Raw genomic sequence first — 141,692 nt, forward strand, 5'->3', positions numbered from 1 at the left:
TCAACATAATGTTCTAAACATAATCAACCTTTGATTGCATTGTACAAAGATGCACCTTTTACGGCAATGATGCGGACAAAGCCTTAACTTCACTTGGCTAAATAGCCTACTCAATTCCCATTATCCTGATGATGAGCCTATACATATTTGACAAATTACTAGCCTGCAGAAATAAGGGACTCTGAAATAAAGTTAGCTCTTTAAAACAATATGTGGCGCAATGTAAATCGGACGTAGGCCTAATGTCCATTATTGTTAGGCTATTGGTGTAATAACATCACATGTAGGTCCGGGCCTATTTTTGCTGCAACCTGGACTCAGGGGTAGACGTAACATTGTAAACGATAATCCAGGACTCTCAGATTACTTTGATATGTTACGTTTGGTAGGGTATGTATTAGTTTGTGGATTTTCATCATCCATTTTGTAAGATATGTTACAAATGACAATTTGTATGATATGTTACGCATAACAATAACAATTATGAATTGCAATCAATACAATATGTGATGAATTTTCAATACGCATGATATGTTTACGAATTCCAAACTGTTATTGCCAACGTTAGCTAGGTGGCTAACATTAATGTTAACTAGGCAAGTCAGTTAAGAACAAATTCTTATTTACAATGACGGCATACCAAAAAGCAAAAGGCCTCCTGTGGGGACGGAGGCTGGGATTAAAAATAAAAAATAAAATAAAAATACGGGACAAAACACATCACGACAAGAGAGACACCACAACCTGACAACACAACATGACAACAACATGGTAGCAACACAACATGGGTACAGACAACAGCACAAAGGGCACGAAGGTAGAAACAACAATACGTCACGTGAAGCAGCAACAACTGTCAGTAAGAGTGTCCATGATTGAGTCTTTGAATGAAGAGATGGAGATAAAACTGTCCCATTTGTGTGTTTTTTGCAGAGTTCCAGTCGCTAGCTGCAGTGAACTGAAAAGAGGAGTGACCCAGAGATGTGTGTGCTTTAGGGACCTTCAACAGAATGTGACTGGCAGAACAGGTGTTGTATGTGGAGGATGAGGGCTGCAGTAGGTATCTCAGATATGGGGGCTGAAGCCTAAGAGGGTTTTATAAATAAGCATCAACCAGTGGGTCTTGCGATGGGTATACAGTGGCTTGCGAAAGTATTCATCCCCCTTGGCATTTTTCCTATTTTGTTGCCTTACAACCTGAAATTAAAATAGATTTGGGGGAGGGGGGGGGGGGGGGGGGGGGTGTATCATTTGATTTACACAACATGCCTACCACTTTGAAGATGTAAAATATTTTTGGGGTGAAACAAACAAGAAATAAGACAAAAAAACTGAAAACTTAAGCGTGCATAATTATTCACCCCCCAAAGTCAATACTTTGTTGAGCCACCTTTTGCAGCAATTAGAGCTGCAAGTCTCTTGGGGTACATCTCTATAAGCTTGGCACATCTAGCCACTGGTATTTTTGCCCATTCTTCAAGGCAAAACTGCTCCAGCTCCTTCAAGTTGGATGGGTTTCTGCTGGTGTACAGCAATCTTTAAGTCATACCACATATTCTCAATTGGATTGAGGTCTGGGCTTTGACTAGGCCATTCCAAGACATTTAAATGTTTCCCCTTATTAAACCACTCAAGTGTTGCTTTAGCAGTATGCTTAGGGTCATTGTCCTGCTGGAAGGTGAACCTCCGTCCCAGTCTCAAATCTCTTGAAGACTGAAACAGGTTTGCCTCAAGAATTTCCCTGTATTTAGTGCCATCCATCATTCCTTCAATTCACACCAGTTTCCCAGTCCCTGCCGACGAAAACATCCCCACAGCATGATGCTGCCACCACCATGCTTCACTGTGGGGATGGTTTCTCTGGGTGATGAGAGGTGTTGGGTTTGCGCCGGACATAGCGTTTTCATTGATGGCCAAAAAGCTACATTTTAGTCTCATCTGACCAGAGTTCCTTCTTCCATGTTTGGGGAGTCTCCCAGATTCCTTTTGGTGAACACCAAACGTGTTTGCTTATTTTTTTCTTTAAGCAATGGCTTTTTTCTGGCCACTCTTCTGTAAAGCCCAGCTCTGTGGAGTGTACGGTTTAAAGCGGTCCTATGGACAGATACTCCCATCTCCGCTGTGGAGCTTTGCAGCTCCTTCAGAGTTATCTTTGGTCTCTTTGTTGCCTCTCTGATTAATGCCCTCCTTGCCTGGTCCGTGAGATTTGGTGGGCGGCCCTCTCTTGGCAGGTTTGTTGTTGTGCCATAATATTCCATTTTTTAATAATGGATTTAATGGTGCTCTGTTCAAAGTTTCAGATATGTGTTTATAACCCAACCCTGATCTGTACTTCTCCACAACTTTGTCGATGACCTGTTTGGAGAGCTCCTTTGTCTTCATGGTGCCCCTTGCTTAGTGGTGTTGCAGACTCTGGGGCCTTTCAGAACAGGTGTATATATACTGAGATCATGTGACAGATCATGTGACACTTAGATTGCACACAGGTGGAATTTATTTAACTAATTATGTGACTTCTGAAGATAAATTGGTTGCACCAGATCTTATTTAGGGGCTTCATAGCAAAGGGGGTGAATACATATGCAAGCACCACTTTTCCATTTTAATTAAAATTTTATTTTTTGAAACAAATACTTTTTTTTTTATTTCACTTCACCAATTTGGACTATTTTGTGTATGTCCATTACATGAAATAAAAATCGATTAAAATTACAGGTTGTAATGCAACAAAATAGGAAAAACCCCAAGGGGGATGAACACTTTTGCAAGGCACTGTACAGAGATGTTGAAAATAAAAGAGAGCCGCACACTCTAGGAGCTCAGATGCAAAAATGTAATATCCAACATTTCGACAGCCAAGCTGTCTTCATCAGGGTATAATGAACTGTACAGAGATGACCAGTTTGCAGAGGAGTATAGTAATGTGTCCTGTAAGGAGCATTGGTGGCAAATCTGATGGCAGAATGGTAAAGAACATATTGCCGCTCGAGAGTACCCTTACCTGCCAATCTATAAATTGGTCTCGGTAATCAAGCATGGTGTCACGAACGTCGTCAGGGAAAAGACCGGACCAAGGTGCAGCGTGCTGAGTGTACATTTTCTTTTAATGTTATAAATGTCGCCAACAAAACAAGAAACAACAAAAACGAACGTGTAGCTTACTAGGGCTATACAGGCCACTAACAAAGTCAACTACCCACAACTAAGGTGGATAAACAGGTTGCCTAAGTATAATTCCCAATCAGAGACAACGATAGACAGCTGTCCCTGATTGAGAACCATACCAGGCCAAAACATAGAAACAGAAAACATAGAAATAAAGAAACTAGAATGCCCACCCTAGTCACACCCTGGCCTAACCAAAATAGAGAAGAAAAGCCTCTCTATGGCCAGGGCGTGACACATGGGTAGGATGGTCATCTGAATCAGGGTTAATTTGACAGCTGGGGTGAAAGAGGAGCGATTACGATAGAGGCAACCAAGTCTAGATTTAACCTTAGTCTGCAGCTTTGATATGTGCTGAGAGGAGGACAGTGTACCATCTAGCCATACTCCTAAGTACTTGTATGAGGTGACTACCTCAACCTCTAAACCCTCAAAGGTAGTAATCCCACCGGTGGGGAAAGGGGCATTCTTCTTACCAAACCACATTACCTTTATTTTGGATGTGTTCAGAACAAGGTTAAGGGCAGAGAAAGCTTTGTTTAACACAAAATCTGTATAAGACTGTATCATCTGCACATAAATGAATGAGAGAGCTTCCCACTGCCTGAGCTATGTTGTTGATGTAAATTGAGAAGAGCGTGGGATCGAGACTTGGGGTACTCCCTTGGTGACAGGTAGTGGCTGTTCTGAATTTATACACTGCACTCTTTGAGAGAGGTAGTTAGCAAACCAGGCCAAAGACCCATCAGAGACACCAATACTCCTTAGCTGGCCCACAAGATGTAATGGTCTATCATATCAAAAGCTTTGGCTAAGTCAATAAAAATAGCAGCACAAAATTGCTTAGAATCAAGGGCAATGGTGACATCATTTAGGACCTTTTAAGGTTGCAGTGAAACATCCATAACCTGAGCGGAAACCAGATTGCATACCATAGAGAATAGTATAGACATTAAGAAAGCCAGTCAGTTGATTATTGACAAGTTCTTCCAATACTTTTGATAAACAGGGCAAAATAGAAATTGTCCGATAAGTTAGGATCAGCTTGATCTCCCCCTTAAAATAAAGGACGCAGCATGGCTGCCTTCCAAGTAATGGGAACCTCCCCTGAGAGGAAAGACAGGTTAAAAAGGTCAGACATAATCTTGGCGATGACAGGGACAGAAACCTTAAAGAAGAAAGGGTCTAAAATCTTACCCACATGTTTTTTTGGAGTCAAATTTAAGGAGCTCCTTTAGCACCTCAGACTCAGTGACCGCCTGCAGGGAGAAACTTTGTAGCGGGGCAGGGGAAAAGGAGGGAGGAACATCAAGGACAGTCGCATTAGTAGGGGTGGGAGATGAGGAAATGTTGGATGGGCAAGTAGGCATGGCTGAGTCAAATATGAATCCTGACTTAATGAAGTGGTGATTAAAGATCTCAGCCTTGTGCTCCTTGTCAGTAACAACCACATCATCAACATTAAGGGACATGGGCCGCTGTGAGGAGGAGAGTTTATTCTCCAGGTCTTTAACCGTTTTCCAGAACTTCTTGGGGTTAGACCCACAGACTGCTCCTTAAAGTAACTAACTTTGGCCTTCCGGATAGCCTGAGTGCAATTGTTTCTAATTTGCCTGAATGAGAGCCAGTCAGCCTGAGTATGCGTGTACCAAGCCTTTCGCCAAATGGAATTCTTGAGGTGGAGTAACTCTGCCAGATCACAGTCGAACCAGGGGCTGAACCTGTTTTTAAATCTAATTTTCTTTATGGGGGAGTGTTAGTAAACAAAACCACTGAAAATATTTAAAAAAGAAGGTCCAAGCGTCTTTGACAGAGGGGATCAAGCTGATTCTATACCAATTTACAGAGGCCAGGTCATGAAGGAAGATTTGCTCATTAAAGTTTTTTAGCAAGCGTCTATGACAAGTCAGGACAGGTGGTTTCACTGAGTAGCCATTACGAACACAGGCTGTAAAACACTGATCGCAAAGGTCATTACAGAAAACACCAGACTGATACCTATCAGGATTATTTGTGAGGATAACATCTAGAAGAGTAGTCTTTTCTGGGAGTTTGGAGTCATACCTTTTGGTATTGGTCATACTCTGACAAAGATTTAGGGAGTCCCATTGCTTTAGGACTTGGTTAGGTGGTTTAAGCATGTCCAAGTTTAGGTCACCTAGCAGAACAAATTCAAACTTAGTGTAAGGGGCCAGGAGAGCGATTTCTGAATTTAGGGTACAGGCCGGTGCTGATGGTTGACGATAACACCCAGCAACAGTCAACAAAGAGCTATTTGAAAGTTGAATGCTTAACCAGCTAATCAAATTGTTTGGGGACAAACTTGGTGGAGACAACCGAGCTCTGAAGTTGATCCTTGGTAAAGTTTGCCACTCCACCACCTTCGGAAGATCTGTCTTGCCGAAAAAGGTTATAACCAGAAAGGTTAACATCAGTGTTAAAAACACTCTTTCTTAACTACGTCTCAGTAATGACCAACACATCTGGTTAGGAGCTGTGAACCCACACTTTCAAGTGTTCAATTTTAGGTAATAAGCTTCTAGTATTAACATGCAGAAAACCCAGGCTTTTATGAGAGCAGAAATCAGTGAAGCAGATATCAGAGCACAAGTCAGAATTAGGGCTAGCAACAGTAGATGGGCCAGAGTGTACATGCACATTTCCAGATATCATCAGCAGTAATACAATCTGTGCACGACAGAGGACAGGGAGAGCTCTGCAGTGTTGATTTATGACATTTTAATGGCCATTAGATGGCAACGTGATCATATTGTACAGCAATTTCATCAGGTAACATGAATACAAAGCTGGCAAGAGGTGGTTAGAATAGGATGGGAGGCCAAAAGTCTGTGTAACGAATAAAGAGTCAGAGTCCTGAGTGTGGGAACAAACATAGTCTGTCCCACGGTTGGGTAACAAGCAACTTCATAGTCAACAAAGCAAGCAGGAGTCATTTTTTTATATTTTTTTTTACTTAACCAGGCAAGTCAGTTAAGAACAAATTCTTATTTACAAAGATGGCCTACTGTCATGAGGCAAATAGCATAAAGCAATGACTTGGGGCTAGCCATTGTAAGTTCAGAGTTACTCGCCCCAACAGTGCGTGTGTGCTGGAGGCGAGCGAAAGCTCGGGAGAAAGGGGGAAGTGTGGCGGGGGTACCTGTACCAGACAGGGGAAGACAGGCCAGGGTAGACGGTGAACAGATCGCCAGGTGGAATTCAAGCAGCAGTGTAGCAGAAAACGGGAGTAGGTGTCACAACCACTTGGGAGAAGCTTTTTTTCTGGAGGTGATGATGATGGTGATGATGATGATGATGATGATGATATGTTCCTTGATTGGTTTCTAGAATGTTTTGCAAACCTTATGGCTCATGGCTTTGTAACTACTACCTAGACTATGGATAAGACACGCAGAGGTGTAAAGTACTTAAGTAAAAAATAATTTGAAGTACTACTTAAGTCGTTTTTTGGGGGATCTTTACTTTACTTTACTCTTTTTATTTTTGCCAACCTTTACTTTTACTTCACTACATTCGGGGAAAAAAATGTACTTTTTACACCATACATTTCCCTTACACCCAAAAAGTACATGTTACATTTTGACAATGGTCCAATTCACACACTTATCAAGAGAACATCCCTGGTCATCCCCTGCCTCTGATCTGGCAGACTCACTAAACACAAATGCTGTGTTTCTAAATTATTTCTGAATGTTGGTGTGCCCATGGCTATCTGTCAATAAAAAATAGATAAAATTGTGCCATCTGGTTTGCTTAATATAAGGAATATGAAATCATTTGTACTTTTACTTTTAATACTTAAGTGCATTTTAGCAATTCCATTTACTTTTGATACTTACGTAAATTATATTTTAAACCAAATACTTTCAGACTTACTGAAGTAGTATTTTACTGGGTGACTTTCACTTTTACTTGAGTCATTTTCTATTAAGATATCATTACTTTTACTCAAGTATGACAATCAAGTACTTTTTCCACCACTGAAGACACGGCACAATGTCAGAGAAGAGTCAGGTCAAAGTAATAATGGGACACTGCTGTATCACATTCTCCATTTAGAGACTACGTTTCTGAGCACCTTCACCCCAGTTGTTCAATAAAGTTAAAGATATTCAGCAGCACGTGATCTTGGTAGTAACGGTCAGTGTAACCTGACGATCACGTGTCCCTCTTTTGCTTTTAACGGCCTTGCCCGTTTGAACAAACCATTAAACTACTAAAGGTCACTGAGATTGCCTGGATTTAAGCATTGCATTTAACTTGTAAAGCAATTGGTGGCCCCTCGATGAACCGAGAAGCCTTAATTTGGATTTTGCAGGTATTGATTGGTGAGTGGTGGGGCGAGGCCTGAGTTAAAGCATGATTAGGAGAAAGGTGTCTGCTGCTTTTATCTGCTCCCTGCACCAGGTTACAGCCAATGGAGTGAGCTGGGATCTCAATGTCATTCAGAAGGTTGATGAGGCTTTAAACATGCATTGGGAAGATGGAGACTCTACTTAGTGATGGAAAAACATAGCACTTCCTATGTAAAAATGACATGTTGGCCAGTCCATGTTAAGTTAATCTATTGTACTCGTGGGTCTGAGGTGGATGTATTGTGGATTTGTATATTTGTGGCCTTGTTCTCTACTGACAAAGCTTGTGGTGGATGTTGTAGTCCTGAGATCATCTGGGGTTCTCACTCAGACTCAAAGACATTTCAAGTATTTGAAGTGGTAGTTCTATGAGGTTACTATGTGGCGTCATATTATAAATAATAAAAACACTTTTCAAAAACAGGGCATTCCACCCCTTTATCTCTATTTTCTCTCCTTCTCTCCCTTTATCACCTCCTCTTTCCCTTTATCGTTTCTCCACAGAGATGATGACCTCTATTGGTTTCTGATGGACACAGTCAGAGCGATGTAGCTGTATTTCACCATTATGAGCAACTCTGACAGAATTGTGCAGGCTCCTATAGGCTTCCCGTCCTCCTCCTGCAAAACGCCCAGAATCACCACTGAGCCCTGAATTTTACACGCCCGCACCCAACCTGCCTCGACGTGTCATTACAACCCAAAAGAAAGGTTCTTATCAGTGTCAGACTGAGATATAGATATGGGCAGAGTAACAAATGGCCAAATGCACAGGCAGCAGAGCAGCCCATCAATAAAGCAATTTCTAGTGTCATAACAGCTGCGCTTTTCCTAAAGCCAACCTTTCAAAAACTTTTCCCTCTGCAAATTGCTGCAGCCCCAACATTAGAGTCCTGCCTTGTGAATTTAATGGATTCCGTACAAATAATATTCCACCATAATGGAAAAGGTTGAAGTCACTGAAGACAGATGAAGTCATAAACACGTATAATTGAGAATCAAAGACCGATAAATTTTAAACTGCTATCCATTTTCTCTTTTTAGATGATGATCTATGTCGCGGCTGTGGCTGGAAAATGGAAGAGATTATGGGGGAAAATTATAACAATAAATTTTCTAAACATACACCTTGATTATGCTTCGATTTTTTTTTGGGGGGGGGCGGGGGGATTGCTGAAAGCTTGCTGGCTAAATGGCACCATAAAATAGGTTCCCTGCTCTTTTGTCTCTCGAGCACAGGCATGCCTGGAGGTGTGATTTTCTCCCTCTAAATGGGGGAAATGAATTGTGTAATTTATTGCAAACTCTAGCACAGTGAGATTAGATCAGCATATCCCATCAAAGGAACAATAATCAATCAGCTTCTAGTTAACAGCTTGAAACACATAAACCACAGCACCTAATGGCTTTCCAATCTAACAGATTGATAGACTTATCTGCTCCTAAGGGATGAATTAAGAAAATCGGGTAATTTCACAAAGGCACTGGCACTTTTGACAGGACCTTTTCCCCCCCTGCTCCCAGGCTTACTCCCCATCTGTAGTTTTAAACATAGAGATATGGGTAAATGAAAGGTGCTAGGAGTACATTTTTGAGACAGCACTCCAGGCCTGATTTGTTATTCAGATGAGCCGCGACTGGAAGTGTGTCAGATGTGGGGAATGGTTTCATTTTAATGGGCTGATTATCGCGGGTCATTTGGAACTGTGAAATCGAGGGAGCTATTCAAAGCCACTTAACAATATCTAAATGTGACCCAAGCGACCTATTCAACCGAGTGTGTAGTAAAAAAAAATAGGCCCCATTTGGTTCAGTTCTCTTTAGTCACACCAAGGATTCGTTAGTGTATTGATCGAGTGAAAAATCTGCCAGAAGACTGAACACTTCAGAATAGGAAACATTGTATGGAGCACTTAGCAAGCATGTAATTTGCCTTTTAGCCATTGTGAAGAACTTCTAAGCAGAGTCTTAGCAACTAGCTCATTATTCACAGTCAATTTAGTAACACTAGTGCACACTTTCTCATCTAGCTACACTGTAAATGCACCCCCTATTTGAAGATCTGACCAAAGTTAACTGACATAAAGACGTTCATAGTCATCTACTACAGTGCTTGTCTATGCAGGCCTTGACATAGAAAACCAATGAGACATGTACTCAATGTAACTATGTACCGAGGGCTAGATTCACTGGGCTAGATTATCTCTCTGTGACACTGCATAATGAAAGAGCTGTTGGTATTTAGGATGTGATCACTTGGAGGATGGAAAGTGTTATTTTAGACAGAGCTGAATAGTAGGACCAGTACCGAAGTAGGTACCCACTCGAGACACTGACTCAGCAAACTGGATGCAGTCTATCACAGTACCATCCGTTTTGTCACCAAAGCCCCATATACCACCCACCACTGCAACCTGTATGTTCTAGTCGGCTGGCCCTCGCTACATATTTGTCGCCAGACCCACTGGCTCCAGGTCATCTATAAGTCTTTGCTAGGTAAAGCTCCACCTTATCTCAGCTCACTGGTCACGATAACAACACTCACCCGTAGCACGCACTCCAGCAGGTATATCTCACTGGTCATCCCCAAAGCCAACACCCCCTTTGGCCGCCTTTCCTTTCAGTTCTCTGCTGCCAATGACTGGAACGAATTGCAAAAATCGCTGAAGCTGGAGACTTATATTTCCCTCACTAACGTTCAACATCAGCTCTCCGAGCAGCTAACCGATCGCTGCAGCTGTACATAGCCCATCTGTAAATAGCCCATCCAATCTACCTACCTCATCCCCATATTGTTTTTATTTACTTTTCTGCTCTTTTGCACACCAGTATTTCTACTTGCACATCATCATCTGCACATCTATCACTCCAGTGTTAATTTGCTAAATTGTAATTACTTGCTACTATGGCCTATGTATTGCCTTACCTCCTCACGCCATTTGCACACACTGTCTATAGACTTTCATTTTTTTCTATTGTGTTATTTACTGTACGCTTGTTTATTCCATGTGTAACTCTGTGTTGTTGTTTGTGTCGCACTGCTTTGCTTTATCTTGGCCAGGTCGCAGTTGTAAATGATAACTTGTTCTCAACTAGCCTACCTGGTTAAATAAAGGTGAAAAAAAAAATCACTACAAAGAAAGGCTTAGGCCTTGCTGAGGCAGTGGCACATAACAGACACACACTTTAAAATGGAACCAGATTTTCTTATCTGCTCTAATTCGAGAAGGGTTGGGGTCAATTACATTTGAACACAACTGTAGAATTAGATTGAGATTTAATTCAGAAATTGGAGAGGTTTATTATTGATTATTAATTAATTGATTGATACCATTAGTTATTAAAACAGAAAAGACACATAAAAATTTGCTATTCAAATTCAACAAATATATCTCCCTCTACTGTCTCCAATCGTGAAAGGAAGAGAACAATACAGAACACAGTTTGTGTTTGCATGGCACTCATACTTACACTACATGACCAAAAGTATGTGGACACCTGTTCATCAAACATCTCATTCCAAAATCAGGGGCATTATATGGAGTTGGTCCCCCCTTTGCTGCTATAACAGGATCCACTCTTCTGGGAAACTTTCCACTAGATGTTGGAACATTGCTGCAGGTATTTGCTTCCATTCTTCCATAAGCATTAGCGAGGTCGGGCACTGATCTTGGGAGATTAGGCCTGGCTCGCAGTCGGCGTTCCAATTCATCCCAAAGGTGTTCGATGGGTTTGAGGTCAGGGCTCTGTGCAGGTCAGTCAAGTTTTTCCAAAATGATCTCGACAAACCATTTCTGTATAGACCTTATAGGCTTTGTGCACGGGGGCATTGTCATGCTGAAAGAGGAAAGGGCCTTCTCTATACTGTTGCTACAAAGTTGGAAGCACAGAACTGTCTAGAATGTCATTGTATGCTGTAGCGTTAAGATTTCCCTTCACTGGAACTAAGGGGGGCCTAGCCCGAATTATGAAAAACAGCCCCAGACCATCATTCCTTCTCCACCAAACTTTACAGTTGCCAGTATTTTAGTTATTTTTAAATAATATTATTTAAAAAATGTATTTAACCTTTATTTAACTAGGCAAGTCAGTTAAGAACAGATTCTTATTTACAATGATGGCCTACACTGGCCCAACCTGGACGACACTGGGCCAATTGTGCACAGCCCTATGGAACTCCCAATCACGGCCGGTTGTGACAAAGCCTGGATTCCAACCTGGGTGTCTGTAGTGAGGCCTCAAGCATTGAGATGCAGTGCCTTAGATCACTGCGCCACTCGGGAGCCCTATGCATTCGGACAGGTAGTGTTCTCCTGGCATCCGCCAAACCCAGACTCGTTAGATGGTGGAGCGTGATTCATCACTCCAGAGAACGCAGTTCCACTGCTCCAGAGTCCAATGGCGGCGAGCTTTACACCACTCCAGCCGACGCTTGGCATTGTGCATTGTGATCTTAGGCTTGTGTGCGGCTGCTTGGCCATGGAAACCCATTTCAGTAAGCTCCCGACGAACAGTTCTTGTGCTGACACTACTTCCAGAGGCAGTTTGGTACTCGGTAGTGAGTGTTGCAACCGAGGACAGATGATTTTTACACGCTATGTGCTTCAGCACTCTGCGGTCCCATTCTGTGAGCTTGACGGCCTACCACTTCGCGGCTGAGCCGTTGTTGCTCTTAGACGTTTCAACCTCACAATAACTGCACTTACTGTTGACCGGGGCAGCTCTAGCAGGGCAGAAATTTGACAATCTGACTTGATGGAAAGGTGGCATGCTATGACGGTGCCATGTTGAAAGTCACTGAGCTCTTCAGTAAGGCCATTTTACTGACAATGTTTGTCTATGGAGATTGCATGGCCGTGTGCTAAGATTTATAGCCGAATCCGCTAATTTGAAGGGGTATCCACTTACTTTTGTATAAATAGTGTATATAGGGAGTACCAGTACCAATTCGATGTGTAGGTACTAGAGGTCGACCGATTAATCGGAATGGCCGATTAATTAGGGCCGATTTCAAGTTTTCATAACAATCGGTAATCGGCATTTTTGGACACCGATCATTCCCGATTACATTGCACTCCACGAGGAGACTGCATGGTAGGCTGACTACCTGTTATGAGAGTGCAGCAAGGAGCCAAGGTAAGGTGCCAGCTAGCATTAAATGTATCTTATAAAAAACAATCAATCTTAACATAATCACTAGTTATCTACACATGGTTGATGATATTACTAGTTTATCTAGCTTGTCCTGCATTGCATATAATCGATGCGGTGCCTGTTAATATATCATTGAATCATAGCCTACTTCGCCAAACGGGTGATTTAACAAGCGCATTCGCGAAAAAAGAACTGTCGTTGCACCAATGTGTACCTAACCATAAACATCAACGCCTTTCTTAAAATCAATACACAAGTATATATTTTTAAACCTGCATATTTAGTTAATATTGCCTGCTAACATGAATTTCTTTTAACTAGGGAAATTGTGTCACTTCTCTTGCGTTCTGTGCAACAGAGTCAGGGTATATGCAGCAGTTTGGGCCGCCTGGCTCGTTGCGAGCTGTGTGAAGACTATTTCTTCCTAACAAAGACGGGCAACTTCGCCAAACGGGGGATGATTTAACAAATCGCATTTGCGAAAAAAGCACAATCGTTGCACGAATGTACCTAACCATAAACATCAATGCCTTTCTTAAAATAAATACACAGAAGTATATTTTTTAAACCTGCATATTTAGTTAAAAGAAATCCAGGTTAGCAGGCAATATTAAACGAGGGAAATTGTGTCACTTCTCTTGCGTTCATTGCACGCAGAGTCAGGGTATATGCAACAGTTTGGGCCGCCTGGGTCGTTGCGAACTAATTTGCCAGAATTTTACATAATTATGACATAACATTGAAGGTTGTGCAATGTAACAGGAATATTTAGACTTATGGATGCCACCCGTTAGATAAAATACGGAACGGTTCCGTATTTCACTGAAAGAATAAACGTTTTGTTTTCGAAATGATAGTTTCCGGATTTTACCATATTAATGACCTAAGGCTCATATTTCTGTGTGTTATTATGTTATAATTAAGTCTATGATTTGATAGAGCAGTCTGACTGAGCTGTGGTAGGTGTAACGGATGTGAAATGGCTAGCTAGTTAGCGGGTACGCGCTAGTAGCGTTTCAATCAGTTACGTCACTTGCTCTGAAACCTAGATGTAGTGTTGCCCCTAGCTCTGCAAGGGCCGCGGCCTTTGTGGAGCGATGGGTAACGATGCTTCGTGGGCGACCGTTGTTGATGTGTGCAGAGGGTCCCTGGTTCGCGCCCGTGTCGGGGCGAGGGGACGGTATAAAGTTATACTGTTACATTGATGCTGTTGACCCGGATCACTGGTTGCTGCGGAAAAGGAGGAGGTTGAAAGGGGGGTGAGTGTAACGGATGTGAAATGGCTAGCTAGTTAGCGGGTACGCGCTAGTAGCGTTTCAATCAGTTACGTCACTTGCTCTGAAACCTAGATGTAGTGTTGCCCCTTGCTCTGCAAGGGCCGCGGCCTTTGTGGAGCGATGGGTAACGATGCTTCGTGGGCGACCGTTGTTGATGTGTGCAGAGGGTCCCTGGTTCGCGCCCGTGTCGGGGCGAGGGGACGTACTAAAGTTATACTGTTACATAGGCAGCAGCAGGCTCGTAAGCATTCATTCAAACAGCACTTTCCTGCGTTTGCCAGCAGCTCTTCGCTGTGCTTCAAGCATTGAGCTTGAAGATTAGGCTGGTGTAACCGATGTGAAATGGCTAGCTAGTTAGCGGGATGCGCGCTAATAGCGTTTCAATCGGTGACGTCACTTGCTCTGAGACCTTGAAGTAGTTGTTCCCCTTGCTCTGCAAGGGCTGCGGATTTTGTGGAGCGATGGGTAAAGATGCTTCGAGGGTGGCTGTTGTCGATGTGTTCCTGGTTCGAGCCCAGGTAGGGGCGAGGAGAGGGACGGAAGCTATACTGTTACACTGGCAATAGTAAAGTGCCTATAAGAACATCCAATAGTCAAAGGTATATGAAATACAAATGGTATAGATAGTAGTCCTATAATTCCTAAATAACTACATCTAAAACTTCTTACCTGGGAATATTGAAGACTCATGTTAAAAGGAACCCCCAGCTTTCATATGTTCTCATGTTCTGGGCAAAGAACTTAAATGTTAGCTTTTTTACATGGCACATATTGCACTTTTACTTTCTTCTCCAACACTTTGTTTTTGCATTATTTAAACCAAATTGAACATGTTTCATTATTTATTTGAGGCTAAATTGATTTTATTGATGTATTATATTAAGTTAAAATAAAAGTGTTAATTCATTATTGTTGTAAGTGTCATAATTAAAAATTTAAAAAATGTAAAAGAAATTGGCCGATTAATCGGTATCGCCTTTTTTGGTCCTCCAATAATCGGTATTGGTATCGGCGTTGAAAAATCATAATCAGTCGACCTCTAGTAGGTACGAGGTAATTTAGGGAACTATGTACTGTACACATAGGTAGGGGTAACGTGACTAGGCAACAGGATATGTAGTGAGTGTGAGTGTGTGTGTGTGTGTGTTTGGCGTCAGTATGCCTGTGTGTGCATGTTATGTATGTGTGTGTGTGTGTGTGTGTGTGTGTGTGTGTGTGTGTGTGTGTGTGTGTGTGTGTGTGTGTGTGTGTGTGTGTGTGTGTGTGTGTGTGTGTGTGTGTGTGTGTGTGTGTGTGTTTTGGGTTGTCAGGGTAAGTATGTGTGAGTGACTGTGTAGAGTCCAGTGTGTGCACATAGAGTCAGTGCAAGAGAGTTATTGCAAGAAAAGTGTCAATGCAGGTAGTCCGGGTAGCCATTTGATTAGCTATTTAGCGGCCTTGTTTAGAAGTCTTATGGCTTGGGGGTAGAAGCTGTTCAGGGTTCTGCTGGTTCCAGACTTGGTGCATTGGTACCGCTTGCCGTACATTAGCAGAGAGAACAATCTATGGCTTGGGTGGCTAGAGTCTTTGACAAGTTTTTGGACCTTCCTCTGACACTACCTGGTATAGAGATCCATCACAAAGTGCTCAGGGCAGCGGGGGAAATTAACCATTTAATTGTTAGAAATAACTATTCTGTCTCAGAAGAACCATAAATCGACCAACCACACACACACCCACGCGCACAGTAAGGACAATTGAACGTTGTAGGCTCCAGCGTAACTGTCCCTCCCTCTCTCAGTTCATTAATATAAAAAAATAATCTTTGGGAAAAGGCACTATAAAAACTGAATAACTTCATGAGAAGGAAAAAGATGCTGTCTGTTTTAGGCTCCAAGTAGTGTGGGGGCGAAAACCATACATCCTGGTGCTTGTCAATTTTCTTTTGTTTGTGTGCCTTTCACTTCCTCTCTCATTTCTTTTCCCTTTCTTCTCTCTGAGTAGGTGTGCTATTATTGGCCTGTCTATTAACCAGTCAAAATGGAGCATTGATTATTTGTAAAAACACAAGTTCAAATAAGCATTGCACAAGAAGAACAGATGACACCCTGCCTCCCTGCACACACTTAGGAAAATGGGGGCAGTTATTGACCAATTGATTTTGTACGTCTTTCCCCCCTGGAAAGACCTTGACTGTAACGTTAACTTCTCTCTCCCTCCCACCACCATCACCATCACTAGCACCTAACTGTGTCCTCAATCTCCCCATGCCAGAGCGGAATCCATTCCCAGGCCCCAGAACGCAACTTTTCTGCCAGCAGTGTTATATATTTGGCTTTCCATTTCACTTTAATAGCGAAAACATTTGTAACATTATTTTACAACCCCCGACACCATTAGAGAAGCCTGTTGTCATTTGGATTATTAATGAAAAACTATTTTGTGCTTACTTACATTTCCCGCTTATTTTCCCCCAGTGCGACCTGCAGCAGATTCGGTTGATTTCGAAAGCCTTAAAGCCATTTCTTTATGTCTATGGGTCACTCCTCTCGATTGAGTTGGCATTGAAATGCTGCTGTGGGGGAGAGCTATGGAGAGGGAGACAGATAGATGGAGGTTGCAGTAGGAAGAAGGTAAGGGAGGGATGAAAAGGACACTTAAGACCATGGGAGCAGGACAGGAGCCACAGGATAGATAGAGTGAGAAAGTAGTGAGAGAGGGGGATGAAGGAAGGGTAGGATGAAGGCAATAAGAAAAATAAAGTAAAGAGGGGGTATTTTGAGAAGGCACAAAGAAGACAGGAGGATGGTCAATAGAGAGAGGTCAGAAAAGAGGGAAAGGTAATGTGAAATGAAGAAACAACTGACTAGAAAAGGAAGAGAAACAGGAAAATGATACAGAGAAATACAGCTACTATAAAAAAAAATAAGAGTAGGACAACAGAGGGGTTTATACAATGGGGAACAGGAAATGATGGTGCACATTTAAGATACAAAGATTACATGCTTAGGAAACACTGGGATATATTTAAGATGACTTTCATATTCCAGTGACCAAAATGTTAAACTTGTCACTTTGACAGGATATTTGGTGTTTTATGAATGTATCATTGAAAAACTTTGTTTGGTTTCATTCGTGTCCATATGAGAAAAAAACTGACAGCACAAACATATAAAACATAAAGATCCTCAGTCATGGCTTGACGATAGGGCCAGACAAAGCAGTCTATACACTCCCCTATAGAGGATGCATCCATACTCACTATCCTATACGTGATGAATCTGAATGCGCCCCTCACACACACTTGCTCAGGGTTTGGTCTGTATTTCATGTGTTTATACAGTGACCATAATAAATTGTGGTGTGGCGTAGCAGGTTTGTCACTGTCACAGGTAAATTACGTAATTAATGAGTGCGTAGGGGAGCGGATAGGGGCAGGAGAGTTAGCTTTTAAACATCTCTCCAGCTCACTGGCTTTGGGGAGGCCCAGCTGGACATAGCCAGGGGATCGATCAGAGGTCAGGGGTCAATCAAGCCTCCTATTAGGCCGGGCCGCTCCCATCATTGCCTGACTAACGATGCCTGCAGCAGTCTGGACTGGGGATGAGGCTGGTACTAGGGCTGTGGCTTGGACAGGGCTGAGTCTGGGACTAGGGCAGGGGCTTGGGCATAGTGTTAGAGCTAATTATTCCGGGTTACGTGGTTGGTATGTAAAAAACTGCAGGGCCTATATGAATGTTGATGGTTTTTATATGGAAAGGTTTGATGTTTCAAAAATCACAGCCTGACAGCGTCTACAGGATAAGGCCCTTGGGCAAACTTCATGAGTCATTGGATAGAATAGAACAGAAACCAGCAGGGGAGCATGGGAAATCGTTTCCAGTCAAGATTGGCTTTGATCAATACACTCAAAGGGCAGAGCCCTCATTAATCTACAACTTCCCTCACATTAGGAACACTGTCTAATTCAGACTACTCTTTCTTTACCTAGCCTGACTCAATGACCACTCCACTCAAACCATTTAGTGTTCCCCACAAAACTGTTAATTTAAAGTGTAGATATCTTCTACCAGGAAGGTAAGTGAATAGGACATACATTGCAGGCTATACTAACCATAATGGTAACCTGTTTCATGTTACTTCCAAATGATTATTTCCCTGAAGTAACACAACAATATATCAAACTCTAAAAATCAAGGTACACCCATTTTTTTTAAATCTTAATTTATCAGTGAAACAGACTTTTCCCATTATATATGACCAAGAAACTAGGATTTGTGCGATGAATCCATTTAATCCAAAGGTAGAACATCAGCCTCCTTTTGTTTTGAGCAGTGTAGCCGACATGTTGCAAGCTGCTGCTTCACATGTGACCAGAAACCAGCAGAGCATTAGTGTTTAAGGATGTGCCAGTGGATACACTTTATTATCCTCCTATGGACAGGCTAATCCGTTACAACCCTTCTTGCGGTGCGAGTGAAATGCTCGTATTAGGGCAACTGTGCATTCAGAGGCATCATTCAGGACAATGAGCTATAGCCACAGAGTGACAAGCTAGAAAAATGCCCCCACTTTTCAGGCTGTACAAATGACGTTTGGCCACGATAACTCACAACTGGACACTTCATTTAACGTCAGGAGCGAGCTGGCCAGTCAAAAGCTATTATACCATCTTCTTTATTTGTGGCCCGTGGCTTTGGTAGTCAGGCTCTCAAATAAATACTGCTAAAATGCCACTTCAGTCCAAAATATTGTCCAATTCTTTCTCCGACTTGTCTGGATCCGGATGGCAACCTGTTTCTGATGTTAGAAACCTTTTAAGAGTCATGTGGTCAGGCACCAGAACATCAGTCAGTCCCAAACAACATCACAAGTAATAGGATATCCAAAAGAATAGATATGGCCAGTCGTGGTTCTCTGAGGCTCCGTCCTCACCAAAGCCCAATAGTCAAATGAATTGATTACGAACTTATCATTGAATAATCACCTGCCTATAAAGAAGAAATGGCTTTGAATATATTTAAAGAATGACAGTCTTCCAAGAGTAACTGTACAATTTGTCACTGGTGACAGTCTATTTGATTGTTTTCAATATTTCATATTTCAGTCCTGTGAAAAATCAAACAGAGCCGAACTGGGCTATCACGGGTGAAGAGTAGATTCTTCTAGTAGGGCCTTCAATGCGGTAATAAGGCAGTCACAGGAACATTCCGACTTCAGACTTAAGGTGACGGCGGCTTTATCGCGCGTCGCCTCATAAATTCACATCAACGCTGTTCACCACTATTTTAAAATGTCTGTTTAACATGCGTCTGTGTCGCTGTGTCTGTGATGGGTGTTATAGGTTTAAAGTTGTTTCAACAATTCCTGTTGAAACACAAAAGGAGCAGAAATATGAAGTCTCAGGATTACATGATACATAATATTTTATAAAGGATAAATTGCTGTGTGTTTAGATGAGACAAAAATAAGCCCTTTCACTGTCATAGAAGTGTCACATTTCTCTTTTTGCTCATTACCCCTCCCAAAGCCTTGGCAGCCTTGGTCAATAAAATGTCTGTCTGTCCACTGAGTTGCTACATCTATTAGAAGATGAAAGTTTGTCTTTGGAGAAAAGACAATTTAGTAAGGACTGTGGTGAGAGAACTCTCTATAATCAAGGAATTATTGAAGGAAATGGGGGTTTTGATGTGCTTATATTGAATCTAATCCTTCCTTTGTGCAGATATAGACTGCTCCAAACCTTACCAATCGGGGGCTTCACAGTAGCTTTGTGAAAGGCCACTTGTTTTGTTCCCTGTATAATTGGGGGGTGTCTCATTGCTGCGTTAAAAAAAGAAGCGGGGTGGAGGGAGGGCCAGCCTTGTTTGCCAATGTAAAGTGTGATCCAGATAATAACATTCTCATTAAAGGCGGCAATTACATTAATTACAGTGGCGCGAGGCACGGCTGCAAGGAAATTAAGTGGTGAAGGAAAAGAAAAGCTTAATATATACCTCCTTTATCCTATTCCCCATCTCTTCAGCCTTTTTCAAATGTTCCACGCAGAGCGAGGGATCTCAAGAAAGGCATAGTCTCGCTACTAAAAGAATAAATCCCGTCAAAGTCCCCTTTCACCTTTCTGCCATAGTGACGGCTCTGGCTATCGTTACTATGGCTGCACTTGTCATGGATTAAAAAGCCTTTCTTTGAGGCTAATGTCCAATGCAGCTTTTACAAGAGCCCAACATATGACTGAAGTCTTAGAAAACTGCTTAGGGGCCTTCTCAAATTAAATCCCAATTTATTTCAGGAGGAGTGAATTACTTGTTTCATGTTCTATAAAACCACAAACAGAACATAAACCGGGCCGTTGTGAAGAGAAGGAAGTCTTTTCATCCAGCCCTTTTAAATGTGAATTAGGGCAAGTGGATAACTCTTCAACCTCCTCAAAGGCAGGTGTTGTCCCTAGGCCTGTTTCACCCTGCCTATATGTGACAGACAGTAGTCAAATTCAAACACAGAAACACAATTTGACATCATTTGACAATATTGACTGATTTTGAATATTTTTATTTTTTTGCAAACTTCTATGACTATAGTGCTTTATAAAACACTAAACTATGTCAATTAGCATGTTAAAACAAATCGTGTTGTTAAAGTTGCTCATTTACCTAATCAACTAATGAGTAGCAGTGGCCTGGCACACAATGCTATAAGCTACATTATCGGTTGTCGGCATACAGTTCATTCAATAAACTATAAGTGTTCCTGGAGCATATGAAGTTATCCCCATTTAGTTTTACAATGTTACTTTTCCAAAGTGCCTGGCCTAAGTATTAATGGCTGTAAATGTCAACCTAGGCTTCAGTGTAGACCTGCTCTAAACCTCATTAATACACAATGACCTTTACTATACAGCCTACACTACATCATAGTGGGCATATCATTCATTTGAAATGAACATGAATTTGGCTAATCATTCTCACTGTGAATAACTTTAGTAGGCCATGTGCAGTGCTAGGCCTAGTGGGCCTCAGTATAGCCTGCCTACCAGTCCGCAAACTGGGCATGAAGGTGACCATTTCTGGAAACTAGTCCAGAATACACTTCTTATTTTAATTTTCAGGAATAGGTTTATGAAAGTGCGACAATACGGGCTTGCACTCATTGTAGAAATACTGCTATAACGCATTCCTTGTAGTTTATTGATTGTTATCTTGCCCTGTCACGTATAATTTAAGTTGCCTATTTATTCATGTTCAGATAAGAGCTTGCATTTGTAGCTTGTGTCAATGTGTCTAGTGCTTCTTTAAATTCATGCTTGGAACAAGTCATTAAATAGTTTATTTTGAAAAAAAAACACGGTTCAGTTTATAACATTTCCTCCTCAATTTACCAATTTTAGAGTCTGTGGGTTCGTCTCGAGAGCATGTGCCTGTCTCATGCACTACTTTACCTGTGTAATGCACTCACATTTTTTAGGTTAACATTTTTCAACTTCATATTCATAATCTCCAGCACCACTCCAACATCAACATTCAGTATGTGAAAATGGCACATTTCTATGTTTTGTAGTAAAAAAAGATAGAGAAATATGTGTTTCCAATGATATTACCAACCAATTTAGTAGACAAATTGTAGGCAATTAGTAGGCAATGCCTACTCACAATTGGTCAAAATCACACGATGCACATCGATGACGTCATTGGAAACACTTATCTTCCTCTATATTTTTATTGACGTTGATGATGGAGATGATGATGGATGGAGATGATAAATATGAAGTTGAAAAATTGTGTAGTTTCCCTTTAATCCATTCTGAAATGTCAGTAACATAGTATTACGTTTAGTCTTTTGTACAAATTAAAATCCAATTACCATTATTTTTCTATTTAAAATAAATAGTTATTGTAGACCTATCTCATTCTGAGGTGTATTTTTGTTTCATGTGCGGATCCACCAAGTCATTGGTAGACTATATCCTATCGGACTACTGTTTCAGGCCATTTGCTCATGTTAGTCGAAAACGCTGGTTGTGTAGGCCTATAAAAAAACATGCTGTTGATTTAGCTCTCAGGTATTAGTATATTAATACCTAGGCCTACCTAATAATAGTATGAGTATAGACTAAGTTGTCTGGTTTTTTTTGCAGTTTTTGCAGTGTTTAAGCATTTTGCCCTATCCATTAGGTTGCTACAGTAAGTAGCCTAGCAATAAACAAGTAATCAAAATCCTACTACACCGGCTCTGACGCTCGTCGGATGTGGCAGGGCTTGCACCCAGCCTCGAGCTAAATGCCATCTATTTACGCTTCAAGGCAAGCAACACTGAACCATGCATGAGAGCACCAGTTGTTCCGGATGACTGTGTGATCACGCTCTCCATAGCCGATGTGAGTAAGACCTTTAAACAGGTTAACATTCACAAGGCCGCAGGGACAGACACATTAGCAGTACGCGTACTCAGAGCATGCACAGATCAGCTGGCAAGTGTCTTCACTGATATTTTCAACATCTCCCTGACCCAGTCTCTACCTACATGTTTCAAGCACACCACCATAGTCCCTGTGTCCAAGAACACCAAGGTAACTTATCTAAATGACTATCACTCCATATCACTCACATCTGTAGCCATGAAATGCTTTAAAAGGCTGGTCATGGCTCACATCAACACCATCATCCCAGACATCCTGGACCCACTCCAATTCGCATACCACCCCAACAGATCTGCAGTGATGCAATCTCTATTGCACTCCACACTGCCCTTTCCCACCTGGACAAAAGGAACACCTATGTGAGAATGCTGTTCATTAACTACCGCTCAGCATTCAACACTATAGCACCCTCCAAACTCATCACTAAGCATCACTAAGGACTGAACACCTCCCTCTGCAACTGGATCCTGGAATTCCTGATGGGCTGCCCCCAGGTGGTGAGGGTATGCAACAACACATCAGCCACACTGAGCCTCAACATGTGGGCCCCTCAGGGGTGCGTTCTTTGTCCCCTCCTGTACTCCCTGCTCACCCACGACTGCGTAGCCACACATGACTCCAACACCATCATTAAGTTTGCAGACGACACGACAGTGGTAGCCTGATCACCGATGACGATGAAATGACAGTGTGGTGCCAGGAGAACAACCTCTCCATCAACATCAGCAAGGCAAAGGAGCTGGTCGTGGACTACAGGAAACGGAGGGCCAAGCATGCCCCCATTCACATCGACGGGGCTGTAGTGGAGCGGGTCGAGAGCTCAAAGTTCCTCAGTGTCCACATCACTAAGGACCAATCATGGTCCAAACACAACAACACAGTCGTGAAAAGGGCACGACAACGCCTCTTCCCCCTCAGGAGGCTGAAAAGATTTGGCATGGGCCCTCAAATCCTCAAAAAGTTATACAGCTGGACCATTGAGAGCATCTTGACTGGCTGCATCACCGGTTGGTATGGCAACTGCTTGGCATCCGACCGTAAGGCGTTAGAGGTGGTACTGTGTACGACCTAGTACATCACTGGGGCCGAGCTCCCTGCCATCCAGGACCTCTATACCAGGCGTTGTCAGAGGAAGGCTCTAAAAGTTGTCAAAGACTCCAGCCACCCAAGCCATAGACTGTTCTCTCTGCTACCGCACGGCAACCGGTACCAGAGTGCCAAGTCTGGGAACTAAAAGGCTCCTGAACAGCTTCTACCACCAAGCCATGAGACTGCTGAACAGTTAATCAAATGGCTACCCTGACTATTTGCATTGACACCCTTCTTTTGCAATGACTCTCCTGCACTGGCTCTATTCACACTCACTAGACTCTACCCACACACTCACATACACACACATGCATATTGATGCCACACACATACTGTACACACACTCACACATATACAGTACACAATTTCATACTCTTCACATACACTACTGCTACTCTGTTTATTACCTATCCTGATTGTCTAGTCACTTTTACCCTTACCTACATACAGTTGAAGTCGGAAGTTTACATACACCTTAGCCAAATACATTTAAACTCAGTTTTTCACAATTCCTGACATTTAATCCCGGTAACAATTCCCTGTTTGAGGTCAGTTAGGATCACCACTTTATTTTAAGAATGTGAAATGTCAGAATAATAGTAGAGAGAATGAGAATTTCTTTCAGCTTTTATTTCTTTCATGACATTCCCAGTGGGTCAGAAGTTTACATACACTCAATTAGTATTTGGTAGCATTTCCTTTAAATTGTTTAACTTGGGTCAAACGTTTCTTTTACAGTTCTGCCCACATATTCCCTATAGGATTGAGGTCAGGGCTTTGTGATGGCCACTCCAATACCTTGACTTTGTTGTCCTTAAGTCATTTTGCCACAACTTTGGAAGTATGCTTGGGGTCATTGTTCATTTGGAAGACCCATTTGCGACCAAGCTTTAACTTCCTGACTGATGTGTTGTGATGTTGCTTCAATATTTCCACATAATTTTCCTCCTTATGATGCCATCTATTTTGTGAAGTGCACCAGTCCCTCCTGTAGCAAAGTACCCCCACAACATGATGCTGCCACCCCCGTGCTTCACGGTTGGGATGGTGTTCTTCGGCTTGCAAGCCTCCCCCCTTTTCCTCCAAACGGTCATTATGGTCATTATGGCCAAACAGTTCTATTTTTGTTTCATCAGACCAGAGGACAATTCTCCAAAAAGTACAATCTTTGTCCACATGTGCAGTTGCAAACCGTAGTCTGGCTTTTTTAATGGCGGTTTTGGAGCAGTGGCTTCTTCCTTGCTGAGTGGCCTTTCAGGTTATGTCGATATAGGACTTGTTTTACTGTGGATATAGATACTTTTGTACCTGTTTCCTCCAGCATCTTCACAAGGTCCTTTGCTGTTGTTCTGGGATTAATTTGCACTTTTCACACCAAAGTACGTTCATCTCTAGGAGACAGAACGCGTCTCCTTCCTTGCGTACTACTGTTTGTACAGATGAACGTGGTACCTTCAGGCGTTTGTAAATTGCTCCCAAGGATGAACCAGACTTGTGGAGGTCTACAATTTTTTTCTGAGGTCTTGGATGATTTCTTTTGATTTTCCCATGATGTCAAGCGAACAGGCACTGAGTTTGAAGGTAGGCCTTGAAATACATCCACAGGTACACCTCCAATTGACTCAAATGATGTCAATTAGCCTATCAGAAGCTTCTAAAGCCATGACATAATTTTCTGGAATTTCCCAAGCTGTTAAAAGGCACAGTCAGCTTAGTGTATGTAAACTTCTGACCCACTGGAATTGCGATACAGTGAATTATAAGTGAAATAATCTGTCAGTACACAATCGTTGGAAAAATTACTTGTGTCATGCACAAAGTAGATGTCCTAACCGACTTGCCAAAACTATAGTTTGTTATCAAGAAATTTGTGGAGTGGCTGAAAAACAAGTTTTAATGTCTCCAACCTAAGTGTATGTAAACTTCCAACTTCAACTGCATATTACCTCAACCCCTGCACATTGATTTGGTACTGGTACTCCTTGTATCTAGCTTCGTTATTGTTAGTTTATTGTGTTACTATTTCCTTGTTTTATTTGGTAAATCTTTCTTACTTTTTAACTGTGCATTGTTGGGAAAGGGCTCGTAAGTAAGCATTTCACAGTAAAGTCTACACCTGTTGTATTTGGCACGTGACAAATACAATTTTGGATCCTTTTTGTACTGTCTTTTTGTCAACTAGAAAAAAAAAATTTACTTGAAATTTTTTTTTAACTTGAATTACTGGACTGTGTATTTATAAATATCTTCATCACTTTTGCACTGTGGGCCTACAACACTGACTGTAAAATAAAAACATAATTTTTGATCACACTACTAAGTCTGTTGTCCAACTTAAGTGCTGCCAGCCAACTAACTATGCTGTCGGGTCTTCTTTCAATAAGGCCTATCTGCAAAAACAATCCATGTGGAAGGCTTACAAATGACAGTGCAAAAACAAAAATATTTAGGCCTGAACAAATGAAACCCCTTAAACACACAAAAATGTGCTTTATCTTTTCCAACTGACAAATTATTGTCAGTGTGTGTAAATGATTTAAAGGCATCTGCCCCCATTGGAAACCTGAGCATAATTAAATTGCAATAAAATAACATTAGTGTCGACAAGCTATTAGAAGGTGATGTTATTGACTGCTCTCTGGGCCGTAGTTTAATCCAGTGAGCTGGACTGTCATGTCTGCCTTAGGCCCCAGCCCCTAGTCCCCTGGGACTGCTATTTTCAGCTGACATGGAGAAGCCTTGTTATCTTGGCAGTGAAACCCTGTGCAGGTCTATTAGCAGACCTATCATGTAGACATTTTGAATCTTAATATACCTGATATCAACAATTGCCTTCACCATTTTTTATAGTGGAAGTTTATTTCAAGTTATAACCTTGTGTTCATGTTTATGTAATGAGTGGATGGATGCATGCTGGACACTGCTCATTTATGGACAAAATCCACCATCTAGTGTACAGAAACTGAACTGGAATAAAAACAATAATTGAACTGTGACTGGATGTTCTCATCCACTGTATTTCTAAATCTGCTAATGATAGTGCTGCTAGAGACAGACATCAGATTTCATTGTAAAGATTTTATTCTGTGGTCCTTGGTTCAACTTGAACAGTTCCTTGGTGGAGTGTGAGACAAAGTTGGTGGAGGACACACACACACACCACACTACAGTGGTCATGTAGCTCTTGTTGCAATGTAGAGTTCATGCCACCATGCCTCGCTGTTAGACCGTGTACATGACTTGCTGTACTGCTCTTGTAACATCACAAGGCAATGTGGCATTGAAAAGGATACAATGGCCTCACTCAAACTGGTAGTTTATCACCCTCTTCTCAATGCTTCTCAATGGTTTTCCTACAACTTGACACAAATGGGGAAATATGATCTTCTCCAAATGTCTTAACTGTTCAATTATTGATAGGGATGAAACATAAATGAGTCAATCTAGCTATTTAAAGTAATGTAATTGCTGTTGCTCAAATGTAGCGCCTTGTAATTAAAGGTCTATGTTTGGAAGTGTGAGCGGTTTAATCACCTAATGTTATGGGTACAAAATAGTCAACATTTTATATTTAGTGGACACTGACAAATTAAGGCAACAGTTTCCACAATTCAATTAAATACTAATGCAATGAATGCAGCAGAATGCAATGTTAAGCCTATCAAAATTGGGTTAATTACAGGTGACTATTATTTGGCACTGACAGCAAAACAAAGTTTGGAAAGATGTATGTACTATCTAGTTGATTAGTGCAGTCTGCTTGTATTTAATAAGATCTTGACAAATAATTAAACTCACCCTGCTGTACTACCACAGAGTTTTAAAACTCAGTCTCTTTGGTGGGCTACAACCACTGAGGTACACAGTATGTGAGCTACTACAGCAGTTAATTCCTAGGAACTGTTCTTCGCGCAATTATTGCACCTGAGGCGGGACGAATTTCGCGGGTGCACTGGGTGAACTCTCACCTCCACAAATTGCTTCATTGTTTTGATTCAGATAACGTCGCTAGCTAGCTAGCGCTATATTGCACATTTATGTGATTAGATACCAACCGACTGATTCTGTAGCACGCCTAGCTATTCGTCATAGGAACTCGATGCAGCCGTAGTTGAGTGATGTCTATGTAAACGGAACAGTTGTTTAGATCGAAAGACAGTAGCCAGCTGGCTAACCTGAAGTTAGCAGCAACAACATGAACGCTATTTCAACGGATCTGATCAGTCACTTGGGCACTTGTCGTCACCGGTCAATTACTGAGTTTGCCACGAATAATCGTCTGTCTTTCACTAGCTGGCTAGAGACATATTAATACTTGCTAACAATTTGTTGACATTTTGAAAAGGTAAGTTGATTCGCTAGCTAGTAAGCTAGCTCCTTGGTTACCTGGCCAGCTGAGTGTTCCAGCAATCAATGGTGGAATCGATGTTCTGTCGATGACATTGGCTAGCTAAAAGGAACTGCTAAAGTTTACATTTAGCAACATTTTTTGTCATTTAGCAGACTTACTTACAGTTATTGCATTCATCTTAAGATACTTAGCTACTGGTAGGTGGGACAATCACAGGCATGGTAAGTACAGAGTAAGAAGGGAGTGGAAGTTAAGTGCAAGTGTTGGTTCAGGAAATGTTTTTTTGGACGGGAGGTTCGAAGTGAGGAGGTGGATTATTTAAAATACTCTGAAGAGGTTTTCTGGTGCTTTCGGAAGATGGGCAGGGACACTGCTGTCCTAGTTTCAGGGTAGGGCTGGGCGATATGGCCTAAAAATCATATCTCGATTTATTTTTTATTTTTTTACTTCAGGATGTATATCTAGATTTTCATTTTTTTTTTAATTCTCAAAATAAGTATTGTACAATTAAAGGTCAGATACTGCATTTCAAACAGTCAGCAATAATCTAATGAAATCAGGGCTTGTGAAGTTATACCCAGGCTAAATGTAATTCACAACCATAAAACCATTAATAATTAAATTATTATCAAAATAGTTTAACCTGCATTTTTTTTGTTGCAATAATCACTGATCTGGCATTCAAGTCTGTCTATGAAAATGACATGTTTTGTTACAAATTCAACTATAACCATGCATAATGCACATTCAACTTCTTGTAGCAGGCATTAGGGGCGGCAGGTAGCCTAGTGGTTAGAGCAAATCACATTTTGTTTGTCACATGCGCCGAATACTACTTACAAGCCCTTAATCAACCATGCTTTAAGGGGGAAAAAAAGTTAAATAAAGAATAGATAAGTAGAAAATATAAAAGTAACAAATAATTAAACAGCAGCAGTAAAATAACAAGCGAGACTATATACAGGGGGTACAGGTACAGGCTAGTTGAGGTAATATGTACAGTCATGGTCAAAAGTTTTGAGAATGACACAAATATTAAATTCCACAAAGTTTGCTACTTCAGCGTCTTTAGATATTTTTGTAAGATGTTACTATGGAATACTGAAGTATAATTAAAAGGATTTCGTACGTGTCAAAGGCTTTTATTGACAATTACATGAAGTTGATGCAAAGAGTCAATATTTGCAGTGTTGACCCTTCTTTTTCAAGACCTCTGCAATCCGCCCTGGCATGCTGTCAATTAGCTTCTGGCTCACATCCTGACTGATCTCAGCCCATTCTTGCATAATCAATGCTTGGAGTTTGTCAGAATTTGTGGGGTTTTGTTTGTCCACCCACCTCTTGAGGATTGACCACAAGTTCTCAATGGGATTAAGGTCTGGGGAGTTTCCTGGCCCTGGACCCAAAATATTTATGTTTTGTTCCTCGAGCCACTTAGTTATCACTTTTGCCTTATGGCAAGGTGCTCCATCATGCTGGAAAAGCCATTGTTCATCACCAAACTGTTCCTGGATGGTTGGGAGAAGTTGCTCTCGGAGGATTGTGTTGGTACCATTCTTTATTCATGGCTGTGTTCTTAGGCAAAATTGTGAGTGAGCCACTCCCTTGGCTGAGAAGCAACCCCATACATGAATGGTCTCAGGATGCTTTACTGTTGGCATGACACAGGACTGAAGCTTTTTTCCAGATGCCCCAAACAATTGGAAAGGGGATTCAGAGAAAATGACTTTACCCCAGTCCTCAGCAGTCCAATCCCTGTACCTTTTGCAGAATATCCATCTGTTCCTAATGTTTTTCCTAGAGAGAAGTGGCTTCTTTTCTGCCCTTCTTGACACCAGGCCATCCTCAAAGTCTTCGCCTCACTGTGCGTGCAGATGCACTCACACCTGCCTGCTGCCATTCCTGAGCAAGCTCTGTACTGGTGGTGCCCAGACGGTCCTGGCGCTTGCTGGACTTTCTTGGGCGCCCTGAAGCCTTCTTCACAACAATTGAACCGCTCTCCTTGAAGTTCTTGATGATCCGATAAATGGTTGATTTAGGTGCAGTCTTACTGGCAGCAATATCCTTTTTGTGCAAAGCAATGATGACGGCATGTGTTTCCTTGCAGGTCACCATGATTGACAGAGGAAGAACAATGATTCCAAGCACCACCCTCCTTTTGAAGCTTCCAGTCTGTTATTCGAACTCAATCAGCATGACAGAGTGATCTCCAGCCTTTGTCCTCATCAACACTCACACCTGTGTTAACGAGAGAATCACTGACATGTCAGCTGGTCCTTTTGTGACAGGGCTGAAATGCATTGGAAATGTTTTTCGGGGATTCAGTTCATTTCCATGTCAAAGAGGGAATTTGCAATTAATTGCAATTCATCTGATCACTCTTTATAACATTCTGGAGTATATGCAAATTGCCATCATACAAACTGAGGCAGCAGACTTTGAAAATGTATATTTGTCATTCTCAACTTTTGGCCATGACTGTACATGTAGGTAGAGTTAAGTGACTATGCATAGATTATAAACAGAGAGTAGCAGCAGTGTAAAAGAGGGCTCTGGGTAGCCCTTTGATTAGCTGTTCAGGAGTCTTCTGGCTTGGGGGTAGAAGATGTTAAGAAGCCTTTTGAACCTCGACTTGGAGTGTGGTAGCAGAGAAGTCTGACTAGGGTGGTCTCAAAGGTCTCACTAACAATCTGTCAAGCCCACGTGCTATTGATTAGACAGCTAATCTTTATATTTCAAGTTTAGCCAATTTAGATCTATTTGCAGAGCTAATAAGGTTGAACAGTTGAATTGTTATGAACACACCCTTCTGTTTGAAAAGCATGTTAGCCTGGCCACTTTAAGATATTGAAAACCTTTTTTCTCAGAACTAGAACGTGTTGCCAATTCCTTATATAATTGTGTTTTATGTTTATTGCACATTTGATAAAATACAGACTAGACAGCTGCTATTCCCGATGGTGGCTACTATAACAGTCTTTGGCTAAAATGCTGCTAGCAGTACCACAATGTTGCACACGACAAACTGAGCGAATCAATGTTAATTAATACTCTTCTTTTAGTGGTGTATGCTCTGCGCACATATTTGAGTAGTTGAGACATTAAAGGGTATTGTTAGGAATGTAAACTTTTCCTCTATTCTAGTAAAATAATGTCTCAATGTGTTTTGGTGTCCATATGACCGACTCTTTTGAAACAAACTTCACAAACGCAAATACAATGTTGAAACCGCTCGTCAGAGAGAAAGATCTGATCTCTCAACTTTGTTGGTTTAAGAGGCAGGGGAGGGCTTGGTGTAAACCATAGAGAAAGAGGGGAAGCAAGAGGTTTCACTCTTGCTAAAATCTTTTTGCAAACAACTGCCGTTTTGACTGCTACCCCAAAACGTTAGAGCGTATGGAGTCTTCGTCTACTTCTCTACTATTCATATCTGTTTGCGGAACCAAAATATTCACTACGGAACTTACTGTACAGCTCCATTACCACATTTTCTTCCAACTTCCCCTAATTCTCTGCTTGTCAAATCCGAAAACGGATTAGGAATAGCATCTACCAATATGTAAATAGAGCTGTTTTAGTAACCCATCAACTGCACTCTTTCTAGCTGCAGTAAATCTTGTCAGAAACTAGCAGATTAATTATTTACCAACAAGGGCTGGAAATTCCAATAAAACTACATCATGTTTTAAAGTTTACTTTCTTTGCTTTGTCTAATAACTCTATCAAGAATCTAGCAAAGCCATTTTGTGGGCCAGATTGCAGTATTTAGTTAATATTAAAGCACAAACTTACTGTACGTTAGCATGTTTCTCACACTTTCTTTAGCCAAAAGGCAGCAGTGTTGCCATGCAATGCTAGTTTTCCTGTCTCTTAAAATAAGGTTGGGCTGTACCCCTCTGATTGGAATGAGCAGATTAGGAATAGTTTCTACCAATAGAAAGTTACCGCTGAGTTTTTAGAGTGACAAAAAGTGGCATGCTGACGTCATACTATGGAACGGCGTTTGGGTCTTTGAGTGTCAAAAAGGATACACATCAAATAACACTATTTGACGTGTTTTAATAGGCTTGTTGACCAATCAGGACCTGAATATGACTGCACGTCACAATAATTCAAATTTTTTATGTAGTTATTAAACATTGATTACACTCACTCGTATTTCATGTCACAACGGTTCATCGATACCTATGCTATGATGCTGGTAAAGTTGTCTCGCGTACCTACAGTGCTGGTCATAAAAAAAAGCTAGCTAGCTCATGGATGCAAACAACGTTCTTCCCTAAAAACATAGCAAAATGACATATGTTCTGACCACAACCACACAACTACTGACCACAACCAAACAACTACTGACCACAACCACACAACTTTGACCACATGTAGTGACCACAATCACAACTTTTTACCGCAACTACACTTCTGCTGACAACACCTAGTGATCACAGCCACACAACTTCTGACCACTCATCTAGTGACCACAACCACACAACTACTGATCACTCAACTGCTGACCACAACCACACAACTTCTGAGCATAACCACACAACTTCTGCGCACAACCACACAACTGCTGACCTCTCATCTACTGACCACAAACCACAAAACTGCTGACCACAAACCACACAACTGCTGACCACAACCACACAATGGCTTACCACATCTATTGACCACAACCACACAACTTCGGACAGCAACCATACAACTGCTGACCACATCTACTGACCACAACCTCTGACCACATGCAGTGACCACAACCACACAACTTTTTACCGCAACCACACTACTGCTGATGACATCTAGTGACCACAGCCACACAGCTTCTGACCACAGCCACACATCTTCTGACCACAACCACACAACTACTGACCACTAATCTAGTGACCACAACTTACCGCAACCACACAACTGCTGACCACATCTAGTGACCACAACCACACACCTACTGATCACTCAACTGCTGACCACAACCACACAACTACTGACCACATCTAGTGCCCACAACCACACAGCTTCTGACCACAACCACACAGCTTCTGACCACAACCACACAGCTTCTGACCACAACCACACAACTACTGACCACTAATCTAGTGACCACAACTTACCGCAACCACACAACTGCTGACCACATCTAGTGACCACAACCACACACCTACTGATCACTCAACTGCTGACCACAACCACACAACTACTGACCACATATAGTGCCCACAACCACACAGCTTCTGACCACAACCACACAGCTTCTGACCACAACCACACAGCTTCTGACCACAACCACACAGCTTCTGGACACAACTGCTGACATCGACCACACAACTGCTGACATCGACCACACAACTGCTGACATCGACCACACAACTGCTGACATCGACCACACAACTGCTGACATCAACCACACAACTACTGACCTCATCTACTGACACACAGAACCACACAGCTTCTGACCACATCTAGTGACCACAACCACACAACTTCTGACCACAACTACTGACCACTCATCTAGTGACCACAACTTACCGCAACCACACAACTGCTGACCACATCTAGTGACCACAACCACACACCTACTGATCACTCAACTGCTGACCACAACTACTGACCACTTCTAGTGCCCACAACCACACAGCTTCTGACCACAACCACACAGCTTCTGACCACAACCACTGACAACAACCACACAACTACTGACCACAGCCACACAACCTCTGACCACATGTAGTGACCACAACCACACAACTTTTTACCGCAACCACACTACTGCTGATGTCATCTAGTGATCACAGCCACACAACTTCTGACCACAGCCACACAACTTCTGACCACTCATCTAGTGACCACAACCACACAACTGCTGACCACTCAACTGCTGACCACAACCACACAACTACTGACATCAACTTCTGACCACAACCACACAGCTTCTGACCACATCTAGTGACCACAACCACACAACTTCTGACCACAACCACTCATCTACTGACCACAACCACACAACTACTGACCACAACCACACAACTTCTGACCACATCTAGTGACCACAACCACACAACTACTGACCACAACCACACAACTACTGACCACAACCACACAACTTCTGACCACATCTAGTGACCACAACCACCCAACTACTGACCACAACCACACAGCAACTGACCACAACCACACAGCAACTGACCACAACCACACAACTTCTGACCACAATCACAAAGCTGCTTACCACAGCTACTGACAACAACTACTGACCACAACCACACAACTTCTGACCACATCTAGTGAACACAACCACACATCTACAGACCACAACCATACATCTGACCATACAACTACTGACCACACATCTAACTACTGACCATATCCACACAACTTTTGACCACAACTACTAACCACTACTACTGACTATCAATGGGAATTTAAAAGGATTTCACTATTAAAATAATATAATTGAAATTCAACTTTTTAAACTTATTTCACTACCACAAAAATACGAAAGAGCTTTAGCAAGCCCCACAACTTTTAAAGTTACAATCTAGTTGTATACAGATCTTTGGTGTAATGGGAAGGTTCACACAGCATAGAAGAGCAAAAGAGATGAGACCAATAATACAACATGAAAACAAGCAGACATAAATGCTCAAAACAACGAAAAATAACAAAATCTAAATTCTTGCGATTACAGACATTTGGAATATTGCGCAAAATCATACATTCTAATTCATTATATATCGCCCAACCATACTTCAGGGGGAAGCTGGTTCCACCATTGGGGAGCCAGGACAGAGAAGAGCTTGAACTGGGATGAGCGGGAGCTGCCCTCCAGGGAGGGCCAAGAGACTAGAAGTGGTAGAACGGAGTGCTCGGGTTGTGGTGTAGGGTTTGAGCATAGCCTGAAGGTAGGGAGGGGCAGTTCCTCTTGCTGCTCCTTAGGCAAGCACCATGGCCTTGTAGTGGATGCGAGATTCGACTGGAAGCCAGTGGAGTGTGCGGAGGAGTGGGGTGACATGAGAGAACATGAGAAGCTTGAAAACCAGGCAAGCTGCAACATTCTGGAAAAGTTGCAGGGGTTTGATGGCACAAGCGGGGAGCCCAGCCAAACGCGAGTTGCAATAGTCCAGACGGGAGATGACAAGTGCTTGTATTAGGACCTGCACAGCTTCCTGTGTGAGGTAGGGCCGTACTCTACAGATGTTGTACAGCATGAACCTGCAGGAGCGAGTCACTAATTTGATGTTTGCAGAGAATGACACAGTGTTGTCCAGGGTCACGCCAAGGTTCTTTGCACTCTGGGAGGGCGGCACTGTGGAGTTGTCAAATGTGATGGAGAGGTCTTTGAGCAGGCATGCCTTCCCCGGAGGAAGAGCAACTCCATCTTGTTGAGCTTGAGGTGGTGGACCAAAGAGCCGTCGTCAGGAAATTAATTTATCAAGGTGTCAAGCTCTTTGAGGAACTCACCAAGGGCACCTGGTGGGCGATAGATGACAAGCTTGAGTGGACAAGTGACAGTAACCGCATTGAATTAAAATGAGGAAATGGACAGGTGAGGGAAAGGAGAGAGAATCTCCAGTTAGGAGAAATGAGTAGCCTTGTGCCACCACTCCAACGACCAGATGCTCTTGGACTATGAGAGAGAACTAGTCAGATGAAGAGAGAGCAACTGGAGTAGCAGTGTTCTCTAAGGTGATCCATGTCTTGTCAAAAAGTTTAGGACCTGAAGGGCAGCATAGGCAGAAATTAACTCTGCGTTCCAAAATCACAAGTTATGTCAATGTGTTGTCATGTTGTTTTTCGCCTATCTGTCTGCCTATTGACACTGTCATCATCATGTGCTGTTATGGATACAGTTGATTTATTGCACCTGAAAGCGTCTCTACCTTCCAATGGGCGAGGAAAAGCCAGAGACGTTGGACTTTGTCAAAGACTTCCAAGAGTATCTCAGCCAGCAGACTCAACATGTGAACATGATCTCGGGCTCCGTCAGTGGAGTCAAAGAGATGGACGACTTACCAGCAGGTAAGCCTAGCCCAGTTTAGACCTGAGGGAAACTCGGGTCTAGTTTTAACGTTTACCCACCTTGCAAGTTATTTGCCGACCGTTCCTGTTTGCTACACTTTTCCCACTTCCTAAACTATATCCGTAATTGGTAGACTGTTCTGATTAGGAGATCGTCGTTTGCATTGCAGAGTGGTGTCCAGGAAATAATTTAAATCCAATTGTTAGATGCTACTACCCCCTCCAAATCAAAACCAAACATGGATTCCATGTTGTGTTCTCACTTGTCTGTCTTTCACTCCTGTTTGTTTAGCTAATCCGCCTTGCAATATGGGCACAATGCTGCCCTAGACGTAGCTTGAAGACCCCATGTTGAATTGTACGTTGGGCAGAAATTTGCGTTTGCATCATGAAAGTTTCCTTTCACGACCTCTACAAGCCAGAATGTTGAAATGAAATAATTTTTCAACTTACTTTACCAGTTGTCCATGTGGTTGGTCCTTTTTGCAGGTAGGAATGTGAGACAATATATCCACAGGAATGTATAATTGAACTTTTCAAAGTGCTGGTAGTGCATTGAGATTTCTATCACCTGAAGCATGCGCGCAAGACGAAAATACATGTACGAGGTGCATGCCTACTTGGCGAGCTTGTGCGCGTGTTTACGTGGTTCTGCGTGTGCTTCAGGTGATGAAAATCTGAAAGAACTGCCAGCGCTTTGAAAAACGTATTTAATTATACTTTCCTGTTGATATATTGTCTCACATCCCTACCTGCAAAAGAACCAACTGCACAAACAACCGGTAAAGTAAGTTCAAATATACTTTTTTAAAACTTTCTGGTTTGTAGAGCTTGTGAGAGGAAATGTATGGCGTTAATCTCAGACTGTGAACCAGAGGTATCACAGTCTGATTGTCTGGCAACCCCAGACCGGAAGCAGAGGAAATGTGTGTGTGTGTGTGTGCAAAGTGAGAACAAAATAACATTTCCATATTTAATAGTTTATTGTTCACTGCTTGGCGACGCAAATGGTGCACTCCAATCAGTAGCTTCGGATGCTGGACACATGCTGTTAAGCAGGTACAGCCATTTGACTATGAGTTCTCTCGAAGGCAGTCGCTATGGAATGCCCTTAGACCTCATCTCAATTAAATAATGAATCAGAGGTCTAATATTGGGCTACAGGTAGGCCTTCCTATGGCATCAACACAGACCACCATTTGACTGTCAACTGACTATTGCCCTTGTCCTCTGAGTAAACTATCTGATTCAAACAGTTTTATCCAGACTGTTTCATGCATGATTCTGTTATCATTCTAAAATCCATTAATGCGAGTGGAGTATAATTATTTTTCTAATCTTCAATTTAAGCCTACTAGAAAGTGTGTGCCCTCAGGCCTGGAGGGAAGCAAAAGTTATTCCCCTACCTAAGAATAGTAAAGCCCCCTTTACTGGCTCAAATAGCCGACCAATCAGCCTGTTACCAAACCTTAGTAAACTTTTGGAAAAATGTGTGTTTTGACCAGATACAATACTATTTTACAGTAAACAAATTGACAACAGACTTTCAGCACGCTTATAGGGAAGGACATTCAACATGCACAGCACTTACACAAATGACTGATTGGCTGAGAGAAATTGATGATAAAAAGATTGGGGGAGCTGTTTTGTTAGACTTCGATAATGTCAAAAGCCACATTGATCAAAGTCTGCTGCTGGCAAAACGTATGTGTTTTGGCTTTACACCCCCTGCTATATTGTGGATAAAGAGTTACCTGTCTAACAGAACAAAGAGGGTGTTCTTTTAATGGAAGCCTCCAACAAAATCCAGGTAGAATCCGGAATTCCCCAGGGCAGCTGTCTAGGCCCCTTACTCTTTTCAATCTTTACTAACGACATGCTACTGGCTTTGAGTAAAGCCAGTGTGTCTATGTATGCGGATGACACAACACTATACATGTCAGCTACTACAGCGACTGAATGACTGCAACAGTTAACATATAGCTACAGTTAATTTCAGAATGGGTGGCAAGGAATAAGTTAGTCCTAAATAAAAGCATTGTATTTGGGACAAATCATTCACTAAACCCTAAACCTCAACTAAATCGTGTAATGAATAATGTGGAAATTGAGCAAGTTGAGGTGACTAAACTGCTTAGAGTAACCCTGGATTGTAAACTGTCATCAAAACGTATTGATACAACAATAGCTAGGATGGGGAGAAGTCTGTCCATAATAAAGTGCTGCTCTGCATTCTTAACAGCACTATCAACAAGGCAGGTCCTACAGGCCCTAGTTTTGTCGCACCTGGACTACTGTTCAGTCGTGTGGTCAGGTGCCACAAAAAATAACTTAGGAAAATTGCAATTGTTTCAGAACAGGGCAGCACGGCTGTACACAGAGAGGTAACATTAATAATATGCATGTCAATCTCTCCTGGCTAAAAGTGGAGGAGAGATTGACTTCGTCACTAATTATATTTGTGAGAGGTATTGACATGTTGAATGCACCGAGCTGTCTGTTTGAACTACTGGCACACAGCTCGGGCACCCATGCATACCCCACAAGACATGCCACCAGAAGTCTCTTCACAGTCCCCAAGTCCAGAACAGACTTTGGGAGGCGCAGAGTACTACATAGAGCCATGACTACATGGTACTCTATTCCACATCAAGTAACTCATGCAAGCAGTAAAATGTGATGTAAAAAACAGATAAAAATACACCTTCTGGAACAGCAAGGACTGTGAAGAAACACAAACATAGGCACAGACACATGCATACTAACACACAATAACATACGCACAATACACACACATACATATGGATTTTGTGTTGTAGATATGTGTTAGTAGAGTAGGGGCCTGAGGGCACACACTTAATATGTTGTGAAATCTGTTGTGAATGTATTGTAGTGTTTTAATAAATATATACCTGCCTTAATTTTGCTGGGCCCAAGGAAGAGCTGCCTTGGCAGCAGCAAATGGGGATCCATAATAAATACAAATATAGATATGTCTCTTGAACCTGTGTTGTGATTATTCCTGTACCTGTGCAGACTGCAGTCAGAATGGATTAGACCACCCCTCAGCGGATATGTCTCTTGATGACGGCTCAGGGATGCTGGTGGATGGCTTCGAGAGAACATATGATGGCAAACTCAAGTGCCGTTACTGTAACTATGCTACCAGAGGCACAGCACGACTCATTGAACATATCCGCATTCACACAGGTGAGCTTGAATAGGACAGATAACACCATGCAGATGCTACCAGATGTAGGGCTAAATCACTCGCTGAGCATTTTCTCTTATACAAAGCTTTCACCCTTTTATTTTCATTAGGCCTAGTTAGAGTTATCAGACAAAAAGCAAAAAACATGACATTTAAAATGTCCTCCTAAGACTTTATTCTTCCTCTTTCCTCTGGTCAAACAGGAGAGAAACCCCACAGATGCCACCTGTGTCCTTTTGCCTCTGCTTATGAGCGACACCTAGAGGCCCATATGCGCTCCCACACAGGAGAAAAGCCTTACAAGTGTGAGCTGTGCTCCTTCCGCTGCAGCGACCGCAGCAACCTTTCACACCACCGCCGCCGCCGCCACAAGCTCTTACCCATGAAAGGTGCTCGCTCTTCTCTCTCCCACAAGAAGATGCTGAGCGTCCTGCAGAAGAAGAGCAGCCTGGGCTATGGTCGCCGGCTCCTCATTAACTTCAGCCCCCCCTCCATGGTGATGCACAAGGCTGAGCACCTGGACGACTACTCCCACGAACTGCCCCACCTGCGCCAGGAGACCTACGACGACCAGGGTGCTGGTGGAGATGGAAGCTCCAGGGACAATCACCACCATCACCACCACAACCTGGTCATGGAAAACCCCCTCAACCAGCTCTCCACCCTGGCCGGTCAACTGGCCAACCTGCCCTCTGAAGCTGAGGACCAGACCCAACAGCCTCCCATATCTCCAGGTGCAGAGTCCTGTGTGGACGAGAAGCCCTTCGTCATCCAGCAGCCTCTCCCAGCCACGGCTTCTGCTGCTGTGTCAGCCAGTACTGCCCATGCTGCCTCCTCCTCCCCCATCACCCCAGAGCCCAGGCCCCCACCACACAGCAACTGCAGCCCCGGGGCAGGTCCCTGCAGCGAGCACAGCGGGCGCACAAGTACCCCCAGCATCACCAACAGCCAGCCCAGCACACCAGTCCCGGGCCTTCCCTCGCTGCATCAAGACCCCCAGATGCTGCACCACTGCCAGCACTGTGACATCTACTTCCCTGACAACATCCTGTACACCATCCACATGGGCTGCCACGGCTATGAGAACCCCTTCCAGTGCAACATCTGTGGCCACAAGTGCAGGAGCAAGTACGACTTTGCCTGTCATTTTGCCAGGGGGCAGCATAAGCAGTGACTTGTCGCCGGGTCAGTGACGAAGGACTGGAGATGATTGAAGGTGTTTTTATTTAATTCCATAATGGTGATTTTTATTTATTACTGTTGATCTTTCTGAAATTGGACATGATGTAGCCGTTGCAAATTCTGTATAGTGAATTTGATTTTACAGGAAAGAAAATAACATTTGACAGTGCCCATGTGTATGTAATGTTTAGGGATGGAGTGGTTTAGAGGTACAACTCACTTGACCGGTTTGATCGTTAAACATTCCTTATGTGGGTTTTTAACATGAACACTGTTTTCAGCCTTACAAACATACTGTAGTTCTAGATGATGCTAACATTTTATGAGTGCTCTTTTATTGGCTTTAACCGTAACCCACTAAACCATTTCAGAGTGCGAAGACGGCACCATCATGCCTCCCACAGTGCCTACCATATTCACAATCACTTAACCTGTACATTTGACGTCTTTATTTGTTTCTGTTCGTTTTCTGTAGATGAGGGTGTTATGTTGTCGTGTGATGGATTTGTAAACAGTGCCCTTCCTTAACCATCAGCTATTGGGTGTTGTGGAAAATGAAGCAGAACCTTCTACATCATGTTATATTCTGACATTTAAATGGAATACTTCATTGTGAGATCCAATACCTCTACTGTCAAAGCATTACCACCATATATTTTGTCAATCCTGTTCAGTCCAGAATTGACAAGTAGCACCAGAGATGCCATGTTTTAGCATACATGCCATGCCTTTGGATTTCTTCTGTCCTTCTATAATCAAGGCATTGCATATTAGGGATCTGTGCTTTCTTAGATATTTATTGAGTATTGTAATCTACATTTCCCAGTCAGTTAGGTGTTGTCGATGAAGTTGAAATTATACTGAAGTGAAGATTACTGCCTTAGTAGGGTTGTTTTGTATTGGATACTGTTGTCTGTTGCATAGCAACATTTGTGGAGAACATAGTTACTGTTTCTAGGACTAATTGCATGTCACCATGCTTACAGGCGTCCAATGATTGAGGGGTAACGTAAAGGGGGGAAAAAACTTGTAAGGGAGTTTGTTTAATGTGTTGTATCTTGATAGAGCAGGTGAATGTTGAAGCGTTTTGGCGATCATTATGTCACCTTGGATGACAAATTGTTTTATGTGAGAGTAATATTAACACATTTCTAAGTAAAGTGTTTTCTAACATATCTATTCTTTGTCTCAACTGTCCTTTGTCCTTTTTCTTGGTATCTATGAATTGACATTCAGTCAGAATGCTAAAGTTCACACATTTGATCTATTTCAATGCTAGCACATGGAATACGATGTTCAGACACCAATAATTGTCTGGTGAGAATGCTTTTAATCATTTAGCCAAAGTAGGAAAGAGATACAAGATTATAGTGTAGTAGCTGTGAATATTGGCTACTTCATTGCCTCAGGTGAAATGAATCAGAATTATAGTATTAATGATTAGAGTAGTTAGTTGAGGCTGGTCAGCTTAGTCTTAAGGTTCCACCTTAGCCTGGATCTCCTCCTTCTCAGCCACTTTCTCATCTGGCTTCTCCAGATCTGGGGAGGGGAAAGAAAGACCTGTTTATGCATACATTTGTGTCTGCGCAGTCTAAACCAGAGTGATAATATACATACCGGAACGTATTCAGAACAGTATATCAGAGTGCTTCACTGCTCCTAATTGTTTGTTTTCAACAGCCCAATGCAAACATTAGCCCATACAAGTTAGGGTGTCCCACATCTGTCTAGAGAAATCATAACATCATAGCCCTACTAAGAGTTAACCTTTGAGCTGGATGGGGCCCAGGATCAGGGTGTGGCTCTCCTGGGAGGGTCCCAGGTCCCTGGCCTTGCGGGTGCGGCAGCCTCGGCGGCAGCGGGAGTTATAGTCAGAAGCTTGGCAGATGGTGACTTTACACTGCAGGTACACTGACTCATGGGCTCGCAGGAACTTGAAAGCCTGGAAGGTGAAGCGGGCGTAGCTACTGGTACCAGAGGTGTAGGAGTAGTAGGTGGGGTCCCTCCTACATCTGTGGGTGCATCAGAAACAAATGTTTTTTAAATCAAGAGCCTATGAGTGTCCTTGAAGAATAAGCACTCCTTAAAAAGGTATAAACAGATTTTCCTTCTCAGCAATATATCTTGGCCCTACAATCTCTGCAGGTCAGATCAGCAGTGCCTGTTTCTTACCCGTTGCGCACCAGGTCGTATGATCTAGTTTGGAAGTCATGAGGCGAGGGAGAGGCCACACAGGTGTCCAGGAACAGATGTAGACTGCTGTCTGACCTCCTCAGGCGGACTTGGACGTACATGTTCTGGTTGAGGGTAATCTTGTATGGAGTCTGGGTTATCTCACTGTAGAAGTTGCTGTTTGTAAAGAAGGCCATGGTGCTGTTGAATCTGCCTGTGCCTGTTATGGTACCGTTACCCTCATCGTTGGTCTCGTACATAACCTGGACCATGGTGTCCTGCTCCATGCGACACTCCACGTGCAGCAGAAAATGAGACTGCCGCGTAATCTCGCCTGAGTCGGTCCGGTAGGCACGGACGGCGTTGATGTACTCGACTCTCTCATTCTCAAACTGTTTAGAGCGTGAGATAAAAAGTTATTGGACAAGAAACAGAAAATTATTGGATAATGTGAATGATAGTTGATGTGACTATATCCAGTGTTTGCAGCACACTAGCTAGATCTCTATGTAGCTTTTTATATACCATTACGTAATCTGGTAATCACTTTGCGTTTGGTGAATTCATTTACCATTCGCTGGGTCCCACAGGTGTTGATTGGGAAGCTGAACACCACCTGGTAGCTGTTGACCTGAGGTCTACAATGCTGGTCGTTCAGGTACAGATTGTTACCATCGTAGCCCATTGAGATCAGGTAGGATCTCTGGATCACTATGTTCATGTTGTCTGAGGAGCAGTCCACTCGACCTGAAACACCACAACATAAATAAAACCAACCTGAGGCTCCTGAGCTATGATATCAATGTCAGAATACATAAATGTTTAGTGTTGATTAACTGCACCAGATTATCAAGCAGACTACCTTGGTTTGATGCGAGGGAGCTGCTGAACATGGCCCTGAAGCCCCTGCTGACCACTGATTGGTCAGAGCGGAAGAGAACTGTCATGTAGTTAGAGGTGGAGTGGTAGGCAGCCAAAGAGGTGCTGTTGTTGAAGTCACAGATTGTGCCTAGCATTTGAGAGTGCACAGACGATCCATCGTACACAGAGATGTAATCACAAGAGCAGCAGTTCTCCAACCTGAACCAACAAAGAGAACCAACACTGAACCAACACTTATAGAATATGTCTAAATGTGAAGTCATAGTCAATACGGACGGTCCATTTCAAGATCTGTCTTTATGCACATTCAGAATGATAGAAATCCATCAGATAGTTGTTCAAAGGGAAGTGTCAAGGTGAAGCATTTTAAAATCTTTTACATTAAGATGCAACAAACCAGGGTAATCAAGGGAACCGTTTCTGAAGAGGAATCTTAACTCACTCCAGGTCAGTAAATGACATAAAGATCCTTTGGCCAGAGGGGGCCGATAGATGCCAGACACAGTAGGCGTTGTCATGGTAATATTCTGGATAGTATGGACTGGAGATGGACCCAGAGCCATGCAGGTTTCCTCCACAGGTGGGGTGAGTCCCTGAGACTGGGGAAGAGAAATTAAACACAAAATCCATTTGGAATTCAAGAGTCAGACATCTTGTGACACCGAATGTGATTTCCTGTAGATAATCTACAGGAAATCACATTTGTCATCAAGAAAGGTTCAGTTAGTTACGTTTGTGCAACACATTGATGTCTACTTGTATTGGTCTGTCATTATACAGCTTATTAAATCAAATCCCTTTTTAAATGGATGATGTGGGAAATGTTAATACCTGTTGTTTCTGGTGGGGTGGTGGGGCAGTACGCTATGTGAAGGAAAAAATAAGAATTAACAATATCCAAACCAAACTGAGTAAATGCAACTGTGCTTAAAGCTCATACAGTCATTTAGGGAGTGTGACTGGTATTCATTGTTGAAGATTTTTTTTAAAGCTAAACTTCAACTGCATTTTAACTGAATGTATGACTCAATATTATTTTCAGATTAGCTGGGACATATTTTGCATAGGTCTACTTAGAGTGGAAGGGCAACCCAAGTCTTGGCAACAGGGATTTGTATTTTTATCCAGAATTTCTCCACATTTTTGCCATCTTTACAGTGTGCTCTTTCACGGATAATACCTGGACCCATCTGATCTACTGTATTTGACACGTACTGTTGTAGTCATAGCAACAGTTGCCATAGTATTGGCAGGAGCTGGAGCAGGAACAGCTTCCAAGATTGAAACCACAGTTGTACCTACAGGAAGCCTCTGCAGGACGAAAAGCAATTTCCTTGCTCAGTTATTTACAATAACACCACTTTTGTGACCAAATCTTTAGAACATACACAGCACAACATTTTCTATACAGGTCACCAAACTAGATTATGCCAAAGCTGAGGGTTTTAACATTTGGGTTTAAGTTTTGGGAGAGAAATACCTGAGGTTGTACCAGGTTCGTATGTTGTGCTCTGGCAATAATCTGTGAGAATGAAAGATAGGGATGGACATTAGCATAGACAATGTGAGCCTTCACCAAGTACTAACAATCACAAAAAGCTCTTTAACATCATACCATTGTAGTCATGACAGCAATTGCCATAGTATCGACAGGATGAGGTGCAGGAGCAACCACCGGCATAAGAACCACAGCTGTATCTACAGGAACCCCAATCTATTGTATAGGACAGACCTCATTTGTGACCAAAGTTCATGAACAGCATTTGATGATTGTTTTCTTATTATTAATGTTGTAAGATTTTTTTTTTTTACACAGCTCAGCCAACTAGATGAAGATAAATACCTGTGGCTGTGGACATAGGCCCCCACAAAAATATTTGGCCAAAATATGTTAATTTTGTTGAACTACACTAGTTGTAAAGTAAAATTCTAACACAGCTGAAGAAATACCTCCGGTTGTTGCAGGATCTGGGGTGAAGGAGTCTGTGGTTGTGCCATAGCAGATCTCTATACAAAGTAGATCAAATGGCACAGAAGGGAAAATTTTAACAGAGGACGAGCACACACTGTTACAATATAATTTTTGGATTATTTTCTGATTACCTGAGACTTATTTTAGAATTGAAGAGCAACACAAGTCTTGGTGGTAGATATTTGTGTTCTTGTCTTGACTTCATCCACATTTTGTAGTGTGCTCTTTCACAGACAATACCTGAACCCATCTGATCTATCTGGTCCTGTATGTCTCAGTTGGTATAGCATGGTGCTTGCATTGCTAGGGTTGTGGGTTTGCTTCCCAGGACCACCCATACGTAAAATGTACGGACGCATGACTAAGTTGCTTTGGATAAAAATGTTTGCTAAAGTGCATATATTATTTGATTTATTAGGATCCCCATTAGCCGACGCCAATGGCGACAGCTAGTCTTACCGGTGACCGATACATTACGAAAAAGACATTACAGAAAAAAGAGTACAATTTACATACATTTTTTTTTAAATGAACATGTAGTGTGTGTGTCTTTTTTGAAACCAGGTTTTCTGTTCACTTGCGCAATATAAGATGTAAAGGAGTTCCATGCACTCAATACAATATTATCTATTGTATTGGACACGTACCATTGTAGTCATGGCAACAGTTGCCGTAGTATTGACAGGAGCTGGAGCAGGAACAGCTTCCAAGATTATAACCACAGTTGTACCTACAGGAAGGCTGAGCTGTAGGACAGAAAGCAATTTTCAAACTCACAGGAATAATAATCTGTTGTAATGAACAGACAGCACATTACTCAAAGTTACTGTAAATCCTGTTAACTTTTTATTTATACATGAACAGCTGATTTCATTATTCATGATTTCTTTGTTATCAATCAATCCAATATATTTATAAAGCCCTTCTTACATCAGCTGATGTCACAAAGTGCTGTACAGAAAACCAGCCTAAAACCCCAAACAGCAAGCAATGCAGGTGTAGCAGCACGGTGGCTAGGAAAAACTCCCTAGAAAGGCCATAACCTAAGAAGAAACCTAGAGAGGAACCAGGCTATGACGGGTGGCCAGTCCTTTTCTGGCTGTGCTGGGTGGAGATTATAACAGAACTTGGCCAAGATGTTCAAATGTTCATAGATGACCAGCAGGGTCAAATAATAATAGATGTTATGTTACTTTATGTTACATCTTCATGCTCTCCAAAAAGCTTTGAAATTGTACAAATAATTTTTGTGAATTTTTTTGAGCTACACTAGCTGTAAAGTAAAATTCGAACACAGCTGAAGAAATACCTCCGGTTGTTGGTCCTGCATCTGTGGTGCCAGGTTCTGTGGTTGTGCCATAGCAGATCTCTATACAAAGTAGATAAAATGGCACAGAAGGGAACATTTTAACGGAGGAGGAGCACACACTGTTACAATATTCTAAACTTGATCCTAACTCCCTGCTCTTACGTTGATAGTCCTGGCAACAGTTGCCCCTGTATTCACAGGAATATGAGCAGGAGCAGTTGCCAACCTGATAGCCACAGTTGTGTCTACAAGAACCTCCATCTACAAGAAAAACAAACAGATGAATCATGGTTCACTGATCATAATTCAGCAATGATACCAAGCTAACAAGCTGCTAAAATGAACAGCACATTTGTATGCATGTATCATTACTCGTTTAGTTAATATGTTTCATAATGTTTGAGTACAGGGAGGAAAATAATACCAACAGTGCATTCGGAAAGTATTCAGAACCCTTAACTTTTTCCACATTTTGTTAAGTTACAGCCTTATTCTAAAATGTATTAAATTGTTAGTTTTTCCCTCATCAATCTACATACAATATCCCATAATGACAAAGCAAAGACAGGTTTAGACATTTTTGCAAATGTATTAAAAATAAAACAGAAATACCAAATTTACCTAAGAGTTCAGACCCTTTACTCAGTCCTTTGTTGAAGCACCTTTGCCAGCGATTACAGCCTCAAGTCTTCTTGGGTATAATGCTTCAAGCTTGGCACACCTGTATTTGGGGAGTTTTTTCCATTCTTCTCTGCAGATCCTCTCTAGCTCTATCAGGTTGGATGGGGAGTGTCAGTGCACAACTATTTTCAGGTCTCTCCAGAGATGTTCGTTCGGGTTCAAGTCCGGGCTCTGGCTGGACCACTCAAGGACATTCAGAGACTTGTCCCGAAGCCACTCCTGAGTTGGCTTGGCTGTGTGCTTAGGATCGTTGTCCTGTTGGAAGGTGAACCTTCGCCCCAGTCTAAGGCCCTGAGCACTCTGGAGCAGGTTTTCATCAAGAATATCTCTGTACTTTTGTGCATTCATCTTTCCCTTGATCCTGACTAGCTTATCAGTCCCTGCCGCTGAAAAACATCCAACAGCATGATGCTGCCACCACCATGCTATACCGTAGGGATGGTGCCAGGTTTCCTCCAAAAGTGATGCTTGGCATTCAGGCCAAAGAGTTCAATCTTGGTTTCATCAGACCAGAGAATATTGTTTCTCATGGTCTGAGAGTCCTTTAGGTTCCTTTTGGAAAACTCCAAGCGGGCTGTCATGTGCCTTTTACTGAGGAGTGGCTTCCATCTTGCCACTCTACCATAAAGGCCTGATTGCTGGAATGCTGCAGAGATGGTTGTCCTTCTGGAAGGTTCTCCCATCTCCACAGAGGAACTCTGGTGCTCTGTCAGACTGACCATCGGGTTCTTGGTCACCTCCCTGACCAAGGCCCTTCTCCCCCGATTGCTCAGTTTGGCCGGGCGGCCAGCTCTAGGAAGAGTCTTGGTGGTTCAAAACTTCTTCCATTTAAGAATGATGGAGGCAACTGTGTTCTTGGGGACCTTCTATGCTGCAGACATTTTTTGGTACCCTTCCCCAGATCTGTGCCTCGACAAAATCCTGTCTCGGAGCACTACGGACAATTCCTTCGACCTCATGGCTTGGTTTTTGCTCCGACATGCACTGTCAACTATGGGACCTTATATAGACAGCTGTGTTCCTTTCCAAATCATGTCCAATCAATTGAATTGACCACAGGTGGACTCCAATCAAGTTGTAGAAACATCTCAAGGATGATCATTGGAAACATGATGCACCTGAGCTCAATTTCGAGTCTCATAGCAAAGAGTCTGAATACTTATGCACTTAATGTATTTCTGTTTTTTATTACTAATACATTTGCAAGAATTTCTAAAAAACAGTTTCACTTTGTCATTATGAGGTATTGAGTGTAGATTGATGAGGAACATTTTTTAGTTAATCATTTTCAGAATAAGTCTGTAACGTAACAAAATGTGCAAAAAGGGAAGTGGTCTGAATGCTTTCAGAATGCACTGTATGCAGTTAATGTCTCTTTACATATATTTACTTCATCTCAATGCCTTACCTACGACACGATACTCTGCTTGAAACCCCTTGTACGTTGAGGAGCTGTCACTTGTGAATAGCACTGTTATTGAACTTCCGGTGGAGTAAAAGGTTGAGCTTTGTCCTCCACACAGCTTTCCCAGGAGTCGGTTGGAGGTAGAATAGCCATCGTACACGGAGATGGAATCATACCTACAGTTGAAGTCACCCTCAAGACTGTGGTCGAAGACAGGAAAGATGAATGAAGTACAATGACGGTGGCTGCCTAATATACGCTGGTAATGTAGCACTTATTACCTCTGGTGACTGATCTGACCTGAATAGTGTACTGGACTTGCTTTCACTTATCAAATCATTTTTAGATAGGTGATCATTTGAAAGACCAAATTACGGATTTTGAGGGTTTTCTAACATATCCAAGTTTAAGAATAAACATGAACCAAAACCTACTTACTTGACATAGGGGAATTTCAGCTGAACGATTTGGCTGCCCGGTGTGGTCTGAATGTTCCATGTACAGTAGGCATTGTTGGGGTAGTTGCTGGGGTAGTTTGGGCTGTTGAATTGGCCCTTTGATGCAGTCAGGTAGCCACCACATCTGGCACTGGTGCCTGAACAAAACAACAAAAAAGTGACAACGTTAAGAATGAGAAGTAGAATAGAGACTGAGTGGCAGTGCTGACTGACACAATAAAAACAATATTGATTCATTGGAATGTTGATACAGTGAAGTATTTTAACGGACAAGAGGAATAAACGAACATGGGTTGGTAAATCAAAATTGTTGATAAACAGAGCAACATAAACACAGCTCAGAAATACTAGCAACATTCAGAGTTTGGAATACCTGATGGGTCATCTGTTCCCCAGGGTTCTGTAAACGCAAATGTCATTAGTTACATGTAGTAATACTGTTACTACTGCACTGCACACCTAACATACATGCTAAGGTGCAGGAGGGTATCAGATTAGTGAAAATAATGAAACCTTTGCAAACTTATGTTCGTTGCACAATACATCTGACATTTGTATTGACCCTGAAGAGTGCAGTATTTCTTCTTCTCATTAAGTAATTTCTAGAAATTGGTACAAAACAAAAAGACAGGACTATATGTTATTTGGGGGAAGAAATCAGCTCATCAACAGAACTTACCTGCTGTGGTCCATGTGTCCCACTGACCTGTAATGAGAAAGTAAGACTAATTGAATATGAACCTTTGCATAAGAGAGAAAGAGACACCAGAGGTGTTACGACAACCCTATAATCATACACAAATGGAAGCCATTGTTACGAACAAACAACACTTACAAAGAGAGATATATACCAATAAAACATATATACAGTGCAGTATAAGTGAATACATTACCTTGAGCTCCATGTGAGACTATCACAGAGCAAAGAACAAGAAGAGTGGTAGCAATCTCCATGTTTCACCTTCCCCTTGACGATGACCCAGTCCCAAAACAGGACAGCTTATATACCTAAAGTCAGGCCTTTAAACATCCTTATAGCGCCCATAAAATCCTGAATGCGAGAAATCACTTAATACTCAATGTGTGTGAGAAGTGACCCACCTGGGCTTGTGGTCATAAAGTAGCCAGTTCACATGGTGAACACATTAAAATGACTGTCCACAAACACAGCGAGTGTTAATTTGTGCTACAGAGGGGGAGTGAATTGTTTTATGGGGTGTGTTTAAGATACTGTATATAGCACATATGAAATAATTCATTTTTATGATAAGGTGACGCACCATTACTTAGAACAGGCTGATAGAGTCAGGATCATTCCCATGGACAAGCAGATTCTTCCTCAGTGTTGGGTTGTTGGTCTGTTTCACTATTACCCTTCCACCTGTTTACTGAACTACTACAGGCACGCAGTCATGAGCAGCATAGTAGTCTGAAAGGTACAGTATAAGAAATGGTTCTAAACAAGACCTGAGCAAAGCAGGTAGTGATCATAAATGCTTTACTGTGTTTTCCTTAGTGGTGTTCAACTGTTAATATTAAAATACCAGATAAATAAGCATGTGTGATTTGGTAGGCTCATAACATTCAAGAACTATTGGTGAGGGTTTAGCTGGGTCCATACATTTGTCAGGGCTCCCTCCCCTTGTGTGTGCATCGAGGGTCTCCAGTATGCTGGTTTTAATCCCTAATATGCTAAAATGTCAGAAGTAGAGCATCTCTTTATTGGGCAGACCTCTCCCCATATTTACAACCATTGAATCAATATGTTTGACCATGACAGTTTACAATCTAAGGTAATACCAAGTAATTTAGTCTCCTCAACTTGCTCAACAGTCGCGCCATTCATTACCAGATTCTAGAATTAGGGGAATGATTTGTACCAAATACAATGCTCTTACTTTTAGAGATGTTCAGAACCAGTTTATTACTGGCCATCCATTCTAAAACTGACACATATAGGGTTGATTCATCAGCATATATACAGTGTAAACAGACAGGCCTTGTTAAATGCCAGTGGCAGGTCATTGGTAAAAATAGAAAAGAGTAGAGGGCTAAGAGAGCTTCCCTGCGTACCGTACAATCACACTTTACATGTTTAACATTAGAGAAGCTTCCAGTAAAGTAAACCCTCTGGGTTCTATTAGATAGATAGCTCTGAATCCATGATATGGCAGAGGTTGAAAAGCCATAACACACACGTTTTTTCAACAACAGGTTATGGTCAATAATATCAACGGCTGCACTCACAATCTTCTTATTATCAATTTCTTTCAACCAATCATCAGTCATTGTCACGCCCTGACCTTAGTTATCTATGTTTTCTTTATTATTTTGGTTAGGTCAGGGTGTGACTAGGGTGGGTATGCTAGTTTTGTATTGTCTAGGGTTTTTGTATTGTCTAGGGGTTTTAGTAGGTATAGGTATTTGTAAGTCTATGGTGGCCTGATTATGGTTCCCAATCAGAGGCAGCTGTTTATCGTTGTCTCTGATTGGGGACCATATTTAGGTAGACATTTTCCCTTGGGTATTTGTGGGTTCTTGTCTATGTGTAGTTGCCTGTTCAGCACTCATTTGTATAGCTTCACGGTTCGTTTTGTTATTTTGTTAGTTTTGTTCAGTGTTGATTCTTATTAATAAAGAAGAATGTACGCATACACGCTGCGCCTTGGTCTCCTACTTTTGACGGCCGTGACAGTCATTTGTGTCAGTGCAGTATATGTTGAGAGCCCTTCTCTATAAGCATGCTGAAAGTCTGTTGTTAATTTGTTTACAGAGAAATACCATTGTATCTGGTCAAACACAATTTCTTCCTCTAAAGTTTGCTAAGAGTTGGGAGCAAGCTGATTGGTCAGCTGTTAGAACCAGTAAAGGGTACTTTACCATTCTTGGGTTGCGGAACAACTTTGGCTTCCCTCCAGGTCTGAGGACAAACAGATTAAAGATATGACAAATAGGAGTGGTAATATAGTCTGTTACCATCCTCAGTAGCTTTCCATCTACGTTGTCAATACCAGGTGGTTTCTCATTACTGAGGACAACAATAATTTCCCCACGTCACCCACACTAACTTCACAAAATTTCACAACTCTAAGTACAAAACTCCAAACAGATCATCAAAAATACTTTTTTGTATTATTTGTATGTTTTTTATTTTTACAATTGACTAAGTACAACACACAAAATCACACAGTAGCTTTTTCACCAAACATAATGAGTGTTTCATCTAGAAATACCTTTCAAATAAAGTAATAGCCTTTCACAATGCAACGCTCACAATACTTTTCATATGATTCACTCATTTGTTTAAAAATATATTTGACCATCACTTAATCCAAGCATGGGCCCCATCAAAGAGGTAAAAGACGTGGGCATGGGCCCCATCAAAGAGGTAAAAGACGTGGGCATGGGCCCCATCAAAGAGGTAAAAGAGGTGGGCATGGGCCCCATCAAAGAGGTAAAAGAGGTGGGCATGGGCACCATCAAAGAGGTCAAAAAGGTGTGCATGGGCCCTATCAAAGACGTCAGAGAGGTGGGCATGGGCCCCATCAAAGAGGTCAAAAAGGTGGGCGTGGGCCCTATCAAAGAGGTCGGAGAGGGGGGCATGGGCCCCATCAAAGAGGTCAAAAAGGTGGGCGTGGGCCCCCTCAAAGAGGTGGATATCGGAGAAAGGGAGGCAGACAGCAAGGAACTGTTGTCTCTCATGAAGTCCGGGCCATAATCTTGACAATGTGGTAAACAGAGGCCTTACCATTGCAGAGGCTGCCAGATTAGTTCAAATAATGTCAATCTGAAAAGATTGTAGTGTCAATTCGATCATGAGAACATTTCGCCAAAAGAATGTTATGTATGGGGTAAGTCTGCAGGATGTGCACTATGCTTTACCATTACATTTACAGTAAATTACATATTGTAATGCATGTAAATTCACAAAACATGTTACAGTATGACCGTTCAAGTGCCTGGACAACGTTGGGGAAACATCTCCATGTGCGCAGCTATCTCTGAAGATGGTGTGGTAGGACCTATACCATTACTTGGATCCTAAAACGCTGCACACATTGTGTTTCTCAATTAAATTGAGCAGGCCTGTCAAGGTGAAGGGGTCACCAATGTCATTGTGTGGGAAAATTTCAGGTTCCACCATGCAGAGGTGTGTCAGGCATGATTTTGGGCCCATCCCTGATTTGTGACCATATACCTGCCCCCATAGTCTCCTTTCCTCAACCCTATTGAGTGTCACCCTCCTTCTGGCCATGGATGGGGCATGTGACGACATCAACGCAGACCAGTGTCAAGCTTGGATTCGCCATGCCAAATGGTATTTTCCGCGGTGCATGAACAATGAGGACATTCACTGTGATGTGAATGAGAATTTATGGCCAAATGCTCAAGACAGGCTTGATGATTAATTTATTATATTTGATTACAGACAGTACACCCACGTTGCAATTATATCTGAAAAATACAGATTTTATTTGTATGAATGATTGTAGATACAAATTGGATAGATATTATGGAAATTACAGGTTTTCTGTCAATTTTGTTGGCTAATGTAAGTGTATTGCCTAATGTGAAAACTATGTAATCAACAGTCATTTACAGTACTGTATCATATTGCTTCAGCACTTCTAAGGGCGATTTAAAACACGTATCTTGCATTGTTTGCTATTGGATTAACTGGTAGTTAAAACAACTAAATTTAAAAGATATCATTATGTTGTGTTTTGGTGATTAAACCAATGTTCTCATTATATTTCACAATAAACTTATTTTGAATCAATGGTTGTGTTGTGAGAGATGTTTACAATCCAAATTAATCCAAATTAATGAAAGACTGGGTGCGTTAAAAGCAGTGGTGGAAAAAGTACACAATTGTCATACTTGAGTAAAAGTAAAGATCCATTAAGAGAAAATGACTCAAGTAGAAGTGAAAGTCACCAAGAAAAATATTACTTGAGTAAAAGTCTAAAAGTACTTGATTTTAAACATACTTAAGTATCAAAAGTAAAAGTATCAATTTAAAATTGATAATAAGAAGAAGATCAGACGGCACAACGTTTTTAATAAAAAATGTAATTTACAGATAGCCAGGGGCACACTACAACACGCACATCATTTACAAACTAAGCATTTGTGTTTAGTGAGTCCTGCAGATCAGAGGCAGTAGGGGTGACCAGGGATGTTTTCTTGATAAGTGAGTAAATTGGACCACTTTTCTGTCCTGCTAAGCATTGAAAAGTACTTTTGGGTGTCAGGGAAAATGTATGGAAAGTGTACATTATTGTGTAAGAAGTTTATTTAGAAATGTAGTGAAGTAAAAGTAGTCAAAAATATAAATAGTAAAGTGAAGTACAAATACCTAAAAAAAAAAACGACTTAATTAAGTAGTACTTTAAAGTATTTTTACTTTAGTACTTTACACCACTGGTTAAAAATGTGACCAGTTTGGAGTTTTGTACTAAGAGTGATTTAAAAAAAATTGTAGTAGGTGCATGCTTATCAATAACTGGAAGAAACAATTTCATAAATGCATCAAGTGCAGCTTCTGGATGCTTCTCATTATACACATCAGACCAACAAGTATGATGTGTTGTTAGAATGAGGGGATTAGGAGTGTCGTGCAATGGCATTATGCTTTCTACAATTTACAATTTACACTAAGAGCAGGAGGCCTATAGATATGTCTGGAAATCATCCTGCTACTGCAGCTGTACAATGTTTCCACTATAGATGAGAACATCTTGTTTGTGCAGCCGTGTTGACTCAGGTGTCTAAAAAGGATTAATGGCATCAACTGAAAATGGTTGTCTAGCAATGACCAACAACCAACTTGACAGAGCTTGAAGATTCTTGAAAAGAATAATGGATAAATGTTGCACAATCCAAAAGACTCACAGCAGTAATCACTGCCAAAGGTGATTCTAACATATATTGACTCTAATCAGAATTTTTCTTACACTTTGACATTACAGAGTATTTTCTGTAGATCATTGACAAATAATGACAATTACATCCATTTTAATCCCACTTTGTAACACAACAAAATGGGGGAAAAGTGGTTTGAATACTTTCTGAAGGCACTGTACAGTACATCGAGTCCGACTAAACTGCATTATCCTGGTAAATTGTAGTATTACCCTATGCATTGGCCTAGGGTCAACTGAAAAGCAAAGCAGTGGGATACATTTCTCCTTGTATTTTCTTACTGCTATTTACATTAGATATGCCAATTAGATGAATTGTTGAAATAATATTTGTTAGATTGTTAAATTGTTGGAAGTATGTTTGATCATCAATTTGAGAATACTGGGCCTAGCTGCTGCATATGATAGGGCAATGTGTGCTATGCCTGTGTTGTATACGACATGATATGACAGTAGGCTACTAGTGTCTCTAGTTGATGTGATAGCAATAAGATCCGGCAAGTTTGTCAAAGGAGCCTTGAGTAATAGCGGGCAACGGTGCTGGAGCTTTCTTTGACCAATATATCAAGTCTCTCACTTTGCATTTAAAAAAACGCAGTTCTTCTTTTGGACGCTAGATGGGGCATAAACGCATTATTTGACATAGTTAGCCTACGCTAACGGCAGTCTGTTTGCCCCAGCACAGGACGAGGGAATGGGCTAGGCTGAATCAAGCACTCCTGCGTGAAGACAACTTGTGTAAGTTGCTAGCCGCCAAATACCAATGTAGAGTTTATTTGAGATTGACGTATTGGTAGCTAGCTAGTTACCAAGCTATAGTAAAAGCTTCGACGTAAACTGGCTAGCATTTGAAGTGCGTTTTGAACGTGCCATGCGTTGTTGGCTAATGTTATGCTTACCAGCTAACGTCATCTAGATGTCAGAGCTCATTCTGAGCCAGGTTAATAATAACAACTAACTACTGAGAAAAACGTCAATCCGCTGTATTATTTGCTTAAGAAGTTAACGTTAGCTAGCTATATCCCGACTAACTTGGCTGGTTGTACTTAACGCGTTCGCTAGCTAGAACTGATAGCTACTAACTACATGTCAAGTGTTGTTTTTAGCTGTCAAGTTGGCGCTAGCCTTCTAACGTTAGCTATTTCATAACGTAATTAAAAGCCACAATCTGCAATTCGTTATAACTAACATTTGTTCAGCCAAATTAACGTTACTCCAGCCCCGTCATTTGTATTTAGTATGGGCCTCCTAGCTAACGTTAGCTAGTTACTTTACACAGTTGCTATATTTTAAGTTATGATGGGGTTAATTAGCTATCTACCTAACTACCCAAGACGGTTGTACTAAATTTGCTCTCTTGATGGGTTTACACTTTTTATATATAAAAAACATTAATTCAAGTCATTCAGGTCCTGCACTCAGGTCCAAAGTTTGCCTCACGTGCTCGACCAGATTAATTCACTACTTTGCACTACTAGCCTATAGGGCATTGGGTGCCATTTGGGATGCACACTCCCTCTGTTCTACAGTCAGAAAAATACCTCGGTTACAAACATATTCCATAGGGTCTACTGCCAACTATGAAATGTGCTTCTTTACTCATCTGTTTGATCGCGCTACTCGACAGCTGCATCTCCAGTTCATGGTGAGCAGCGATTTGGTCAGGAAGTGTAGTAAACCATGGTCATAATACCAGGGTTAAAAATAGTGGTGAACGCTCAACCTGACATTGTGGTTTTGTGCAACCTCTTGAGGTTTTTCACAAGTTATGTCATTCATTCAGTATGCTTCTGGTTGCTGCTAGGTCAGACTATTATTGTGGTTAATCAGTGTTGAATAGACACTCTACGCCTGGTTTTATCTCAAGCTTTGCTAGGAGGGCTTTCAGATATCCTATTACACTTGTTTTGTTGCCTTGCGTGAAAGCAGAATTGTATAGAGAACTTTAGTTGTTTTCGCTATAAAATGACAAAGGCAATATTTTCGTTAACACTAGCCAACCTGTTAGGCATGTGACGTAACCTACTATTGCATCATACAGTATTTTCTTGCATCAAATACTGCCTATATGATGGACCACATCATCCAATTTACAGGACAATTTTTAGGACCAAGAGAGAAGGGGGTTCTGTGCCACTCTTGCCTCGAGTGTGTTTGAGTGCGTTTTTCAAGGCCAGGCCTTTTGTGAGACATTACAAGGTCCCTCTCAAAAATGTAATATGGACAAAAGCTAGCCTGCAAACAGAATTGAATTGACCTGTAAATTTAATTAACACAGTGGAGTGAGCAAGCCACATATATTACAGATGCTAATTGCCAAAACACAACACATGCACCTCTGTCTTGTCACATTAGCGCTCAGCAATTCATTTTCATATGCGTTATCGCAGTGCATTGCTGTTGTAGTGTATTTTGAGACCATCCAGCTATAGTTTTAACAAAGTTTGGTGGGTGGACTGCAGCGATTGACTTGGTCGTGATGCCTCCCCCTTGGCATCCCTGTGACCTACCTTTTCTTCTGCACTGCTTGCTTTTTGGAATTTTAGGCTGGGTGTCTGTAAAGCACTTTGTGACAACTGCAAATGTAAAAAGGGCTTTATAAAATACATTTGATCTATATATTTTTTATAGTTTGGATATTACTCACAATGACACAGTAGGTAGCCATTGTTCCATAATCCCTCCCCCAACCTCACTTTCTTACTGTTTCCATAATTCTCCTGTCTCTCACTTCCCCAATGATCTTTTTACTTTCTCCCTCCCTCCCTTCCTTCCCCTCTACTTTGGTGCTATTTTATTGCCCGACCACTTGGTTTCCAGTGGTGGACAAAGCGTTCTCTCACATACGAAGAATGAATGTGGACGCTGATGTTCGAGTTAGGACCAAGCCCAGAGTCTATGGTTTGGTTCACTCCCCCCTCTGACCTTCTCTTGTTTGACCTTTCTAACGTGGTGGCTCTGCAGTCTATAGCTTGCCCTCTTCCGTCTCTGTTTTTGAGCGCTCTTTCCCTCACACATCGAAAACCCCAGTTTTTCTGCACAAAACAGAGGCTGTTGCTTGTCATTTGTATTTATGGATCCACATTAGCTGCTGCCATGACAGCAGCTACTCTTTCTGGGGTCTGACAAAATTAAGGCAGTTATACAATTTTTAAACATTACAATACATTCATAACAGATTTCACAACACACTGTGTGTGTGCCCTCAGGCCCCTACTCTACTACCACATATCTACAATACAAAATCCATGTGTATGCATGTCTCTGTGCCTATGTTGGTGTTGCTTCACAGTCCCCGCTGTTCCATAAGGTGTCATAATAATCAATAATATTTCAACCGGACAAAAGCTTCGTCAATATAAAAGGAAAACAAGAAAGGCGCGCTCTTGGTCGTGCGCATGAAAAACCTCTGGGACACTAATGTTTCCACTCATTCAGAATGGTCTTACTCCCTCATTTTTCAGAATACAAGCCTGAAACAATTTCTAAAGACTGTTGACATTTAGTGGAAGCAATAGGAAGTGCAATTTGAGTCCTAAGTCATTTGAATCTGTACAGGCAGTTGATGGAAAACTACAAACATTAAAAAAATCCCACTTCCTGGATGGATTTTTCTCAGGTTTTTGCCTGTCATTTCAGTTCTGTTATACTCATAGACCTTATTTTAACAGTTTTAGAAACTTTTGAGTGTTTTCTATCCAAATCTACCAATTATATGCATATCCTAGCTTCTGGGCCTGAGTAGCAGGCAGTTTACTTTGGGCAATCTTTTTATCCGGAGGTGAAAATAGTGCCCCCTACCCTAGTGAGGTTAACAAGTTAGAAATGATTTAAACACACTTTTCTGTAGGCTACTATTTACTAGTTAACAAAAAATAATGTCATATAAAATATATTTACCCCACCCAGTATTGTAATCAAAACTTACCAGAAAGCATGTAGTCCTTGGCTCAGACAGTGTAGTAGTGTGGGCTCAATAGCATCTCATTAGTGTGCAAGATCTTGAGAATCAGCTGTACATGTGTTGGATGAGTGCACTGCACATGTGATTGAAGAATGCACTGTGCATGCAGAGTGTTCCAATTCCATTGAATTGGGGATAGTTTAACCAAAATATGACATAAGACTCTTTTGATGAATATAAGCAAAATTCCCTATATTCTCGCACTTAACTTCCCTGGAAATTTACCGGAAAGTTTCCAACCCTAGTTGTTTGTAACTACCCTGGTAGGTTGACTGAACCTGAACCAGGTTGCAGGCACTGGTTACAGTATGAAGTTTCCTTGAGTGGGCAGCTTGACGAAAGCAGCTTCCCACAAGAATGGGCTTTAGGTGAGGCAGATGAACCTGTAGCCATATTACTTCAACAGTATTACTTTAACATGAGATCCTCTCTAATCTTTACAGGCATGTGCTTCTGAATGCAACCACTGGCATTTGTATTTTCTGTAAATGTTATAACCTTGTGTTGCTTCCACTGTATCATCAAAGGTATTGTCTGAGTTTCAGAGATGGTCAGAATATGAATTGTATTTCCACCAACCCTCTATGATGCCTGACACAGTCAGTGTCAATTGGAGTTACAGGCATACATGTTGCAGCACTATTGAAATCTCCCCAAGAGGATATTACTGGAAGTGTGTGTGTGTGTGTGTGTGTCACTGTTGACCAAGAAACATCTCAGGCTAGTCTGAACCTCACCTTCATACACTCTTTAAAGCCAATGTTTAGGATCAGCCCTGACAGGGTGTTTGTCAAGTGTGTGTGTGTGTGTCTATGTCTATGGAATGACTCCAGTGGATGCAGAGGCTAGCCCTGACATCACCCCTTTACACAATGCACAACAAGCAGGCCTTTTGTCCCCCTTATCCTCCCACATACTGCTCATAATGTCCCGGACTCTTTCTCTGAATCAGAGGGAGGGAGAGAAAGAGGGTCCTTTATCGTCGACACCAAAAGGTCTGTTTCATGCCAATTCCTTCAGTCAGAAATGATGACAGTAGGGATGTTAATCGGTTAGCCAGCAGAAATACATTTGACCTGTCATGCATATCAGTCTGTAGGTTAATTTGCGCACCTCCCGTTCTTCATTCGGATGCATAGGCTATAGCCTGCCTACCTTTGATTATCAGCGCGCCTCCCACCACTTTGCAATGTGAGCTTGTGGCAGTATAATTGTTTGAAACTTGAACGTTTTACTTTACTTATAACGAGGTAAGTCTTACCTTGCTTCAAAGTAGCCTTGTGAAAATCCATCCATAGAAATGTAGAGGCAATTCTTTTATAAAGAATTGCTCGTGCCGTTAACCAGCATTTTTGTCCTGTTTTATTGGTTTTCATATCAACTTTGTTTTGTTGTCCAGAAGCCAAAAGCACAATCCTAGTCATATTAGCAACCCATCATAGTAGTTGCTATTAGATTCCACATCTTTCTAAGTTTCTAATGGAAATGTTCATCTGTCACGTGGAACTACTCACATTAGGTGCGCAGTTTAGAACTGTTATTTCCGCAAATTGCTTTTGGGCAAGTGTTTGAAAATGTTTTATATTAGCTGCTTCATTACAGGAGTTCCATGTTCAATAATAGGCCTTTTCACTGTTTCCATTAAGCTCTTAATAAAAAATGTTCGGTCCTTGTATGCATGCATAGTTTCAGAGAGGAAGAGGCGAAGCGAGAGGTTTCACTTTCTGTCCAAAATAAGTCCAATGTATTTCTATGGCTTATTTTGGGCCTAAGCTTGTCACCTGCCTTCTCGTCTTGGTACGACTCCCTTTCGTTAGGGCGAAAACATAAGCATCTTGTCATTATATACCGATCTCTGATAGTATTTTCTGTTGGTCACTTCATTTTACTGTTTGGAAAAAATGTAACCGTTTTGTTGACCAGTTAATGAGGGTCAGTTAGTCAGCAGCAAAATTGATAAATGTGCATCCCTAGATGACAGTTAAACCATGCTACAGCAATGTGTGCAGTATTATATCTAGTTTTACGTTTACCTACATGTTGTAATCTTTCACTAGTCTTTTGAGTTGGAGAGTTGAAATCAATATTAGTAATTTGAACCACCAGGAGATGTCAGTCAGTTGGTTGGCTGGCTGCTCAGTCTTTGAGTTAATAAATATTGCTCACCCCAGCTCCTCAGAGTATCTGGTTGTTGAGATGTTGACTGAGCTCCAGGTCTGTACTGTAAATGAAACTGTTCTCAGTCAAGTTACCGTCTATGAAATTATTTCTCATCTAATTCTCAGCTTTGAGTTTGTAGAGGCGAAAGAAAGGCTTGGGTAGACGACAGAGGCTTACCAGATGTGAAGGGAGGGAGGAGAAAAAAGGAGAGAGAGGGGGATGGTAGAGTAGGTGACAGAAGGAAACTGATTACATGGAAAGGGATAAATGAGATGGAGTTGAAGTTTGTCACACGATCCTAGTACCAGGTGGCAGAGAGGCTGCCAAGGCTTGCCAGAGAACACTGGACTACAACTCTTCATTACACCTTATCCACTCACTTCCCTCTCTCCCCTCCCTCCAGGCTCTCCTCCATCTAAACCCTTCCCCTCCTCTCTCCCGGCCCCTGGGTCAGGGAATGTGCCAGCCCCGGAGATGCCTTACGTGGATCGGCAGAACCGGATCTGTGGCTTCCTGGACATCGAGGAAAACGAGAGCAGTGGGAAGTTCCTGCGCCGCTACTTCATCCTGGACACCCAGCCGGGCAGCCTAGTGTGGTACATGGATAACCCTCAGGTAACATACAGTAGGACAGCTGGCGAGCATTAGCTGTTAGCATTGTGGCTGTTACTGTTAGGGATGGGCATTTTGAAATATTATATATTACAGGTAACTGCCAAAATAATAGGGTGTTGGGCCACCACAAGCCGCCAGAACAGCTTCAATGCAATTTGGCATGGATTCTAAAAGTGTCTGGAACTCTATAGGAGGGATGCAACACTATTCTTCTACATGACATTCTATCATTTGGTGTTTTGTTGATGGTGGTGGAAAATGCTGTCTCAGGTGCCGCTGAAGAGTCTCTCACAAGTAGGGCCCTGTAAAAGTGTTATTTTTTTTAACTTCCCCAAAGTCCTTTTTATTTTTTCCAGGTATCTGTTTACCCACAGCTTTTTTCTTGCAGAATCACACTTTTTTTAATAGAACATCCAATTGAGTTGTTTTTCTATGTTGACTACAATTCTTAAACCACATCAGGAGACCATGTTTTAGGTTTTGGATTTTTTTGTTGTAAATGTACTCATTAATTCCAATACGCACATAGCAAGAGGCTGTTGGTTAATGGTGTTTTTGTAGCGCACGTGATGGTAATCATGATATTATTCTGCCAGGTAAGCATAGGCTACTATGTAGTTAACATTGAACTGTTTTTGGGAAAGCCTTTCCATCCACCAGAAGATTTTTCATTGGCATCATCGCTAACGGCTACACAGTGGTAGCTGTGCACACCGTACATACACAGAGGGGGACTCTCGTTGCCTCTTCAAAGTCACTGATGCAAGTCACTGATGCATTCTGTTCATGTCTTATTACAAACTTAGTTTTTTTTATTTGTTAAGTTAAATAAATGTTTTAATATTGTTGAATTACGTTTTATTCTCTGGATTCCGTGATTCCGTACGTGTTTTCCGTTTCGCAGATTTTATATGGCCCCACAAGTGTTCAATTGGGTTGAGATCTGGTGATTGACACACACCCTTTAAACCCCCCCCCCCCCCCCCCCCCCCCATACTCCTTTTAAGAAGGAAGTGGTCCGATGAAGCAGATGCTAAGCTACAGGACTAGCACAGACTGGAATATGTTCCTCGATTCATCTGATAACATTGAGGAGTTTAACACATCACTCATCGGCTTTATTAAACCCCTAGAGCAGTGGTCACCAACCGTTTTTGAGTAAAGATCACTTTCACAGTCAAAAAGCATTTTTTTTGCATTTACCAAATAAAAACAGTTCTGTAGGAATGTGGTTTGTGCAGTAGGCAGGCCTAATACATTATCACAGTATATTGGCTATATGCCAATATTGTTTTTCTCAGATTTCAAAACTATATTTCAAAACTAGAGCTTTGATAACAAAATAGATCACTTCATGTCCTGAAACTAACTTTTTTGTTTAAAAATCTACCAGCCGCTGAGATTTTTTACCAGCCAACACGTTTGTGCCATTATTACACCAAAAACAAAAAACGGATGAGCATGCTTTGTAATGTTTCAAAAACAAAGGTATTACTTGTAAGCAGTTGTGACCCTTCATTCAGGGCAGGGTGGGGCAGAGCCACCTGTTTTGAGCCCCACCTGTTTATTTTTTGTTTTCCTGTTTTTGCATGTTATTTTTGGCATTAATACATGTCACATATCAGTTTGCAAACAATGTAAAAGTTAATAAGGCCACACACAACTATGGTCTCATATTTGCTTTCTTAAGGCGGCTCCAAAATGCAGGTGTTTCAGCCTCGCTCAGTGCTTTCTGTTGTGGTGGGGCAGTCAGCAGAAAATACACAGCGTAGGGGTTTTCTTATGTTCTCTAGTTGTGCCGGAATTGGCTCAGTGTTCTGTCACTCAGCGCAAAATCTACAGGGAGAGAGAGAAAGTTCAAGCCCCTTGGGTGCTGCCATAGATTTATATTAGAAGTGCCCATCCAAGAAGGCTCAAGGTCATTGGCCACAGATAAAATGACGTCAAATCACGTTATATCTACCGTAGCTTTGATTGGACTGATCATGTCAACATCATACTTTCAAAAGCTTAGCTAGCAAGCTAGACAAGCAGTCATCATCATGAATCAAGTCGACAATTTACTGGCAAATCTTTTTCAATCTTTGTCATATGAAGAGAAATTGAAGATATAACCTATCGGTGCTCATCGGTCATTGGACATAAACATTAGACAACAAGTTGGAAATCGCAAATTCAAAAATGAGTGGTTTGGAAGGAATCAGTGGCTAACTGCAAATGTTGCAAAGCAATCACTAGCCTGCTATTTGGTGGAGAGGGTATGTGGTCCAAGTCTGGGTTTAAGGGTCTTTTAACCAAGCTTAAAAGGATAAACATGCAACACCATGGGCCAGAAAAGGTTGAATACATTGACAGTATGGCCAATCAAGCATGATTTCTGCCGCGCTCAAAACAAATGGAAACTTAATGAAATCTGAGATTTCCCAGTTCTGAGTTCAAGACAACTGAGAACTCTGGGGAAAAAAACTAGCTCCGACTGGGGAACACGGGCCTCTTTCTAGAGCGCCGACCTGAAGATCAATGACATCATGATTCGACCGTGTTTTCTTCTGAGTTCCCAGTTGTCTTGAAAGCACCATAAATCCAGAGAATGCCAGTCTTTGATGACAAAGTTTGATGACAAAGTTTGACCACAAGAAGGACTGCTGCGCCATCTTGTTCAAGTGAGCACAGCACAACAAGGTGAGTCCAAAAATGTCTTGTATGCTGCTGCATAAATTATGTAATATGCCAGGGAGATATTTATACTGTAGCAAAGACAGTAATACTATGTGTATGCTGTGTATTAAGCTGTTAATAGCCCATGTGCCTCAACCCAATAATTTGGTCCCTTTCCCCTATAGGCACATGTAGCCTATAGCCTGTTTTAGAAAAACTTCATCATTGAATATTGTAAGAACTTCAATTGTCTGCTTATATGCCCCCTTTATTTATCCTATGGTACTGACTTTGTGTACAGGAGAATACTGTAAGAATGGCCCATGTTCTGAATTCTGATCAGCTATGTTTTTAAAAAAAGGCAGTAAATGAGGCTGAATGAACTGTTGCGCTGCTAGACAAGGTTCCACTGATAGCCAGGTGTAGCAGTGGTAAGGATTCACGCCATGGTGCTGAAAAGAAAGCTCTGCTCTTGCGACAGATTTATGTAGGTCATAACAGTTGTTGGGCACCGTTTGTCACCATTATAGTGCAATTATAATGTGTATTGGCTTTGCTGGCATTCAACAACAAATATTTTTGAGTTTGCCCCACCAAGATTTACATGCTAAAATCACCACTGCTAGTAAGAAGTGATGTCGTAAATTGCTAAATGTTATAACATTTTGTGACCCGTGTCTTTTAACCAAAATATCACAGATGAGACTAATGTTCAGCTGCTGAAGCGTGCACTCCAAATATTGAAAAACAACCTAGCTTGTGAATAACAGTGTAAATAGCAAAGGCTCACTTTAGTAGACTTTTGAGTAAACTAGACCAACTTTTATGACTGTGCGCAGCACTTCAGCACTTCACTTCAACCACAGTTCGCACAGCTCCCCACCAGGCAGTCTTGATGCGCAGTGCGTGAGGTGGGATACATAGGATTCGTAGGTCTTGGTGTGATTAGCTACCAGCTATGAAACAAAAAGACATAAACACTTACAAAAAAGCTACTGCAGAATTGATTTATAAATGTGCTCATACTTGACCTATTTTATTCGCAAATACGAGTGAAATGCTTGCACTGTGGAACCCTGGCTAACCTCCAATGTGGCTGGAGAAAGACATTTTACCTGCCAATTCCAAAATCTATCCTACATTTGCGGTGTGGCGGGTGTTCATTTTAGGCCCTGGATTAGTTGGTGTAGCACTCACGATCGACTGGTTGGTGACCACTGCCCTAGAGTCTTGACGCACTGATGCTTCAATCTAAGTAACATACAAAAGAAATCCCCATCAAAATCCACCAGTTCCAGCTAGAGATATCTGTTATTTTGCATTGGCTGCGTTTTATTCCACTGCATCCGCCTATAGTCGCCATTCCGCATCTGCGGTGGTTTGTGGCATAGCTACAGCGCTGTTTGTTAGGTCAGGAGACATCCCGAAAATCGGTCTTTTCTCAAAAACGTCTGTATCATCAGAACAGTTTGACCACATATGACCATTCTATAGAAAGGGGAGACTCTCACGCACATGATGGTGTTTGCTTGAGGCAGACCTGTTACTTGAAACGCATTCCTTGTGACTACCTCATGAAGCTGGTTGAGAGAATGCCAGGAGTGTGCAAATGTGTCAAGGCAAAGGGGGATACTTTCCATATGTGTCCATATGTGTTATTTCATAATTTTGCGGTCTTCACTATTATTCGAAAATGTAGAAAATTTTTAAAAATAGAAAAATCTTTGAATGTGTAGGTGTGTGTAATATATATAAACTCAGCAAAAAAAGAAACGTCCTCTCATTGTCAACTGCGTTTATTTTCAGCAAACTTATTAACATGTGTAAATATTTGTATGAACAAAAAGGGACGTTTCTTTTTTTTCCTGAGTTTATATAGAAACACATTGAATAAATCATAAGGAATAAGGTTTTGAAGTGTCTGTCATATATCAAGGCGATAAGCTCAGGATATATATAACTCAGCAAAAAAAGAAATGTCCCTTTTTCACGACCCTGTCTTTCAAAGACAATTAGTAAAAATCCAAATGACTTCACAGATCTTCATTGTAAGGGTTTAAACACTGTTTCCCATGCTTGTTCAATGAACCATAAACAATTAATGAACATGCACCTGTGGAACAGTCGTTAAGAGATTAACAGCTTACAGACGGTAGGCAATTAAGGTCACGGTTATGGAAACTTAGGACACTAAAGAGGCCTTTCTACTGACTCTGAAGAACACCAAAAGAAAGATGCCCAGGGTCCCTGCTCATCTGCGTGAACTTGCCTTAGGCATGCTGCAAGGAGGCATGAGGACTGCAGACGTGGCCAGGGAAATAAATTGCAATGTCCGTACTGTGAGCGTACTAAGACACCGCTACTGGGAGACAGGACGGACAGCTGATCGTTCTCACAGTGGCACACCACGTGTAACAACATCAGCACAGGATCGGTACATCCGAACATCACACCTGCGGGACAGGTACAGGATGGCATCAACAACTGCCCGACTTACACCAGGAATGCACAATCCCTCCATCAGTGCTCAGACTGTCCGCAATGGGCTGAGAGAGGCTTGACTGAGGGCTTGTAGGCAACAAAGTTGCCTATGGGCACATACCCACCGTCGCTGGACCAGACAGGACTGGCAAAAAGTGCTCTTCACTGACAAGTCGAGGTTTTGTATCACCAGGGGTGATGGTCGGATTCGCGTTTATCGCCGAAGGAATGAGCGTTACACAGAAGCCTATACACTGGAGTGGGATTGATTTGGAGGTGGAGGGTCCGTCATGGTCTGTGGCGGTGTGTCACAGTATCATCGCACTGAGCTTGTTGTCATTGCAGGCAATCTCAACGCTGTGCGTTGTAGGGAAGACATCCTCCTCCCTCATGTGGTACCCTTCCTGCAGGCTCATCCTGACATGACCCTCCATCATGACAATGCCACCAGCCATACTGCTTGTTCTGGAGTGATTTCCTGCAAGACAGGAATGTCAGTGTTCTGCCATGGCCAGAGAAGAGCCCGGATCTCAATCCCATTGAGCACGTTTGGGACCTGTTGGATCGGAGGGTGAGGGCAAGGGCCATTCCACCCAGAAATGTCCGGGAACTTGCAGGTGCCTTGGTGGAAGAGTGGGGTAACATCTCACAGCAAGAACTGGCAAATCTGGTGCAGTCCATGAGGAGGAGATTCACTGTAGTACTTAATGCAGCTGGTGTCCACACCAGATACTGACTGTTACTTTTGATTTTGACCCCCCCTTTGTTCAGGGACACACTATTCCATTTCTGTTAGTCACATGTCTGTGGAACTTGTTCAGTTTGTCTCAGTTATTGAGTCTTGTTATGTTCATAGAAGTATTTACACATGTTAAGTTTGCTGAAAATAAATGCAGTTGACAGTGCGAGGACGTTACTTTTTTTACTGCATTTATTAAAGTAGTAAAGGCCTAATTCAATATTTGATCAAATCATTTAAAAACAATTTTTTTATACTTAAATTGATCCTTAAATTCATAATCAAATATCCAAATTATCCATGGTATGACCTTAAAACAATTCCAAATGTCAGCTTAGACTTTTAAGAATTAATAAGTGCATCAACAACGTTTTCCCCACAGTGACCATACAATACGTACAGTGCCTTCAGAAAGCATTCACACCCCTTGCCTTTTCCACATTTTGTTGTGTTACAAAGTGGGATTGAAATGGATTGAATTGTTATTTTTTTGTCAATGATCTACACAAAATACTCTGTCAAAGAAGAACAATTCTAACATCTGCTGTTTCCTGAAGTCCACGATCATCTCCTTTGTTTTGTTGATGTTGAGTGAGAGGTTATTTTCCTGACACCATACCCCGAGAGCTCTCACCTCCTCCCTGTAGGCCGTCTCGTTGTTGTTGTTAATCAAGCCTACCACTGTAGTGTCTTCTGCAAACTTGATGATTGAGTTGGAGGCGTGCATGGCCACGCAGTCATGGGTGAACAGGGAGTACAGGAGGGGGCTAAGCACGCACCCTTGTGGGGCCCCAGTGTTGGGGATCAGCGGGGTGGAGATGTTGTTTCCTACCTTCACCACCTGGAGGTGGCCCGTCAGGAAGTCCATGACCCAATTGCACAGGGTGGGGTTGAGACCCAGGGCCTCAAGCTTAATGATGAGCTTGGAGGGTACCATGGTGTTGAATGCTGAGCTATAGTCAATGAACAGCGTTCTTACATAGGTATTTCTCTTGTCCAGATGGGATTGTGCAGTGTGATGGCGATTGCATCGTCTGTGGACCTATTGGGGCGGGAAGCAAATTGAAGAGGGTCTAGGGTGACAGGTAAGGTGGAGGTGATATGATCCTTGACTAGTCTCTCAAAGCACTTCATGATGACAAGTGAGTGCTATGGGGCGATTAGTTCAGTTATCTTTGCATTCTTGGGTACAGGGACAATGGTGGCCATCTTGAAGCATGTGGGGACAGCAGATTGGGATAGGGAGAGATTGAATATGTCCGTAAACACACTAGCCAGCTGGTCTGGGCATTCTCTGAGGACGCGGCAAAGGTTGCCGTCTAGGCTGGCAGCTTGTGAGGGTTTTACTCACGTCGGCCACGGAGAAGGAGAGCCCACAGTCCTTGGTAGCGGGCCGTGTCGGTGGCACTATATTATCCTCATAGCGGGCAAAAAAGGTGTTTAGTTTGTCTGGAAGCAAGGTCAGGGTTCTGTGCAGGCCAGTTCATATCGACAAACCTTTTCTGTGTGGACCTCACGGGGCGTTTTAATGCTGAAACAGGAAAGGGCCTTCCCCAAACTGTTGCCACAATGTTGGAAGCATGGAGTCGTCTAGAATGTCATTTTATGCTGTAGCGTCAAGATTTCCCTTCACTGGAACTAAGGGGCCTAGCCCGAACCATGAAAAACAGCCCCAGACCATTATTCCTCCTCCACTAAACTTTACAGCTGGCACTATGAATTCGGGCAGGTAGCGGTCTCCTGGCATCCGCCAAACCCAGATACTTCAGATTGTGAAGCGTAATGCATCACTCCAGGGAATGCGTTTCCACTGCTCCAGAGTCCAATGGCGGCGAGCTTTACACCACTCCAGCCGACGCTTGGCATTGCACGTGGTGATGTTAGGCTTGTGTGCGGCTGCTCAGCCATGGAAATCCTTTTCATGAAGCACCCGACAAACAGTTAATGTGCTGACGTTGCTTCCAGAGGCAGTTTGGAACTCGTTAGTGAGTGTTTCATCCGAGGACATGAATTTTACGCTCTTCAGCACTTGGCGGTCCTGTTTTGTGAACTTGTGTGGCCTACCTCTTCGCGGCTGAGCCGTTGTTGCCCCTAGACTTTCCACTTCACAATAACAGCACTTGCAGTTCTAGCAGGGCAGAAATTTGACAAAATGACTAGTTGGTGTAATCCTATGATGGTGCCGCGTTGAATGTCACTGAGCCCTTGTTTGTTGATGGGGTTTGAAAGGCTGTGTAGTCGATTTTTTTATACACAAATAGCCAAATCCACTAATTTGAAGGGGTGTCCACATACTTTTGTATATATTGTGTAGCTACCGCAATTACCTCATACCCCAGCACATTGACTCGGTACTGTTACTCCCTGTATATAGCCATGATATTTTTACGACTAATTGTTATGCGAAATGGCCCTGCTTAATGTCAAAATTGTCATTTTTGTTCAAATGTTTTGCGCTTGTAATGCATCATAATGCATCTTTGAAAAACAACTATGACATACCTAATGAATAATACACGGCTTTGGTGAAACCCCCCTGTGTATTTGGAACTTTTGGAAATGAAGCTTCTCCTCCCTGTGCCTGCCCTACAATCTTTACAGACTTAGCGAGTGTGCTAAAACATAAGTTATTCATGCCTTTTGCGGAGAGTGAATAATTCCCCCATGTTCTTTTTATAGAGAGAAAATCCGTAAGTTCAATCAGAATCTTAATAACCGAACAATGTAGCCTAAATCCACTTTTGTTCTCATTTTTTGTTGAAGTTCCCCCGTAACCCGCTCTCTTCTTTAGAATACCCCAAATGCATAATATGAGAGCACCCCGCATAAAAGGTCATGGTTTGCATCAGAGTTTATAACAATATGCATTATTCAATGCTATATAATAGTTCCTCACCTAACTATTTCCCATATAGAACCTGCCCATTGGTGCGGTCTGTGTTGGCTCACTCAAACTCACATACATCTCCAAGGTAAGAGATTTGCTAATGAATTTGCACATCATTGATTTTATACTTTCTCGATAGGTGCTTGTTGAAAAAAGGGATATTAATATACACTGAGTAAACCAAACATTAAGAACATCTTCCTAATATTGAGTTGCACCCCCCCCCCCCCCCCCCAGACACAAACCAATGTGCCTGGCATCTGATAACCCTTTAACCTGGCTTCTTCCCTTCATCTACACTGATTTGAAGTGGATTTAACATCAGTAAGGGATCATAGTATTCACTTGGTCACTCTGTCATGGAAAGAACAGGTGTTCTAAATGTTTTAAATACTCTGTGTACGTTCACTGTGAGCAATCGTTAATTGTGGTTTTTGTACTTCTCTTGCCTTGTAGGTCAGCGACGCCACTAAGCAAAGACCAAAGGCGGAGTTTTGCTTTGGTAAGATTGTTTTGAGAATAACTATTCTCCTTCCTCTGCTCAATTCATATGGAAATGTTTGCAACTTGGCTGGGCTTTTTATGACCTTTTCAGTATTTATGAACCATAGCCACAGATACTGTATACAGAGTTCTGTAAACTTAGTTCTAGATTTAGAAGGTTAGTGGACATCTAAACTGTAGTGGACATCCCCATACTGTATTTATTTATCTTGCTCCTTTGCACCCCAGTATCTCTACTTGCACATTCATCTTCTACACATCTATAATTCCAGTGTTTAATTGCTATATTGTAATTACTTTGCCACCATGGCCTATTTATTGCCTTACCTCCCTTATCCTACCTCATTTGCACATACTGTATATAGACTTTTTCTACTGTATTATTGACTGTTTGTTTATTCCATGTGTAACTCTGTTTTGTTGTATGTGTCAAACTGCTTTGCTTTATCTTGGCCAGGTCGCAGTTGCAAATGAGAACTTGTTCTCAACTAGCCTACCTGGTTAAATAAAGGTGAAATAAAAAAAGTTAAAATAAAGTCTATATGGCCATGGGCTCTTTTTCCCCAGTTGTGTGAGCTGAATTGGCCAAATGATGAAGTCATATGAGGGTAGCTGAGTCCATGTTTCTGTCCAGCAATACATTAATATATTTTCAGGAGTGACAATGACCATCTGTCTGCCCTGACAGATGCGACTATGTACACAAGGCTAGAGTGTTTAGATTAACTTGAACCTGAGGGAGGAATGCATACTTGCCCTTCTCTCACCTCTTTCACCTCTGCTTGCTTTCCCCTTGACATGCTAAGGACATCCCTGCTTAGCTTCAACAGAGGCATGCAGGGTAGCAGCTGACCAGGGTACTTACTGTATATGGTCCCTTCTTGCCCTCTTGGTTTATCTGGTTCAGAATTGTGTGTGTGTGTGTCAGCATTTAAAGCCGATTTTATGGTCATTCCGGCATCTGCATTGGCCGTACAGCATTTACTGCGATGCGGCCTCCGTAGAAGTCAGGGCATTCATACTACTTGTGCTTTGCGGTACAGAGCTGTTGTCACGGATGTGATTTTGTGTTTATACAGGACGTACAGCCCCACCTACCGTCAACCAATCATGTCAGTGTGCAGCTATACAGAGCCCTCCGCATTGCTAAAACATTTGGGAGGTGCACAGCCATGCAGTACGGAGCTTGATTTGGCCTTCACAAGCCTCCGGACGTTCCGCGGTTGCGTCGCACCCTCTGTACGGAGCCTCAGGACCGTATTGCCACATCAGGCATATATTGGCTTTTAGGCTTGGGTGGTATACCTTATAGCGGCATATTTGGAAATAGCCACTATGTTTTTTTTTTTTTTTTCAATATTGTCAATACCGTTAACTATTTATTTTGACGTTTTTTTAATACATTTGAATATTTGTAACTACTTTTTAACCTCTTAAATGTGAAGTCCCACGTTTGGGGGACCTGCGTGGTTCTGGTACCGGTTCCGACCGACATCTTTGCTTATAAATTGATCTGTGGACACCATAGATCGAAATGAGCGATAGCCCTGGTTCCCAACGGACACAGTAGTGTAATTTCTTTTAGCCCGTGTGACGTAAGATGTGAGATCTGAAACCACTTGTATCTGGGATGTCCCTCCTACCATTTAATTTGCTCTTCCGACTTTCCATCAACTCTTGGCTGAACTCGCCACTGACAAAGCACATGCGTGCAATCCTTACATTGTAGTGCAGTAGGAGAGAGTGGTTTCATCACTGTAGCACATTCAGAGATTGATATATAGCCATTCATCTAAAATAATTCCGATTTTAAACCCCAAAAAAAGCACCTTTTAGAAGGACAATATTAATGAGATGAAAGGCGAGTTCCTAGCAAGTTCAGGAAGACGGGGCAGACGTTTTGATCAAGAGAGAAAATATGCAATGTTTCTCTAACACTAAACATACAAATATGTATTTTACAGTTATAAGGAAGGTGAAATCTTAGTCATTTTATAATTTGATGACACTATATTTATAAAGCATACAAGTCCGTTCAAGCCTTGTTCGTACAGTTTTGTTGAATAGGATATGCATCATAAAATATTTCATATTATACTTGAACTTGTGTCCTGAAAAGTGACTACACCTCAGCAGTTTACATTTTTTTTTTTTTACCAGAAAGATGAGATTTTAACCTTTTTAATTGAGTATGCAGCATTACTAGTTACTGTTGTTTATGGCCATCTCATGATAAACAATAACTTTTTAGGGGTTACGTAGATTTACATTTAACTGGTTTTATGTAAATACCTGCAGTCCTCTTGTGCAATACGTTAGGAGATCCATTTTTCAATTTGAAGCTTACCGGTTGTCCCCAGTTAGGTGATGTTTGTTAAGCACACAACGACGAGAGAGCCTTGTGAGTCACTCACTGTTGTGCAGTACACGCCAGGTGATTTAGTTACAGTATGGAATTCACAACTAAATGTTTGCCAGCTAAATATTTTTTAACTATTAAGTTAAGTCTGAAATGTGCTAAATGCTTTGCAATAGGGCATTTTTGTTTGATCATTTAGTAACTAGTTGACTGTCTAGCGAAGGGGTTAGCTTCTTCCAAAATCAAGCTTCACTTGGTAACAGCAGAGAATCCCCTCCTGGATTATAATGTTTGTTTTGTGCATGCAACAAACTGTGGGTATAACAATTTGTTTTATTATTTGTATAGCTTTATAAGCTGGCATATATGTCCTTAAAATAGGTCAGTGGATCAGTGGGGTTTGAAAATAGTGCACCTTGTGTTGAGTTCCGGTATTTCCGAATATCCTGAGGTGGCACAAGGTTGGTATGACAATCTGGAAGTCCCCCCCCCCCATCGTCCTCAATTGGAGGAAACACTACGTTTACTGTCCCTGTTTGGGTTTTGATAGGATGCTGGCATCCTAATCGAACCCATTCTAGATAGTCTGGGGCATTTTTAAAACCGCTGTTTGCGTGTATTATTTTGTTGATTTCGACTATAATTACCACCGCGCCTCCCTACTGCACATGTGTTAATGGGTGTTTTCATTGAAAGCTGTTTGAGAAACGCAGTCATACTTCCCAGATGGACTTACAATAAAATGAGAGTCAGAGTGGCAAGTTCATGTCTGTGTGTTTGTGGCTCTGATGCTGCTGTGTGACTCAACCACACACGTTTTGTGTGTATGATTGCAGCTGTGAGTCAGATCTTAGACGACCTCTCCCAGCTTGTTATTCACTTCTATTGATAACCCCCACCACCTTTGGTACACACCTCTTCAGCCAGACTGTGTTGATACAGCTTAAAGTGGGGTAAATTGTTTGTGGTAACATGGTATACACACCCCTGTCAGATGATACCATTTTAGTTTCATTTTAGCACATTTAGATTAATTGCCTGATCTTATTTTTTCCCATGGTCTACTTGTTTCAGTATGTTTAACGAAATGCACATGCCATGTCTGCCTGTTACTGATTCTCTCCCACTCATTGAATCACTCATTTATTCCACAGCATTAATGTTCAATCAATGGTGATTATCTCTCTGCTTTCAGTTTCTATCACTGTGGGATTTGTGTGGACATAACAACTGGGGATGTGACTTGTGAGCAGGACTCTAAAGTGCAACCATTTTATTGTCAAATATTTTGCTGTGCCAGATAATTTTTGTAATGATTAGGCTTCGCTGTACTGCTGTTTCTGAGTGCCCTAGAGCACAGATTCGTGACCATGGTGGTTGCACCATTACTACAGAGAGCCACTTGTCTCAAAAGTTGTCACCCATATTACCGGCATAAAGTTTTTTTCCTTCTATTGCGCGTTGGCGCTGGTCTGGGTGCATCTCTGTTGGCATTTTACATTATTAAACGGTCGCAGGCTGCTCCAAAACCACTTGCGGGCCATTAACACCTTGTCAGTTATGTTATCTCTAGTCCAGCAGATGAAATAATTGTTCCATTTTATGATGCAAGTATCAAGCTTGGTACACTAATACAAGTTACCTTAAGGAACATTTTTAAGATTGGAGGCAGTCTGGGAAGCCTGTCAGTCAACCGGAATTCCTGTTGGAAGAAAATAGGGTAAAACAGAGAGAAAGAGGCGAAGTTAGAGGGATAATAAGAGCCCAAAATCTGTCTTCTCCAGCAGGTGCCGTTTTTTCTTATTTCTTTGCTCACCAAGCAAGGAGTTTTTGTATTGGCGGTCAATGAGTGTCGAATTTGGATAAAACATTTTATGGCTTATTTGCTACGTGTGTCTTATTTGATCGAATAGAAGTTTTGTAATGCCTAGGTTGTTATGAGTGTACTGATTTAACTTTGAGAAAAAACACTATCGGAATTGTGCCTTTTGTTCACACGCGTGTAGCCCTCTCATTGGCCCACCTGATCTTGCCTCCACCCGACTGTTTTCCATTTTTGAAGAAATGTATTTTCATTGTTAGAGCGGCCACTAGAGTATCTGGTCAATATAATGGGTAATCTGTGGGTAAAATCATTCCAAACAATATTGAAATTAATTTTGCAGTTGTATCTAGACTTGTGCGGTATACAGATTGTCATACACTACATATTCAAAAGTATGTGAACACCCCTTCAAATTAGTGGATTCGGCTATTTCAGCCGAACCAGTTGCTGACACGTAAAAAAGTTAGCAACCAGCCATGCATTCTCCATAGACAAACATAAAATGGGTTTTTATGGCCAAGCAGCTGCACACAAGGCTAAAATCATCATGTGCAATTACAAGTGTCGGCTGGAGTGGCGTAAAGCTCTCTGCCATTGGACTCTGGAGCAGTAGAAATGTGTTCTCTGGAGTGATGAATCACGCTGAGAGAGTGAGAGAGACTTAATGATGATGATGAAGGTGTTGGAGTTGTGCTTGGCCACGCAGTCATGGGTGCACATGGAGTACAGGAGGGGACTTAGCACGCACCCCTGAGGGGCCCCCGTGTTGATGATCAGCATGGCATAGGTGTTGTTGTCTACCCTTACAAACTGGGGGTGGAGGGAGGTCTTTAGTACTGGGGTCCTTAGCTTAGTGATGCACTTTGTTGGCACTGATGTTGAACGCTGAGCTGTAGTCAATGAACAACATTCTCACATAGCTGTTCCTTTTGTCCAGGTGCGAAAGGGCAGTATGGAGTGCGATTGAGATTGTGTCATCCGTGGATCTGTTGGGGCGGTATGCAAATTGGAGTGGGTCTAGGGTTTCCGGGATGATGGTGTTGATGACCAGCTTTTTAAAGCATTTCATGGCTACCGACATGAGTGCTACGGGCAGTAGTCATTTAGACAGGTTACCTTCGCTTTCTTGGGCACATGGACTACGGTGGTCTGCTTTAAACTTGTAGGTATTACAGACTCAGTCAGGGAGAGGTTGAAAATGTTGGTGAAGACTCTTGCCAGTTGGTCCGTGCATGCTCTGAGTACATGTCCTGGTAATCCGTCTGGCCCCGTGGCCTTGTGAATGTTGAACTGTTTAAAGGTCTTTCTCACATCGGCTACGGAGAGCGTGATCACAGTCGTCCGGAAGAGCTGGTGCTCTAAAAGGCATTTAGCCCGTCTGGTAGGCTCGGCTATAATGTAATTTAACACATTGATCAGAAGGGGAGAAGGTGAAGAGTAGAGGAAGTTAGGGATTAAATAATTACGAGAGAACGATGTATGGAGACAGGAGTGCTCTCTGTGCCAGAATCAGGAATTGACCTAAAACCCCTTTGTGATTGACAAGTGCGTGTGTGATTTGTGATGGCCTCGAGCCCTTTTTTGTTAACATTAGGTATGAACGGTCATTACAGCGGGGATGGGTAGGGCTGCTGATGACTTTTTCCACTCTCATATAATGGACCCAATGCTCCTGCTATGCCTCGTCTTATTAGTAACAGCAGACAATCCACTCTTCCCTCTCAACCAAGCTCTTATTAAGCTACAGTGTTTTATCTTGTTAAACAAACATTTTCATGTCAACTTTTGATTTGGGTCACTCACTATTGTCTTCCTTCTCTTTCTTGGCCTTTCCCTTCCTCTTTCTCAGTCATCAATGCTGGCATGAGGAAATTCTTCCTCCAGGCCAATGATCAGCAGGACCTGGTGGAATGGGTGAATGCTCTCAACAAGGCCACCAAAATCACTGTGAGTCTCACTCAATTCTGCACGGTCTTCTATTACTAAGGACCTGAAGACCCTGCCTAGTCCTCTTTAGAAAACAATGATTTCCTGTTCGTGACTGAATATTTCCTTAAAGTGAGTAAAATCTCAAGATTTCACTTGTATGTGAGTCAGAGAGTGACTCAGGATGGTGTATTCTTGGTAGAGACCTTTCTGCCCTTGAGTTGGGGGAGCTGTGCAGTACTCCCACTCTACTCTTGGAATCCCTCCAACCTCAAAAAGGGGCTAGGAACAGGAGCGGATGTCTGCGGAAGTGATTAACCAACATACACAGAAATATGGTTGTCCTAAGGTGTTATCCCCCTGAAACAGTCACAGAATCGAGGTCTACTGTACATGTTATGAATGTTTGTCACACTGTTTTCTCTTGCAGGTGCCAAAGTCATGTAATGCCCAACAGAATGTGGAGAACCAGAAAGCTCTTCTGGACATCCTGGGACCCAAGAAGCAGGTCTCCTACAGGACTGACATCATTGGGGGAGTTCCCATCATCACCCAGACGCAGGTAGCCAAGGCTAGCCGCCCTACCTATCCCTAACCCTAGCTAGTTGCATGTCAATAGAGTTCAGTTGATAGTTTGAGCATCTACAGTCTTTCTTTAGGGGACTATCCAAATAAAGTGGGACTGAATGTGCCATAATGACTTATGTCTACCCCCATAACTCAGCCTCACTAGATATAGCCTTACCTAGTCAGCCTCTTATTAAGTTGTAAATTAACTGAGATGTTGTGGATGTAAATCACCTATGGTGTATTTCCCTCCAACAGCAGGAAGGGGGCGAGGGCCAGGAGGGTTCGGAGCGTGAGTTGCTGCGGAGGTCGTACAGCCAGCTGCCATACTTTCTGGGAAGGCCGACCCAGGACCGGGCGGTCATCAAGTCTGGCTACTGTGTGAAGCAGGGAGCTGTGGTGAGTGTAGTGGGGTACTGTGAGGGGCTCTGAGTTTGGGGTATTTTAGGTTAAAGTATGAGGCTATGAGTATGAGGAAGTAAATTGCTATTTTCTTTTCCCCAGATGAGAAATTGGAAAAGGAGATATTTCTTACTGGAGGATAACACCATGAGTTACTTCAAATCAGATCTGGTAAGCAATTTTCATTAACGCTGGAAAGCATACCAGAATGACTTTTTACACACACTCACACTGGGTTTGTCCGCTCCACCTCAAGTCCCTGGAATCTTATGCCATTTCTACACATGTCCTAGCATGCCACTGTCTCTGTGCCCTACCCCACACACACACACACCACAAAGCACTTCCATGCTTGCCTATATTTTGCACCAGCATGTGTCTATTTGGCATCAACAGTGGACAGTCTTTCTCCCTTGTCTTCCAAATATACTGTATCAATAAGGTCTTGAAAGTTGGTTTTACTCGACAAAGAGGATTCCCAAAGATTGTGGAGCAAGTGTCATAAGGATATAGCACACGTTATAGCACTATGTTATACATTTTGGGCTCTTAAAATGTTATTTTTCATTTTCTTGAACCGCTCCCCCTCTCTCTTCAGGAGAAGGAGCCTCTGAGAATGATTCCATTGAAGGAGGTCCACAAAGTTCAGGAGTGCAAACAGAGGTACTGCACAACTCAACATTGTCATGGTAAAACGTAGCCTCTACATCCACCTACATTTAGCATGTAGCCAACTTTGATTTTGATCACTGTTGGCTTTGTATTTCCAGTGACATCATGATGAGGGATAATCTCTTTGAGGTTGTCACCACTTCTAGGACTTTTTACATCCAGGTGAGAAGAGACCAAACATCTTTTTACCAACACACTATTACATAATGTCTAAATCAGGGATGGGCAACTTTGGTGGGGCTGGCGGCCACAAAAAATCTGAACTAATGATGAGGGGCTGGAGTGGTAGATGATAGGACATTGACAAGTTGTAAATACAACAACTACTGATATTTTATCATACAAAAATTGAGACATGTATGGTCTGTTTATATACATTTTAAAGGCTATTTATACAGAAAATGTGTATAAAACCTGTATAAACTGTATTTATGATTATATGACAATGTTTTAGGTTGACAATAATTATTACGCAATTTCTGATATCTCCTGCATAAATAAAATCAGGATTATGCCTGTACAGCCATTCATTCCAATTAGACTGGTTTGATATTCTCCCTAACTAATACGTCTGCCATTTTCACCCCATTCTGGAACTTTGAGGGTTTATGACATAGCCCCTCTGGTAATTTAATAGAATCTCTATGGTCGCCCCCCTTTGGGCCAATTGAGATATCACGTGTGACCTAGTACATTTCTGTTAATCACGATAGCTCGTGCCTTGGGCCAATCAGTGTATTTTTGTAAATGCTGGCTCTATGGTAAGACGCATAATTTACCCAAGTTTCATCAGAATCGGTCCAGTGCTGTCTGAGATATCACGTACAGCAGCCGGTCCACAGTCCCCTCCCCGATTTCACCTTGGGGGACAATTAGCAGTTTTACAGTTAATCTCCTGCAATTTTACATATTTTGACATGTTAATATAATATCTGAGTGAGAGTGACTTTTAAAATCATTGGGGCCCCACCGGTCAGTAATTCGACCATGATTACTACAAGTTTAGATAGCTAGCTAGACTAATTTACCAATCCTGCCCAAAAGATTTGCTGACATGGGCTAATTGAGTGATAATGAATCGTGTTCTAAAAGCAGCTCTGCAGTGGTCACTAGCTGGCACAGCCACAAAGTCATACAATCTGATTTTAAACCTAACCTTAACCACACTGCTAACCCTAATGCTTAACTTTAAATTAAGACCAAAAAGCTCATTTTTGTTCATGAATTTTTACAATATAGGTAATTTTGATTTAGCAGAAGGCCTATCTAAGGGGATATCGCTCACTTCTGCCTCCAGGACAAGACTTGTGACAATAAATGTCAACCTGTGACTGACATAACACAAAAAAAAACGCTGATGCACAACCACATTTCAAATTCGCACCTTGTGTATTCTACTATTGTAACTCAACCGTAAATTGAGAACCCCAAGAATGTTTTGAAATATATTTTTGGGAAATTGATCCACGGGCTGGCAGCCAGTTGCCAATCCCTGGTGTAGATTAATGTCAAGAATTTTACCCCTTCAGTATATTTCTTTCCCTCACCCTTGACTTTCCCCACTTTACTATTTGCCCCTTATCCCCACTCCCTTCCTCCATCCCCCTGCCTCATTCTCCCGTCTCCTCTTTCTTTGCAGGCTGACAGTCCAGAGGAGATGCACAGCTGGATCAAGGCTGTCTCTGGTGCCATCGTAGCCCAGCGGGGACCTGGGAGATCTGCAGCCACAGTATGTAACCACCCAGCAGGCCACTGTGGTTATAGGGCTACTGCATGCGCTGTCACTTCTGGCCAGTCTCCTGTCTGTCTGGTCCTTAGTAGCAACACAAACTGATCTGATCTCCATTTGTTTCACATGTTCATGGCAGCCCAAGCCAAGAGAGATGGCTCAGACACACACCACACACACACAAACAGTGAGGATGCAGGGAGGAGTGAAAAGTATGTCACATTCTGTACTGACTGCAGAGGGTAGAGGTTGGCATCCTCACCCAGGTCCCCCTCCTACTGTAGGTATTTGCCCTCTTTGTGACAGTAGCATTGCATAGGCAATCGCCACATCAGGGTTTCCGTTAGAAAAATGTGGCACCGGACATTTGACCGGCAGCAGTTTAATTTACTGGACATTTGAGAAATGTACCAGACCCATATCCATTGGGTGCGTAACCTGATAAGGGCGTCCACCCACTGTGCTCAAAATGACAGATCACATTTAGATTATGGTAATTCTTCTTAACAGAACATGCAAGTCAAGGATGCAACGACAAATTCTGATGTGCGTTTGAAGATGTTAGCGTAACTGTCCACGTGTACTTTTCCTCAGCCAACAAGACGAGTAACGAACAGCAACATCACTAGTCTATGTCAATCTACTATCCCCCGTAGTAGAAAAGTGTACCTATTCTATTGTTCAGCTTGTCGTTCTGTGCGAGGAAGAAATAGCGTATTCCAAACAGACTCTGGGACAGTTGTGGGAGGATACATCACAATTTCATACAGCCAGTAGCCTAGAATACATCAAAAACATTTTAAAAAGCAATGAGGCTGATGCAACAGAGCAGAACGTTTAGCATAAAATGTTGATCAACTATTATTTGTTCACATTATAGGCGCAGCAATGTGCACAATGCGGTAGACTACTTGCTGATGTTCGTTGCATAATACAGTTAGCAGTAAAACACTGTAGTCAAAAGTGCACTGCACATGCGAGCGATTTCATGAGACTGAGATGAAAATATCTGTCAGAAAAAGGGGAGGTCTGTTTCAAATGATGGCGCAAAGAACATTAACAACTTCATAGTTAAGAACATGATAAAAATATGGAAGAAAATGTAACGGATTCTACAAGAATCAATATCACTCCCTAAAAACACACCCCTATGGAACAATCCTTGGATAGCTTTTCAGAATTCACAGATAACTTGTCCCGCATGGAAAACTAAAGGCATAGAAACTGTAAATTACTTGGTAATAGGAAATACAATTATTTCCATGACAGAATTAAAAAGCAATTTTGGACTGACCAATGTAGATATTTTCAAATACATTCAACTTAAGTTTCATATCACTACATTTCGATCTAAAATCTTTCGGATATCAGAGCAATGTTGGGGGAATTCTATTTGAGTCAGAAAATGATACTTGTATGATAGGTAAGATATACTAAACCTTGCAAAGATCCTATCCAACTGACAATCGCTTTGAAAAAAATATGAACTACTTGTACCTAGACCTAAAAAAATCTGATATCGGCACAAGATGGAGTATTGGAACAAAACTAACACAATTATAGTTAATTAAAATGTATGCTTAATCCAATATTGACTAATGTACAGAATGTATTATACAAGAGACGAAATTCAGAAATTCTACAGCACAACGGTTGAGTCATGTCTTAAGCGTAAAACCAACACTGACTCGATGATTCATGCCTTCTGGGAATGCTATAAAGTCTGAACGTTATGGGTGGAGTTAGAAAGTTGGCTGTCAGAAGTTTTACAATATACATTTACTTTAATTCTGTCTGTCTACATATTTCAAGACATGGCATATGAGGGTTGGGTGAGACCCAATGGGTTGTACTGTACTTTTCTCATCAATCATGTAGAAAACTTTTGCTTAACTGAAAATCAAGTGATCCTGCATTGTTGGGGATGGTGGAAGAATCAAATGCATTATTATTTGAATATTGAAAGGGTGTGGGCGACAAAGAAGGGCAGAGTGGCGCAGTTTGAGGTCATGTGGAATAGAGTATTGCAGGTGCTGGAGATTGAGGTGGTGGAAACGTGGGTCTGGGCAGATGCGATGTCGAAGTTTGCGTGCGTCTGTCTGTTGTCTTTTGTCTGTTTTAGGTTTATTGTTTGACAAATAAAATTGTACAAAAAAAGAAAGAGGCGAGATCGTTTGGCTGCTGGACAATGAAAGATAATTGATTTGAAAGCCAGTAGAACATGAGAGAAATATGCTACTGGTTTCAATGGCATATGGAAGACTTTATAAAATATTTGCCTCCACGTTTGGTCATATTTTGGCTAGGCTACTTTGAAGCGGTAAACAAGCCTCATGTGTAGACAACGTTCTGCTTTCAAACAATTAAGTATGTGTTTTTTTTTTTAAATGCATACTGTTTCCAGATCATTGCATAGTGGTGTGTGACGCGCTGAAGCTTGCCTACCGTTATATGCACTTGAATGGTGAATGGGAAGTGAGCTTCAATTATCAGTTGAGAAATAAAAATATCAGCTCTTTTTAAATGGTGGCAATCAAAGCAGTTAACACACAATTTTATTAAGAATTGTTTCACAGTGATTAGGCTTATAAAAGCTCATTTCACTCCAGGAGTTGTAGCAGCAGCTCTCGCACTGTCTGAGAGATTTTTCACTTAAACTAGGCTCTGTATATTTATGCTTTTAATTCCACAAAGTTATGCAAATGAACCCATCGACCAATAAGCATGACATCGACTGGTATTTCCATTAATGAATAGACTAGAAAGCATTTTGCAATGGGATTTTTTTATTCTCCCGGACAGTTGGCTGGCGCCAATTTTATTTATCAGCTTTAAAAAAAAAAATATCGGCCAAAAGCAGGCTATTACCGACTAACGGAAACCCTGCTCCACATGTATACTTCTCTTTCTACCACTCCCTCTCTTCCCCCTGTACTGTGGGCTAGGCTGGCCCTCCCCAGCCTGCTCTAATCCAGCTGTCCACTGTGTTGTTGCAGATGCGGCAGGCCAGACGGCTGTCAAACCCCTGTATACAGAGGTATACGGCCCGAATCGGGGAGTGCAGCACGTATGTCAGCTCCTGTACCCCAAAGTGCCTTCTATATACTGTTGGTTTTCACTCACTTTTTGTTTTTTTATGTCATGGTGTGGACTGGAGAGTCACCCATCTGCCTCCCTAAAAACCAAACTGTACATGTCCCTCCCTGTGCGGGCTTTAACCCCTCCACCCCGCTGCCCATTCCATAACTCCAACTCAAAGTCCTCCTCTCCTCTGCTTTTTTGCTTTTCCTGTCTTCCTCTTCATGCTCTATGTCAGCCCTGGGGTTAGTCCCATAAACTCATTCCCTTGACTTACTGTAGCTTAACCTCCCTGGACCTCTGCAGCTAGTCACTACCTCCCATTCACTCCCACTTCCACACCCCACTCACTCCCACTTCTTGCTATTGATAGGCCCTGTTGTCACCATTGTTGAAGATGACAAAACTTTTTAAACATCCCTCTGTAACTTTGAAACCCTTACCACACACACACACACACACACACAACTAATGCCTCTCTGGTACAGTGATGAAAGCTGTTGCACAGACCTGTTTCCTGTCTCTGTCCTGTCATGTCACTTCATATGTCTCTGACTCTCCTTGTCTTTCTTTCTCTCTCTGCAGTCTCCTGCAGCTGTGTACCTGTCTTAGATGTCTCACATCCTGCCTGTCTCTAGTTCTACCTCCTGTCCGCTGCCTGTATGTGTGTTTACTCTCTCAAACTGTTGACTTGCATAACCCAGTTAACTTCTCATTTTCTAAGCCAAGACAATTTGAAGTCTGAATTAATGTTGTCTTTGGGAACTAAACCCTAGTCTTCTTAACATCAATAACAGTTTAGCTGTTGGTGTGTTTTGTGTTCTGCATGTTTGTATGATGACGACTTCTGTATAAGCACATGTACTCTGAAGCTCTTAAACTAACCGCCCTGGCATACTTGAAGAATCACTCAGCCCTTTGTTTACTCACACATAAGCCGTTGCGGTGTAGGTGTTTCCGTTGCATGGTCTGCTTCAAGTCATGCACATATGTTTTGGCAAATGTTCTGTGCCCGGCTGCATGTTTGAATGCATGATACAGAATTATGATGACTTTGGTGATGCTTTACACAACATAGATTTGGGAGAAAATATATTTTTGAATAGCCAGCAAAGGCAATCGGGAGTTATTTAAGTATCCGTCACTAACTCTTTTTGCTGGGTAAATGGATTGGGTAAGTAGGTGCTACTGCGTATGTTCCCTCCCAATAACAACACCAACTGGTCACTGACATGTTTTTCTTTTTTACTTACTTTATTCCCCACCCCCTCTTGTTTTGTTTTTTACAGAGATTGAAATCTGACAGTGAAATACTAACTTTAAAAAAATGAGCACTACCACTTCTTCTGCTTTTCACTACCACTGCACTCCTCCCTGTACCCGTCACTGCTCTGCTAGCACTTCTACGGTCTGCAACTGCGGCTACCACTACTTCTACTACTACCACTGCTGCTGCATCAGCCGCTACACCAAAAGTCTGGCACTGGCTCTATTCACAACTCACCATGTTTCCCATCTGACTGTGATTCTGTGGGACACACGCCTGCCTCCTCTCTCAGCAGGAGCACTGTGGCCGTTCCTCCCCTTCCACATTCTACCGCAGCCAACCGGGGCCCCCCGTCCCTCGCTCGCCCATATCTGCAGTGCCACCCTACCCAGGGTGCCCTTCTGTCGCGGGCGGTGTACGCTCGGAGCCTTGCGTGGGACAGCGAGCACTTCATGAGCCTCTTGCCGCGACCCAACCACGCCCGACTGTCCCTGCAGGAGACACACCTGTCCAAGTGACCGCCGACACTGCCCTCGAGTCGCCATGGAGACGGCGCAGCAGCTTCGAGCCCTACCCACCTGAACCCCCCCTTGACCTGGACGCTGACGACCTGCCGGTCAGCGAAGTCTGACCCATGAACTACCCCCACACTACCCCGTATCCTGGCAGAGGGGGTGGGCTACAGAGGAGAGGCTGTATGACAACAGTGATAATGGGGGAAATGAGAAGAATGCTTTTGAATATCCGAGAGCAGCTGAACAGTGGGCCGCTTGTCTCATCTCCACCAAACTGAACAGAAGTCATTTGGATGGAAATGACAGAAAGCAGGCACTGGATTCCAAGCCAAAGTTAGTCTGTATAATGTGTCTGACTTCCAACCATCTCAACCCCCTGTTTGTGAAGCTGTTAATCTTCCCCAGCTAGTCAACCCTAGTCACATTAGAGTTGGAGGTCACTCAGACAGAGACAGGGGGGTTACGTTCTCTCCTTGTTTTCATTGTTTGGCATCTACTCAGTGGTCAAGGCCTGTGGACACTCACATGAAGTCCTGGAATCAGCTGTCTCTGTGTGGGCTGGGAGGGTGAGATTCACACTGAACTCTACAACAAAGATTCTGCGCTATTTGCCATTGTCTCCCACCTGCTTGCTCTCTTCTTATTTATTTAATAGGGTTAATTCAGTTTAGAAAACTTTTTTTTTTAATATATTTTTTTATGTTGATTTAAAATATACACACTGAGTGTACGAAACATGAGGAACACCTTCCTGATATTGAGTTTCATCCCCTTTTCCCCTCAAAACAGCCTCAATTTGTCAGTGCATGGAGTCGAAGGTGTCAAGTGTTCCACGGGGATTCTAGCCCATGTTGACTCCAATGCTTCCCACAGTTGTCCAGTTGGCTGGATGTCCTTTGGGTGATGGACCATTCTTGATACACACGGGAAACCCAACAGCGTTGTAGTTCTTACACACTAAAACTGGTGCACCTGGCACCGACCATACTCCATTCAAAGGCACTTCAATCTTTTGTCTTGCCCATTCTCCCTCGGATTGTGTATGTGTGCCATTCAATGTCTCAATTGTCTCAAGGCTTAAACATCCATTCATCTACACTGACTGAAGTGGATTTAACATGTGACATCAATAAGGGATCATAGCTTTTACCTGGATTCACCTGGTCAGTCTGTCATGTAAAGAGCAGGTGTTCCTAATGTTTTGTGCACTGAGTGAATACCTGCAGCTCATGACTATGTGGACTCACACAGATTAATTCAGCAATTTGTGAGGATAATATTTTATACCACTCTGTGCCAAGCAAGCAAGTAAGTGGATATTTTAAAGGTCCAATGCAACATTTATCTCTATCAAATAATTTCTGGGTAACAATTAAGTACATTACTGTTAAAAAAATTACGAAAATAGCTTCTTAGCAAAGAGCAATTTCTCAATCAAGATTTTTGCTTGGTCTTTCTGGGAGTGGTCTGAGTGAGGGGCATAATTGGAAGACCCTAATGGGAGGGAAATGTAACCTGAAAACCATCTGTTCCTGGCAGAGGTTTGAAACTCCTTTTTGTTTGTGGTTTATTCATTTATACCATCACCAGGCAAGCCAAACTCATCCCACCAAAACAAACAAAATTTTCAGGCAGTATTTTCAAACAGCTCTTACACAAAAATGGCATTATCTTAATCTTCACAATTTCAAAGTATTATTCCAACCTCATAGTGTGGAAATATATATAAAACACAGAAAAATCATGTTTTTGACTGCAATGCGCCAAGCTATATTCTCCAATGACTGAATAGTTGTCAAGTAACATAGAACTAATCATACCTGTTCATTTCATGCATGCACTGTTTTTATTGAACTAATGTTGTCTTTAGTTATTTACTTTAATTTATAGTGTATGACCAAATTATTCTAACATACATTTTCTTTATCTGACTTTAAAACCTACAACAATCCCACTCTACCCACACTATAGTATCACAGTTAGAAAGTTGTTGGTACACACTGTGGACTGGTACGAGAGGACTGTGCAGTTCTTAACCAAGCCATGTACATTTGCTTAATCCTGCAGGGTATTGTAATGGGGGTTGGATTTGTACCAATAGGACTTCGGTGAGAGAGTGAGTTATGCGACAGAGCGAGGTGGCTTCATTAAGGGACCAAAGTGAAAAGCAGTTACTTCTAGGGTAGGGATGGTCATTGTCTTGCAGAGATGTTTAAATTAATACTCCTACTGGCTACCAACATGCTTTACCCCTGACCTCTTCATACCTGTATACTGTACAGTGGCTTTAACCATTTTTCTAGTGACTGGTACCTGATTTGTTAAGTTATGACAAAATTGACACTGACTGCTTTGTTCTGCGTGTGTGAAACATGGTTTTCTTTGGTGACAGTTTGTTGGGATTGTTTTATTTAGTTATGTTGTAATATAATGTGTTTAGATGTATATTTCCATTTGAACTTCCCTGTGCCTGTATTGCAAGGTAGTGAAGGTTAACCCAACCATGCTACTCAATTGTCTTTTTTCAATAGATCTCATTAGTGGTTCTGCAAAACCATACAGCTGCTCAAGTGCCTGCATAAATTCTATTAAAAAACAAAGCTTTTCTAATCCATTTTGTCTTGTGTACTAGATTTTAATTGTCGCTATTTATTACGGTGATGACTTGAAAGAAATAAACACTTCGAAAATGCTCGTGTTGATTTGAATTATTGCAATTCCGTTCAACCTAGATGAGCAGTGGCTCATGATCTGCTCATCCAACTTTCCCACTGGCCATTTACACATTTTGAAATAAAATCAAGGACTAAATCCAGATGACCCAGACAATTCTAAGAAATCATAAACCGTGAAATAAACTATGCCAAATACTAAGAAATGGTTCAACCTCTGTTACTCAGCCTAATAGTTAATTGTATGACTACTCTGCCCCCTGGTGGTGAAATTTTAACATTTTGCTTTCTTTCCAGAATAGAAATGCCACACTACATTTGACTCACTCCTATACAGACTGACCTTTTGTAATAGTCAGTTAGCAGTCAACAATGTTTGGGTGTTCTGTGTGAGCAGTGTGTGATATAAGTTGTGTGTGTGGTTGAATGGAGGCCCACGGTGACCAATGATGTCATACAGTTGCTTGTGGACAACAAAAACAACATCTGGATAGACTGTGGGCCAGTACGGCTCTCAGCGCCTGGGGTAGCCCAGTCTCTCTGCCTTTATTGGCCTACAACGGGCTTTTGTGGGGCTTCTGAGAGACAAATAAAGCTGCAGTTGGCCCTAAGAGACCTTTGCATGTACTCAAGCAGAATGATACATATCACACCAACAATGTGTCCAAGTTGAGATTTGTCTTGCTTTATTTCCTTATTAGAGTGTAACCTAAAGTCGTTTTCAATTGGGTTGATATTGTCCCTATAGGTTGCCATGTCATTTTTACAAAATACATTCAAATGGCAAGAGTGTTTACAACACCAAACGTCATGAACTCCAATGTCAGTTCACTCCCCTCTTAGCAAGGCAAGACAAAGTGAACCATTATGAAAACAGGACCCTCTCCATTGGGATGGAGGAGGACGTTAGACAAGCCCCATAGCCCCACAGGGGGCCCTAGGCAACCTCCATCCCAGTGCCTGGGCCAAGAGTATTGGTCCAACCACCTCATTAAACCATAGTCATTAAAATATCCCTAGCCCATAACCAATCATAGTATGTGAGAGCGGTTTATGACCGTGATTCATTGGTCCATTGTTTGCTGGATCTTTTACAGCCCACCACAGGCATCTAACATAACAGATGTGTTGTTCACTACACTATATAAGCCACTAGCTATAACATTGGAATTTCCGCTTCTCACACATGCAATTGGCCAATATTTCCTCCAATAACAACAATTTGTTTAATCTTCAATATGTGCAACTTCAGAAAACTGTTTGGATTTCTGTTAGAATACCACAAAGAGCAGTTAGCTAATTATCATAGGATCAATGTTTGTTGAAATAAAAACCTTTGAATGTTAGCTTTGCTTACAAAATTGATTATGATTCATCCCCATCCAAGTTCCCCTCATATTGGTTTCTGTTTTGTTTCATTCATTTCTGACCACACATATGGCATAATTAATGAATTAAGAAATTGTGTATTTTTAGGTCCCCCAAAACACAGTGGCCTCCATCATTCTTAAATGGAAGAAGTTTGAAACCACAAAGACTCTTCCATTGAACTGGCATCCCGGCCAAACTGATCAATCAGGGGAGAAGGTCCAGAGTTCCTCTATGGAGATGGGAGAACCTTCCAGAAGGACAACCTTCTCTGCAGTACTCCACCAATCAGGCCTTTATGGTAGAGTGGCTAGACTGAAGCCATTCCTCAGTGAAAGGCACATGACAGTCCGCTTGGAGTTTGCCAAAAGGCACCTAAAGGATTCTCAGACCATGAGAAACAAGATTCTCTAGTCTGATGAAACCAAGATTTAACACTGTCCTAAATGCCAAGCGTCACGTCTGGAGGAAATCTGTCACCATCCCTACGGTGAAGCATGGTGGTGGCAGCATCATGCTGTGGAGCTGTTTTTTAGCGGCAGGGACTAGGACACTAGTCAGGATCGAGATGAACAGAGCAAAGTACAGAGAGATCCTTGATGAAAACCTGCTCCAGAGCGCTCAGGACCTCAGACTGGGGTGAAGATTCACTTTCCAACAGGACAACGACCCTAAGCACACAGCCAAGCCAATGCAGGAGTGGCTTCGGGACAAGTCTCTGAATGTCCTTGAGTGGCCCAACCAGAGCCCGGCCATGAACCCGATCGAACATCTCTGGAGAGACCTGAAAATAGCTGTGCAGTGACGCTCCCCATCCAAACTGACAGAGCTTGATAGGATCTGCATAGAAGAATGGGAGAAACCCCAAATACAGGTGTACCAAGCTTGTAGCATCATACCCAAGACTCGAGGCTGTAATCGCTGCCAAAGGTGCTTCAACAAAGTACTGAGAAATACTTATGTAAATGTGACATGAGTTTAAAAAAATTATAGATTTGCCAAAATATCTAAACCTGTTTTTGCTTTGTCATTATGGAGTATCGTGTGTAGATTGATGAGGGGGGGGGACTATTTAATCCATTTTGAGTAAGGCTGTAGAGTAATAAAATGTGTTAAAAGTCAAGGGGTTTGAATACTTTCCGAATGCACTGTATCTAACTACCATCGTGGGTTCGTCCAGCCTGTTCAAAGGGTCTAGTCATTCAGGCCAGTCCTGCACTTCGATCCACTGTATATTCCAAAGGTGTAGCATATTCCAAGTTAAGCCTATATTCCAAAATGGAATTAATTCGAATAGGCCTAAATGCTAAATAAATAAATATCGAAGCCTTAGGGCGTCATACTCATACACCAATTGCAATGCGTGTTATTGTCTGGAAAGTGTGCCGGGTCATGTGGAATTGAATAGGCTTTTATAAATGCAGTGCCAGCAAAAAAACGTTAAATCGCCTATTGGTGCGCAGTGGAAGTGGAGCTTTTCCAAATCCCGCTGTATCTACAGTGACTGTTCTGCTCTACACTTTTCAGTCAACATATTCAAACGTAATGCAAGTTTTAGAGTAGCCCGGACACTTTTTGTTTACTTCACATTTTTTGGGCAACAGTCCGTTTCACAGTAAACCACCATGTTTTGGTCACTATTGTGCGTAACCGTTTGCTTGGCATCCCTACCTGCCGAAGCACAGATCTCTAATAGGTACGTTATCGGCTGTCCCAGTCGTTGTGACAAGGCGATGTGTCCACGTATGCCAGCTGAGTGCTTAGCAGGAAAAATCCTCGACCACTGCAACTGCTGCCCGGTGTGCGCCTCTGGAGAGGGCGAAGCGTGCGGCGGCAATGGGAAGCTTGGAGACCCGGTGTGTGCAGATGGGTTGGAGTGTTCGGTATCGGGCGGAGTGAGCTACTCTGCCACCGTCAGAAGAAGAGGGAAGAGCGGCGTTTGCGCCTGCAAAACTACCGACCCTGTATGTGGCAGCGACGGTGTATCCTACCGTAACATCTGCGAGCTCAAGAGAGTCAGCAACCGGGCGCTGAGACTTCAGCAGCCACCTGTTCTGTTCATTCAACGGGGAGCTTGTGGAAAAGGTAACTTATTTATTAGGCATATTCTTTCATTCCACCACTTGAATGTGCTAATTGTTTTATCATTCCTTCTGGTGGCTTCCTAAATCAGTGCTAGTGTTACTCAACTTTAGGCGCAAATACAATACCTTCAGAAAGTATTTATACCCCTTGACTTATTCCACATTTTGTTGTTACAGCCTGAATTGAAAATATATATTTTTTTTCATCCATCTACACACAATACCCCACAATTACAAAGTGAAAACACGTTTTTAGAAATGTTTGCAAATGTATTGAAATACATAAATATCACATTTACATTAGTATTCACACCCCTGAGTTAATACTTTGTAGAAGCACTTTTGGCGGTGCATACAGCTGTGAGTCTCTTTGGGTACGTTTCTAAGAGCTTTGCACACCAGGATAGTACAATATTTGCCCATTATTTTCTAAATTCTTTAAGCTCTGTCAAGTTGATCTCAGCCACTTTCAAGTCTTGCCATATATTTTCAAGCCAATTTAAGTCAACTGTAACTCGGCCACTCAGGAACATTCAATGTCATCTTGGTAAGAAACTCCCGTGTAGATTTGGACTTGTGTTTTAGGTTATTGTCCTGCTGAAAAGTGAATTTGTCAACCCAGTGTCTGCTGGAAAGCAGATTGAATAAGGTTTTCCTCTAGGATTTTGTCTGTGCTTATAGCTGTATTTGGTTTATTTTTATCCTAAAAAAAACTCCCTACTCCTTGCAGATGACAATCATACCCATAACATGATGCAGCCACCACTATGCTTGAAAATATGAAGTCATACTCAGTGATGTGGTGGATTTGTCCCAAACATAACATTTTATATTCAGGACAAAAAGTTAATTTCTTTGCCAAAGTTTTTGCAGTATTACTTAAGTGCCTTGTTGCAAACAGGATGCATCTTTTGCAATATTTTATTCTATACAAGCTTCCTTATATTCACTCTGCCATTTAGGTTAGTGTTGTGGAGTAACGACGATGTTGTTGACCATCCTCTGTTTTCTTATATCACAACCATTGAACTCTGTAACTGTTTTAAAATCACAATTGTCCTTACGGTGAAATCCATGAGCAGTGTCCTTCCTCTCCGGCAACAGAGTTGGGAAGGACGCCTGTATCGTTGTAGTGACTGGGTGTATTGATAGACCATCTAAAGCCTAATTAATAACTTCACCATGCTCAATGGGATATTCAGCATCTGCTTTTTTTATTTTTACATACTGTATCTAGCATCCGGTGTCTCTTTGAGGCATTGAAAAACCTCCCTGGTCTTTGGTGTAATCTGTGCTTGAAATTCACTACTCGATTGAAGGACCATACAGATAATTGTACTGTATGTGTGGGGTACAAAGATAGTGGTTAACATGATTTATTAATGACACCCTATTATTGAACACCAAATGAGTCCATGCAATTTGTTAAGCACATTTTTACTCCTGAACTTATTTAGGCTTGCCATAACAAAGGGGTTGAGTACTTACATTGAAAGTATATAGTGCAAGTGATCAATGCTGTTCAAGATTCTTCACAGATTATTAAAGCAATTGAGAAGTTCTCCACGGACCTGCAACCTTTGCATGCAATCTTGAACATGCACACTTTCTATTATTACATAAGAAAAAATGTACAGTTAGACTACAGTAGGCTAGCCTCAAAATGTGGCAATGGATGTTACTCATTTGAAGGTTGGATAAATACTGTTAGGCCTAGTTTGTAAGAGAGCCTTAGCTTCAGGCTATTAACTGTATTACAAAGTAATATTGAATTGTTTGGTTGACAACACAAACATATCAACATTTAATGCTTGGATAGTTACATCTGAGCCACTGGCTTAATCTTATTTTTTTACTTTTATTTTTTATTTCGATGAAGACATGAATCAAACATATAATTTGTTAACTTGTCGACAAGTTAATAGGCTATTTACTGTATTGCAAAAGTGATATTGAATTGTGTCAACGCAATCAAATATCAACATTTGAAGATGTATATTTTATGTCACTGACTTATTCTTGCTTTGATTCCAGTTTGTCTACAAATGAATGATTCATACTTACTGTATGTTGGATTTACGTCTCCATCTCAACCAAACATCTACAGTTGAAGTCGGAAGTTTACATACACTTAGGTTGGAGTCATTAAAACTCGTTTTTTTCAACTACTCCACAAATTTCTTGTTAACAAACTATAGTTTTGGCAAGTCGGTTAGGACATCTACTTTGTGCATGACACAAGTAATTTTTCCAAAAATAGTTTACAGACAGATTATTTCACTTATTCACTGTATCACAATTCCAGTGGGTCAGAAGTTTACATATACGAAGTTGACTGTGCCTTTAAACAGCTTGGAAAATTCCATAAAATTATGTAATGGCTTTAGAAGCTTCTGATAGGCTAATTGACATCATTTGAGTCAATTGGAGGTGTACCTGTGGATGTATATCAAGGCCTACCTTCAAACTCAGTGCGTTTTTGCTTGACATCATGGGGAAATCAGCCAAGACCTCAGAAAAACAATTGTAGACCACAAGTCTGGTTCATCCCTGGGAGCAATTTCCAAATGCCTGAAGGTTACCACGTTCATCTGTACAAACAATAGTACGCAAGTATAAACACCATGGGACCACGCAGCCATCATACCACTCAGGAAGAAGACGCGTTCTGTCTCCTAGAGATTAACGTACTTTGGTGCACTTCATAAAATAGATGGCATCATGAGGCAAGAAAATTATGTGGATATATTGAAGCAACATCTCAAGACATCAGTCAGGAAGGTAAAGCTTGGTTGCAAATGGGTCTTCCAAATGGACAATGACCCCAAGCATACTTCCAAAGTTGTGGCAAAATGGCATAAGGACAACAAAGTCAAGGTATTGGATTGGCCATCACAAAGCCCTGACCTCAATCCTATAGAACATTTGTGGGCAGAACTGAAAAAGTGTGTGAGAGAGCAAGGAGGCCTACAAACCTGACTCAGTTACACCAGCTCTGTCAGGAGGACTGGGCCGAAATTCACCCAACTTATTGTGGGAAGCTTGTGGAAGGCTACCCAAAACGTTTGACCAAAGTTAAATAATTTAAAGGCAACGCTACCAAATACTAATTGAGTGTATGTAAACTTCTGACCCACCGGGAATGTGAGGAAAGAAATAAAAGGTGAAATAAATCATTCTCTCCAATATTATTCTGGCATTTCACATTCTTAAAATGAACTGGTGATCCTAACTGACCTTAAACAGGGAATGTTTACTGGGATTAAATGTCAGGAATTGTGAAAAACTGAGTTTTTAAATGTATTTGGCTAAGGTGTATGTAAACTTCCGACTTCAACTGTGTGTTAAAGAATAGGACTAAATCTAATCAAACTTGAAATGCACTTTAAATAAAGTTTGATTTATTTCTATTCTTTGACTTAGATTTTTGGTTGAGATGGAGACGTGAATCCAACACAATGATTAAGTTGCAGATTACTTTTGAAATCAACCTCAGCTTGAAAATCTAGGCCGCCTATATGTATTGTCTATTTTAAGTTGAACCCTGGGTTGAATTGAAACACCAGCTGTTGATGACGTTACAAATGCTATATAGGCCTAAATAGTATCGTTGTTGTTATACTGTATGATTTATCAAGTATGGGTACACTTAATTCTCTCTGTTAAACCTACACTATGGAATGACTGATAGCTAAATATATTCACTAATGCTATTAAAAGAACTGTCAATAATCGTTCTCATGATACGACATTGATTGTCGTATCATTACAAGGTTTGTCTGGGCATAAGCAACATTAGAATACACAAGGTGCAATTTCAAAATTTGGTTGTGCATCAGCAGTTTTTCTCTTGTAATGTCAATCACTGACAGTCACTCAATTAGCCATGTCAGCTAACAATTTTTAGCGATCTAAACTTGTAGTAATACAGGGGTACCCCATTGATTTTCAATTTTTATTTGTCATATACACATGTTTAGCAGTTGTTATTGCGGGTGTAGCGAAATGCTTGTGTTCCTTTCTCCAACAGTGCAGTAAGTCACTCTCACTCAGATATCATTAAAGAGCAACAGCCCCTAATAAGCAACTTCTCATTTTGAAAATGGTCTATGTGGCATCGATATGAGTCAGAATATTCTAGTGTCAAAATTGACTACTAAGTGTAAATAGGATAATTTTGGTCATAAAGTCAGCCTAGTCCAAAACCGAGATTTGCGAGCTGATAGGAAAAAATGATATGTCAAGGAATGAAGGTTACCATATCAGTTTTCTGTGGGTTGGGATTATTTTAATCCTGCCCACAGCTGGCAGCACCCAAGTAATCATCAATTCGGAGCACAGCTGCACACGACCCAATCATAATGCGGTGGTCAGTTTGTGTTGACATTCAATATCTCTATGGGGCTAGTTAGGTCCCATTTACATTACATAATGTAAATGGGACAATATTTTTAAATGTCAAAGGCACAAAATATTAATGACTTAACGTCATACCAACTATAAGTTGTAGAAATTCATATACAAATATTGGCACTGCATCTGTTCCTAACATTTTCAAAATGTGAATGACGCTGAGGAGGAGGATGCAGAGACGACCTTTATGCTCACACCTCACCCACAGGTGGTAGAGAGATCAACAGTTCTTTAACTGTGTTTGTATGTCTGATGTGCTCCATGTGTTTAGTTCTTATAGTTGGATCACGCCCCAACTTCAGAATCCACCTCTAGGCGAGGAAACTTTCACTGCGCCAGCTGCTGTGTGTGTGCATGTGCTCAGTGCGTATCACAGTATTTGTTTTCAAAACACTGCTTCATTGTCAGACAGTTCATGTAAGTGCGCATGCACATACTGTACAGTATGTGCATGACAGAAGGCTATCTGAAGCTTTTTGAAGGTCTCCATGTGTATACCTTTTCCAACATGAGGACACACAAGGCAGGCCGAAGTGATGTCTGAGCAAACATTTGGGATGCAAATACTTGATCCAGCTCTTCTCCAGCTCCAGTCAGCCTAAGAAAGTGCAGCTCTGTGCCAAGCTACATGAAGGCCCCTGGCCAAGTAAAGAGAGGCTCCAGACTACTGGCCTCACTTAAAGCAAACACATGAAATTACACTTGGTACATGATGTCATTTTCATCTAGTTTCTGAAGTTGTCGATTATGCAAGTTGTTTGAAGTGGCACAGGATTTAGGTAAAATGTTGCTGTCCCATGGGCCCCTCTTGTGTTTTCTCAACTCATTTAGTCACAGAATGGCATATATGACCTGCAAAAACTAGTTTTAGATGTATTGGTATTTTACAAAAGGTAAGATAATACAAATGTTGACTTTAGGATGTTGAGAACAACCTTTTCATTCATTTAAATGCACACCTAAAGGAACAGCAACATTATGCATATCTCTGGTGATTGATTGGTGCTTGCTGCTTTTACAATGGCAAGCTGTGTTGATGTGCTTTCAAATCAAATCAAAGTTCATTGGTCGCGTACAATGGAGAATGTGAATTGTCTTTGATTATGCTTGGTGGCTCATGTACAGTATGCTGATCGTGCACATATTTCCTCCCAGCCTTCTGGTCTCTGCCTCCCTTTTTCCACTCTTCCTGTTTCTTTCTCTATAACCATGTTTCCATCCACAGTTTTTCAGCGAGTCAAGTCATATTGTATAAAAAAAAAAAATCACGACAGCTGTGATGGAAACAGGAGGTTTCGGTGTAATTTTATAAATGCCGACAGATAATGTGTTCGTCCTATATGGTGGGATCGTTTTGTGTTGGTAAAATGAATTATGCAGGAAATGGCATTGGAAACCCCTTTATGCGCAAATATTGATATAATAACTATCATATCGAAGTACATTTGGAGTCATGCGATGATATGGTGTTTGGTCCTCCCACTAAAATTTGGGAAACCATAAAGTTTTTAGGCTATAGATTAAATAAATGGTGATGAACTTCACAAGTTGGTGTATGAGTATGAGTATGATGCTCCTTTCCAATAAATGTTGAAGGTCCTATTCTGATGACAGGATGATCGATGCTTGACTGCCGTTTGACAAATACGAATATTCTTGCTGTTATCCATAATAGGCGAATCAGGTAGACTAGCCAACCTGCACAGCCAATCCCGTACTGTCTACGAGCTGTTGGCTAGAGCGCAGGTACCAAGACCGACGGAGGCCATTTGGTATTTAACGCAACAGTTTTTGTGACAAAACTATCGGTAGAGTTGAAAATGCTATGGAAACACATTGCACTTTAGATTTGTATTCGGTACATGAGAACTTAAGCGAAAACATATATTTTGTGTTCACTACGTCATCACGCAGTGATTTTTATCTGCAACAAGTCCATTTGGTGGAAACATGCTGTACCACTGGTGGAAAAATGTGCATATTTTCTTTATGTGGAGTCTAGAATATTCTCATGAAAATATGTCGTCAATTTGAAGAGAACCTAGTTTACTCCTTCCTCTGCTTTATCATTCTCCATATTTCTTTCCCCATTCCTTTCCCAGTCTCTGATCCCAAATATAAGGCACATTCCTAGACCGTAGTTCACTACCCAGTCCTCTAGACTATACCCTTTCTAGCTTCGCACTTTCAGTTCATCAGCAAAGGTCTAGGCCCTAGGGACAGTGACCAGGGATTGAATTGGGATTGTGCTTTTCTGTGTATGTTCACAGAGCTCAGTGACTATGTTTCCTTTGACTTAGGGACTCTCTCAAAGGCTTAGTGAGTGTGTATTCAGTGCAGCCAATGCATTTGCTGCATCACAGCCTCGCAGCAAGGGACGTGAATTACAGTAATACTGCAGAAGGAATGCAATCCCACTGACACTGCAACCCAATCCCTCTGCATGTAGGATGGGGATAAGGAAGAGCAGCTTCCTTAGGGAAAAACTCAAACTACTAACAGTGTGTGCAGGCACGCAGACTGGTGTGTGTTGGGGAGTGCTTGATACAAGAATGAAGTTTGATTTCTTGATGAGGTCAGTGAGTTGGAGTGTGTCTAATTAGAGGGAGAGATACATACCTGGGTGGAATGTCTCTTTGAGAGGAGGTTACTGAGCTGGCCTTTGGAGATCATGACTTTCTAAAGAAGCTCATTGTTTCATGAGCATTTGAGTGGTTTTGTGTGTTGCTACATGTTGCATAGACATAACGAGACATGTAGAGAGAAAATGTGGCTCCATCCTCCTCTACTCTTTCCCCCAGTTCCCCCACTTCTGAGGAGGTAAAGTTGAGGGCACAAAGTTGAGGGCAAGGCCACTCTGCCAGACAGCCAGGCCAGACGAAGGTAACTGATAAGACAACGTGGACTACCTTTCAGGGAGCCAGAATAGACATGACTACCATGTAGCCTGCAGGGTAGGAGTGTTTTGCCAGTAACCGAAAGGTAAAAATCTGTTGTTCGGTCCCCGAGCAAGGCATTTAACCCAATGTTTCCCGGGTGCCATGGATGCTGATTAAGACATCTCCCCACACCTCTGATTCAGAGGTTGGGTTCAATGCGGAAGACACATTTCAGTTGAATGCATTCAGTTGTACAACTGACTAGGTAGCCCCCCTTTCACCCTTAGATGACGATAGGCTTTGCTTTGCTTCTGATGGTACCCCTCTCTCTTCCTCTGTCTCAGTCTGTAGTAAAGCATGCCTGCCTGGAGATTGAGCACTCAAATCAAAAAGCCATCTGTCTCAGTTTAACTGTTTGTTTGTAGGACCTTTTTAAGTATATTTTATTTGACACAATTCAACATTGAAATAAATATTGCCAGTGAATGTGGGTCGACTAAACATATACAGTATATAATTCTGTAAGGAAGCTTATGCAGATGTCCTCTATTTCAGAACAGTAAAAACTGATAGTTAATAAAAACACTCATTTTTCAAAGGCATTCCAATGATATTCACGATTTTGGAGGGAGTTTAGTTTTTCTTTTTACCTTTATTTAACTATGCAAGTCAGTTAAGAACAAATTCTTATTTACAATGACAGCCTAGGAACAGTGGGTTAACTGCCTTGTTCAGGGGCAGAATGACAGATTTTGACCTTGGCAGCTCGGGGATTCGATTCACCAACCTTTTGGTTACTGGCCCAATGCTCCAACCACTTGGCTACCTGCCGCCCAGGTTTAAGTAGAGGCTCTCCATCCTTGGTCCATATGCTTTTTGATTTGTCTCGTGGTCGACTTCATTCCATCCGGCGTTAACCTGATCTGAACCCCAGCTCCTCCGACAGTGTCTCATTAATAAATAACCTGTCACGGTCTATGTACAAGGCAATAGTACCTTACACTGTTATGGAAGGAGCACACACTGACAACATCTGGTCGGTGATTTTCCCAAGTCCGCAAGAAAGGTTTCGTCATCAACTGGCACAAACCCACTCTCCTTCATTTCCACTGCAGTGATGTGTCTGTGGAAACAAATCAGGTATGTCTGTGTCAAGAGGGAGAGCCAGGTATCATCATAACGTTGAGAAGTGAAGAAGACAGGTTGTAAATTATGACCTCTCTAGAGTCTTCAGACTGATCTTAGGTCTAGATGTGAGACTTATCCCTACTGTCCAATCCCATTGTGTTTGAGCTATGTTCTTTTCCATTCCGTGATTTTCTTGTCTTAAACTTTAAGGAGAATACTTCAGACCCTGACCTTCATTGCAGATCTACTCGAATCGTACTACACCAGCTCTGACACTCGTCGGATATGGCAGGGCTTGCAAACCATTACAGACTACAAAGGGAAGCACAGCCGAGAGCTGCCCAGTGACACAAGCCTACCAGATGAGCTAAACTACTTCTATGCTCGCTTCGAGGCAAATAACACTGAAACATTCATGAGAGCACCAGCTGTTCCGGAAGACTGTGTGGTCACGCTCTCCGCAGCCGATGTGAGTAAGACCTTTAAACAGGTCAACATTCACAAGGCCTCAGGGCCAGATGGATTACCAGAACGTGTACCGCAAGCATGCGCTGACCAACTGGCAAGTGTCTTCACTGACATTTTCAACCTCTCCCTGTCCGAGTCTGTAATACCAACATGTTTCAAGCAGACCACCATAGTGCCTGTGCCCAAGAACATTAAGGTAACCTGCCTAAATGACTACCGATCCGTAGCACTCACGTCTATAGCCATGAAGTGCTTTGAAAGGCTGGTAATGGCTCACATCAACACCATTATCCCAGAAACCCTATACCCACTCCAATTTGTATGCCGCCCCAACAGATCCACAGATGATACAATCTCTATTGTACTCCACACTGCACTTTCCCACCTGGACAAAAGGAACACCTATGTGAGAATGCTATTCATTGACTACAGCTCAGCGTTCAACACCATAGTGCCCTCAAAGCTCATCAATGAGCTAAGGACCCTGGGACTAAACACCTCCCTCTGCAACTGGATCCTGGACTTCCTAATGGGCCGCCCCCAGGTGGTAAGGGTAGGTAACAACACATCCGCTGTGCTGATCCTCAACACGGGCCCCTCAGGGGTGTGTGCTCAGTCTCCTCCTGTACTACCTGTTCTCCCATGACTGCATGGCCAGGTACGACTCCAACACCATCAATACATTTTCTGATGACACAACAGTGGTGGGCCTGATCAACGACGAGACAGCCTATAGGGAGGAGGTCAGAGACCTGGCCATGTAGTGCTAGGACAACAACCTCTCCCTCAACGTGATCAAGACAAAGGAGATGATTGTGGACTACAGGAAAAAGAGGACCAAGCATGCCCCCATTCTCATCGACAGGGCCGCAGTGGAGCAGGTTGAGAGCTTCAAGTTCCTTGGTGTCCACATCACCAACAACTAACATGATCCAAGCACACCAAGACAGTCGTGAAGAGGGCACGACAAAACATATTCCCCCTCAGGAGACTGAAAAGATTTGGCATGGGTCCTCGTATCCTCAAAAGGTTCTACAGCTGCACCATCGATAGCATCCTGACTGGTTGCATCACTGCCTGGTATGGCAACTGCTCGGCCTCCGTCCGCAAGGCACTACAGAACTACCGCACAGCAAGCGGTACCAGAGCGCCAATTCTAGGTCCAAGAGGCTTCTTAACAGCTTCTACCCCCAAGCCATAAGACTCCTGAACATCTAATCAAATGGCTACCCAGACTATTTGCATTCCCCCCCCCCCCCCCCATCTTTACACCGCTGCTACTCTCTCAGTTGTCGTCTATGCATGGTCACTTCAATAACTCTACCTACATGTACATACTACCTCAACTAAGCGGTGCCCCCGCACATTGACTCTGTACCGGTACCCCCCTGTATGTAGTCACACTATTGTTTTACTGCTGCTCTTTAATTACTTGTTATTTTATCTCTTACTCTTGTATTTTCTTGTATTCTTTGAAACTGCATTGTTGGTTGGGGGCTCGTAAGTAAGCATTTCACTGTAAGGTCGACACCTGTATTCGGCGCATGTGCCTAATACAATTTGATTTGATTTGAGATGCTATTGGGTGTAACAAACCCAGTCATTCATGGATGAAGTTTTAACATTAGCTTTTGTTAGACGAAAATGAAACAAGTTGCCTAAAGCCATCATGCTATATGACCCCCTTATTTTGGGGGGAAATTACAACTATGCTGACGATATGAAATATGAATTCCATTTAGGAATTTCCCCTCTTGAACAGGAAAGAAATGGGGTATTCTGAACGTATAATTAAGTGCAGTATGTCAGGCTAGTGCTCATTCTACACCTGTGTTGGGCCTCAAGCAGAACGTTTTTTAACCCATCACAGTAACGTTAAAGTTAGACTAAAGAGATTTCGGAATAACTTCTAATCATTGGTAGACCTATTCTTCTAGGTTTATGGATGCCACTTTGCATTGGATGGCGCGTAATATAATTGAACTTAACAACCTTTATAAGTCCACTACAGCAAGGTGTAGAATTGTACGACAAAACATATTTTGTGCTCTCTTTCTATGTTTTTAACATTATTATTTGAGGAGGATGTGGAAAGATAAAACAGAGTTGTTAAAAGCATGATTGTTGTATTTACTTCAATGGGCAATCTGCAGTTCAAATAATAACAAAGCGGACACCCCACCTCGGTTTTGGTGAACAGCTCAGGAATTGGGTTGGAGAAATGTAATCACTCTCACATTCATAGACAGAGCTATGGATGGAAGGAATGACCGTCCCTGATATCAACATTATAGTTTTTAACCATGTTTTGAAGTTACATAGTCAATGTTTGTTTACAATTACATTGTTTACAAACTGTGGAGTAAAACAATCTTATATTTGGGGTTTCTGATCGGGTACAACAGTTGAACTAAGCTCATGAGGCATTTTTAAGTGATATTCTTCAAGAATCAATTAATATATAAAATCAGTGACCACCCCATTTACGAAAAAGGTTTGCGTGGTCGTGGCTTTCTAGGTAAAGCAGGCAGACAGGCATTCAGTTACTGTTCGATTGAACGTTAGAATGGGAAAAACGAGTGACCTAAGCAGCTTTGAGCATGATATGATCATTGGTGCCAGGCGCGCCAGTTCCAGTATCTCAGAAACGGCCGGCCTCCTGGGCTTTTCACACACGACAGTGTCTAGGATTTACAGAGAATGGTGCGACAAACAAAAACATCCAGTCAGCGGCAGTCCTGTGGGCGAAAACAGCTCATTAATGAGAGGTCGAAGGAGAACGGCAAGAATCGTGCAAGCTAAAAGGCGAACCACAAAGAAGCAAATAACGGCGCAGTACAGCAGTAATGTTCAGAGCGGCATCTCGGAACGCACAACTAGTCAGTCCTTGTCATGGATGGGCTATTGCAGCAGACGACCACACCGGGTTCCACTTCTATCAGCTAAAAACAAGAAGTGGCTCCAGTGGGCACACGATCACCAACACTGGACAATTGAGGAGTGAAAAAACATTGCCTGTTCCGATGAATCCCGCTTCCTGTTACGTCATGCTGATGGCAGAGTCAGGATTTGGCGTAAGCAGCATGAGTCCATGGCCCAATCCTGCCTGGTGTCAATGGTACAGGCTGGTGGTGTAAGGTTGTGAGAAATGTTTTCCTGGCACACCTTACATCTCTTGATACCCATTGAGCAATGTTTCCACACCACGAAGAATTCTGGCTGTTCTGGAGGTAAAGGGGTGTCCAACCCGGTACTAGATGGGTTTATCTAATAAACTGGCCACAGAGTGTATATTAATTCAAAAGAAAAAATAATGTATGTTACAATCACAGATTGCCGATTTTAAAAAGCAAATTGTCTATGATAATCTTCAGAAAAAGCTTAATTCACAACCTGGAAAAAGACAGCATGATATAATTACATGGTATATCATCAACATTTCCTGACTTGTCTTCTTACAGAAGACTTCAAAAGGCACTTACAGACACAAACACAGGATAGTGTCTATGCCACAAACTGTCATCGTTCCCTTTCTCTTCAGATAATTACCAGTTTCATATACTGGACTTATTCTTGCACCGCTGTTACATTTTGTCATTGTATTTGTGTTTCTGATGAGTAAATTCTTATTGCAACATCCTGTCTCTGTTGTATTTCTAGCCCAGGACAACCCTAACAGTCTGAGACACAAATACAACTTCATCGCTGACGTGGTGGAGAGGATCGCTCCGGCCGTGGTTCACATTGAACTCTACCGCAAGTAGGAGCTGTGTGTGTGTGTGTGTGTGTGTGTGTGTGTGTGTGTGTGTGTGTGTGTGTGTGTGTGTGTGTGTGTGTGTGTGTGTGTGTGTTGGTCCTTGAATATCTGTAGACAAATACCAGAGTTTTCTTTACGACCCACCTGGATGTAAGAATACACTAGTTGGGACAACACTTAAGTACTTATCCTTTTTCATTATCCCTGCCTCTCTTTCTCCATATCCCCTGTCTCTCCATCCCCCTTCTCCCTATTTCTATTCACCCCTCCCTTTCTCTATAAATGTATCTCTCTCTCTCCGCATCTCTCTTTCTTTCCCTTTCTACCTCTCTCTATCTTCCCCTCCCTCTCGCTCAGGATGGCATATTCTAAGAGGGAGGTGGCGGTGGCCAGTGGCTCAGGGTTCGTGGTGTCAGAGGATGGACAGATCGTGACCAACGCCCACGTTGTGGCCAATAAGCATAGAGTAAAGGTGGAGCTGAAGAGCGGCGCCACCTACGACGCCAAGATCAAAGACGTGGATGAGAAGTCCGACATCGCACTCCTCAAGATCGACTCACCAGTAAGAGTGGTCACTAGAGGTCACGGTCATAGTTCCAAATCAAATTGAAATAATTTTATTCAAACAACTTACCACATCAATAATTAACATAGGAGCCAAACAGAGGCATAAGGAACGGGTTTGCAGTTAGAAACATTTGCAACATCTTAGTTTACTTGTGTGTGCCACCCACTCCTTCACAAAGATTGTCACATTATTCCTTCAAATGGAAACTTTATGGAATATTATAAGTGGCATAAATAGTGGGTTTGAGGAGTGTGGCTTTACACAGTAGCTCCCACGCTTCAGTCCTTTTTAATTCCTGCCTATGAGAGTGTGTGGGAATGACATTGACAGTTTCAACACCCGGGAAGCAGATTGGATTTTAAGTACAGCCTTCCAGGCCAACAGCAGCCATCTTGGTGCAGTACTTTATTTTACAACTGCATATCTAGACACCATTGGCAAAGTGATCAACAATTGAACAACAACAATTACTGAATATTATTCCCTATAAAACAGCAGGGGAGTCGGAATTGCAAGATGTTATTGATAGAAAAGTGTTGTTCAGCTTGATAACATAGAGAGGTGATTGTTTGAGTGGTTCAACAAGTGCAAACAAATGGTCCTTGTAAATGCTGTTGGCAATGGCATTCAGAAAAAAATACTTCATAAAACAACAGTCATTACGCAACGATTCTCAGGAATATACTTGGAAGATATTCTGCAAAGATTCATTAACAGCAGATGAAAACCCATGTTATGCTCCAATGAGAAAATAGTTTTGATTGCAAAAGTTTTGCTCATAAATGGCATGGAGGCAGGCCATGTAAGGTTTTTGCCACGGGAAAGTACAGTAACATTGAGAGGCTGTTGCTTTGTGGACCAGCGGGATACACATCCCACATGAATCATAGTCGACAACCATATGAAGGAATGCCTGGCACCTAGTCAAAGCCACAGGCTATGAGTAACTGCACAGCAGAATGCCTCACCGAGCTTTCCCTCAATGCACAGCTGAAAAGACACTCACGACAAGGACAGGGCTACACACTGCATCGGCCCAAAACGTCAAGGCAAGCACAAGGTTGGTTTCTTTTATGCGGCCTACATTGGTTCCCCATACTGGCCCTGGAAGACCACTGTGCTGTATTCTCTGGTCTACATTCAAGACCTATACTAAACAGTAAGGTGATATCAGACCCAAAGCAGTGATCCATCAATGTCTGAAGAAAAGATTATGGATGGAAATAGTTGTTGTAATGAAAACCAGCATAAATCTTATATAAAACAGGACCAGTTTCAAGACACTGAAAAGTAAAATGCTTTGTGCCATGGTGGTAAAGACTACCACCCAACTACTGGTGGACCATGACAGCCCAGCGCTGATTGTGGATTGACCATACACCCGGGGCCCCATTGTGGCTCCATAGCTAAGACTTCTTTATATTTAGTTTATTTGGATCCCCATTAGCTTTTGCATAAGTAGCAGTTACTCTTCCTGGGGTCCACAAAAAGTAACAAAACACTGATACACTGATAGTCAAGGACAGTCACACCATTGATATACAAACAATACAACAAAAAGAATACAAACAATACAAATATATATATATATTTGTGTGTTAGTGTCTCTGTGTGTATTTGTTTGTGTCCCCTCACAGTCCCAGCTGTTCCAGGAGTTATTATTTAATCCGTTTTTAAAGGTAATTTTGCTGTTTGCTTGAGTAATTGGAGGTGGAAGGGAGTTCCATGTGATGATAGCTCTGTATAATACTGTGCGTTGCCATGAACTCGTTTTGAACATGGGGACTGTGAAGAGACCCCTGATAGCATGTTTTGTGGGGTATGTATGGGTGTTTGAGCTGAATGTTGTTTGATTATGCAGACAATCTGGAATTTAAGTCACAGTAATATTTATCATAAAAACTAGAAGAGAAGCCGTTAATCTCTCGTCAACCCTCAACCAGGAAAGACTTGCATGCATGTTGTCGATGTTAGTTCTGTATGTGCAGTTAATGGAAAGGCCTGCTGCTCTGTTTTGAGCCAGCTGCAGCTTTGCAATGTCTTTCTTTGCTGCACTGGATCATATTACCAGCCAGTAATCAAGATGGTACCAGAGCCTTAATAACTAGTACAGTTGATTTGTGTCAAAAACACAGGACTTATTTTTATAACAGACATATCCCTCCACTTCTTCAGATCAACTTTGTCAATATGACCTGAACATGATAATTTGGGCTCCTGAGTGGCGCAGCAGTCTAAGGCACTGCATCTCAGTGCTAGAGGCGTCACTACAGACACCCTGGTTTGAATCCAGGCTGTATCACAACCGGCCGTGATTGGGAGTCCCATAGGGCGGCGCACAATTGACTTCCCTACTTAAATAAAGGTTCAATTTTAAAAAATGTAACAATTGACAATCCAATGTTATACCTAGGAGTTTAGCTTCCTCAACTTGCTCCATGGTTACACCCTTTATGTACAACTCCAGTTGAGGTTTAGGTCTTAGAGATGTTTTGAACCGAATACAATGCTTTTAGTTTTAGATGTATTTAAGACCAGTTTAGCTATTCTGATACTGACTGTAGCTCCTTATTAGAGTCTCAGTGAGCTCACTGGCTTTGGCTACTGACATGTAGAGTGTGGAATCATCAACATACATAGTCATTCTAGCTTCATGTAAGATCAGTCGCAAATCATTTGTAAAAATAGAGAAAAGTAACGGCCCAAGGCAACTGCCCTGAGGGATATGGCACTGTAGATATCTGATGTTAGAGAAGCTTCCGTTGAGGAACGCTCTGTGGGTTCTATTGAATAAATAACTATCCAAACATGTGATGTGAAGCCATAGCAAGGGAGTTTTTTTCAATACCAATTTAGGATCAATAACATCAAAGGCTGCACTGAAATCTAACAATACAGCTCCAACTATCATCTTAATATCCATTTATTTTAACCAATCATCTGTCATCTGAGTCAGTGCAGTACAAGTTGAATACCCTTCTCTGTAGTTCTATTTGGTCAAACAATCCTCTCCATCAGTTTACTAAGAACAGGCAGAAAACTGACTGGTCGGCTGTTAGAGCCAGCAAAGGGTGCATTACTATTTTTAGGCAGTGAATTACTTTCGCTTCCTTCCATGCCTGTGGGCACCCACACTCCTTTAGGCTTTGGTTAAAGATATAGCAAATAGGAGTGGCATATACATTCTGCTACCATTCTCAATAGTTCCCATACCTGGTGGCTTATCATTATTGATGGATAACAATAGTTTTTCCACCTCTCCCACACTAACTTGACCAAATTCAAAACAGCCATCCTTCTCTTTCATTATTAGATATTTTATACAAAAATATGATTTTTCACTGTTCAATGTTGTCATTTCACTTCTGAGTTTTTCCACTTTACTAGTGAAATAATCATTAAAATGATTGGCAATATCAAAAGGTTTGTTATCGATAACCCATTACCTTCAATGGAGATTCATTGGGTTTTCTGCCCATGACATCATTTAAGGTACTCCAAAGTCTTTTTTCCATTGTGTTGTATGTCATTTATCTTTGTTTGGGAATATAATTTCTTATTTTTCTTTACGTTTAGTCACAAAATGGCTCAATTTGTTGAGCCAGCTGTTGAAATCTTTGTCCCAGTTGTCCCTTCAATACGAAACAGTGTCTACCCAGTTCCATGGGGGACAGCACATCCCAGCTAATGGGGGAGGGTGTTTGTGAGGGAAAGAGTCTAATAGAGACGGAGAGAGTCAGTGAAAGAGAAATTAGAGGATGAGAGAGGGAGGGAGATAATTAGACGGGAAAATAAAGGGAAAGTTGGAATTTCTTAATTTGAAATGTAAGGGAAAATAGTCAGTCGTCACAGTTTTGTCCTCGGTGCTTCAGGTCTGTACTCTTTTAAGTATTCATCTCTTTCCCTCTTTTCCTCACTCTCCCTCCTTCTCTGTATCTCTCTTGCTTCAAGTGGGAGTCATTATGATTCGGGGCTACTATTGTCAAACTTTGTAGTGCATATAAGCCCACTGACAAAGAATCAATCACACATGTGAGCTTTGAAAATATACTTTTTGGATGTAGAATACCCTCTCTTCCCCCTCAGTGCTCCATGAGAAACAGAGTTTATTGGTGGCTGGGTTGGTCCGTTCCTGGGTTGTGGTGTGGTGTACCCCCGTCTCTGGGGAAGACATTAGTCTGTCTGCAGCAGCTGGGACTTCAGAGGATGGGAAGGAGAAAGGGAAAAAGTGCTACACTCCTTTCTGACAGAAAGAGAGTGGGATAGAGAGAAAGGAAGAGAGGGAAACAGTTCCATATGTCTGGAAAGCTAAGTGTGCTAATAGGCTAATGAGTTCTCTGTGTGATATAGCGCTGGGAAGATATTGAGAGAGGTCATCATGTAGGGGAAGGAGCAGCTTGTTAACCCTATCAACTCACTGCCTAACTTGTCTCTCATACACAATAGTTCACTGACGATGTCCTCAATTTGGGCAGTGCCAATAAAAACTGAGGAAGTCATGTCAACAGACTGATTGCGGTTAAACATACCTAGCCAAAAGAGGACGCCACATCATCATCACTAAATGCATTGTTTCTCAGTCCCCTACCACAATGTTAGTCTGTAAGCTCGCCATGTAGTCCACCTCCCAGACGTCTGCTAGGATGACTGGCGCTGGCTAGACCAGGGCTCTTATTGGTTTAGGAGACATCCAGGACATGCTCTGCTCCTCATCTTGTGGAAAAAGTGGTGTTCTTCTGGAAAGAAGCAGAGGGTAAATGAATCACATCCTCGTCTCATCCTCCATTTCACTCGCTCTCCCACAATCGTTCTCATCCATTTGGATGCAGCGTGTGCGGACGAGGGCCAAGGAAAGCCGACTGGCCTTGCTCTTCTATTCCATGCTGCAGACTTGGCCTAGTTTGTAGGTGGTTGTTTTCCAAGCCAGCGATGCAGGGAAGAGAGACCCAAACATCCCAACCGCATCTCGTCAGGTCTGCATGGCCCAGAGATCAAAAGTGTGTGGCGTCTAGCTGCCCGTCAGTGAGATGCCATCCAGTCATCCAGGGTGTCTGTAAACCAAGCTGAAGGAAACACAGAGGTAGCTTTTGGTCACGTGTTTGCTGTTATGTTGGCTGTGATATTTACAACAATGTGCGCACCATATTGTTTTTCTGTCCGATATCAGTGAAGGTTAGGTTAGCCATTATGGTTGAAATGTGTTTATATTAACTAGCCTATGCTATTAAATATTGTTCAGATGGCTAGCAATCAATGAGGGAAGGGACATTTATTTTTCTCATGACATAAGACTTTTCCCAGCTCCTGTGATATACTTAGGTGTGTGCGTAACTCTTTCCCTGAAACTAGCTGTTATGTTGAGCTCACACACATACGTTTCTGCCACCCGTCAGCCAATGCTGATCCCCAGAGCTGATGGTTCTACAGGTGTGAGCATGTCGTATCACGCTCCTCTTTATTCATTGTGGCACAACCCTTGGGCTAAAAGTTAATGTGTAGCCAAAGTACTGTACACCCACCAACAGTCACACCACTTGCTAGTCCTCCCCATGATATCTACAGTATGATCTCGGCATGGTAGCACAGTGCTACAAAGATAACATAATACCTACTGGCTTGAATTCCCCTTTAGGAAGAACACAGTAGTGACCACAGTAAAGACCGTAGAAGCTGTAATAGGTTTAATCACCAAACAAAGGGTGTGTTTATTTCACTGGCATGTCTCTTTGAACTAACGGGTGCCAGCTGTGTTGGTGTCAGTTTACAGTTGTGAATTTGTTGGGTTAAGTAAAATTAACCCGTTTTCATATATTTACGTGCGCCTTTTAAACTATTAGTGACAGTCCATCACAGCATGAAGCTTGACAAAACAAGTTTGCACCTAGGCTCAAGTCATAAAATAGGAGTTAATGTAGTAGGTTTTAAAAGCGATTCCAAACTGCCAAGGCTGTAATATGAAACAAAGGCTTGTCTATGGTAACAAAGGAGACATTTTCCCTGTCGGTCCTTCCACCCCCTGCCATAGCAGACACTCTAGATGTACTGTACAATTTTCTACTGATGGTTGAGATGATGAATATATGAATATCTGGAATGATACCACCACTTCTAAGTGCCCCTGTCATGCAATAGTTTTTCTGGATGGCTACTAGTAAATACTGGCTTTTCTGTTGAAGTATACTGTCTCTCACTATCTCAGCCTCTATTCAAATCTGAAATTGTGCCATTCTCAGTTATGTATGAAGCAATCGAGAGCTTGGAAAACATTCATTTTTTAAGAATAGAGTGGTTGAAATTTCAATTAAAAGTTTTAACTTGAGATTGAGGACCAGGTATTAGTGCATTTAACTGAAAGCATCTCGCATGATGTTAGGGACGGCCAATGCAGGAGAGGGTTTCCTGCTCCTCATCTTCTACCTTCAACCACCTCTTCTTAATGTGTAAAAACTGTTGGTAGATAGATCCGGCAAGAACTAGGACCATGAAAAAAACTGTCTGCGCAATTGGCTTCTGCGCCCTCACCCGCTAGTGACTGAATGCTGATATACTTGGTTCTGACTCACTACAGGTTGTCCGGCAAGAACAGTACGGAAGCTTCTCAGTCCAGGACTTTTATTATCTTCATCACCACACACTGTAGTGTTGTAAATGTTGGGGATGAGTGTTAAGGCATTAAGACCAGCCCATGGTTCAAAATAACCTGGTGAGTCACTTATGGTCAAGAGAAAGTCAGAACCACCAAAATGACATATAAAGTATACGACACGGAATCCACAAGGACAAAAAGTAGCTGCAAGTGGTTAGTAGGTGATAGCTAGACTAACAGTCCTCACACATGAAGAGTCACTGCATTTAATGTTTCCTTTATGCCTATTCACACACAGACACTCCCACCCTCAAAGGGCTCATATCAGCTAGTCTAGGCATTCAGTTTATGAGTGAATGTGTGTAAGCATGACTGTACCGCCCTCAAGACAGTGGCAGCATTGTGCGTAAGCAGATGGATATGTACATGTGTGTTTCATTCACTGGGCTGAGACATTTCAATAAGCACCAGTCGATTGTATAACAATCACGCTGTTATTACCACTATCACCACAGCAAGCGGCTGGCGGACAACCAGTCCTGACTGTCTCAGTGACTAAGACTCACCTGACTTCCTCTTGCCACCGGGGGCTTTTTTACCTCCATCTGGTTATCCCCTCACCCTGGTCAGGTCAGGGTAGGGGTGGTGTGTGTGTGTATTTCCTCACAAGGATAACAAAACAAGGAAAATTCAGACAAGTGGGGACATTTCGCCGGTTCCCACAAGGAAAAATGCTATTTTAGGTTTAGGGGTTAGGTTTAGGGTTACAATTAGGGTAAGGGTTCGAATTATGGTTCGGTTTAGGGTTTGAGGTTAAGCTTAGGGTTATGTTAAAGGTTAGGGTTAGGTTTAGGCAAAATAGGATTTTGAATGGGAATCAATTGTTTGGTCCCCACAAGGATATTAAAACAAACGTGTGTGTTTGTTCGTGTGTGTGTATGTGAGAGTGAGTGTGAGGGTGGGGAGTCACAGACTGAATAGCAGTTCAGACTGCTATTCTGGTGTCATGTCTGGATGAAGGGAATGACAGGGGGGAGGAAGAGAAGGTGGGATTGGGGGATGTGAAAAGTTCCCCTCAGTTACACACTCTCATCTTCTCACTGTCATCTTCTATTAATACTTACGCACAACTCAGGGGCCAAGTTCACATTGAGTTCCCGCAAGCTAAAATGGCGTCTTATTATTGACATTCCATTTTTATGGATTAATACTATTTGTAGACCTATTCAGCTATTGTAGGCAACGGTCAGCAGTAAAATGTGGCTCTAATGTTGTGTAGGGATGCCAATCAACATGTAATAACCTAGTGTATACACTATATTGGAAAGGGAAATGTAGTGTTATCATATTTCATGATGGCAATATGAATATGCCTGGGTAGTTGACTACAGGGCGTGTTTTGGTGTTTGCATACAGAGACTTTTGGCTGTGTAGATCTTTGGCTTGTTGGCCAGTCAGTCTCAGTTACCTTAGCTTCCCACACTGTGACTCTATTTATAACCCAGGGTAAACAAAATGGATACAGGGACCAAATGGGAAAGGTCTCAATATGGTGCTGTTGTCAGGGAATTCATGGTGGGCACTATCGGCTCAACATGATGTAGTAACGCTTCGGCTAGGACCATACACTCATTGGCTATGACTGGACAGAATGGAAATTATTTCATGCAGAGAGAAACTGTGGCTGGATAAATATACCCTCTGTCTGTCTTTCTGTCTGTCTAGGCACTGTCTCTGGCTTGTCATGGTTGCCTAGCCATGGAGTCTGTGGTTCCTGAGTTTAACATAAATGGGTTTCTACTGTTTCATGAGGTACTGGCCAGTGGTCACTTATAAAATAGATGCACTGTTGAGGGGGTGGACTGACCATACAGTGAGAAGAATTGGAAGGGTCTATGGAATTGTGCTTGAAGGACTTTAGCTTCACTGTAAATATTAATGCTATAAATAAATACGCCCTCCCTAACTTGTCCCCCTACAGATCAAGCTTCCTGTGCTGATGTTGGGGCTTTCGTCAGACCTGAGGCCTGGGGAGTTTGTGGTGGCCATCGGAAGCCCCTTCTCACTCCAGAACACAGTTACCACAGGAATAGTCAGCACAACCCAACGAGGGGGCAAGGAGTTGGGCCTACGCAACTCTGAAATGGAATACATTCAGACAGACGCTATTATCAATGTGAGTCTGTGAACACATGCACACACATCCCAAAGGATTGTGAACTGAGAACTGAAGTGATGTCCTTTTTTTGTTGACAGTATGGTAATTCAGGAGGCCCTCTGGTGAATCTGGTGAGAATACTCTTTGTTTATTGACAGTTAAACAGTAGTTCTACATGTCTAATAGAAGGCAGACACTGTGTCTGCATGATGGCACATTGTAGTTTGAAACTGTATGCAAATGTGTGATTGTGTTAGAGTGTTATTAGTGTGTCACTATGTGTGGTTTTCAGACACTAAATTGACTATTGTATATTGTTGTTGGATGATTGTATTATTGACTTCATTATTGACGGTATTATTGTAGGATGGTGAGGTGATCGGGATCAACACCCTGAAAGTGACAGCTGGTATTTCTTTCGCCATTCCCTCCGATAAGATCAGAGAGTTCCTGACTGAATCCTACGTCAGACAGTTCCGAGGTAGGACGTTGTATCCCTATAATCATCCTGGGTGTAACATCTAAATATGTCCCCCTAGTGTATGGTCCTGTTTACACGGAACCTAAACTGGCTGCGCGCATGCGCCATCGTGCATAAATGTATTTTGTCCCCCTACACCAAACGCGATCACGACACGCAGGTTAAAATATCAAAACAAACTCTGAACCAATGACATTAATTTGGGGACAGCTCGAAAAGCATTAAACATGTATGGCAATTTAGCTAGTTGCACTTGCAAGCTAATTTGTCCTATTTAGCTAGCTTGCTGTTGCTAGCTAATTTGTACTGGGATATAAACATTGAGTTGTTATTTTACCTGAAATGCACAAGGCCAACCGAATCGTTTCTAGTCATCTCTCCTCCTTCCAAGCTTTTTCATATTTGAATTTATATGGTGATTGGCATTTACACTTTCATAGTATTGCCACGACAACCGGCAAAACATTGTCTTTCAATCACCCACGTGGGTATAACCAATGAGGAGATGGCACGTGGGGACCTGCTTCTATAAACCAATGAGGAGATGGGAGAGGCAGGACTTTCAGCGCGATCTGCGTCAGAAATAGAAAGGAGCTCTATTTTAGCCCTTGGCATCGCAGACGCTCGTTGGCGCTTGCGAGCAATTATTGAATAACATGGATTTCTAAATTTATTTTGCGATGCTCGCGCACGCGACGTGTCCGGTCTGGTCAGCATGTTAGCCATGTTTTGAGGATAACCATAAACACTTACAGACATTTTGATTCAGACCCCATTATAACTAAGCATATCCCATGGCTCACATCAACACCATCATCCCAGACACCCTGGACCCAATCCAATTTGCAAAAAAAGATCCACAGATCACCAATCTCTATTGCACTGTACACCAGGGGCATTTCTTGGATTTGAAGACATTCGGGGCTTAGCCCAAAGCCACTAGGGGCGTCCAGGGGCATTCTTCCCTGGCCCCCAAAGAAAGGAATTTCAACAGCTAAATGCATGAATTTGGCGCATTTTGACACGAACACTGAGAGATTAGAACATTGAGAGTTCAGGAAATGTTCAGGTAAATTGTACCTTCCTACCTGCCACAGCAGACACTGCCAGTACTCAATTACAGTTGCTACTGTGGGGGTCTCTACTCTGGAACACTCTCTACTCTGGAACACATACATCTACAGTGTATTGCCAAAAACCACTCAACAACTTCAAACAAACTGAGAGAGAGACACACACACACACAAACTGTGTCGTAATTAGAATCCATAGAGTGGCTTTAAGTGATACTGTGTGCTCACCCCTCCTCTGCCTCTCTACATCGCTTTCTTTACATTGCTTTTTTTTCTTGTCTGCCTCATCAGAAAGGTCTCACGGTAGAGGTGTAGCATGTCATTAGTTAGTTTTAAAGGGTGATTGCATTATAGATTTTGTTTATTAAGAAATGCTAGCGTCCATGACTGAATTCAAATGTGAATTGGTTTCAGGGTGTGGTTTGATGTGGGTGTCTCCTGTGTGTGTTCACTGGTGGGAAGAGTTAGCCAAATTATTTTGCCAATTAGCTTCAGCCGGCTGGTGTACAACTTGATTGAATTTGGATAGCCTATCTCTCAGGCAAGTTAGGGACCATCAATAAATGACAATGTAAATGAGACAATATTTTCATGTTGCACACCTTTTCATTTTTTCTCATTTCCATATTTATGTATGCATTTCTGAAATGTATAGTTGGTTTGAGGTTTTTAAGCAATTGATATTTGGAGCTATTGGAATTTTAACATGTTGTCCCATTACATTTTGTAATTAACCGATTGTCCCTAACTAGCCCCATAGGGATATCCAAAGTCAACCCAAATTTACCACAGGCATTAAGATTAGGCCGCGTGCAGCTGCACTCCGAATCGATGATTACTTGTGTGCTGCCAGCTGTGGGCATGTAGGAGGGATTGAAACAAACCCAACCATCATTTATGCAGTCACGACCACAAGTCTCACAAAACTCTGTTTTGGATGAGACTGACTTTATTCCCAAAATTATCCTATTTACAGTTTTTAGTCAATTTTGACATTAGAATAAATGTTTCTGACTCATATCAATGCCACATAAGCTGTTTTTTAAATGAGAAGTTGGTTTATAGGGGCAGTTGTCTTTAAGGTTACTGTATACTGACAGGACCAGTGGAACTCAACTGTAAAGAAAAATTCAAGTGTCTTCATAACTGCACAAAGAACTCCAATGTGGGTATGCAGACCCGCGAGCAACTGTAGCCCCATATGATTTTTTTGTGGCCCCACCACCATCAAAGTTGCCCATCCCTGCCCTACGGTATATGAATATAAAGAGACATGTGCCCCAAAAAATACCTGTAGAATGGAATAAGTTATAAGACCTTGTCAGTTCTACTAGCTAATGTAAGATTTTTAGTAGATTGCGTAACATTTGAGGACACAACTTAAGGGCCTATGTATTTTCAATGTTTTGTTCACCTACAATCTAACCACAAAGCTGGTCATCTTTCCCCCTCTCTTTCTGGCTGCCCTCCTCTTTCCCTTTCAAGTTCAAGTTAGTTTTTTTGTCACATACATGTGGAGTACAATGCTTTCTTGCAGGTTAACCTCTCGGCAATGCAGCAACAATAGAAAAAGTAAGTGGCTAAATGAATAAAAAAAGTAATACAAATAAAAGCTAAATGAAATAATTTCACCAATTTAATAATGGGCATTTTTTTTTTTTTTTTTTTTTACAAATAGTTACATAGCCTATATGGAAATAACAGACATGAGCCAAGCATGTTTACCTTTAGAATGGAATAGGTTATAAGACCTCTGTGATTCATTTAATTTTGTCAGTTCTACCAACTCAACATTGCTCATTTTCAACATGGGTAGTCTTTCCTGCAGTCGAATAACCAAAGTGCCCTCTAGTGGCCTCATGAGTGGGATGTTATTAATATTTTTCATAACTTCATAATTAATAAACATATATATTTTTTAACAGCCCAAAATCCGGTGTTTCTATGTCAAATGGTTTTGTTATATTTCATTCTTCTGCTATGTGTATAAAGTGTAATATTAGGATGCAAACTCAAAATTGAATACATTTAAATTCTATATCTTCTTTTTTGAATCCTATAACCATGTGTGTGAGGTATATACTTTTGTTTCAAAGTAGATTAGTTTAAGACTACCAAGAAACACTGTGCGACCCTGATTTAGCCCACTGCAATAAAAGGTTAAATATAATGTTGTAGTAAAGTTGAGCTTCAGTCCACAGATACTGTATGTGCTTCAGTCAGAAAAATTTTCTCTCATCTCTTCGGTCTCCGCTAGCTAGCCAGCCAGTAGCTACCGAAGTGGCTAGCCAGCCAAGCTAGCTACAGATACGAAACCCATCAAATACACTCGCAGTAAATAAACACTTGTCCTAATACGACTTATATCGACATCCTTTGCTTGCCCATTCACTAAATATACTGTTAAATAACTCTAAATGACATCCAATAGCTTTAGGATGCTGAGCGCTAACGCTAGCTTATTAGCATTAGCCAGCACTTACGCTAAAGGAGACTAGCTAGTTAGCTACCACCAACCCTGCACAAACATGTGGCTAAATCTGCTGTTGCTTAGCTGCAGTTTGACGGTCTGGCTGTTCTGTACGCTCCACCTCATTCATTGCTGATTTCAACCGGCTCACCTTTTTTGCCTCTCTTTCGGGAAGAAGTTCAAAATATCCATATTCGTTCTGTGCTATGCTGAAAACTCTGAGTGACATGCATTTTGCTGAGTGATGACATTGACATCTAACCAGGGCTGTACGGGTGGGCAAGGGGTCAAGGGACATGAGCAGCCCACTGTGTTGTGAAATCTTGACCAATCACAGCAGGCACTGTGACACAAAAGGCTTATTGCAGTGCCTTCTATTGCCTAGTGCAGTATATTGTATTGTTTATTTTTGTCATAAAAAAATGCCAGTATACTGCATCTCACAAGTGATGTGTAGTTATAGAAACTCATATCAGACTGAAATGTGGAAAAAAGAAATTGGTGATTGGACCAAAAACATCTGGGGCTGAAGCCCCAGCAGTCCAGGCCTAATGACGACACTGCTCCACACAGCCATTTCTCACTTGGACAAAAGGAACACGGATGTGAGAATGCTGTTCATTTATTACAGCTCTAGTTTTCAACATCATAGTGCCCTCCTAGCTCATCACTAAGGACCCTGGGACTGAACACCTCCCTCTGCAACTGGATCCTGGACTTCCTGACGGGACGCCACCAGGTGGTGAGGGTAGGCAACAACACATCTGCCACGCTGACCCTCAACACGGGGGCCCCTCAGGGGTGCATGCATAGTCCCTCCTGTACTCCTTGTTCACCCACGACTGCGTGGCCACACACGCAGTCGTGGGTGGCCACGCCAACACCATCATTAAGTTTGCAGACGACACGACGGTGGTACAGTAGGCCTGATCACCGACAACGATGAGACAGCCTATAGGGAGGTATGGCAACTGCTTGTACATCACTGGGGCCGAGCTCCCTGCCATCCAGGACCTATATATACCAGACGGTGTCAGAGGAAGGCCCTAAAAATGTTCAGACTCCAGCCACCCAAGTCATAGACTGTTCTCTCTGCTACCGCACGGCAAGTGGTACTGATGCACCAAGTCTGGAACCAACAGGGCCTTGAACAGCTTCTACTCCCAAGTCATCAGACTGCTAAATAGTTAGTTAAGCAGTTTACCAAATAGCTACACGGGCTATCTGCATTGGCCCTTTTTGCACCAACGTTTTTGACTCATCACATACACTGCTGCTACTGTTTATTATCTGTCACTTTATTCCTAGTTATATGTACATATCTACCTCAATTACCTCGTACCCCTGCAAATCGACTCGGTACTGGTACCCCTTGTATATAGCCAAGTTATCATTACTGATTGTGTATCTATTGTTACTTTTAGTATGACGTGTTTTTCTTTTCTATTATTTCTCTATTTTCTTTCTCTCTGCATTGTTGGAAAGGGCCCAGAAGTAAACATTTCACTGTTAGTCCACACCTGTTGTTTACAAAGCATGTGACAAATAACATTTGATTTGACTCAGCCTCAGAATCACCCAGATATTCTTCAAGTCAAAAGCAAACCCCTTTTGCATATAATTAAACAGCTGCCCTCTTCCTGATTTTTTTCTTCTTAATGTGTTTCCTTAGGAAGAGCTGGGGCAAAGAAGAGATACATTGGCGTGAGGATGATGACACTCACTCCAGCGTAAGTAAATCCTCATTAACTGGTCATATTTGTAATGAAAAGGATGGGACGTTTTCTTTTGTCAACTCCTGATAAATACGATGAAAGACTTGAAAGTGTGCACTAAACTGGAGAATGTAGTTATCCAAAGCTGTCAAAAATAACGTATTTGAACTGGGCCTGGTGAACTGCATTTCAGTTGGATACAGACAACTAAGCACTTTTTCCTAATGGGTTACTTCATTTCTTCCCCTTCACTCTCTAGGTTGACCAAGGAGCTAAAGGTGCGACACAGAGACTTCCCTGATATCACCTCTGGAGCGTACGTCATGGAGGTCATCTCCAAAACACCAGCCGCAGCGTAAGTACAAACTAACAGGGAAAGAAAGTACAAACATACTCCATCTCACCAATAATGTGAGTTTCTTATGAGTGTGAGGACAATTTGTCAGACTTTTTATGTGCTCAGGGGTATTGTCTTTGGCTCTTTCCACTGTTTGTACACGTTTCAAATGTATATAGACAATCAACGCCCAACTCTCCCCACAAAAACCCACTTACATTCACACACACTCTCTCTCTCCAGTTTTCACTTGCACACACAACCCCCCTTAGTAAAACATTGCTTGTTCACCCACTCAAAAATCCTCCCCTCCCACATCCTCAGCAGCACATTTAGTGTGATCAGCTCTGGTGACCACAGTTCTACCAGAGAAGGGTTGTGGTTGGAGAGACGCTGAGGTCAGCTATTCCATTCATCCCTCAAGTAGCAAGGGGTTTGCTGTGGTTTTCCTGGTCCCTCTCACCCTGCCCTAGTTCTTATATTAGGCCTTCTGTGTCTCATTGGTGGTGTAAGTGTTAGTCTTGTTTGCCTGAGTACAGTGAGGGGAATGTGGAAGTATTATCAGTGATGGTGGGAGAGTAGTTGTGTGAAAGTGGAGGCTTTGATATCACTTCTGGGAACCACTCCAGTCTTTGTGTAATTTAGTTTTACTAGATTTCTATTCTGGGTGTGTTTGGTCTGTGGGAGTGTTGCACAAAGCACTTTCCCCTGACTAATTATTGTGGTTCGGATGAAGGATACATATATGTTGTCATTTAGCAGAATCTTATCCAGAGGAACAATTACAGGAACAATTAGGGTTAAGTGCCTTGCTCAAGGGCACATCGGCCAATTTTTTCCGCCTAGTCGGCTCGGGGATTCGAACCAGCGACCTTTACGGTTACTGGCCAAACGCTCTTAACTGCTTGGCTACCTGCCGCAATTAATTTCAGTTCATTCTAACACATTTGTCCTGCACTACAAATGAAGGCATCAATTAATGTATGAACTATATTAACCTTCTAACAAGAAATATAAAGGCAACCCGGCCAATGGAATCCATTCCTAGCTGAATGTAGATACAATAAAGAGCAATCATGAAACTATACCTTGAAATAACAATCTTATTATTATAGCTAACCATTCTATCCAGCATGTTTGTTGCTGTAGTTCTCATTCTGTTGTGTTCCTCCTCTCTTAGTGGCGGTCTGAAGGACCATGATGTCATCATCTCTATCAACGGCCAGCGGATTTCCTCTGCAACCGACGTCAGCACCATCATCAAGAAGGACGTCACGCTGCAGGTGGTGGTGCGCCGTAGTAACGAGGATGTCATCATCACCATCGTTCCCATGGAGATCGACCCCTGACCCCCAGCCCCACCGATGAGCTGATGCTCATTAGCATCACTAATGGACCTTATATGGACGTGTGTTTAATCGCGCTCCATGGAGAATCTGTGGCCTTTAGGGCTTTGTGGCACCATGCACCTGATCAGGTTAAGACTTCGCCTTGAAAAGGAACGATTGTATAGAGCATCTCAGCAGAGTTGTACTTCCTCATCCATGTGTATTACACTTTTATTATTGTACGCTTCTACTACTGTTTACTGTTAAACACTAGCTAGTTGACCTGTTTTGACTTGTTAATTCTGTGTTTTTTTATACTGACTGATTGTTCAGATGGAGGCCCACCATGGCAATGTAAAACAATGTAGAGAGCAGCTCTGAGCGAGTTGTGCAATTATTTTTTTCTAAATTCCTATTCTAAGTACTGTAGTTTTATGGTGTATTTGTCGATGACATTTACAGAGAAGAGAATAAAGTCTTAAGTGTTTTATGATGGTAACTTTGATGTTGGAGATGAAAGGATCAATCTGAAGAGCTCACGTATCACAATCTTTTTCAAGCATTTTCTCTCCCCACCTCTCTTTCTGTATCGCTCTCTTTCTCTCTCTCACTCACTCACACGCACACGCACACACACACACACACACACACACACGCAAACATACAGACACACACACACACACACTGTGATGGACTGCTCCCTGACTGAGATTAGATTTACAATATTTTCTTTGCATGTGTATGAGCTTAGCCATGACACACATACTCACACACACACACACTCACAAGGAGGACATAAAATTGATGTGGGGCTGTTTTTTATTTAGTTTTACTGCCTCCATAAGGGTTTGATACTGGCCTGCTGTGGCAGTTGGGCTAGGGGCTCTGTAGGCTGACCTCACAGAGAGGATAATGGTCCATACACGTGATCCAGACAAGGTCCTACAGATGAGACACTCACATGAACACACCGTAAATGATACAGACAACATCTTAGTGTCATTATACTCCTTATAGTGTGTTGTAACATATGGAGTATGTCTAGATTCTGAACTAAAACATTTCCCATTGATTTATTCAACATTAAAAATATTAATATCTCAAAAGTAGATTTAGATTTAGTTCATTTTAAGACTTACTGTTTGGAACAATATACTCTACAAGTACATCCAATTCACAGAGTGGGCTCTCTGCTAATTCTGAAGCTCTGCTAAATTTTATGAGCACCAATAGAGTGAATGAATGGTGCTCATAAAATGGATTCAAAGAGAACTCCCTCTGCTGGTGATTTTCAGAATGTGCAATCCTAAAAGAGGACTGTGATTGGTTAATGACCTGTAATGTACATTCTATGTGTAAAATTTGTAATATTATTAAAAGTACCAGAGAGCCCACTCTGGAAATTTGATGTTTGAGTATATTGTTCCAAACAATGTCAAAAAATAAGACTTGAGAAATGAATATTCATATTTTTTTATGTTGAATAAATTAAGGTGAAAAAATTGCCCTATATTATCCCAAAAATGCTGGAGTTCAGTTGATGAATAATATGATCAAGACCACTTGATCAAACCTAGAGGAGACAGTGCAGAGGGTGAGGCTCAGGATTTTAATCTTCCCAATGCAGTATTCACATGCTACACATCAGAGTAACATGAAGAGGAGAGCTTATATAACATGATATATTAGATGTTGTAGTGCATTTTGAAGTACAGTAAAAAGGAAACATGTTAAGCAACTGCTGCCATCTCACGGTTCTATGAAACACTACATCCTGGTACACAGAATCAAAACACTTCACTTTTTCTGTCTCGGTCACACAGATGTTTCAAAGTGTTGCATTCATAGCCTTCACTCTGCAAAAACATTGTTCCAGTGGGGTTGCTAACTGACCCAGAGACAGTGAAAACATCATGCATATGTGACTCCATGAGTGTAGTCGTGGATTCAGCTGTGAAGGGCAGGGTGTGCCTATGTATGAAGTCTACTTATGTTCTGCCAGGGTGCCATGGTTTGTGCCCAAACCATCAGTCATAAGGGCCATGATTCATGACGGTGTTAACTAATTTCTCTACAATCTCGAACTTAAAAGGGTCCTTAGGCTGTCCCCATAGGAGATGCCTTTGAATTACCCTATTTGGTTCCAGGTAGAACCCTTTTGGGTTCCATGCATAGCCCTTTCCACAGAGGGTTCGACATGGAACCCAAAAGTGTTTCACCTTGAACCAAAAAGGTTCTACCTGGAGCCAAAAAAGGGTTCTCCTATAGGGACAGAGGAAGAACCCTTTTGGAACCCTTTTTTCTAAGAGTGTAAGCCATGTCTATTAGCCCTGAGGGGTATCCTATGAAGCAGAATTGAGGAGTTAGCGAGGTAACTTTGGTCAACTCTGAGTTCAACTCGGTATAACCGATCATACGAAAGTGGCTCACCTTTTAGCCAAGTCAATTTCTATGACAATGAATAAAATAACCTGCTTCAGAACTAACCTGCTCCGGGGCAGGCTAACTTTGGGCTAACTCCATTTATCCTGAATGAAGTGTCTGAGCCACGAGTTGAGTACCAATGAAATCAGAAAGGCTCCCTCTCGCAAAGATGGTGTCATCATCCCCTTCATTTGATGAAGACGACTGATTAAGTATTTTAGTAGGGAAAATAATCTTGAAAATAATCTTGGACGCAGTTTATGTTCAGTTTGAGAAGGAGAGCACGAAGATAACAACCAGAGGTCAACTTTGATAACGTGCTACGCCTGTATTGATTTTATTAAAAACAATATGTTTCTTGCCCATAATGTAGGCCTATTTATCAGAGTTATTGACCTGACAATAAGACAGATTCGAGCAGCAGACACGGCACAATCAATCAGAAATGGACAGCTCATGGCGCTGAAAGTAGGCAAATTCAAGTAGTCATAATTCATTTAAACTGGCTTCATTTTAATTAGACTTTACTAACAACAAGAGGGATTTGTGTTGGAGCCTATTTCTTCCTATTTAAGAAATGAGAGATACTGTACATTTATTTACCTGTTTGACAGACGAAATTAGGTTATAGGCTGCTATATCCATAGATTTGTTGGTCAATTCCTCCACCCACCATGCACTCTTTAAATATTCTACCAAGACTCGAATTGAAGGGGTTCTTTTTATTAAAGAGCATTTCAAAAAGCACAGGCCTACCCCTTGTTAGCTTAAGATTTTAAATAAAATAAAACGGATATGATTATATAAAGTTGTCTCGCACAGCGCCTTGGTCCGCATATCTTTATGCTAGAAACAAGCAGTAAAATACCCTGGAAAGACGGGACTCCGATGCATATGGGGATATCATTATTTAATTTATTTGACATTGAGAGGCTGAGCTACAACCTTCTATAGCCGAGGAGACAAAAATGTACTTTGCTTGGGAAGTAAACTATTTCTGTCACTATCAATTGATTAAGCTGTTCACTTTCTGTACAATAACAGATGTTTAAACCCAGACAGCTTTTAGGGAAACACGTGTGACCTTCTCTCATTGGGTTAAGCTAAGGAAGAAGAGTAGCCAGCAGTTAAAACTTAAATGTTTCTGCATCTGTAGGCATACCCTGTCATGGGTGCAAAGGTAGGCCTAACTTTGGAAAGTAGGATACCTAGTCAGTTGAACATCTGGATTGTGTCTTCCACATTTAACCCAACCCCTCTGAATCAAAGAGATGCAAGGGGCTACTTTAATCAACATCCACAGCACCCAGGGAACAGTGAGTTAGCTCAAGGACAGAACAACAGATTTTTACCTTGTCAGCTCATGGAATTGATCCAGCAACCTAGGCTACCTGACACCCATGCTCAGATTCCTAATGATGTTGTAGATTTAATTATTTGTTAACAGGGACAGTTTCATTACTAACAAGACATTTGGCATTGGAGAAATATGATAAGATGTACACATCTCTATCTCTCTATCCATTCTTAGCCTGTAATTTCAGTAACTTGTGTGGTATAATTTTTTCTTGCTACTATGTAAAATTACATAGAATTGCATGACATTTTTATAAAGTGCCATTTTTTCTCTGACCTGCAAATACGATGAGATATTCATGCAATGCTTTACTTTAAAGGAGATCTTTCCACGCCTACTCTTGTTCACGGTTGTCCCACAACCTTCAGGCCTGCAGCCCTGTACGCTATCAAAATACCTGCCTTGCCATGTAATGCTTACAGGAAGAAAAACATTTCCTAAAACTGCCAGTAGCAGTGCGTGGGTAAAATCACTGGGGAAGCCAAGCCAGAAAAAAAGCCTTATTACAACCTAAACTCAGCAAAAAAAGAAACGTCCCTTCTTCAGGACCCTGTCTTTCAAAGATAATTCATAAAAATCCAATTAACTTCACAGATCTTCATTGTAAAGGGTTTAAACACTGTTTCCCATGCTTGTTCAATGAACCATAAACAATCAAATCAAATTTTATTTGTCACATACACATGGTTAGCAGATGTTAATGCGAGTGTAGCGAAATGCTTGTGCTTCTAGTTCCGACAATGCAGTAATAACCAACGAGTAATCTAACCTAACAATTCCACAACTACTACCTTATACACACAAGTGTAAAGGGATAAAGAATATGTACATAAAGATATATGAATGAGTGATGGTACAGAACGGCATAGGCAAGATGCAGTAGATGGTATAGAGTACAGTATATACATATGAGATGAGTAATGTAGGGTATATAAACATAAAGTGGCATAGTTTAAAGTGGCTAGTGATACATGTATTACATAAAGATGGCAAGATGCAGTAGATGATATAGAGTACAGTATATACATATACATATGAGATGAGTAATGTAGGGTATGTAAACATTATATTAAGTGGCATTGTTTAAAGTGGCTAGTGATACATTTTTACATAAATTTCCATCAATGCCCATTATTAAAGTGGCTGGAGTTGAGTCAGTATGTTGGCAGCAGCCACTAAATGTTAGTGGTGGCTGTTTAACAGTCTGATGGCCTTGAGATAGAAGCTGTTTTTCAGTCTCTCGGTCCCTGCTTTGATGCACCTGTGATACATCTGCTTTGATGCACCTATATTCAGTAGTTCCTCACGACTGTATGTAATGAAACCCGTAAACACGTAAAAAAACAAAATACTGCATAGTTTCCTAGGAACGCGAAGCGAGGCGGCCATCTCTGTCGGCGCCGGAAGTAGATCAATGAACATGCACCTGTGGAACGGTCGTTAAGACAATAACAGCTTACAGACAGTAGGCAATTAAGGTCACAGTTATGAAAACTTAGAACACTAAAGAGGCCTTTCTACTGACTCTGCGTGAATGTGCCTTAGGCATGCTGCAAGGAGGCATGAGGACTGCAGATGTGGCCAGGGCAATAAATTGCAATGTCCTTACTGTGAGACGCCTAAGACAGCGCTACAGGGAGACAGGACGGACAGCTGATCGTCCTCGCAGTGGCACACCACGTGTAACATCTGCACAGGATCGGTACATCCAAACATCACACAGCGGGACAGGTACAGGATGGCAACAACAACTGCCGAGTTACACCAGGAACGCACAATCCCTCCATCAGTGCTCTGACTGTCCGCAATAGGCTGAGAGAGGCTGGATTGAGGCCTTGTAGGCCTGTTGTAAGGCACAAACCTACGGTTGGCACAAACCCACCGTCGCTGGACCAGACAGGACAGGGAAAGAGTGCTCTTCACTGACGAGTTGCGGTTTTGTCTCACCAGCGGTGATGGTCGGATTCACGTTTATCGTCGAAGGAATGAGCGTTACACCGAGGCCTGTACACTGGAGCGGAATCGATTTGGAGGTGGAGGGTCCGTCATGGTCTGGGGTGGTGTGTCACAGCATCATCGGACTGAGCTTGTTGTCATTGCAGGAAATCTCAACGCTGTGCGTGACAGGGAAGACATCCTCCTCCCTCATGTAGTACCCTTCCTGCAGGCTCATCCTGACATGACCCTCCAGCATGACAATGCCACCAGCCATACTGCCCGTTCTGGGACCTGTTGGATGGTGGGTGAGGGCTAGGGCCATTCCCCCCAGAAATGTCCGGAAACTTGCAGGTGCCTTGGTGGAAGAGTGGGGTAACATCTTACAGCAAGAACTGGCAAATCTGGTGCAGTCCATGAGGAGGAGATGCACTGCAGTACTTAATGCAGCTGGTGGCCACACCAGATACTGACTGTTACTTTTGATTTTGACCCCACCTTTGTTCAGGGACACATTATTCCATTTCTGTTAGTCACATGTCTGTGGAACTTGTTCAGTTTATATCTCCGTTGTTGAATCTTATGTTCATACAAATATTTACACATGTTAAGATTGCTGACAATAAACACAGTTGACAGTGAGAGGACGTTTATTTTTTTTGCTGAGTTTATGTGTTGTGATAATTGCTTTGTTTGCTCTATAACCTGTTAGTTCACATGCCTTCCAACATTGATACTGTATATAGGCCTAAGGCCGAGACAACAAGGAGACACAGTAGCAGAATAAATTCAACCACACTTTTGTTTCATCACAAAACTGGAGAGCAACCTCTATTGCATGTAACAAACAGTTACATGACCTACAGCATGGTCCATCAAGTTAATGTTTAGATTACTAAACAACTATTAGAAACCACAAGTCGCAAAGAAAACAGCAGCTGCCTCCACTATTACAGCACCATTTCCACATCTACATTTCAACATCATCAAATAACCTAGCTATGCTTAGTCTAATACAATGACAAATAAAAGATACTAAAAATGATTTAGTCCAATCAACGTAAGCTAAATATGATATTGGTGTCCATGGTGCTGATGTGTGTGTGTGTGTGTGTGTGTGTGTGTGTGTGTGTGTGTGTGTGTGTGTGTGTGTGTGTGTGTGTGTGTGTGTGTGTGTGTGTGTGTGTGTGTGTGTGTGTGTGTGTGTATGCAAGTAGAAAAAAACATGTTGACTCTTTTGTTGTCATAGGCTAAAATGCTTGCTCGCTAGCCTAACTTCCTTTCATGGGCAACGTTAGCGATTAGCCAGCTAGTTAACATTAGCCTTCTACATCTAGCTACATATTGAACTTCTATCCTCTCCATCCAGGGGCACAATGTGTATGAATTTATGGTTGGATCAGAATGGCCCTTATAATCATTGGCCAGTACGGAGAAGTCCAAATCCCTATCTCCCTCCATGGCTAATTTAGGAAAGGGACAATTTTAGCTAGCTCGCTAGCCACCAGAGGACAACAACACAACGAGATGCAACAATTCAAGTTGTTTCTGTCAATGACGTATTTCTCTTGAAGCGATGTGATAGGAGTGAAGCCAAATCCAAACTGCTTCACTTTACACTTTATTTTTGGTGCGCCAGGACCATTCACAGTTGAGCGTGCTCAGTTTAGCTCAACGCTGATTGGCTATTATTTTTTTTATCAAGGGCCATCCATTTTTCAAGCTTTCAGGGAGGGTTTAGGTAAAATATATTTTGCTGAAGGGAGGACCATCCATTTTAATTTCAGAGAGGTCTGATTTTCCCCATGTAACCCTTATTATAAATAACTTTCACTCCCTTAATAAAACATTTTGTTTGTGTGCAAATTCTTTTAAAAATTCACACACTTCAGAATCGGCCCCTTTTTTTCAATTTTCGCCTAAAATGACATACCCAAATCTAACTGCCTGTAGCTCAGGCCCTGAAACAAGGATATGCATATTCTTGGTACCATTTGAAAGGAAACACTTTGACGTTTGTGGAAATGTGAAAGGAATGTAGGAGAATATAACACATTAGATCTGGTAAAAGATAATACATATGGTATTTTTTTGTACAATCATCTTTGAAATGAAAGGCCATAATGTATTATTCCAGCCCAGGTGCAATTTTTTGCACAGTGTATGTGCAAAGTTTCAGACTGATCCAATGAACCATTGTATTTCTGTTCAAAGTTTTGTGTCAAGATTGCCCAAATGTGCTAAATTTGTTTATTAATAACCTTTCATGTTCAAAACTGGGCACTCTCCTCAAACAATAGCATGGTATTCTTTCACTGTAATGGCTACTGTAAATTGGACAGCGCAGTTAGATTAACAAGAATGTAAGCTTTCTGCCAATATCAGATATGTCTATGTCCTGGGAAATGTTCTTGTTACTTACAACCTCATGCTAATCGCATTAGCCTACGTTAGCTCAACCATCCCGCACGGAACCCACCAATCCTATCACATGACACATTTAGTAATGACAGCATTTGCTTGCCAAACTGTATGTTTAACGCGTGATTGGTTTTTGAAATTTGCGGAAGACAAACTGACGACAACATCAACCATAGACATAAGCTGTAGATGGCAGTTCCCATTCAAGTCAAGACTGGCAGCCATTGCTAGGGTACCCATGAGTTTAACAGTAAAATTGCCAGGGTTAGAGGTTCCAAAACCCTTCTATGGATGATATGTCTATGTCCACAATGAAACAAGCTGTTCCGCAGATAGAAGGAGCGATAGGAGTGGGGAAAAGGTGCTTGTGAGTGCATTGATTAGCACACCAAAGACGGAATTAACGATAAGTAATAAAATAAAGACGGTACTTCTAAAAGCCTATTTCACACCACAGCCTGCTGAATGAGCTTTTCTTTCATTTTGAATTTGCCACAAATTAAAATGTGGTACTGACTTACCAATGGATTGATGTTATAGAATTTATCAATGAAGAGTTCGACATGCACTTGCAGTTACAGTTAGCTTGCAGTTACAGCTAGAGTTAGCTGCAGGCGGACAAGCAATATCCACCGTCATAGTTCGGATGAAGCCTGAGCTGGAATGTGAAGCTAACTGAAGTTGGTTAGTTTTAGAAAACCCTTTGTAGATCTAGCATGCTTCGTAGGCTACCCCTCAGCTGTGTCAATATGAGTTAATTGCCTTAGATTGGTTAATTGTGTTTCAAACTCAGAGATGGATCTAGATACAAAAATGGCTTAGACCTTCTAGTGTAAAATGGAGCCTTTTAAATGTAGCTACCTAGACGAGAATTGTTAGTGATGGGGAAACAAAGCTTCCTGAAGCATTGAGGCTTTCCAGCCAATTGTGTCGAAAATAGGTTCATTACTCTAGGCTTTGATCAACAGTGTACGGTAGTGGCACCTGCTGGTCAAAAGAATTTAGAACAGACACTTTTTTTAGATAACATTCCACATGCCGTAGCACTTGTGCAGCGTAGCCTTTTTGTCTTCTACCGAAACCAATACCAAATCAATCAGGTTCAACTAAATGAAGTTTCGGACGTCATTGATCACGTGCTTCTGATAAAGTGATAAAGGCATCGGCACACTGTTCTGAAGTATACTGCTTAGCGAATTCGACGCATGCCTCGGAGCTCCGTATCAAACGTAACATGACTAACCATTGCCCATGTTTAACCCAGAAATTGTTTCAGTTGATCATATAGACCTTGTTAGCCTGATGTAGTGGCCCATAGGTCAGAGGTACTGATCCAAATACTTTGCTTTGGAGTTTGAAATAACTTAGGATCAAGCTTCGCTATGTGATGTCATGCACATAGCTGAGCTAAACTGAATTCTAGGGGTTATGAGACCTGTGTTTAAAATTAGTCCCGTGGGAATCTCTATCAGTCACAATGAGTCATGTTCCACATAAGCTGCTCCCCTCTGTTTTTGTGATTGTATAGTCATTAACAAATAGCTGTCCTCTCCTTGTTCAGATATAGGCCTACATGCCATAAAATTGTTCCATGTAATTAAAGTCTGAGTAATAGGTAGTAATTTCAGTGTTGATACAGTTGGGACAACTTGCCCCAGAGATATTCATGAAGCAGTGTTCATTTAAAAACCTCTGGGTCCCAGTTCAGTGCCAATGCTTGTACTTTCTTACACATGCCACAACTTCTTTTCCAACTTCTACTCAGCGCACAGATCATCAACTAGATTCAGCCACAGGGCAATTTTTCTCTAGCTGATGGTCGGGGGCCGGAACATAATTACAAATAATTTGTAGACTGCAAATGAACCGCAAGAAGTCCAAATAGATATAATGGTTGACTAAAACATAATCATTTCAAACCCTGCTTACATTTGTATCCAATCACATGTCTCTCTATTAAGAGTGGGAATACTTGGGAACAGATTTATTAAATTGAAATCACTTGTTTTTAAAGTATTTTATGTCCAACAATAAAAAATTCTATAAAAAGTAAAAAACTTGGGGGGCTAATAAAACCACAATTCGACCCTCGGGCCGCCATTTGGGGAACCCGGACATATAGGCCCTAGGTTACAGTTGGTATAATTACACAACCTGCCATGAAGTTTATTAATTTTCAGCCAGTTTGTTAATTGTATCAGTAATTGATCATATCAAATGAGTTTGTGGATTATCCATTCTTCTTTTTCTTGTTTATTTGGCTGAAGATAGTGGTGCTGTTTATTTATCATAAAAGGGGGTATACTGTACTACAAATCAGGATCAGCCTGCTAATTTGCCAGAATATGTTTTTTTATTTTTTTATTAAAGACAGGTTTGAAATGCACATGGTCTACGAAGACAACGGGCTGATTTTTCTTTTAATGTCAAAGAAGAACTTTAAGATTTACATTTTGCAAACATCTCAAATTTCTGGTAATGTTACCGCAGTTGTGTGCTCATTCCACACTGCGGGCAGTAGACTTCAGCAGAACTGTGGGTTTTCTGTTCGTTTTTATGCAATCACACACGTTTACTATCACAACGCATCAAAGTTGTTGGGGCACTAGAAAACATTCCATTTGATGGTTGGTCAACTGTTATCTTGACCGATTTTCTTGGCTGTGTCCGAAGGAAACGGGAGGGTACATTTTAATGGCAGTCCTTGTGTGCTGAAAACTGCATCGGAGGAGGCCGAGGCCAGAAAGGATGAAGATGGTGGATGGCGAGAAGACGCAAAGCAAAAATAAGGGCACGATGTTCAAAACCCAAAGTAACATTGCGAAATACAAGCCAAGGACATTATCATTTTGAGATAATTACATGTTACGCTCCTGAAAACCCTGAACAGTCAACGGATAGTGAACTCTCAGAAATTGAACCTGACAGAAGTGAAGACGAGGAACTTGCGCCAACAGGTGAGGTGAAGACTTCCAAGCCACACCCCAATGATCAGGAAAATACCTGAGACGACTCTGGCCCAGTGGGAGTATGATTCGTGGAGAAACTGAATCCAGGACATTTACATTTTAGTCATTTAGCAGACACTCTTATCCACAGCAATGTACAGTTAGTGCATTCATCTTAAGATAGCAAAGTGAGACAACCACATATCACTGGGGTGCCAGGACAGAGAAGAGCCTGGACTGGGCTGAGCGGTAGCTGCCCTCCCATAGGTGTGGGAGTGCCAAGAGACCAGAGGTGGCAGAACGGAGTACTCGGGTTGGGGTGTAAGGTTTGAGCAGACCCTAAAGGTAAGGAGGGGCAGTTCCTCTTGCTGCTCCATGGGCAAGTACCACGGTCTTGTAGTGGATGCGAGCTTCGACTGGAAGCCAATGGAGTGTGCGGAAGAGCGGGGTGACATGGGAGAATTTAGGAAGGTTGAACACCAGGCGGGCTGCAGCATTCTGGATAACTTGCAGGGGTACAGATGTTGTAGAGCATGAACCTGCAGGATCGAGCCACTACTTTGATGGTTTTCAGAGAACGAAAGGGTGTTGTCCAGGGTCACACCAAGGTTCTTTTCGCTCTGGGAGGTGAACACCGTGGAGTTGTCAACCGTGATAGAGAGGCATTTTGGCCAATCTGTTTGTGGTATCAGACTGGGTGAAGAAGGTTATATCAATTCGTCAAAGTATCCAGAAGTGGACTTGTGTTTATTTTGTCTGTGTCTGCTGCCCAGAGGGAGAGGGCCAATGCGTTTCGCGACTCGAGATGAGAGTTGTGTCCTGCTTTGCTCTCGGTAGCAAAGCAAAGCTAAAAGGAGTGATAACTGGGGTGACCTTGCAGCAGTATGTCGGAGGGAGCAGTATGTATGAGGGAGATTCCGAGGTGTGAGAAGTGTGCAGGAGGGTATGGGACAAAGGAGTGTGACATTTCGGTGAAAAAAGTGGTGTATTTCAATGGTGGTGTGGCCGTGTTGTGAGGAAAGTAGAGGATGGTGTGTGAGGGAGCCTGAGAGAATCACTGTGAGTAGTAGGCCAGTACAGAGTGACCCGAACAATTTGTGCTTTTGTAAGGTTGGCTTCTTGCCGTTTATTGATATGGTCATTAGTTGTACTGTGTACATGGTAGTAGCAGCAGCAGATACGTTTTGGGGTCTCAGAGATTGTGAGTGCAGAAGAACTACAGGGGGTTTTGAGAGAAGGGGTTCCAGCCTCCCAGGCTGACGGGCTGGTGTAGGATCTGTTAGGGCCAAAGTAGTGGGAAGGGGTGGTGGGGTATGTTGGGGATAGTGTAATATATATAGGTTTAGATGGTGGTGTAATTTCCTTTTTTTGCCCATTTCTGTGAATAAATGTGCAATGCACTTTCCGAACTGTGAAAGGCAGCAATACGCAACAAAGAATCTAGTTGACCAAACTTTGACTAACTACGCTCAGTTACAAATGCAGGTGGCGGGAGAATAATTTTTTGATAAGGATGTGTATGTGGGAGATCCGTTTGGGGCCTTGAAGAAGATTCATCTTGTGCTGGCGAAAGTGGAATCAATCAGAGTGACCAGGAGTGGGGTTGTCAAATCAAATCTAATTGTATACAACAACCTTACAATGAAATGCTTACTTACAAGCCCTTAACCAACAATGCAGTTTTAAGTCGTCCTGATTAATTGTGTGTCTAAGGACCAGAGGAAGAAGGCAGTGGGCATCACGAGAGTTGGGCCATCTGAAGCGTCATGCTTCGAACTCTGGATTAGGGCACCTGTTAATAACCTGTTGAGGATAGAGGGCGCTATTTTCACTTTGGGGAAAAATCGTGCCCAATTTAAACGGCCTCGTACTCTATTCTTGCTCGTACAACATGCATATTATTATTACTATTGGATAGAAAACACTCTCAAGTTTCTAAAACCGTTTGAATTATATCTGTGAGTAAAACAGAACTCATTTTGCAGCAAACTTCCTGTCAGAAAGTGAAAAATCTGAAATCAAGGCTCTGTTCCAGGGCCTCCCTATCATTTTGCTTGAAATTTATGACTATACATGCACTTCATACGCCTTCCACTAGATGTCAATAGGCTGTGAGAGGTGAAATGGGGTTTCTAGGTATTTCTATGGTCAAAAGAGAGAGCTTGGAATGACATGACCCCCGAATTCCTTTGTTCAGGAAGCGCATAAAGGTCATCAGTATTGGCTTCTGAAAAGCATTCGCTATAGACGTCTAATATCTCCGGCTTTGATTTTATTTGATAAATGTGATAATATCATCGTAAAGTATGTTTTTTCAATATAGTTTTATACGATTATTGAAATTTTTTCGGGAGTTTAGGCGTGTTGCGTTCTTTGCGTTTGGTGACGATGGACAGCTTAGCGCCACTTGGCTAGTTTTGCTTGCTCATTCGAGAGGGAAAAAGGCCATTCTAAAACCAAACAACGATTGTTCTGGACAAAGGACCCCTTGTACAACATTCTGATGGAAGATCATCAAAAGTAGGACCCATTTATGATGTTATTTCATATATCTGTCGAACATGTTTACTTTTAGTTTGCGCCCAGATTTTGGGCGCTCTCTCGCTATAACGTAAGCTGCATGTCGTAATGAAGTTATTTTTAGAATTCTAACACGGCGATTGCATTAAGAACTAGTGTATCTATCATTTCCTATACAACATGTATTTTTTAGTAAAGTTTATGAATAGTTATTTGGTCAGAATAGGTGAGTGTCAGAAATATATCCGGACATTCTGGGTCAGAAATATATCCGGACATTCTGGGAAAAAGATGCTAAGTTTTCACAATGTATAACCACTGATTTCAGCTCTAAATATGCACATTTTCGAACAAACCATATATGTATTGTGTAATATGATGTTATAGGACTGTCATCTGATGAAGTTTATGAAGGCTAGTGAAAAAATTAATATCTTTTGCTGGTTTATTCGCTATCACTAACGTGCCTATTGCTATCGCTAACGTGCCTTGAATGAATGAATGCGGTTGTGTGGTAGGCTATTGTGGTAAGCTAATATAATGCTATTGTCACGGTCGTCTTGAGGTGAATGAATGGACCAAGGCGCAGCGTGATATGAATACATCTTCTTTTATTTTACGACGAAGATGAACACGAAACGAAACACTTATACAAACTATACAAAACAACAAACAACCGTGAAGCTACAAACGAAAGTGCACACACAAGCTACTTACGTTCAACATAGACAATCTCCCACAATCACCTAAAGCCTATGGCTGCCTTAAATATGGCTCCCAATCAGAGACAATTAATGACATCTGTCTCTGATTGAGAACCAAACCAGGCAACCATAGACTTTCCTAGAACTCTCTCCTGAACACAACCCCATACACTATACAACACCCCCTAAACAATACACACACCCTAAACTAGACAAAACACACAAACTTCCCATGTCACACCCTGACCTAACTAAAATAATAAAGAAAACAAAGAATACTAAGGCCAGGGCGTGACAGCTATATTGTGTTTTCGCTGTAAAACACTTAAAAAAATCGGAAATATTGGCTGGATTCACAAGATGTTTGTCTTTCATTTGCTGTACACCATGCATTTTTCAGAAATGTTTTATGATGAGTATTTAGGTATTTCACGTTGGTCTCTGTAATTACTCTGGCTGCTTCGGTGCTATTTCTGATGGTAGCTGTGATGGTAGCTGCAATGTAAAACTGATTTATACCTCAAATATGCACATTTTTCGAACAAAACATAGATTTATTGTATAACATGTTATAAGACTGTCATCTGATGAAGTTGTTTCTTGGTTAGTTTGGTTGGTTCTTGGTTAGTTTGGTTGGTTATGTGTAAGCTACCTGTGCTGTGAAAAATGTCTGTGCTTTTTTGTATTTGGTGGTGAGCTAACATAAATATACGTGGTGTTTTCGCTGTAAAACATTTAAAAAATCGGACATGTTGACTGGATTCACAAGATGTTTATCTTTCATTTGCTGTATTGGACTTGTTAATGTGTGAAAGTTAAATATTTAAAAAATAATAATAATAATTTTGCGCTCTGCCTTTTCAGTGGAATGTGGGAGGAGTTCCGCTAGCGGAACCCCGGGGCTATTAATTCTACTTCATCACAATCCCGGATCCGGGAGCACCCCCATCAGTAAAAAAGCTGACTAGCATAGCCTAGCATAGCGTCACAAGTAAATACTAGCATCTAAATATCATTAAATCACAAGTCCAAGACACCAGATGAAAGATACACATCTTGTGAATCCAGCCATCATTTCTGATTTTTAAAATGTTTTACAGGGAAGACACAATATGTATTTCTATTAGCTAACCACGATAGCAAAAGACACAACTTTTTTTTCCCACCATTTTTTTCCTGCATAGGTAGCTATCACAATTTCGACCAAATAAAGATATAAATAGTCACTAACCAAGAAACAACTTCATCAGATGACAGTCTGATAACACATTTATTGTATAGCATATGTTTTGTTAGAAAAATTTGCATATTTCAGGTATAAATCATAGTTTTACATTGCAGCCACCATCACAACTCTCACCAAAGCAACTAGAATAACTACAGAGAGCAACGTGTATTACCTAATTACTCATCATAAAACATTTATGAAAAATACACAGCGTACAGCAAATGAAAGACAAAGATCTTGTGAATCCAGCCAATATTTCAGATTTTTTGAGGTGTTTTACAGTGAAAACACAATATAGCATTATATTAGCTTACTACAATAGCCAACCACACAACAGCATTGATTCAAGCCAACAATAGCGATAACGAATAAACCAGCAAAAGATATACATTTTTTCACTAACCTTCTCAAACTTCTTCAGATGACAGTCCTATAACATCATATTACACAATACATATAGAGTTTGTTCGAAAATGTGCATATTTAGCGGCACAAATCGTGGTTATACAATATGAATAGTAGCCAAAATGCAAACAAAATGTCGGGAGAAATCTTGGGAGAGGCACCTAATCTAATCAGTAACTAATCATAAACTTGACTAAAAAATACAGGTTGGACAGCAAATGAAAGATACATTAGTTCTTAATGCAACCGCTGTGTTAGATTTTTAAAATTAACGTTACTACGACATACAGCGTGCGTTAAAGCGAGACCGCACCGAAATTAATGGCGGAATAGTAGTTTCACATTTTTCAACAGAACAACGAATTAACATCATAAATACTTCTTACTTTTTGATGTGCTTCCATCAGAATCTTGGGCAAGTTGTCCTTTGTCCAGAAGAATCGTTGCTCCGGTTGTAGATTGTCGCCTTCAACTTTGGAATTAGCAGTAAACATTAGCCATGTGGCCCAGACGTGTCCAACTCACTATAACGCAGCACAAATAAATATCCGAAAATCGCAATATACTGATATAAACTGATATAACTCGGTTTAAAATAACAATATTATGATGTCGTTAACACCTATATCGAATAAAATCAGAGCCGGATATATCTAACTCCTATAACGAGAGCTTTCTAGAACGCCATCCTGAGGTCTGTCTTGCGTCATGGCGAAAGTTGAAAAGACTGGACCCCACGTTCCAAAACCCTTTATATGGCCTCAGATCTGCCTAGCAACTCCATTCCAATTCTCCCTATTTGCTGACATCTAGAGGAAGGCGTATGCAGTGCATCTCGACCAATAGAAGACAAGCAAATTAATAAACTGACCTCAGAACAGCCTGCCTTATTTCAGATTTCTCACTTCCTCACAGGAAAATTGCTCCAACCCGAGTTCTGTTTTACTCACAGATATAATTCAAACGGTTTTAGAAACTAGAGAGTGTTTTCTATCCAATAGTAATAATAATATGCATATTGTACGAGCAAGAATTGAGTACGAGGCAGTTTAATTTGGGAACAAAATTTTTACAAAGTGAAAACAGCACCCCCTATTGAGAAAAGGTTTTAAGGGAGTCATCTCTGGGGTGCCGGTGGAAATAAAGGAGGAAATCCTTGTGACAAGAATCCATGGTTAGGGCCTGTTGCCTGACCCGCATAGTGAATGGAGGAAAGGAAGAAAGTTTGTCTGTGCTATTGTTTTTTGATAGTGAATACCCCCCTACCCATGTAAAGCTAGAATATAAGAGGTAAGGAGTAAGATCTTTTGTGTCAAAACCACTAAAATGCAAAATTGTTTCAAATGTGTGCAGATGGAAGGAGTATACGGAGAGATCGAAGTGAAGAACGGCCATGTTGCAATTGTGGTGGGGATCATGACCCAGTGTTCATGGAGTGCCCTGTAAGGGTGAAGGAAGTTGAGGTGGCCAAAGGTCAATTGGATCTCCTATGTGGAGGCAATCAAAAGTATTGAGAGAGAAAGTGACACTAGTGTTTACGAGATGGTTGTGAATGCATAGTGAATGTTTGTCAACTAAGAAAACCAGACATGCTGTATGTAAAGAAAGTGGATTTTGTGGCGTTCATTGCAACTGTGATAAACTGCAAGGCTCAAGTAGCATGGAAGTCAAAGAAATTGGACATCATTGTGGCTGCGGCGGGAAAGTATCTGGGGCTTCATGAATTCACAGCGGAAGAGTTGCAAGGGTTATTAACAACAGAAGATGTGTCCCCCTCCCAGGCTCCTAAGTACCCCCCCCCCCCCCCCCCCCCCCCCCCACAAAAGTAGTGCACTGGGCCTCTACTAGTCCTGTATTAGCAGACTGATAGAGCATATTGAGTGACTTTCTGGTTGTCAGTATGAGTATTTTTATCCACATGCTGCAATTGCTGTCTTTTGGGATCTTTTATTTTCATCCCACACAGTAGGAGGCAGCAATACAACTTTTGGATGTAGTCCGCTGTAAAACCCCAACAAAGAAGAAGATCAACGTGTTGGGTCAAGGAAAGGGAGGGTGAAGGAAGCGAGACGGTGGATGGTGGTTGGAAGAGCGCGGTTGTTTAAAATATTAAAGCGTCGCGGTAGCTATTGATAAAGAAGAACATCAACACAAGGCAGCTGCTTTATAAGTGGGATGCGCTGGCGAGCGCTACATCCCGAGGGGTTCGTGCTGATTGTACGGAGATTGTGACAGCCGATTAAATGGCGTCCCTTGAGAAGGCAAGAACAAGATGTATTTCAGGAGAAGTGCAATATTATCATAAGGAGACTACTTGGAATACGGAGGAGGAATGGAGGGAAAACGAGAGGCAGAGAAGGTCTAAGAGAGGGAGGGAGGAAGAGGGCGAGCTTGAGTCGGTTAAAAATTGTGGGAAAAAAGGAGATGGTTTGTTATAGAAGAATAGTAGAAAGTGTAAGCAGAGTGAGCTGAAGACAGGAGGAGAAATGGAAGTGAATGAGGGCGAAGTATCGGAGATGGTAGGTGTGGTGAAGTTCCCGGAGCCCGAGGGTCGGGATAAAGATGAGTCTGTGACAACAACAAAAATGATTTGACTTTTATTTAACTAGGCAAGTCAGCTAAGAACAAATTCTTATTTAGAATGACGGTCTACTCCATCCAATACCTAACCCGGACAACACTGGGCCAATTTTGCACCGCCCTATGGGACTCCCAATCACAGCCGGTTGTGATTCAGCCTGGAATTGAACCAGGGTCTGTACTGACGCCTCTAGCACTGAGATGAAGTACCTTAGATCGCTGTGCCACTCGGGAGCCCTAGGAGTGAAGTTTTTGGAAAAAGTGGACCCTTGCCTTTTGACTGATCCATTTGTGGTTTCAGGGTGTGTGAAAACATAGTTGGGTGTTGTGGAATCGGCGAGGGTAACCAGAAGTAGTCTTGTGATAATTGTTTGTGTTTCTGCTGATCAGAGGGAGCAGGCCCCCCATGTTAAATGAGTGGGTGCAAGAGATGTGAATTGTTTTGCTCTCAAGAAAAGGGCGCCATTGAAAGGAGTGATTACTGGGGTAGCGATAAATGTAAAAGTTGACCAACTGAAGGGGAAGATTCCCGGTGTTTGTGATGCTCGTCGTTTAGTGCGACGCAGACAAGGTGGCATGAGTGGTGAAACAGAAGAGTCGTTGTCTGTTCTTTTGAGTTTTGATGTTGAGTGTTTGCCCGACCAAGTGATGTTAGGATATATAAGTTATCATGTACAAGCTTTTGTGCCGGATACATTACGTTGTTACAGGTGTCATGCTTATGGGCATGTGGCAACAGTGTGTAGGAGGGAGGTTCCTAGGTGTGAGAAGTGTGCAGAAGGGCATGAGACAAAGGAATATGTAGCATTGGGGAAAGTAGTGGTATGTGTTAATTGTAAGGGTACCCATGGGGCTGGGGATAAGAAATGTCTCGTGCGAGAGTGGCAGGTTGAGGTTTCCAGGGTTGGAGTAGGATGGAAGTTGTCATCGCTGATGCAGTGAAGAGGAAAATTGGTCAAGGCGGAGGGATCTTCAGAGGAGTGGTGTGAGTAGTAGATCTGTACCAGTACAGAGAGATCAACCAACAAGTGATATACAGTACCAGTCAAAAGTTTGGACACACCTACTCATTCAAGGGTTTTTCTTAATTTTTTACTATTTTCTACATTGTAGAATAACAGTGAAGACATCAACACTTTGAAATAACATAAATTGAATCACGTAGTAACCAAAAAAGTGTTAAACAAATCAAAATATATTTATAATTTGAGATTCTTCAAAGTAGCCACCGTTTGCCTTGATGACAGCTTTGCACACTCTTGACATTCTCTCAACCAGCTTCATGAGGTAGTCCCCTGGAATGCATTTCAATTAACAGGTGTGCCATGTTAAAAGTTAATTTGTGGAATTTCTTTCCTTCTTAATGCGTTTGAGCCAATCAGTTGTGTTGTGACAAGGTAGGGGTGGTATACAGAAGATAGCCCTATTTGGTAAAAGGCCAAGTCCATATTATGGCAAGAACAGCTCAAATAAGCAAAGAGAAATGACAGTCCATCATTACTTTAAGACATGAAGGTCAGTCAATCGGGAAAATGTCAATAACTGTGAAGGTTTTTGTGACTGCACTTGAAGAAATTATCAAGCCCTATGATGAAACTGGCTCTCATGAGGACCGCCACAGGAAAGGAAGACCCAGAGTTACCTCTACTGCAGAGAAAAAGTTCATTAGAGTTACAGATACCAGCCTCAGAAGTTGCAGCCCAAATAAATGCTTCACAGAGTTCAAGTAACAGACACATCTCAACATCAACTGTTCAGAGGAGACTGCGTGAATCAGGCCTTCATTATCGAATTGCTGCAAAGAAACCACTACTAAAAGACACCAATAATAAGAAGAGACTTGTTTGGGCCAAAAAACATGAGCAATGGACATTAGACTGACGGAAATCTGTCCTTTGGTCTGATGAGTCCAAATTTGAGAATTTTGGTTTCAACCGCCGTGTCTTTGTGAGATGCAGAGTAGGTGAACGGATGATCTCTGCATGTGTGGTTACCACCGTGAAGCATGGAGCAGGAGGTGTGGTGGTGCTTTGCTGGTGACACTGTTGGTGATTTATTTAGAATTCAAGGCACACTTAACCAGCATGGCATGGCTACCACAGCATTCTGCATCGATACGCCATCTTATCTGGTTTGCGCTTAGTGGGACTATCATTTGTTTTTCAACAGGACAATGACCCAACACACCTTCAGGCTGTGTAAGGGCTATTTGACCAAGAAGGAGAGGGATGGAGTGCTGCATCAGATGACCTGGCCTCCACAATCACCCGACCTCAACCCAATTGAGATGGGTTGGGATGAGTTTGACCGCAGAGTGAAGGAAA

General features: G+C 41.9%; 3 protein-coding genes across 10 annotated transcripts; all 3 read left to right on the forward strand.

The window, feature by feature from the left end:
• The first annotated feature begins 27,401 nt into the window (after positions 1-27,401).
• LOC120046572 (zinc finger protein Pegasus-like) lies at positions 27,402-41,390 on the forward strand. 3 transcript variants are annotated; one of them, XM_038991920.1, is made up of 4 exons: positions 27,402-27,801; positions 35,649-35,817; positions 38,854-39,027; positions 39,232-41,390. In XM_038991920.1, exons 2-4 carry the CDS (start codon positions 35,685-35,687, stop codon positions 40,200-40,202), a joined length of 1,278 nt encoding a protein of 425 aa, XP_038847848.1. In that variant the 5' UTR covers positions 27,402-27,801; positions 35,649-35,684; the 3' UTR covers positions 40,203-41,390. The 3 variants fall into 3 exon arrangements, with proteins under 3 accessions (XP_038847848.1, XP_038847850.1, XP_038847849.1); XM_038991922.1 differs by lacking the exon at positions 35,649-35,817 and having other exon boundaries at positions 27,403-27,801; XM_038991921.1 differs by lacking the exon at positions 27,402-27,801 and having other exon boundaries at positions 35,091-35,817.
• Positions 41,391-55,688: 14,298 nt separating this feature from the next.
• LOC120046573 (pleckstrin homology domain-containing family A member 1-like) lies at positions 55,689-86,127 on the forward strand. Of its 6 annotated transcripts, none has more exons than XM_038991926.1 (13): positions 55,689-55,751; positions 61,541-61,752; positions 70,546-70,602; positions 70,974-71,019; positions 77,055-77,152; positions 77,562-77,693; positions 77,957-78,097; positions 78,203-78,271; positions 78,699-78,763; positions 78,871-78,934; positions 80,412-80,501; positions 83,498-83,568; positions 85,139-85,474. In XM_038991926.1, exons 2-13 carry the CDS (start codon positions 61,612-61,614, stop codon positions 85,362-85,364), a joined length of 1,200 nt encoding a protein of 399 aa, XP_038847854.1. In that variant the 5' UTR covers positions 55,689-55,751; positions 61,541-61,611; the 3' UTR covers positions 85,365-85,474. The 6 variants fall into 6 exon arrangements, with proteins under 6 accessions (XP_038847854.1, XP_038847855.1, XP_038847856.1 ...); XM_038991927.1 differs by having other exon boundaries at positions 85,142-85,474; XM_038991928.1 differs by having other exon boundaries at positions 83,498-83,538.
• A 4,743-nt stretch (positions 86,128-90,870) lies between these two features.
• On the forward strand, positions 90,871-121,180 carry LOC120045642 (serine protease HTRA1A-like). The gene is made up of 10 exons (XM_038990558.1): positions 90,871-91,486; positions 96,381-96,388; positions 104,039-104,133; positions 104,488-104,692; positions 113,266-113,460; positions 113,541-113,573; positions 113,809-113,923; positions 119,139-119,196; positions 119,441-119,536; positions 120,699-121,180. The coding sequence occupies exons 1-10, from the start codon at positions 91,027-91,029 to the stop codon at positions 120,865-120,867; spliced, it is 1,434 nt and encodes a 477-aa protein (XP_038846486.1). The 5' UTR covers positions 90,871-91,026; the 3' UTR covers positions 120,868-121,180.
• The last annotated feature ends 20,512 nt before the right edge of the window (positions 121,181-141,692 follow it).

The sequence above is a fragment of the Salvelinus namaycush genome, chromosome 4 (genome assembly GCF_016432855.1).
Source record: "Salvelinus namaycush isolate Seneca chromosome 4, SaNama_1.0, whole genome shotgun sequence".
NCBI classification, from domain to species: domain Eukaryota; kingdom Metazoa; phylum Chordata; class Actinopteri; order Salmoniformes; family Salmonidae; genus Salvelinus; species Salvelinus namaycush.

Coding starts and splice junctions, on each gene's coding strand:
- LOC120046572 (XM_038991920.1), top strand. CDS start 35,685: ATGGGCGAGGAAAAGCCAGAGACGTTGGACTTTGTCAAAGACTTCCAA. Junction 35,818..38,853: donor GATGGACGACTTACCAGCAG/GTAAGCCTAGCC, acceptor GTACCTGTGCAG/ACTGCAGTCAGAATGGATTA. Junction 39,028..39,231: donor ACATATCCGCATTCACACAG/GTGAGCTTGAAT, acceptor CTGGTCAAACAG/GAGAGAAACCCCACAGATGC.
- LOC120045642 (XM_038990558.1), top strand. CDS start 91,027: ATGTTTTGGTCACTATTGTGCGTAACCGTTTGCTTGGCATCCCTACCT. Junction 113,574..113,808: donor GAGGCCCTCTGGTGAATCTG/GTGAGAATACTC, acceptor GTATTATTGTAG/GATGGTGAGGTGATCGGGAT. Junction 119,537..120,698: donor TCCAAAACACCAGCCGCAGC/GTAAGTACAAAC, acceptor CTCCTCTCTTAG/TGGCGGTCTGAAGGACCATG.
- LOC120046573 (XM_038991924.1), top strand. CDS start 61,612: ATGCCTTACGTGGATCGGCAGAACCGGATCTGTGGCTTCCTGGACATC. Junction 78,272..78,698: donor GTTACTTCAAATCAGATCTG/GTAAGCAATTTT, acceptor CTCTCTCTTCAG/GAGAAGGAGCCTCTGAGAAT. Junction 80,502..85,138: donor CTGGGAGATCTGCAGCCACA/GTATGTAACCAC, acceptor CTCCTCTCTCAG/CAGGAGCACTGTGGCCGTTC.